The sequence below is a fragment of the Nerophis ophidion genome, linkage group LG12, assembly GCF_033978795.1.
Source record: "Nerophis ophidion isolate RoL-2023_Sa linkage group LG12, RoL_Noph_v1.0, whole genome shotgun sequence".
NCBI classification, from domain to species: Eukaryota; Metazoa; Chordata; class Actinopteri; order Syngnathiformes; family Syngnathidae; genus Nerophis; species Nerophis ophidion.
In genome coordinates this window covers 21,935,440-22,079,618 of record NC_084622.1, presented here as the reverse complement: position 1 = coordinate 22,079,618, position 144,179 = coordinate 21,935,440, and the positions used below count along the sequence as shown (strand labels likewise).

Genomic DNA, 144,179 nt, shown 5'->3' with positions numbered 1-144,179 from the left:
TCACTATGATTACCAGACAAGTGCAAGTTGAGTGGGTGGGTCTGGTGGGTAATACTGGCTAACAGGCGCCCATCGAGAGAATACACCTCTTTGGGTTCATGCAATTTTATAACAGGAATCAAATGACGTTTCATAAATTCAAAGTCCAAAAAATTGTCATCTGCCCCAGAGTCAATAAGAGCAGAAATGTCTATTTGTTGGTTAGACCAATACAAAGTACCTTTTAGTTGCATTCTGCCTGCGGCCAATGGAGGAGAACGGCGACCTCTGGTGGACGTTTCATCGGGTGATTGCGTGCGCAATCGTGGCCGTGTGGTTGGATGAGGTAGTACCTTGCAGCGGGAGATGTGATGACCAGCAGCCCCGCAGTATAGGCAGAGATGAAGCCGAAGACGGTGCTCCCTTTCGGCGGTGGAGAGTCGGCGACCACCCAATTGCATCGGTTCGTCTCTCTGCCACGGGAGGAAGGTGTCTTCGGGGATGAATTGCTCCGTCTTGTAGACGGTGGGTCTGGCAGGCGCTGAGTGGCTGTTAGGCAGGGCTTGTCTCCCTCGTCTGTCCCTTCTCTCTTCCCGTAGGCGGAAGTCGATCTGCACAGCCAGCTCGATGAGAGAGTCCAAGTCCGTCGGCAGTGACATCGGGATTAATGAATGCCGAATTTCGTCCGCAAGCCCCATGAAGAAAGCGTCTAACAGCGCCGAAGGACCCCAGTCACAATCGGCGGCCAAGGTTCGGAACTCGATCGCGTACTCCGCGACCCGTCGTGAACCCTGCTGCAGCCGGAAGAGGGATCTCGCTGCTTCTCTGCCTGGGAGCCGTTGTTGGAATATTTTTTCAAAGTTTTGGAGAAGCTTGCGTATGAGGAAATGGTGGTGGTCTGACGGCCCCACTCAGCAGTAGCCCAGGTGCCCGCCCGGCCAGACAGGTGAGTGATGACAAAAGTAACTTTAGCTCGCTCAGAAGTGAAAGCGGAAGAGTTAAGCTCAAAGTGTAGTTCGCATTGTGTCAGGAAGTGTCTTACGTCATCCCCATCTCCGGAAAAACGTTCAGGACGGGATAGCCGCATATTGGTGGTTGTAGCGGGTGGCAAGGGCTGAGCGGGTGCCGGGTCTTGTCCGGTGGTCGAAGTGGGAACGACGGCGGCTAGTAGTTTGTTCATTCGCTCCAACATGGCGTCTTGCCGCTCCGACAGACTCTGTAGGCCCCGGCCCAGGTGGTCTAGCTGGTCCCTCTGCTGACTGATGCGTTGGGCCTGGCCTTGAAAAGCCCTTTTCCAGGGGTCGGTCTCTGCGGGTTCCATATATATGGCCGGAACTTTTCTGCTACGAAAATTGGAGAGTGGATCCCAAGGATGCAGGGACGTAGTATGATATAGTTAAGTTCTTCCTTTATTTAGGTGGAAGTGGAACGTAGCCAAAACAAAAAGCGATGGTGGAAATACAAAACACACCATGAATAAATAACTATATCAAACAATCAAAAATTGAACAGAAAACGCTAAACGAAGCTAGGATAACTTACTTCAAAACACGAAGTAAAACAAAGAAACAAAATGTTAACTAAAGACGCTAGACAAGGCTAGGATATAAATAAGCAAACCTGAGAGGAGCACAAGACAGACTAGAAAGACTGTGAGTTTGTAGGAGGCCAAGACACATGCTAGAGAACTTGCAGTGGAATACAAAGTTCCGGCACTGACAGGCCGTCAGCACCCAGACTAAATAGACCTCCTAATCAGCTTTCAGGTGTGCACGATAGCCCAGCGCCAGCTGCACTCCAGACTGTGGGCGAGAGCGAGAGTAAAACATGATGTGCAAACCAACACAGAAAAACATGAAAAATTCAGTTTACCACAACTTTGTTCCTTTGGGACATTAGTTCCTAATTATTCATTACTTATCATGTTAAGGAATGTCAGCTCGGTCATCAAAAGAGCCACATCTGGCTCGCGAGCCATAAGTTCCCAACCCCTGGCATAAAACAAAGAGGAAGGAAGACGACAGAAAAGTCCGGAAAAGGTGAAGCATCTGAACTATTCAGACAACAGATATCGATTTCAGTCTGCAGAAAACCAAAACGCCAACAGAATGACCTTTGGCGATATTACAAGATGACGATTCAATCAAACTCGGTACAGCAGCAATTCACACAGCCGATCAGGTGTGAGGACTGTTCTCAGGGTGTTACATCTGTTGAATATTGCACACCCCACTCCTCTGCGGTTAAAAATAGATCAGTGTGGCAAGGGACCACACGGACGCTAAGTGTGTTACAAATGCAAGATGGGTGGAACGACACAGGAACTCGGCGGCGAATAATCCGCCTTGTAATGTGAGCGGACAGGTGTGAGGGTGCGGCGCCGTACACAGCTGTCGGCCAGGCTGCTGTGTCGCAGCTGTGCGCTTTCACCTGGGAGGGAGGGGACATGAGGGAGCCTGTGCTCATTTTGTTCTGCAGGAAAAACAACTATATAAAAAAAAATCACGCAAAACAAAATTAGGGACTGTTTGGGAATGATTCTTGTTCAAATAATGAGCAATGACCGATTTGTGACTTTGTTGCATATGTATGTCCATCAATCCATCCATTTCATAGCGCGTATTCCCTTCGGGGTCGCTGGCGCCTATCTCAGCTACATTCGGGCGGAAGGCGGGGTACACCCTGGACAAGTCGCCACCTCATCGCAGGGCTGACACAGTTAGACAGACAACATTCACACTCACATTCACGCACTAGGGCCAATTTAGTGTTCCAATCAACCTATCCCCAGGTGCATGTCTTTGGAGGTGGGAGGAAGCCGGCGTACCTGGAGGGAACCCATGCAGTCACGGGGAGAACATGCAAACTCCACACAGAAACATCACAAGCCCGGGATTGAACCCAGGACTACTCAGGACCTTCGTATGTTCCACCATGCTGCCCATGCGTATGTATGTAGGTGAGGAAATCTGAATTTTTGACTATGGTTTGACTAAGTGTCAGGTTCGAACACTGATGAGATCTATTAAACAAGACAAGAGGTAAAGAATCAAACAGAGACATAACTAAATTTGGACTCAGATCTGAGGAGAGACATGGCCACTGTACTCTCTGTACAGTCATTCACCATGCTCTGCCCCCAGATTGTACTCCTCCTTCTTTATTTGACTTTCTCCTCCCCTTTCCCACAGCTGCTTCCTGAGGGAAGTGGGTCATAAATAGCGTTGCCTTCGGTTACCAAATAGTTCGAAGATAGTTTGTCAAATAGTTCAAATAGAGTTCCATAAAATAGTTCAAAGAGAGTCCCATAAAATAGTTCAAAGAGAGTTCCATAAATAGTTCAAAAAGAGTTCGGAATATACTTCAAAAAGAGTTCCTGTGGAAGTTGGGCAGATCCTGCCATCTGACCGCTTTGTAGTCCCAGTGGAGTTTTATGAGCACTCTTCTTGGAAGGTTTCAGCCTTTTGGTTTATTGTCCGGAACACAATATACTACAAAGTTTTTGTGATAATTTATAAACAATTATTGTAACACTAAGCCCAAAAAAAGTCTGCTGGCTATAGAACGTTTTTTATTCAGGATCCAGTACTCTGGAATGTCCTCCCGGTAACAGTTAGAGATGCTACCTCAGTAAAAGCATTTAAGTCCCGTCTTAAAACTCATGTGTATACGCTAGCCTTTAATAGAACCCCCTTTTAGACCAGTTGATCTGCCGTCTCTTTTCTGCTCTGCCCCCCTCTCCTTCGTGGAGCACAGATTAAGTGACCACAGATGAGGCGTTAGCTGTTCATAGTCGGGATACGGGATGGACCACACATCTGTGCATCAGTTGAGAACGTCTCTGCGCTGCCGTCTTGTCTCCACCCAAGATGATATCTGGGTGGCCCCACTATGGACAAGGTTTCTCATTGCAATCCCATTCGGTTGAGTTTTTTCTTGCCCTTATGTGGCATCTGAACCGAGGATGTCGTTGTGGCTTGTGCAGCCCTTTGACACACTCGTGATCTAGAGTTATATAACTTTGATTGATTGATTGATTGATTCCTTCCTTTCTTTATGTTTATTTATATAGCCCTAAATCACATGATTTAGGGCTATATCAATCAATCTTATCAATCAATCATGATTGATTGATAAGGTTTACTACGGATACTACAGATCGATATTCACTCAATCAATTTATTATTTACAAAATACTGTTTTTAACCGGATGGCAAAATCCAGAACAGTGATTCTCAAACACTGGTACGGGTACCACTAGTGATACGCCAAAGACTCAATTAAATATTGTAATGTAACGGTTTTATCTTTATATATTCAAACACATAATTACAACAATCAGCTGGATGGTAATTAGTCCAGAATTTTAGTGGTCCGACCCAATTAGGAACCGGTCCCAAAAAATACATGTAGGTAAATAGGATAGGTCTTTATTGTCATTGCACAAGTACAACAAAACTTTGTTGTCAGCACAAACCCGTTCAAGATTAGACAAACAAAGAGTGTACAGGGTTACAGAACAGGAAAGCTGATTGGGTCGCTACGTTGAAGATGGGAAAAAGGTCAACGCTGGGGGAGCATGAGTAAAAAAATACAATCTAGACTGGGCTCCTAAGTGGGCCCAGTCTGGAGTGGGAAAAACCTCCATAGCAAAGCACATATACATATTACAATATACATCTCAAGACTTGCAACAGAAGGGAGGGGGTGTGGGCTACGGTGGAAGGCTGCAGCTCTTCAGGCGCTGCCCAGTCGTCCACCACCCCTTAGGGATTCGTGTTAAGGGCGTTGGATGAGAGTACAGAGTACTAGGGATGTACTCTGTATACATCCCTAGTAATGAAACGCAAATCTGCATTGGGCAGGGTGAGGAGATTTATGAAGACGACTGCCTGAAGAAAACATGCTAATTTCCACAGTCATTTATGATATGGGGCTGCATGTCAGTATTGTGTCGCGTCCCGGAAGAGTTAGTGCTGCAAAGGGTTCTGGGTATTTGTTCTGTTGTGTTTATGTTGCGAATGTTCTCCCGAAATGTGTTTGTCATTCTTGTTTGGTGTGGGTTCACAGTGTGGCGCATATTTGTAAAAGTGTTAAAGTTGTTTACACGGCCACCTTCAGTATGGGTGTTGAACAAGTATGCTTGCATTCATTTCTGTGCGTAAAAGCCGCATATATTATGTGACTGGGCTGGCACGCTGTCTGTAAGGAGGAAAAGAGGACATGACGACAGGTTGTAGAGTACGATAAAGGCGGGGTCCTCAATATTGCTGTCCGGGTGGAAATCGGGAGAATGGTTGCCCCCGGGAGATTTTCGAGAGGGGCACTGAAATTCGGGAGTCTTCTGGATAAATCGGGAGGGTTGGCAAGTATGAGTATTAGCGGTGAATGCGGTATTACAGCGGCACCACTGCTGTATATTACCGGCGGGCCAGCTCTAATGTAAATTTGATATTGCCTTAAGGGCCAAATTAAACTACACGGCGGACCAAATTTGGCCCGCGGGCCAGAGTTTGACACCCATGTCATATATCATCCTGTAAACATTGACTGTGTGTATCTGTGGCCTGCGGGCCTGAAGCGAGACGGGGTGTGCCAGGACCAGCCTCGAAGTCAGCGACAGGTGCGTAGATGGCCCACCTGGGCCTTGTTACCTAAGCACCTGTCGCTCTGTACAAGCAGCAAACCGGGAGGAGAGAGATTGTTGAAGATGGGGGAGAGCGAGAGCACAACGAACATTGACCAAAAGACGACTGCTGAAAAGCACCCAAGACTTGTTCTGAAAAATAAAACTGTCTTGCAAACAATGAAACGGGCTCGCCTAGAAATGCTTGGTGGTCAGGAGGACCCACTGGAAGAGAGCTTCCGCAGTATCATATTGAATAAAAGTGTAACGTGTTGTTGTAATGTGGTTTCCGAGGGCTACAAGATAGGAAGGCAGACTTTCAGTTAGTTGCAAGTGTGGCGAGTTTGACAGAGTATGCCTTTAGCACTTGTCCAAACAGAACAAAAAACAAAAGTCACAACTTACACTATCAAAAGGTATGAAGAAAAAAAATACTGTCACTTAAAGGGCTACTGAAATGAGATGTTCTTATTTAAACGGGGATAGCAGGTCCATTCTATGTGTCATACTTGATCATTTCACGATATTGCCATATTTTTGCTGAAAGGATTTAGTAGAGAACATCCACGATAAAGTTCGCAACTTTTGGTCGCTAATAAAAGTCTTGCCTGTACCGGAAGTAGCAGACGATGTGCGCTTGACGTCACGGGTTGTGGAGCTCCTCACATCTGAACATTGTTTACAATCATGGCCACCAGCAGCGAGAGCGATTCGGACCGAGAACGCGACGATTTCCCCCATTAATTTGAGCGAGGATGAAAGATTTGTGTATAAGGAAAGTGAAGGACTAGAAAAAAAAAAGACAAAGGCTGTGGGAGCGATTCAGATGTTATTAGACACATTTACTAGGATAACTCTGGAAAATCCCCTATCTGCTTATTGTGTTACTAGTGTTTTAGTGAGATTATTTGGTGGTACCTGTACAACCTGAATATCGGCCCCGCACCTTTCTTCAGCACCAATCGACGGGTGGTGGCGATGCCCATCTCTGCCCTTTGCAAGCAACCCTCTTCGAAACAAGATCTTTCGAAATGATCGCTGCATCACACACTGTACTTTGTGTGTGTGGTCCAATATAACCGTGTTCGCTTGACATCTCTGTTCCATAGTAAAGCTTGACTGTCATCTTTCGGGAATGTAAACAATGAAACACCGGCTGTGTTAGTGTCGCTAAAGCCGGCCGCAATACACCGCTTCCCACCTACAGCTTTCTTCTTTGATGTCTCCATTGTTCATTGAAGAAATTGTAAAAGATTCAGCAACACAGATATCCAGGATACTGTGGAATTTTGCGATGAAAACAGGCGACTTATAGTTGGGAATGATGCTGGAACAAAATGTCCTCTACAATGCGTGACGTCACGCGCACGCGTCATCATACCGCGATGTTTCAGCAGGATACAAAATTTAAAATTACAATTTAGTAAACTAAAAAGGCCGTATTGGCATGTGTTGCAATGTTAATATTTCATCATTGATATATAAACTATCAGACTGCGTGGTCGCTAGTAGTGGCTTTCAGTAGTTCTTTAAATCAGTGAAATAAAGCATGTATTTTGTCATCAACGATACTAATGCTATCTAATCCTCATAATAATAATAATAATATATTTTATTTGTAATAAAAGCACTTTACGTTGAGCAAACAACCTCAAAGTGCCACAGTGTAAAAAAAAAAAATAGTAAAAATAATAATAATAATAATAAAAAGATAATACAAATAAATAAAATATGAAATTAGAACCAGCATACATATCTATAAAAAGGCTTTTTTTAAAAGAAGGGTTTTTAAGCCTTTTTTAAAAGCATCCGCAGTCTGAGGTGCCCTCAGGTGGTCAGGGAGAGCATTCCACGGACTGGGAGCAGCGGAGCAGAAAGCCCGGTCTCCCATAGTTCACAGATCTGTCCTTGGAGGTTGGAGGAGGTTAGCCTGTTTGGAGCGGAGGAGTCGTGTGGAGGATTTGGGGGTGAGCAGTTCCTTGAGGTAGACGGGGGCATTTCCATGGAGGCACTGGTGAGTCAGTAGGGAGATTTTGAAATCAATCCTGAGTAGAACAGGAAGCCAGTGAAGGGATTTGAGAGTTGGTGTGATGTGGTCGTATTTGCGCACTCTCATCAGGATCCTTGCATCACTATTCTGTATGTACATATTTGTCTGACCTAACATATGATGAAATCTAAATCGTAATGTCAGTTCATTTTATTGTATGTACGGTACATATAAGTATCTTGCAACAGATAACTTGATACATATAACTGACACCAAAATGAAGCCAGTACTGCAATAAATGAGAGCGGCATAGCTCGGTTGGTAGAGTGGCCGTGCCAGCAACTTGAAGGTTGCAGGTTCGATTCCCGCTTGTGCCATCCTGGTTACTGCCGTTGTGTCCTTGGGCAAGACACTTTACCCACCTGCTCCCAGTGCCACCCACACTGGTTTAAATGTAACTTAGATATTGGGTGTCACTTGAGAAAAGCGCTATATAAATATAATTCACTTCACTTCACAAACCGATAAGATAATTATTACAAAACCCTCAAATCTAGACTCCAAACATCCCAGGACAAGCTAGTCCGATTACTTTTAGACCTCCACCCCAGATCACACCTCACTCCAACCCACTTCTCCAAAGTAGGCTGGCTCAGGGTGGAGAACAGAGTAAAACAACTTGCACTGAGCCTAGTCTATAAAATCTGCTACACCTCCCTGATACCGAAGTACATGTCAAACTACTTCCATAACGTAAATGACCGCCATAACCACAACACCAGGGGGAGCTCCACAAACCACGTTAAACCCAGATTCCGATCTAACAAAGGTCTTAACTTATTCTCTTTCTATGCCACATCAATGTGAAATGCACTCTCAACAGGTGTAAAAGTAAGTGCATCTCTATCCTCCTTCAAAACCGCTCCCAAACAACACCTCCAGGCAACTACAACCCTTTACTAATACCCTCCTCCATTCACATCCCATCTCCCCGGATTGTAAATAACCTAATGTAAATAATCAAATGTGTGTACTTGTTCTTATGCTATGTAAACTCACTATGTTCTCTGCTGGCTGTACATATCCTACTAAGTAAGACCTACACTGTTTTAATGTCCATTTCTCTGTTGATGCAATTGTTGATGACTGAAGTACTGATATCAACCAAAGCTCCTCATCCCACCCCCCGGATTGTAAATAATGTAAATAATTCAATGTATGTACTATGATGATTAACTCGTGTGATTACTGTATTATGTTGATAGTATATATTTGTACCATGAATTGATTAACGTGGACCCCGACTTAAACAAGTTGAAAAACATATTCGGGTGTTACCATGTAGTGGTCAATTGTACGGAATATGTACTGAACTGTGCAATCTACTAATAAAAGTTTCAATCAATCAATCAAATGAATTAGACATGTTGAGACAAGTAAATAGTTCCAAGCTCAGCCACACCGGACAGGAATTTTGCAATAGTTTCTTTCCCCAGGCCTTTACTGAATCTGAAAACAATACGGCTGGAGAGACAAGTACAATCAAGTAATTCTAGCGTTAGTGTCTTTCATTTTGTGAATCCACTGCAAAGCACGATTGTCAGACTCTAGAACAACTTATTTTCTAATTAGGCATTACCTCAAAGTGTCCAAGGCCCATTTAATGGCTAGAGACTCCTTCTCGGCTGTAGAGTACACAACTTCTCTTGGGAGAAGTTTACGGCTGATGAACTGTAGCGCTTGCTTTTCTTTTAGCTCCTTGCAGTAACACTGCTCCCAGACCTACTTGTGGTGCGTCTGTCCGAACAGTAAATGGCAGAGTGAAATATTGGCACTGTAAGACAGGTTCATTACCCAGAAAGTTTCTCTAATCAATGAAAGCTTTCTCACTTTCTTGTGTCCAATTAACCTTCACATTGCCAGTTTTCTTTGTCATATCAGTTAGTACTGCAGCTCTATCTGAGAAGTTGGGGATTAGTGAAGTGAAGTGAATTATATTTATATAGCGCTTTTCTCTAGTGACTCAAAGCGCTTTACATAGTGAAACCCAATATCTAAGTTACATTTTTAAACCAGTGTGGGTGGCACTGGGAGCAGGTGGGAAAAGTGTCTTGGCCAAGGACACGACAGCAGTGACTAGGATCAATCAATCAATCAATCAATGTTTACTTATATAGCCCTGAATCACTAGTATCTCAAAGGGCTGCACAAACCACAACACAAACCACTACGACATCCTCGGTAGGCCCACATAAGGGCAAGGAAAAGTCACACCCAGTGGGACGTCGGTGAGAATGATGACTATGAGAACCTTGGAGAGGACGAAAACAATGGATGTCGAGCGGGTCTAACATGATACTGTGAAAGTTCAATCCATAATGGATCCAACACAGTCGCGAGAGTCCAGTCCAAAGCGTATCCAACACAGCAGCGAGAGTCCCGTTCACAGCGGAGTCAGCAGGAAAACATCCAAGCGGAGGCGGATCAGCAGCGCAGAGATGTCACGTATAAAATACTACACGGTTTAGCTCCATCCTATCTTGCCGATTGTATTGTACCATATGTCCCGGCAAGAAATCTGCATTCAAAAGACTCCGGCTTATTAGTGATTCCCAAAGCCCAAAAAAAGTCTGCGGGCTATAGAGGGTTTTCCATTCGGGCTCCAGTACTCTGGAATGCCCTCCCGGTAACAGTTCGAGATGCTACCTCAGTAGAAGCATTTAAGTCTCACCTTAAAACTCATTTGTATATTCTAGCCTTTAAATAGACCCCCTTTTTAGACCAGTTGATCTGCCGTTTCTTTTCTTTTTCTCCTATGTCCCACTCTCCCTTGTGGAGGGGGTCCGGTACGATCCGGTGGCCATGTACTGCTTGCCTGTTAAGACAGATGGCAGAAGTGGGAATCGAACCTGCAACCCTCAAGTTGCTGGCACGGCCACTCTACCAACCACTCTATGCGGCCCCATACTACGCTCATTCCTGCGATACCATCCAAATAATCCCAGGAATGAGCGTAGTCTCCTTTTGGTATTGGTAAGGGTGAAGCTGCAATTGCCTCGACTCTTCCCACCTGAGGATGGTTGCCTCCTCCACCAATCACACTTCCCAGGTACTGGAATTTCGGTTTGGCTGCACTTCCTGCCATTAAAGGCCTACTGAAAGCCACTACTACCGACCATGCAGTCTGATAGTTTATATATCAATGATGAAATATTAACATTGCAACACATGCCAATACGGCCGCTTTAGTTTACTAAATTGCAATTTTAAATTTCCTGCGAAGTATCCTGTTGAAATCGTCGCGGTATGATGACGCGTATGATGACGCGTGCGCGTGACGTCACGGATTGTAGAGGACATTGTGTTCCAGCCCTGATCCCAGCAATAATTCAACTGCTTTAATCGCATAATTACACAGTATTCTGGACACCTGTGTTGCTGAATCTTTTACAATTTGTTCAATTAATAATGGAGACGTCAAAGAAGAATGATGTAGGTGGGAAGCTGTGTATTGCGGCTGCCTTTAGCAACACAAACACAGCCGGTGTTTCCTTGTTTACATTCCCGAAAGATGACGGTGAAGCTTTACTATGGAACAAAGCGGTCAAGCGAACATGGTTCCCTACCACATGTCAACCAGCAGGTTTCGGTGAGAAAATTGCGGTAATAAGTCGGCTCTTACCGAAGAGATGAGCGGAGAGCTTGCGTCATTCCTCGTGCACCTATCAAAGAGGCAGCTGCGGACTATCTTACCTCTTCCGACCGGCCGCCCCCGAACGTGGGATATTGCCACCGTGGAGGAGGGGAAAAAAAAAATCTCAGCCCGGCCCGAACGGTTGCCTTCGCTTCACCTTGTTGAGAAACGTGGATTCCCTCAGAGACACTGGCGGTCACCACACCCGTGGCCACAACCCTCCGACTTTCAGGTATGACCATATAATGGAGACGTCAAAGAAGAAAGATGTAGGTGGGAAGCTGTGTATTGCGGCTGCCTTTAGCAACACAAACACAGCCGGTGTTTCCTTGTTTACATTCCCCGAAAGATGACGGTGAAGCTTTACTAGGGAACAGAGCGGTCAAGCGAACATGGTTCCCTACCTCATGTCCACCAGCAGGTTTTGGTGAGAAAATTGCGGTAATAAGTCGGCTCTTACCATAGACATGAGCGGAGAGCTTGCGTCATTCCTCGTGCACCTGTCAAAGAGGCAGCTGCAGACTATCTGGCCTCCTCCGACCGGCCGCCCCCGAACGTGGGATATTTCCACCGTGGAGGAGGGGGGAAAAAAAAATCTCAGCCTGGCCCCAACGGCTGCCTTTGCTTCACCTTGTTGAGAAATGTGGATTCCCTCAGAGACACTGGCGGTCACCACACCCGTGGCCACAACCCTCCGACTTTCAGGTATGACCATATAATCTCACTAAAACACTAGTAACACAATAAGCAGATAAGGGATTTTCCAGAATTATCCTAGTAAATTTGTGTAATAACATCTGAATCGTTCCCACTGTATAGTCTTTTAAAAAAAAAGTTTTAGTCCTTCACTCTCACTTTCCTCATCCACGAATCTTTCATCCTCGCTCAAATTAATGGGGAAATCGTCGCATTCTTGGTCCGAATCACTCTCGCTGCTGGTGGCCATGATTGTAAACAATGTTCAGATGTGAGGAGCTCCACAACCCGTGACGTCACGCACACATCGTCTGCTACTTCCGGTACAGGCAAGGCTTTTTTATTAGCAAACAAAAGTTGCGAACTTTACCGTCGATGTTCTCTACTAAATCCTCTCAGCCAAAATATGGCAATATCGCGAAATGATCAAGTATGACACATAGAATGGACCTGCTATCCCCGTTTAAATAAGAACATCTCATTTCAGTAGGCTTTTAATGACAAGCCAAAGCCTGAATGTGCTGAAATATATTGGCCAAATGTTGCACATGCTCCTCCCGTGTCCGACTGAAAACAACAATGTCATCAATATCCGCTGCTGTGTAATCCTCTGCTCCTCTTAAAACTTTCACCATTAACCTCTGAAAGGTTGCTGTTGTGCCATGTAAACCAAAAGGCATCATTCAAAACTAGGATTTCGAGGCAGAGTCGTGACCATTGTGGGGAGGGTGTACGTCTCTGGGGGGGATAAAGGTTGCGTCACTGCATTTTGCAGATGATGTGGTCCTGATGGTCCCTTCGGTTCATGACCTTCAGCTCTCACTGGATCGGTTCTCAGCCGAGTGTTCAGCGGCTGAAATGTGGCTCAGCATCAGCCAATCTGAGGCCATGGTTCTCAGCAGGAAACCGATGGTGTGTACAGTCCAGGTAGAGAACGAGACTGTCCCAGGTGGAGGAGTTTAAATATCTCGGGGTCTTGTTCATGAGTGAGGGAAAGATGGAGAAGGAAATCAGCCGGAGAATCGGAGCAGCTGGGGCAGTATTGTAGTCTCTCTGCCGCACTGTTGCAAAGCTCTCGGTCTACCGAGCTATCTACATTCCTACTCTCACCTAAGGTCAAGAAATGTGGTTCATGACCGAAAGAGTAAGATCGCGGATACAAGCGGCCGAAATGAGTTTTCTCAGAAGGGTGGCTGTCATCTCCCTTAGAGATAGGGTGAGAAGTTCAGTCACCTGAGAGAGACTCAGAGTAGAGCCGCTGCTCCTTCGCTTGAAAAGAAGCCAGCTTTGGTGGTTCGGGCATCTCGTGCAGATGCCTCACGAGCTTCTCCCTAGGAAGGTCCTCGCCGAAAGCCCTACTGGGAGGAGACCCTGCGGCAGGCCAAGGACCAGATGGGGGGATTACATCTCTTCTCTGGCCTGGGAACGCTTCGGGATCCCCCATTAGTAAGTTTCTAATGTTGCTCTGGAGAGGGAAGTCTGGGGGTCTCTGCTGGAGCTGTTGTCCCCGAGACCCGATTCCCGATAAGCGGTTGAAGATGGATGGATGGATGGATCATTCAAAACCTGTACAGACCATTTGGAATTCAAACTGTTGTCAAGTCCTTTGAAGATTCTGATAAAGGTACTTGTCAATATCCTTTGCAGAGGTCAAGGGGTTGTCAGAAAATGAGCCTTTCCCAAGCGTTAGTTTAACTCATGAACCCTTGGCAGAGGATATGGACACTGCATTAATATTTGAAAAAAGTACACAAAATCTCAACTTTGGATCATCTTTCTTTGTGAGTAAGACCACTGGACTACACCACTCACTACAATACGTTTCAATGATTCCAGTGGCCAGCATCTCTTCCACTTCCTGCTTTAATTCTAGGACTAGTCTAGCTGGAATTCGTCACTTTATGTCCCTGATCGGGGCAATGCGGTCTGATCTGAGGTTCAATAATGTATGTGTGGCATAGTTTAAGACCATACTTGCCAACCCTCCCGGATTATCCGGGAGACTCCCGAAATTCAGCGCGTCTCCCGAAGACAAATTTTCAGGACAAATTTTCTGCCGAAAATCTCCCGAAATTCAGGCGGAGCTGGAGGCCACGCCCCCTCCAGCTCCATGCGGACCCAAGTGACGTGTCGACAGCCTGTTTTCACGTCCGCTTTCCCACAATATAAACAGAGTGCCTGCCCAATGACGTTATAACTGTAGAATGATCGAGGGCGAGTTCTTGGTTTCTTATGTGGGTTTATTGTTAGGCAGTCTAAATAAATGTCCTACCAGCGCGGCAACAACACACAACAACAGCAATCACATTTTCGTTTACCGTAAAGCAATTTGTCTGCCGTAAACAGCAATGTTGTGACACTCTTAAACAGGACAATACTGCCATCTACTGTGCATGCATATGTGACAATAACATCTACGGCTTTTAGAGCAGTGGTTCTCAGTCTTTTTTCAGAGATGTACCCCCTGCGAACATTTTTTTTAATTCAAGCACCCCCTAATCAGAGCAAAGCATTTCTGGTTGAAAAAAGAGGTAAGAAGTAAAATACAGCACTATGTCATCAGTTTCTGATTTATTAAATTGTATAACAGTGCAAAATATTGCTCATTTGTAGTGGTGTTTCTTGAACTATTTGGAAAAAAAGATATAACAGTAACTAAAAAGGTGATTAAAAATAAACAAGTGATTCAATTATAAATAAAGATTTCTACACATACTGCGATGAGGTGGCGACTTGTCCAAGGTGTACCCCGCCTTCCGCCCGATTGTAGCTGAGATATAGGCACCAGAGCCTGCCGTGACCCCAAAGGGAATAAGCGGTAGAAAATGGATGGATGGATAGCTGTAAATATACTCCTCCCCTCTTAACCACGCCCCCTAATAACACCCCCCACCCGACACCACACACACACACCTCCCGTAATCGGAGGTCTCAGGGTTGGCAAGTATGTTTATGTCAGGCTTGGACATGGATGGTGTGTGCTCCTTCGACGCAGCGGGATTACAGGACGAGCCAGGCGTGAATTCAGGTACATGATTTATTAAATAAACAAACAAACTACAAAAAGGCAAACCAAGGACGCACTCTGTGGCGGATAAAAATCTATACTATACTTAAAACAAAACAGCACACTGGCATGACTATATACAAACAAAACAAAACTAGCACAATGGCATAAATACAAAAACTTACATGGCATGGAACTGTGGACGAGGACATGAAGGTTTGAACAGCATGGGTAGGGTGCGTGCGAATGTGAGAAGATCCCAGAATGATGAACAGAAAGAAAATAACTTATATACTGGCTGTGATAATCAGGAACAGGTGCGGGACTGAGGCCAGGGGCGTGACAAGGTGGGAACTAATACGTTGGCATGGAAACAAACAAAACCAGGAAGTGCAAAACGTGACTGAATGTCCAAAATCAAAAACATAACATGACAAAACAAAACATGATCCATAGGTGTGACAGTTTAAGACTGAAAAGTTATTTTGACGTGTCGGCCTGTAACAGCTGGCATTTACCTGCAGTCAGATGGGTATGGTCTGGAAACACCGGAGTCTCGACTGAACAGGGGAAATTGATTCAGTGATAAAGAACTACATTAACATGTACAGTACAACTTATGGGGGGCTTTAAAAACAAGAGGCAGGCAAGCCTACACAGATGTAGAGTAAACATGTATGTGAATCATTGATTCAATCCAGCTCGGAAGAAAAAGATAGGGCAACATACTGTTTTTCTCTTACCCCCTTTGACCTCTGTTTCTTCCCCAGGACTGAGTTTTGGGAGGCACCTTTCAATTCTTTCAACCCCTGGACCATTACCTCTTTTACCCACCATGTTTCCTTTGCATCTATCCATCACTCCATCTTTTCCATTAACAGTTTGTGACCCTTAGGTAAGTGCTATCTGTCTGTCTCTCTGGGCTGTGTTTTAAATAGCTCTCCTTTTCAATGCATGGCCTCGGTCTTCTTCAGCTCTTAGCTGCTCTTTACATCCCTTTCCCTCATCTTTCAACACTTATTCTGGAGCGCACCCAAAGCCAGAGGTTCTGGAGGAACCATTGACGGTAAAGTAGATTCATTATGAAAACTAATATCTGCGTTGTCTGGCAAGATATCTCAATCCTCATTTCTTTAACAATTGTATTATATATTCTTTTATAGCAGTATATGTTACAGAGGGATCACACTTCTCAGCCTCCCAGGCAACGTCTATTCCGGGGTGCCGGTGAGGGAAGTTTGGCCGTTGGTCGAGCCTTGGATTCAGGAGGAACAATGTGGTTTTTGTCCTGGTCGTGGGATACAGGATCAGATTTATACCCACGCTAGGTTACTGGAGGGGGGCATAGGAGTTCTTTCAACCAGTCCAAATGGGTTTTGTGGATTTGGAAAAGGCTTTAGATCGTGTCCCTTGCGGTGTCCTGTGGGGGATGCTCCAGGTTGTAAGGGTTCCAGGGTTCGTTGCTTCGGGCCATTCGGTCCCTGTACAAGTTTAACGGGCATAGGAGTTCTCTCAACCAGTCCAAACGGGTTTTGTGGATTTGGAAAAGGCTTTAGATCGTGTCCCTTGCGGTGTCCTGTGGGGGATGCGCCAGGTTGTAAGGGTTCCAGGGTCCGTTGCTACGGGCCATTGGGTCCCTGTACAAGTTTAACAGGAGTATGGTCCTCATTGCCGGTAGTAAGTCAGACATGTTCCCAGTGGACGTTGGACTCCACCAGTGTTGCCCTTTTGTCACCGGTACTGTTCATTATATTCATGGACAGAATTTCTAGGTGCAGTCGTGGTGTGGAGGGTTTCCAATTTCGTGGCCAGAGGATGTTTTTTGCAGATGATGTGGTCCTGTCGGCTTCGTCAGGCCCGGACCTTCAGCGTTCACCGGTGCGGTTTGCGGCTAAATGTGAAGCTGCTGGGATAAGGATCAGAACCTCCAAATCTGAGGCCGTGATTCTCAGTTGAAAAAGGGTGGACTGCACGCCCCGGGTCAGGAGTGAAGTTCTGCCTCAAGTGGAGGAGTTGAAGCATCTTGATGTTTGAACATATACAGTATATATATATGTATATAACTATCTACACACATACAGTATATATATACACACATATATAGATGAGGTGGCAACTTGTGTACCCCGCCAATCGCCCGAATGCAGCTGAAATAGGCTCTAGCACCCCCCGCGACCCAGAAAAGAACAAGCTGTAGAAAACGGATGGATGAAAAAAATAAAGAATAAATGTGGAAGAGTTCAAGTATCTCGGAGTCTTGTTCATGAGTGAGGGAAGAGTGGATTGTGAGGTCGACAGGTGGATCGGTGAGGCGTCTTCAGTAATGCGGACGCTGTATTCGATCCATTGTGTGGTGAAGAAGGAGCTGAGCCGGAAGGCAAAGCTCTCGATTTACTGGTCGATCTACGTTCCCATCCTCACCTATGGTCATGAGCTTTAAGGTTATGACCGAAAGGATAAGATCACGGGTACAAGCGACCGAAATGAGTTTCCTCCACCGGGTCTCTCCCTTTTAGAGATAGGGTGAGAAGCTCTGCCATCCGGGAGGAGCTTAATGTAAAGCCGCTGCTCCTCCACATGGAGAGGAGCCAGATGAGGTGGTTCGGGCATCTGGTCAGGATGCCACACGAACCTCTTCCTAGGGAGGTGTTTAGGGCATGTCCCACCAGTAGGAGGCCATGGGGAAGACCCAGGACGTCTCGAGATCCCCCGGGAGGAGCTGAACAAAGTGGCTGGGGAGAGGGAAGTCTGGGCTTCTCTGCTTAGGCTGCTTCCCCCGTGACCCGACTTTGGATAAGCGGAAGAAGATGGATGGATATATATACACATATATATATCTGTGGTCCTCTCCAAGGTTTCTCATAGTCATTCTCATTGACATCCCACTGGGTTGTAAGTTTTTCCTTGCCCTTATGTGGGATCTGAGCCGAGGATGTTGTTGTGGCTTGTGCAACCCTCTTCTGACACTTGTGATTTAGGGATATATATATATCGCAACCAATATCGGCCACAAGTTCCTCACTCTGATCGACAAACACTTCCCCCAAAGGCAACACCCTAAGAAAAATATTCAACAAGAACAACATTAAATTGAGCTACAGCTGTATGAATAACATACAACAAATCATTTCAAACCACAACAAAGCAATTGCAAAAGGACTGCCTACTCTCAGACTAAACGACTCTGAAACCAATAAGGAATGTAACTGTCGCAAGAAACCTAATTGCCCTCTCAACGGAGGGTGCTTACAGACATCAGCCGTTTACCAAGCAAAGGTAACACGCAAGGACATTAACACATCCGACACGTACGTAGGATTAACTGAAGGAGCGTTCAAAACAAGATGGAATAATCACAACGCCTCCTTTAGAAACCAGACTTTGCGGAATTCTACAGAACTCAGCAAACACATTTGGAGCCTCAAAGACAATAATGTTGAATATTTAATAACATGGCAAATTCTTGCATCCAGCACACCTTACAACAGTGGTAATAAAAGATGCAACCTATGCTTAAAAGAGAAACTGTTTATTATATATCATCCAGATCTGTCATCCCTCAACAAGCGCAGTGAAATCATTTCAACATGCCGCCACAGACGGAAACACCTCCTAGGTAACACATGAGCCAATCACCGCACCCTACGCCTGCCTGTGCCCACCCACTCTGTGCCCTATATAAACCATGGTATGTGAATGCTTCCATTAAAATCTCCTGATGATTAATGGAACATCTCATGAAACAGTTCTGTAGAGATGAAGTAGTCTTGTGATTTTTCCCACACCTACTACTACTATATGTATATATATCTATATATACTTATATATATATACATATCCATCCATCCATCCATCGTCTATATATTTGCACATTTTAAAAGCCAATTATTGCGCTTTATGGTCCGAAAAACACAGCAGATGTATTTGTAATTATATAATGAGGGTCAGAGTTTCCTCAAAGCATTGATTGAAATGTGTTAATCCACAATGTATATAAGGCAAGCTTTACATTACCATCTGTTCTTTCAAAAGTATGGTAGTGTGCCTCCGTTATTACAGAGCGGGATTGGCCTTTCTTTTTTCCTGAGGTCAACCATTGAATCATTGAGTCAACAAAGCACCTCACACTTTCCTGATATTTGCACACGGGAGGGGAGCAAACATTAAGATGGATGCACACGTAAGATCACCTCACCACACACACACACACACACACACACACACACACACACACACACACACACACACACACACACACACACACACACACACACACACACACACAAACTGTGAGTACTCCAATGTGCAAAGTTGCCAACTAAATATTCATTGCAATTTTTAGACATAAGCTATATTAAAATGTCTCAAGTCCCACTCACCTTCCTTCCTGCGAGTGAACGCAACACATGTTGGCGCCGGGGCATCTGAAGAGAACAAAAAAAAAGAAGACAATCCACTACTAAGTGTTGGCCATAGCGACATGTTTTTCCTCCAGGGCGTCCTGCACACCAAATGTTCTCCAACATGTCAGAGCTTCCTCCTGTGAACACAACAATGATTTCACTGACTGCCCCCTTTACACCTCCCATTCAAATGTTTAGAAATAGCTCTTCTCAGCAGCTCATAGCGAGGCAGATGATACTCTATTTTCGTGTCCTCCACGCAGGGACAATTCACACGTCTCGGGAGATACTAGAACATTCACAACAGGGGCCGAACAAAAAAAAAGAACTGCAGCTCCCAGGGCCAGGCTGAGATGTGGGATCTCAATGGCTGACCTAATAAATGATATTGTCACGCTCCGAAGGTCCCTGTGCAACATATGTCTGCTCGTGCTCGATATTCTGCAGAAAATCTAGAAACAATTCCCTCAGTCTATAATATGATCAAGCATTATACAAACTCACTGTTTTGCCCCAGATGTACAGACATTGATTCAGGTCTAGTTCCACATTTCATCCGTTTTTTTCCTTTTCTTTCGACTTTATCACAATGTTGTGCAAAATATTCCTCCAAGAAAAGGATATTCTTAGCTTAAATTAAAACAGGGGTCACCAACGCGGTGCCCGTAAGGACCAGATGAGTCGCCCGCTGGCCTGTTCTAAAAATAGCTCAAATAGCAGCACTTACCAGTGAGCTGCCTCTATTTTTTAAATTGTATTTATTTACTAGCAAGCTGGTCTCGCTTTGCTCGACATTTTTAATTCTAAGAGGGACAAAACTCAAATAGAATTTGAAAATCCAAGAAAATATTTTAAAGACTTTGTCTTCACTTGTTTAAATAAGTTCATTAATTTTTTTACTTTGCTTCTTATTTTAGAGAAAAAATACAACCTTAAAAATGATTTTAGAATTTTAACACATATACCTTTTTACCTTTTTAATTCCTTCCTCTTCTTTCCTGACAATTTAAATCAATGTTAATTTTTTTTTTAATGTATAGAATAATAAATACATTTTAATTCAATTCTTCATTTCAGCTTCTGTTTTTCGATGAAGAATATTTGTGAAATATTTCTTCAAACTTATTATGATTAAAATAAAAAAAAAATGATTCTGGCAAATATAGAAAATCTGTAGAATCAAATTTGAATCTTATTTCAAAGTGGATTTTAACGTATTTAAAACATGTCATCAAAATTCTAAAATTAATCTTAATCAGGAAAAATGACTAATGATGTTCCATAAATTATTTTAAAAGTTTTTTCAAAAAGATTCGAATTAGCTAGTTTTTCTCTTCTTTTTTACGGTTGAATTTTGAATTTTACAGAGTCAAAATTGAAGATACACTATGTTTCAAAATTTTATTTTAATTTTTTACGTCTTTTCTCCTCTTTTAAACCGTTCAATTAAGTGTTTTTTTTACATAATTTATTCTCTACAAAAACCTTCCCTAAAAGGAAAAAAAATGTACGGCGGAATGACAGACAGAAATATTCATTTTATATAAATATATATATATATATATATATATATATATATATATATATATATATATATATATATATATATATATATATATATATATATATATATATATATATATATATTTATTAAGGGTAAATTGAGCAAATTGGCTATTTCTGGCAATTTATTTAAGTGTGTATCAAACTGGTAACCCTTCTCATTAATCAGTACCCAAGAAGTAGCTCTTGGTTTCAAAAAGGTTGGTGACCCCTGCAATATAACAAAACGCATACTAGGGGAACCATATGTTGAGGTACAATAGGTTTATTTTGAAAGTTTGATCATATTCCGTCTATACTGGCTCACCTGCACTGGCTTCCTGTGCACTTAAGATGTGACTTTAAGGTTGTACTACTTACGTATAAAATACTACACGGTCTAGCTCCATCCTATCTTGCCGATTGTATTGTACCATATGTCCCGGCAGTGATTCCTAAAGCCCAAAAAAAGTCTGCGGGCTATAGAGCGTTTTCTATTCAGGCTCCAGTACTCTGGAATGCCCTCCCGGTAACAGTTTGAGATGCTACCTCAGTAGAAGCACTTAAGTCCCATCTTAAAACTCATTTGTATACTCTAGCCTTTGAATAGACCCCCTTTTTACACCAGTTGATCTGCCGTTTATTTTATTTTATACTCTGCCCCCACTCCCTTGTGGAAGAAGGGGTACAGGTCCGGTGGCCATGGATGAAGTGCTGGTTGTCCAGAGTCGGGACCCAGGGTGTACCGCTCGCATGTGCATGGGTTGGGGACATCTCTGCGCTGCTGACCCGTCTCCATTCGGGATGGTCTCCTACTGGCCCCACTATGGACTGGACTCTCACTATTATGTTAGATCCACTATGGACTGGACTCGCACTATTATGTTAGATCCACTATGGACTGGACTCTCACTATTATGTTGGATCCACTATGGACTGGACTCTCACTATTATGTTAGGTCCACTATGGACTGGACTCTCACTATTATGTTAGATCCACTATGGACTGGACTCTCACTATTATGTTAGATCCACTATGGACTGGACTCTCACTATTATGTTAGATCCACTATGAACTGGACTCTCACTATTATGTTGGCTCCACTATGAACTGGACTCTCACTATTATGTTAGATCCACTATGGACTGGACTCTCACTATTATGTTGGATCCACTATGGACTGGACTCTCACTATTATGTTAGATCCACTATGGAATGGATTCTCACTATTATGTTAGATCCACCATAGACTGGACTCTCACTATTATGTTAGATCCACCATGGACTGGACTCTCACTATTACGTTAGATCCACCATGGACTGGACTCTCACTATTACGTTAGATCCACTATGGACTGGACTCTCACTATTATGTTGGATCCACTATGGACTGGACTCTCACTATTATATTAGATCCACTATGGACTGGACTCTCACTATTATGTTAGATCCACTATGGACTGGATTCTCACTATTATGTTAGATCCACTATGGACTGGACTCTCACTCTTTTATGTTAGATCCACTATGGACTGGACTATCACTATTATGTTGGATCCACTATGGACTGGACTCTCACTATTATGTTGGATCCACTATGGACTGGACTCTTCACTATTATATCAGATCCACTATGGGCTGGACTCTCACTATTATGTTAGATCCACTATGGACTGGACTCTCACTATTATGTTAGATCCACTATGGACTGGACTCTCACTATTACGTTGGATCCACTATGTCACACTGTGAACCCACCCCAAACAAGAATGACAAACACATTTCGGGAGAACATCCGCACCGTAACACAACATAAACACAACAGGACAAATACTCAGAACCCCTTGCATCACTAACTCTTCGGCACGCTATAACATACACCTCCCCTTGCTACTCTCTACCCAAACCCTGCCCACCTCAACCTCCTCATGCTCTCTCAGGGAGAGCATGTCCCGAATTTCAAGCTGCTGTTTTGAGGCAACATGTTGGCATTTTTTTCCATAACTTGAGTTAATTTATTTTGGGAAAACCTTGTTACATTGTTTAATGCATCCAGCGGGGCATCACAACAAAATTAGGTACAACAATGTGTTAATTCCACAACTGTATATTTCGGTTGATATCGGAATCGGTAATTAAGAGTTGGACAATATCGGATATGGGCATAATAGCCATTATGGGACATCTCTAGTGTTGTGCTTCGTGTGTGGTCGATAGCGACAATTTTTTACAGCGGCCTCAGAGTCGGCTGTAAAAAGGGAGAAGCCTCGGATTGGATGGACCGGGTGTCCGAGGAGAATTGGAAATAACATCAGGCGTCGGGAGTAGAAAGGTGAAAAATAACCTGTCATCACTTTTTTTTCTTGCTCCCTCGTTCTCTCTTCCAACATCTCCTGCGTGGTTGTCCTCCTCCTCACCTTCATTACATCTTCCCTCTCGTGCTCTTCCACACATCTGTCAGTTTTACCCCCTCAGTGCTGGCTGGACAATGATCGGCCCCCCGCTGTCTCTGTCAGCAGGGAGGGTTTTATCCACCACAGAACCACAGCACAGCCCGGTTCTGCACGCTCAAGTGTTTGGATTGTTAATTGCATGTCGTGGATTCTGCACGACAATGTCATGTTTACCAAAATATCATTGAAATTACAAATGTCCGAGAATGGCTTTTTTGCCAATATCTGATATTCCGATATTGTCCAACTCTTAACAACCGATTCCGATATCAACTGATACCGATATATACAGTCGTGGAATTAACACATTAGTAGGGGTGTAACGGTACGTGTATTTGTATTGAACCGTTTCGGTTCGGTACGGAGGAATACCGAACGAGTTCAACACGTACATATGAAGTAGCCGCCTATGCTAAAGTCTTAACAAGCTGCTCCGTTCTGATTCTGTCTCCTGCACAACACCCAGCATTGTCCCGCCCACACAACCATCTGATTGGTTACATACAAAGCCAATCAGCAGTGCGTATTCAGAGCGCATGTCGTCAGGGCTTCAGTGTCGATGTCGAGCAGATAGGTCTTTAGCAGGGGAGCGACTCCATCCATCCATCCATCTTCTTCCGCTTATCCGAGGTCGGGTCGCGGGGGCAGCAGCCTAAGCAGGGAAGCCCAGACTTCCCTCTCCCCAGCCACTTCGTCTAGCTCTTCCCGGGGGATCCCGAGGCGTTCCCAGGCCAGCCGGGAGACATAGTCTTCCCAACGTGTCCTGAGTCTTCCCCGTGGCCTCCTACCGGTTGGACGTGCCCTAAACACCTCCCTAGGGAGGCGTTCGGGTGGCATCCTGACCAGATGCCCGAACCACCTCATCTGGCTCCTCTCGATGTGGAGGAGCAGCGGCTTTACTTTGAGTTCCTCCCGGATGGCAGAGCTTCTCACCCTATCTCTAAGGGAGAGCCCCGCCACACGGCGGAGGAAACTCATTTCGGCCGCTTGTACCCGTGATCTTCTCTTTTCGGTCATTACCCAAAGCTCATGACCATAGGTGAGGATGGGAACATAGATCGACCGGTAAATTGAGAGCTTTGCCTTCCGGTTCAGCTCCTTCTTCACCACAACGGATCGGTACAACATCCGCATTACTGAAGACGCCGCACCGATCCGCCTGTCGATCTCACGATCCACTCTTCCCCCACTCGTGAACAAGACTCCTAGGTACTTGAACTCCTCCACTTGGGGCAGGGTCTCCTCCCCAACCCGGAGATGGCACTCCACCCTTTTCCGGGAGAGAACCATGGACTCGGATTTGGAGGTGCTGATTCTCATTCCGGCCGCTTCACACTCGGCTGCGAACCGATCCAGTTCCTATCGGGTTCTTTTGGCTCATAGGACTCCAGAGGCAGTGGACAGGTACCGACAGGCCAAGCGGTGTGCAGCTTCAGCGGTCGCAGAGGCAAAAACTCGGACATGGGAAGAGTTTGGGGAAGCCATGGAAAATGACTTTCGGATGGCTTCGAAGCGATTCTGGACCACCATCCTCCGCCTCAGGAAGGGGAAGCAGTGCACTGTCAACACCGTGTATGGTGCGGATGGTGTTCTGCTGACCTCAACTGCGGGCAGCGACTCACTCTCCCCAAATTATATTCTAAGTCAACTACTTTCTAAACATCACTATGAGCCCGATGACCTTCTAGAAACAAACTGCAGCTCAGGTCACTCGCAATCCTGGCTTTAGGTGAAGGCTAGTTAGCTTTTAGCGAAACGTTAACTCATTTTGCGGTGTGTGTGCGTGTGTGTGTGTGTGAGTGTTACGGACAGTGTTGATTGAGGTGTGTTGAAGCAGCAAAAAAGGACATTATATTAAATGAAGAGTTTCTGTCTCTGATAGTGTATAAAAATTATGTAAGTGCATCATAAAGCCTACATAAACTCCATGGTGGTCAGGGTTGAATTTTCAGCTATAGTTACATTAATCATTAGTAATGTAGCAGCCTAGTTTTGAATGGCAGGGTCCCTGCTATCACATGTTGATACAAATATAACATTTACATAATAAAAATCAACTACAGGCTTCCCCAATGCTGTAATAAATTAAGCATGATGAGTTGACTTGAAACTGTTTAATGTTGCACTTTTTATATGTAGAAGAAAAGTTATGTCATTTTATTTCATCTAAGCAACAACTTGAGGCAGTTTAATGTGGATTAACGTGGGCAGAATTATTATAGTGTTCCCAATGTTAAAAGGATCAAGCCATTGTTTACAAATTTGGTAAATAAATACCCCAAAAATGTATATTTTGTTGTTTTCTTACTGTACCGAAAATGAACCGAACCGTGACCTCTAAACCGAGGTACGTACCGAACCAACATTTTTGTGTACCGTTACACCCCTACACACTAGTATGCCTAATTTTGTGGTGATGCCCGGCTGGATGCATTAAACAATGTAAGAAGGTTCTTGCAATTGAGAAACGTTGTTCTTTGTTATGATCCGCCTCCCGGATCATATATGGTTTTAGGTTTTGAGTTTTTTTTGTTTCTTGTTTACCGTTTGACTCTTCCGATTCTTAGTTTGTGCACTTCCTTGTTTGTTGTTGTCACCATGGTTTCTGATTTGTCCCACCTGCCTTTGTTAGCACACCTGCTTTTCATTAGAGACTCTATTTAAAGGGGAACATTAGCACAATTTCAGAAGGGTTAAAACCAATAAAAATCAGTTCCCAGTGGCTTATTTTATTTTTCGAAGTTTTTTTCAAAATTTTACCCATCACACCATATCCCGAAAAAAAGCTTCAAAGTGCCTGATTTTCACCATCGCTATATCCACCCGTCCATTTTCCTGTGACTTCACTGCGTGATGCTAATACAAACAAACATGGCAGACAGAACAGAAAAGATATAGCTACATTAACTCGGATTCAGACTCGGATTTCAGCAGCTTAAGCGATTCAACAGATTACGCATGTATTGAAACGGATGATTGGAGTGTGGAGGCAGATAGCAAAAACGGAATTGAAGCAGAAACTGAAGCTATTGAGCCATATCACGACAGACGGCGGCAACGAGGACGAATTCGGTGATCGCCCTCTAACCAACGATTGCATCTTTTGACCACTGGTGCAACTTGAATCCGTCGATTGGTATGTGTTTGTTTGGCATTAAATGAGGGTGGAGGGAAAGGCTGGATGCAAATATAGCTACAAATGAGGCATAATGACGCAATATGTACATACAGCTAGCCTAAATAGCATGTTAATGTAACAGAGGTAATTTATGATCTCAATTGCTTACTGTCTTACTACTGTTTTTGTTTTAATGTCATCTTATTTTAATGTCATTTTATCTAATTCATTACATTTACACATTATGTAATGTGACTCTTTATTTCTCAATTTTTATTATTCTAAGTTCAGTACTGTCATTTCCTACATTTTTATGGTCATTGAACGTCACATGTCACAGCAGACTTCCAGGCTGAGACACGTGTATGTCGTCAGTCTGTTGTCTTCCACGTGACGGTAAGTTGTGCTTTCTGGCGCTCTCTATATTAGCGTTCAGCTAACTTATTAGCAGGCTAGCTGTAGGCCTAAAAGAGACATATTTATGTTAAGTTTTGTTTTGTTTTATTTCTGCACAGATTTATGAATGTAAAGATGGCTGATTGGAGACTCACTATGATTGTTTTCACCGGGTACTGTGTATTATTTTTTCATGTGTTAATGTGTTAGTCAGTCTGTTGTCTTCCACGTGACGATTTATGAATGCAAAGATGGCTGATTGGAGACTCACTGTGATTGTTTTCACCAGAATAAACCATGTTTGAGTCCGAAGAATGACTGGGTGTAGTCTCGTGGGGAAAAACACAACGCAAAGGAGTACTACATCGCTACATTAGCATCGATTAGCTGGCAGTCATGCCGTGAGCAAATATGTCTGATTAGCACATAAGTCAATAACATCAACAAAACTCACCTTTGTGTTTTCGTTTACTTAATTGTTGGAAATGCATCTGCTTTGATTGTCGCAGGATATCCACACATCTATGTGCCATCTCTGCCGTAGCATCGCTATCGTCGGTAAAGTGTGCAAGGGACTTTAGCATCTTTTGACCACTGGTGCAACTTGAATCCGTCGATTGGTATGTGTTGGTTTGGCATTAATTGTGGGTGGAGGGAAAGGCTGGATGCAAATATAGCTACAAATGAGGCATAATGATGCAATATGTACATACAGCTAGCCTGAATAGCATGTTAGCTTCGATTAGCATGCCGTGACCATTGATATGTCTGATTAGCACACTAAACGTAAGTCAACTTGAATCCGTCCCTGTTTGTGTTGTTATATCCTCCGACAACACACCGACGAGGCATGATGTCTCCAAGGTACGGAAAACAGTCGAAAAAAACGGAAAATAACAGAGCGGATTTGACTTTGTGTGAGTAATGTGCTTGAAAAAGATGGCGGGTGGCTTCAAGATGTGAAGTCACGGGTGAAAGGTCATTGCTCTGACAGGCGAACAATTGAAAGGTGTTTAAATTGCCAAATTCACCCTTTTAGAGTTCAGAAATCGGTTAAAAAAACATATGGTCTTTTTTCTTCAACATCAAGGTATATATTGACGCTTACATAAGTCTGCTGATAATGTTCCCCTTTAACCAGCCTGTTTCATTTACTCGTCCTCGTCTCGTCGAGTTTGCTACGCGCAATCGGTGACATCGTGGACTCCCTACTCTGGTAAATCTCTGTTTTGGTACTCGCTAGCTTCCACGCTTAGCCTCTCGTGTTTTCTAGCTCATATGCCAGTTCTTTGTTTTACTTGTCGTGCCTCCAGCAAGTGTTCTGTTTTGTTTCCCTAGCTCACACGCTAGTAGCTCTTTGTTTGCCTTTTTGCCATAGCACCAGTGTTTTTGTCCTGGAGCCTGTTTTGAGTTTAAATAAATCTTTAATTCTAACCTGTACGCTGTGTCCGAGCCTGAACTGCATCCTGGAAGAGCACCACTTGCACCACGATGACGTCACAGTTCTTAAACTGTTTGACTATTTGCTGACGCTGTTGTTGACAAAGGGGTGCACATTTTTTAGGAATCTGTTTTTATACCCAATCATGGCACCCACCTGTTCCCAATTAGCCTGCACACCTGTGGGATGTTCCGAATAAGTGTTTGATGAGCATTCCTCAACTTTATCAGTGTTTATTGCCACCTTTCCCAACTTCTTTGTCACGTGTTGCTGGCATCAAATTCTAAAGTTAATGATTATTTGCACAAAAAAAGATGTTTATCAGTTTGAACATCAAATATGTTGTCTTTGTAGCATATTCAACTGAATATGGGTTGAAAATTATTTGCAAATCATTGTATTCCGTTTATATTTACATCTAACACAATTTCCCAACTCATATGGAAACGGGGTTTGTACATTTAAAAAAAAAATCATAATATGACTCCTTTAAAGGGGAACATTATCACCAGACCTGTGCAAGTGTCAATATATACCTTGATGGTGCAGAAAAAAGACCATCTATTTTTTTAACCGATTTCCGAACTCTAAATGGGTGAATTTTGGCGAATTAAACGCCTTTCTGTTTATCGCGCTGGAAGCGATGACGTCAGAACGTGACGTCACCGGGGTAACACACCCACCATTTTCATTTTCAACACATTACAAACACCGGGACTCAGCTCTGTTATTTTCCGTTTTTTTGACTATTTTTTGGAACCTTGGAGACATCATGCCTCGACGGTGTGTTGTCGGAGGGTGTAACAACACTAACAGGGAGGGATTCAAGTTGCACCACTGGCCCGAAGATGCCAAAGTGTCTGCCGCCAGACCCCCATTGAATGTGCCAGAGTGTCTCCACATTTGACCGGCGATGCTAAGACAGACATGGCACAGAGATGTATGGATAACCTGCAGATGCATTTGCAACGATAGTCAACGAAATCACAAAGGTGAGTTATGTTGATGTTGACTGCCAGCTAATCGATGCTAACATGCTACGCTAATCGATGCTAATATGCTATTTACCGGCGGTGCTAAAGTATACATGGTACAGACATGTATGGATAACCTGTAGATGCATTTGCGACTATATTACGTTTCCTTCCACCCACATTTAATGCGAAAAAAACACTTACCAATCGACGGATTTAAGTTGCTCCAGTGTCACAAGATGCGAAAGTCCTGATCGTTTGGTCCGCACATTTTACCGGCGATGCTAACGCAGCTATTCGGCCATGCTATGGCTATGAATAGCGTCAATAGCTATTCGCTCAATAGCTTCAGTTTCTTCTTCAATATTTTCATACTCCAACCATCTGTTTCAATACATGCGTAGTCTGTTGAATCGCTTAAGTCGCTGAAATCCGAGTTTGAATCCGAGCTAATGTCACTATATCTTGCTGTGGTATTCCCATTGTTTGTTTACATTGGCAGCACTGTGTGACGTCACAGGGAAATGGCCAGTGTCTTCGCAGAGAGCCGAAAATAAGGCACTTTAAAGCTTTATTTAGGGATATTCCGAGACCAGTAAAATTTTGAAAAAAACTTCAAAAAATACAACAAGCCACTGGGAACTGATTTTTATTGTTTTTAACCCTTTTGAAATTGTGATAATGTTCCCCTTTAATGCACCTTTTGTATGAAAATAGACCGGACTAGACCCTTTCACCGGCAGTGTGCCTTTTAATCCGGTGCGCCCTATGGTCTGAAAAATCCGTTTTAGAGCGTTGGATGTGTGCGTTTGGGATGGTCTTCGCAGGATATGTGAACAGATTAAGCGAATACTCTGAGCGACTCCCAGTGAGAAGAGGATAAAGACTCCAGGAGATGGGTGATGACACTTAATCAGATAGGCGTGAAAGACGGAGTGAAGGTGAATGTTCCTCCACTAATTCTCCACTTTCACTACGAGGTTATTTCACTCTTTTATCGTAATGTGACACAGTGGGAAGTGTGGCAAACTGAATTGTTGCACACACAGGGGACATGAGTGTGAACAAGAGGGGGAAAAAAGCAAGGTCGGTAACAGATGTCCTTTTTTTTTCTTTCCCGTACATTCATCGAAAATGTTTTAATGTAAAAGAAAAAAGGGCTTAATCATCAAAATTATTGTATTTTTTTGCTTTGTTTTTGAACACTAATTGTTGTGATTGGTGGTAAACCAGAAGTTGGATTAGTAGACGGAATGAACCATGAACAATTCGTAACAAAAAGCAAACTACAGCACAGATGTCAAAGTCAAGGCCCGGGGGCCGGATGTGGCCCGCCAGTTCCTCTTATTTGGCCCTCAAAAGCTTGGAAATAATATGTGAAGTGAAGTGAATTTTATTTATACAGCGCTTTTTCTCTAGTGACTCAAAGCGCTTTACATAGTGAAAACCCAATATCTAAGTTACATTTAAAGCAGTGTGGGTGGCACTGGGAGCAGGTGGGTAAAGGGTCATGCCCAAGGACACAACGGCAGGGACTAGGATGGCGGAAGCGGGGATCGAACCTGGAACCCTCAAGTTGCTGGCACGGCCGCTCTATCAACCGACCTATACCGCCCACAAACATTTAAACTGTACCAGCAGAAACATCAAAACTTTTGAGTGTTCCTCCTGTGCAGTTCCATTTAAATCCTGCAGGTATCAGTAACACATTTTAATCTTGACTAATGGAGAAGAAGAAGACCAATACACCGGGACAAGTTTCCACACATCAGCCCTTCTTTATTACTTCTTTATATATGTATTAATAAAGTACTGTAACTTTTTTTTTTTTACTGAATGTATTCTTTATTTCTATTTTGGGAAAAAAAACAACAATAATAATCCATGTAATCGAAAATTATGTTAACTTAAATATTGTCTAATTCTGCAAAAATATATTATCAAATATTCAAACCATTTTTGAAATATAAATAAATACTAATAATAATGATGATTCCATCAAATTGTGCAATGTAAAAGTAGCAATAGATTTCATGGTAAAATTGTGACATTTATTGTGTTTTTACAGCATTTTTCTCCAAATAAACAAAAAAAAAACTGTATTTTTTTTTTACTGTAATAAACTGGTGATGTTTTGGCATTTACAGTAATACAATGAAAAATCTACAGTTTTTGATTTGCGGTAAAATAAACAAAAACAAATTGGCAGCTCAGGTGCCAAAATTTTATTAATTGAAAATTATGTTAACTTAAAAATTGTCTAATTATGCTAAAATACATTATCAAACATTCAAACCATGTTTTGAATATAAATAAATACTAAGAATAATGATGTATCCATCAAATTGTGCAATGTAAAAGTAGCAATAGATTTCATTCACGGTGGTAGAGGCGTTAGTGCGTCTGCCTCACAATACGAAGTTCCTGCAGTCCTGGGTTCAAATCCAGGCTCGGGATCTTTCTGTGTGGAGTTTGCATGTTCTCCCCGTGAATGCGTGGGTTCCCTCCGGGTACTCCAACTTCCTCCCACTTCCAAAGACGTGCACCTGGGGATAGGTTGATTGGCAACACTAAATTGGCCCTAGTGTGTGAATGTGAGTCTGAATGTTGTCTGTCTATCTGTGTTGGCCCTGCGATGAGGTAGCGACTTGTCCAGGGTGTACCCTGCCTTCCGTCCGATTGTAGCTGAGATAAGCGCCAGCGCCCCCCGCGACCCCGAAAGGGAATACGCGGTAGAAAATGGATGGATGGATGGATGGATGGTAAAATTGTGAAATTTACTGTTTTTACAGCATTTTTCTCGAAATGGAAAAAAAACCTGTACTTTTTTTTACTGTAATAAACTGTGGTGCTGTTTTGGGCATTTACAGTAATACAATGAAAAATCTACAGTTTTTGATTTGCGGTAAAATAAACAAAAACAAATTGGCAGCTCAGGTGCCAAAATTTTATTAATTAAAAATTATGTTAACTTAAAAATTGTCTAATTATGCTAAAATACATTACCAAACATTCAAACCATGTTTTGAATATGAATAAATACTAAGAATAATGATGTATCCATCAAATTGTGCAATGTAAAAGTAGCAATAGATTTCATGGTAAAATTGTGAAATTTACTGTTTTTACAGCATTTTTCTCGAAATGGAAAAAAAACCTGTACTTTTTTTTACTGTAATAAACTGTGGTGCTGTTTTGGGCATTTACAGTAATACAATGAAAAATCTACAGTTTTGGATTTGCGGTTAATAAAACAAAACAAAAACAAACTGGCAGCTCAGGTGCCAAAATTGTACTAATCACAAATTATGTTAACTTAAATATTGTCTAATTATTCATAAATATATTATCAAATATGAGAACCAGGTTTTAAATATAAATAAATACTAATAAGAATGATGTGTCCATCAAATTGTGCAATGTAAAAGCAGCAATAGATTTCAGGGTAAAATTGTGACATTTATTGTGTTTTTTACAGTATTTTCTCAAAATTAAAAAAAAAAAAAAAAAAGTTATTTTTTCACTGATTGATTGTACAGATATGGTGTTGTTTCTGCTGGGCAAGTATGCCTGACGCGCCTCCTACAGCGCCTTGGGTCAGCTGCAGGGTCATCAGCCGGGGACCACCGCTCATTGGAGTTTTGCTCTCTTTAACCCCGGAACGCCTCCTGGTGGCGAAGCGGTGGCAGGGACGTCTCCCTGCCACCCCCTGCAGCTGACCCATCTTATTGTGTCAGCGCGATCTTGCAACCTGATAGCAAGTGCTGCAGGCTGCCGTTGGGAGCACCACACAGGGGACAGCTCTCCTCCTGGCCATACCACTGGTGGAGGTTTCTAGGGCATGGCAAGGTGTCATAAGTTGCCCTGAGTAGGAAGCTGAGTCTGGCTTGGGGCATCTTCCATAGGTCGGCCCAGCTGATGGGTCTGCTGATGGTACCTTCCCAAGTGGTCCATCTTCCTTGGCGACCTTGAGACACGGCCTTGATGGTATATTGCTGCTGGTTCGCCCTTGAGACCTCCTCCACAAACATGGCTCTGCGTTCCCTCTTTGTGGCCTTGAACCACAGGCGTGGAGAATCTCCCCAGCCAAGCCCCGCTCTTCCTACTTGCACCCTGCCAACGATCTCCTGGTGTTGGAGCCTGCCAATGGCCTTGGCAACCTCTGACCCTGCTTGCCACTTCCGGCCTGTTCGGATTGGTACATGTGCATTCCTCACTGTAGGATCTGAGGATTCTTTCAGCTCGAGAACCAATCTGGCCTTCTCCTGCTTGTAGCCCAGGGCGATGGACTGAATCGGCAGATGCAGTAAAGTTGCCCCAAATAAGCCAGTGTCGGAGAAGCAGCGCGGTAGGCCCAGCCACTTCTGGATGTAGGAGTTGGCTAATCTGTCCAACCCGTTGGCTTTTGAGGATGGAATCTCGCACATCTTCAGTGGCCACATAACCCTTTGGTACAGTGTGAAGTTGTAGCACCACAACTTGTACTTTCCGGGGAGTTGGCTCTTGTTGATGCTCGCTAGGCCTTCTGAGAGTTGTTTCCGTGCTGCCTTGCCTGCATGCTTGTCCGACAGGTCCGCATTGTACTGCCTCCCCAGGCTTTGGATGGAGTGGTTGACCAGTAGAGGGGTTTGCTCACCTCCTGCAACAAAGATGGTTTTGTCGTTCCTGGTGCCTTTGCGCAATGAGAGGCTTCGTGACTTGGAGGGTTTTATCTTCATCCGTGCCCATGTCACTAGCTCATCCAGCCTCTTCAGACACGTTCTCATGCATGGGGCTGTTTGCAGTACCACAGTGACATCGTCCATGTAGGTTCGGAGTGGTGGAAGCCTCTGCCCTGTCTGCAGCCTCATCCCACCTACAGTCTGACGGGCTCCGCGGAGGATGATTTCAAAAGCTGCGACAAAGAGAACTGGGGAGATGGAACACCCCAAGGCTATGCCTACTTCCAGACGCTGCCATCCTGTTGTAAAATCTTGGAGGCTAAAGCACATCTGGAAGTCCCTGAAGTAGCTAGTTACCAGGTTGATGATGGAAACAGGGACGTGGAAGTATTCCAATGCAAACTGGATGAGTTTGTGAGGGACAGAACCATAAGCGTTGGCAAGGTCAAGCCACACCACATGGAGGTCGTTCTTCTCTTGCTTGGCCCTCTGGATCTGTGCCCAAATCATAGAAGAATGCTCCACGCATCCTGTAAAACCTGGTACTCCTGCTTTCCGGCAGCTGGTGTCAATATAGCCATTTGCTGTGAGATAAGATGTTAGTCTCTTGGCCATGACTGCAAAGAAGATCTTTCCCTCGACATTCAACAGAGCAATGCTCCTGAATTGATTGATGTTATGGGACTCCTGTTCCTTCGGAATAAACACCGCCACAGCTCTCTGCCACTCCGACGGAATGAGTAGTTTCTTCCATGCTGTGCTCATTAGTTTCCACAAGCATTTCAGCACTTGGGGGCAGTTCTTGTATAGCTTGTAGGGGTTCCGTTAGGCCCAGGAGCTGATGCTGACCTCGCTTTCTTGACCACTGCTCTTACCTCGCTCAGTCGAGGAGGGCAGCTGTCAAACTGCGTGGTTGGAGGTGGAAGAGGAGGGACGTATCCTGGTGAACCTAAAGGATCGTTCCTCTTTGAGTCACTGTATTGGCCCCTGGTGTACTGCTCAAGCTCGTCCTTGGTGGCTTCCAGTTTCCCGTTTCTTTTCTCCTCCAGAAGCTGGCGGGCGTGCTTGAAAGGATTCCTCATGAAGCTAGCCCTTTCTTTCTCCTTTCTTTTCTTGCGTCTGCGAATACGCTCTGCTCTTCGCATGCTGCCCAGCTTCTGTCTCACCTCGTCCCATAACACCTTCAGGCCTTCTTCTTCCGAGGATGTTGTAGTCGTAATGATTTGTGCAGTCCTTTGAGACATTTGTGATTTGGGGCTATATAAATAAACATTGATTGATTGATTTCTTCTCTGCAGTTGCTTTCCTCCATCTCCTGCGGAGCTGGCGCCGATCTTGCACCAGGGCGTCAATCTCAGCCTCCCTTCTTCCCTTTCTTGGGTGGAGATTGCTCTGCATCTTGGTGAGGCTACCGAATCTAGCTTTGCACTCCTCGTACAGGATGTTCCCAAGAATGTTTAGTTTCTTGTCCACTTTACCACATAGTGCGTTATCCAGCAGTAGACTGAGGTCTGAGTTCAGTTTCTGCCATGCCTTCACATAACTTGCCCTAGGCCACTTGATGGTGCCCTTTCTTCCTGGTTCCCTCTTTTCTGTTTGCTGGGTGACTGGGGGGGGCTGGCGGGTCTACCTTCAGCATGCTCACATGCCAGGGGGTACTGCTCCGCTCGGGGGGTTCTTCCTCTACCGTCCACATATCAACAATGTTTGGACCCTCGGCTCTGTGGTTCTCTTCCCGGCTGGGGATCCTGCTTGTCTTATCTGCCGGAGCAGTGCAATGATGTTGCATGCCTTTCTTCTCGCTCTCCTTTTTCTTCCTCCCCTGATGAATCCGTAAGCCCCTGTATGTGGTCACTTTCCCCCATCCACACCTGCACAATCGGAAGGTCTTCATCTCGTTGTCGATGTCCATTCCAGTCGTTACCGAGTAGTCAGTCCTGTTATGCCCATCTTCCACCCCGCCTCTCGGAGGGCTTTCGGGTTGTTTTTCCCTATTCGTTTTCATAGTTAAAGGTTGGGTGTCTCCTGGCTAGGAGACTAGTGGGTTGGGTAACTTGCCGCCCACTCCCGGTACAGACTTTCCTGCTGTCATCCAGACTTTCCTGGAAGTCTTCCAGTCATTCCTGGCTGTCAACTGTCCTTTCACAGTAGTCACTGGTTACCCAGAAATCAGATTGATTGTACAGATATGGTGTTGTTTCTGCTGGGCAAGTATGCCTGACGCGCCTCCTACAGCGCCTTGGGTCAGCTGCAGGGTCATCAGCCGGGGACCACCGCTCATTGGAGTTTCGCTCTCTTTAACCCCGGAACGCCTCCTGGTGGCAAAGCGCCTGCAGCTGACCCATCTTATTGCCTCGACCCCCAGTACTTATCCCTCCTCCTCAGCCACAACCAGAAACTTCCCTTTTCTGCTTCCTCAGCAAGGGCCTTTGTTTCCCTTTGGAGTTTAGCCCCAGTTAATCCCACACCTCGGAGCAGCCTTATGGTTGATCTACCGACAAAGCCCCGACAGCCTACTTCCACAGGGTAGATGGTAGTGGACCAGCCTGCCTCTCTGCACTCTGCAGCCAGATCTGCATACTTGGCTGCTTTGCGCTCGTAGGCTGCCTGGATTCCCTCCTCCCAGGGGATGGTAAGCTCCACCAGCATGGCAGAATTGGTAACAGCAGACCACAGCACAATGTCTGGGCGGAGTGAAGTGGTGGTGATCTCACGGGGGAATTGGAGCTGTTTGCCAATGTCAGACCACATACTCCAGTCCCTTGCCAGAGAGAGTACACTGCGGGGGCCTCTTCGGCTGGTGTCTCCTTTGCCTTCCCCTGGCCTCACAAACATGACAGGACGTTGCTTTGCTATAGGTTGGCTGTTGGCCTCTCGTCTACTGCTCTCCAGGATTTCTGCCAGTTTTATCAGGACTTGATCATGCCGCCATCTGAAGCGACCCTGTGTCAGCGTGATCTTGCAACCTGATAACAAGTGCTGCAGGCTGGCGTTGGGAGCACCACACAGGGGACAGCTCTCCTCCTGGCCGTACCACTGGTGGAGGTTTCTGGGGCATGGCAAGGTGTCAGAAGTTGCCCTGAGTAGGAAGCTGAGTCTGGCTTGGGGCATCTTCCATAGGTCGGCCCAGCTGATGGGTCTGCTGATGGTACCTTCCCAAGTGGTCCATCTTCCTTGGCGACCTTGAGACATGGCCTTGATGGTATATTGCTCCTGGTTCGCCCTGTAATAAATTGTGGTGCTGTTTTGGTATTTACAGTAATATAACGAAAAATCTACAGTTTTTGATTTGCGGTTAAAAAACCCCCCAAAAAAACCCTTGCAACTCAAGTGCCAAAATTTTACTAATCGCAAATTATGTTAACTTAAATATTGTCTAATTATGCAAAAATATATTATCAAATATTCAAACCATATTTTAAATATAAAAAGATACTAATAATAATGATGTATCCATCAAATTGTGCAATGTAAAAGTAGCAATAGATTTCATGGTAAAATTGTGAAATTTACTGTTTTTACAGCATTTTTCTTGAAATGGAAAAAAAACCTGTACTTTTTTTACTGTAATAAACTGTGGTGCTGTTTTGGGCATTTACAGTAATACAATGAAAAATCTACAGTTTTGGATTTGCCATTAAAAAACAAAACAAAAACAAACTTGCAGCTCAGGTGCCAAAATTGTACTAATCACAATTTATGTTAACTTAAATATTGCATAATTATGCAAAAATATATTATCAAACATTCCAACCATGTTTTAAATATAAATAAATACTAATAATAATGATGTATCATCAAATTGTGCAATGTAAAAGCAGCAATAGATTTCAGGGTAAAATTGTGACATTTATTGTGTTTTTTACAGCATTTTTCTCAAAATTAAAAAAAAAAAAAAAGTTATTTTTTCACTGTAATAAACTGTGGTGCGGTTTTGGCATTTACAGTAATATAATGAAAAATCTACAGTTTTTGATTTCCGGTTAAACCCCCCCACCCCCCAAAAAACCCTTGCAACTCAGGTGCCAAAATTTTACTAATCACAAATTATGTTAACTTAAATATTGTCTAATTATGCAAAAATATATTATCAAATATTCAAACCATGTTTTGAATATAAATAGACACTAATAATAATGATGTATCCATCAAATTGTGCAATGTAAAAGCAGCGATAGATTTCATGGTAAAATTGTGACATTTATTGTGTTTTTTTACAGCATTTTTCTCTAAATGATAAAATAAACAAAACATAATTTTTTTTACTGCAATAAACTGTGGTGATGTTTTGGCATTTACAGTAATATAAAAAAAAATCTACAGTTTCTGATTTGCGGTAAAAACTAAACAAAAACAAACTGGCAGCTCAGGTGCCAAAATTTTCCGAATCGCAAATTATGTTAACTTAAATATTGTCTAATTTTGCAAAAATATATGATCAAACATTCAAACCATGTTTTAAATATAAATAAATACTAAAAATAATGATGTATCCATCAAATTGTGCAATGTAAAAGTAGCAATAGATTTCAGGGAAAAATTGTGACATTTATTGTGTTTTTTACAGCATTTTTCTCGAAATGAGAAACAAAATAAAAAACAGTATTTTTTCACTGTAATAAACTGTGGTGCCGTTTTGGCATTTACAGTAATACACCGAAAAATCTACAGTTGTTGATTTGGGGTAAAAAACAAACAAACAAACTGGCAGCTCGGGTGCCAAAATTTTACTATAAATTTTTGGACAGTAAAAAAAAAAATATATATACATTTTACAGTAAAATTCTGGCAACTGAGCTGCCTTTTTTTTAACCATAAAAACAGCAGTACAGTTTTTCCATTTACAGTAATATACACTACATTTTGAGGTGAAATTATTGCATCTTACCATGTTTTTTTGACGTTTTAGTTGTTAAAAAATGTACCAATAAAATGCATTGAAAAAATTGTGCAATAATAGTATTCACTGTTAGAAGCGGCCCTCAGGGGCCAAACATGACTGCGATGTGGCCCTCAGTGAAAACCACTTTGACACCTCTGCACTACAGTGAGTGGTAAAAAGTATGACTGCAAGTTACTGGTGACAAAAAGCCAACGGGAAGCTAACAAAGTAGCAAAGGAACCAAAGTGCAAATAAAAGGCCAGACTTACTGGTTGGAGTTCAAGAAGAAGTTCTTGGGAGAATACACGCCGTTAAGAAGGCAGCGGAGATGTGGAGACATGCACGGCACAGGGGAAGGCAAGGAGAATCATCCGGCGTCAAACGAGTCTCAGTCCAGAGCTTAAGAGCTGGTCTAATTGGAATTGGCCCAAGGTGTGTTGCAGTGGCTGTGCCCAGGAACTCCAAACAAAAGACAGAACAAGCACAGTGGCCACATGACATTACCCCCCACCCCACTCATAAGACAACCCCTTAGAGGCTCACATAGCTTGTCCAGATGACGGCTGTGGACATTTTGAAAAAGAGAGGGGTCATAGATACAGAAGCGGGAGATCCAGGAAGGCTCCTGTGGTCCATATCCCTTCCAGTCGACCAGATATTGCACACTCCCATTCCTTCTTCGAGAGTCCAAAATGGCCTTCACAGTACAAACCTCCCGACTATCGATCAGACGTGGAGGAGGAGGCAGGACGGGGGGAATAATATGGCTGTAGGCAACTGGCTTGAGACTGGGGAACAGAGGATTGATGGGAAGCGAAAGTGGTAACTGGAGCTTCACGGTCACGGATGCACACTCCTACCCCTTCGTCTAGAGTCCAATATGGCCTTCTCAGAATAAACCTCCCAACCATCAATCAGACGCGGAGGAGGAGCCACGACCGGGGGGATAAGATGGCTGTAGGCAACTGGCTTGAGACTGGGGAACACAGGATTGATGGGAAGCAAAAGTGGTAACTGGAGCTTCACGGCCACGGATGCGCACTCCTACCCCTTCTTCTAGAGTCCAAAATGGCCTTCACAGTACAAACCTTCTGACCATCGATCAGACGTGGAGGAGGAGGCAGGACTGGGGGGATAAAATGGCTGTAGGCAACTGGCTTGAGACTGGGGAACACAGGATTGATGGGAAGCGGAAGTGGTAACTGGAGCTTCACGGTCACGGATGCACACTCCTACCCGTTCTTCTAGAGTCCAAAATGGCCTTCACAGTACAAACCTCCCGACTATCGATCAGACGTGGAGGAGGAGGCAGGACGGGGGGGATAAGATGGCTGTAGGCAACTGGCTTGAGACTGGGGAACACAGGATTGATGGGAAGCGGAAGTGGTAACTGGAGCTTCACGGTCACGGATGCACACTCCTACCCGTTCTTCTAGAGTCCAATATAGCCTTCACAGTACAAACCTCCTGACCATTGATCAGACGCGGAGGAGTAGGCAGGACCGGGGGGATAAGATGGCTGTAGGCAACTGGCTTGAGACTGGGGAACACAGGATTGATGGGAAGCGAAAGTGGTAACTGGAGCTTCACGGTCACAGAGTTGACCACAGGGTCAGGACTTACGCATCTCTGCGCCAACTTCCTGGAAACACCAGCAAGGCGAAAGTTCCGTGTTGACAGCCATCCCTCCTGACCGGGGGCAGGAATCCTGTGACGGTCTGCCAACTGACGGTTACGTTCTGCAGTCCGGGACAAAGCCGCGGGGGTATCTCGCTAACCTCGATGCGACCGCCGCAAGTGCAAGTGTATTGATGGGACGGACATCTGCCTCCTGGGAAGTGAAGAGAGGGTTTGGAAACCATATGTCACTTTCACGGGTACACCTGTGGCCTAGCTCGGAAGTGGGAGGCCCATAAAGACACAGCGTAGCATAGACCCCAAGTCCTGGTTGGCTCTGGCCATTGGTCTGAGGGTGATGACCAGATTTCCCGAGCACCTTGCAGAATGCCCTCCTGACTCCGGAGACATACTGTGGGTTTCTGTCAGATACCAAGTCCAAGGGTATTCCATGAATACGAAACGTGTCTGACTAGTAGCTAGGCCGTTTTGAGGGATGTTGCAGGTTTCGGGCCCTCCTGGAGCATCTGTCCACAACTTTTAAGACCACGAACATCCATGATGAAGTCTAAAGCAATAGGAGACCATGGTCAAGGCGGAATGAGCAATGGCTGTAGCAGACCAGTGGAATGGCAATGAGAGTTGGAGCAGGCAAAGACAAATTCCCTGATGTCAGAAATCTTAGAGGGCCACCGGAACCTTTAGGGTTTTCTCGTTGTTCCCATTGGCTTGAGTTTTTTCGCTCCCTGATGTGGGATCTGAGATGAGGATGTTGTACTGGTTTGTGCAGACTTTTGAGACATTTGTGATTAAGGGCTATTGAAGTAAGCTTTGATTGATTGATTGATTGATTGATATAGATGGACAGATGAATAGTGTCACGCCGCATTTTTTGTGAATTGCATGTTTTAGTTTGAAAAGTAACTCCTCTCGTTTCAGGTCACTTGCCCTTCCTTTTGTGTCATCAGTCTGACGTCATCCCTGAACCCTGATTGTTCCCACCGGTTCCCCATTCCCTTCATGTGTCTTATAAGCCCACGCTTCCCTTTGTTCGGTGCCAGATTGTCTCGTTTATTCGTGCCTCTGTAGCATCCTGTCGATGCCTTGCCTCGTCTCGTGTTTGAAACTCTTGATCCTGAATTCCTTCGTTGATATATTGAGTGTTCTTTTTCTCCTCCTGAGCAGAGTGATTTTGTGTTATTTAAGTTTTACAGCCGAAGTGGTGAGTTTTTAGTTTTTCTTACAGTTGTTCCTTTTCCTCAATTTTTTGAGTGACAATTTTTCTCAACCTTTTTTTTTTATTTTTTAGATTACAGACAGTGTAGAAGTTTCATAGCCATTGTTTCTCACTTCTGTTGGAGCGTTTTTTGTTCATAATAAATTTCATAGAATATACGGCGCCAAGTAAAGTTTGTTATTGTTTTTGTATTTTCCTCCTTTCGGAGTGATTTTCAGTTGTTCCTTTTTGTGAAAGCTTTTTTGCCGAATCGTCTAGTTATAGCCTATATTGAATTGCCCTGACTCTGGAGGTGAAAAGAAGCTTTCAAAATAAAAGCCTGCCGAATTATTCCCTACTCTGCATCTGAGTCTTATCTTTTGACCAAGCCTGACGAACAGATGGATAGATGGATGGATGAATAGACTTTTATTATCCCACAATGGGGAAATTATATGGTTGCAGTGCATGTTTTTACATACATCAACAGAAGTAAACATGATAGAAAACTGAAAATTAGTAATAAATAATAAAAATTTTCTGCAATGAGGCTTCACGGTGTCACGCCTGTGGATTATGTTTTGTTTTTGCCATGTTTGATCATGTTATGTTTTGTTTTTTGGACACTCAGTTCTGTTTTTGCACTCCCTGGTTTGTTTTCATCTCCATGCCAACTCATTGATTTTCACCTTGCCCTCAAGTCACGCCCTGGTCCTCAGTTCTCACACCTGCTAATCATTATCACAGTCATTATTTAAGCCATTCTGTTTCTGTCTTTGTTCTGGCAACTTTACCTACCTACCTTACCCACATTTCCATGTACCTACCTTCATGCCTTGCTGTTCGTTTTTTGACCACGCCACGTACTGTAAGTTTTGTATTTAGGCCTCAGTGCAAGTGATTTTGTTTCACGTTTTTAGTTCACAGCCTTTGTTCTAGTTATTTGTTTTTGTAACCAAGTATTTGTTCTCCGCCACTGTGCGCGCCCTTTGTTTGCCTTTTTGTGTAGTTTTGTTAGAATATCAATAAATATGTACTCACGTTCACGCCTGGCTCGTCCCAATTATTCTCTGCATCGAAGAAACAATCCAAGTCCTTGTCTGACACACGGTGGAAGAGCGGTTAGTGCGTCTGCCTCACAATACGAATGGCCTGAGTAGTCAGGGTTCAATCCCGGGCTCGGGATCTTTCTGTGTGGAGTTTGCATGTTCTCCCTGTGACTGCGTTGGTTCCCTTCAGGTACTCTGGCTTCCTCCCACCTCTAAAGACATGCACCTGGGGATAGGTTGATTGGCAACAGTAAATGGTCCTTAGTGTGTGAATGTTGTCTGTCTATCTGCGTTGGCCCTGCGATTAGGTGGCGACTTGTCCAGGGTGTACACCGCCTTCCGCCCGATTGTAGCTGAGATTGGGGTCGCCGGGGGCGCTGGTGCCTAAGGGAATAAGCGGTAGAAAATGGATGTATGGATGGATGTCTGTAATGAGGTGGCGACTTGTCCATGGTGTCCACCGCCTTCCGCCTGATTTTAGCTGAGATAGGCACCAGCGCCCCCTGCAGCCCCCAAGGGAATAAGCGGTAGAAAATGGATGGATGGACAATACACATTGTGATCCAACTAGCAATATGTAAATAATAAATAATAAAATAAAACAGAACAAACCTTAACACCCGTATTGCACACCAAAAAAAAAGATCACAGTAATCACATAAGTCAGTTGTAAAGTCTTACGGTTGTGGGCGGAAAGACGCTCCTTCTTGCACTGTGGATGTAACACTCGAATGCTGAAGGAGCTACTCCGGGTCTCCACGGTTTCGTGCATAAGGTGAGAAGGATGTGTTTGGATTTACGGGGTATCACGTATTTTCTCTCTGGCACTCATCGAGGGCGGACGCTCCCCTTTCCTCTCCCTTATCTCTCCTGCTTGCTTCTCAGAATCAGAATCCTAAAAGTTTTTATTGCCATTGTTTGAGAACGGGTTCACAAACTAGGAATTTTACCTGGCGCAATCGTGCAACATGAAAGATATATAACACAGAATAAAATAAGATGAGCTGTAACTGAGCTTTCAGATCTTGTTATTGTTCATGTGTCTGATGGCCGAGGGGGAAAAACTGTGGTGGGAGGTGTGGGTCTGGATGGACTGTAGTCCGATGAGAGTAGTGTCGTCTACAAACTTGAGCAGCTTTACCGACGGGTGACTGGAGGTGCAGCAGTTTGTGTACAGGGAGAAGAGCCAGGGGGAAAGTACACAGCCCTGAGGAGTACCAGTGTTCGTGGTTCTTTGTCTTGTCTTAACTTTTGTGTTGCCTCTTTTTGCACTGCTCCTCCAAATCAACATTGGAACTATTTAACTGACTTTAACAAAATTGACAAGATCTTGGGTTTAGGGGAACCTGCTTGTCGTGACGGAGCGGTTGTTGCTGGACACACCACGGACTCTTGGGAGAAGAAAAAATGCCGCGTGCCTGGCGACCCTTTTCTGTCGAGGACGTGAAGATATCTACCTATTCGGAATTAGGACAACGGGACATCTGCCGATTGGAGTAAGCGTTGCACTGGTTTGTCAACATATTGAAAGTTGCCGGCTATCTTCAAATAACCCCAAAGCTGCCAGAAATGATTGGAGAATGCGGGAAGAACTGTGGACACTCTTGTGATTTTGGATCACATGGGACTGTCTGCCCCGCAGGATGAATTTGAGGACCAGTCCTAGACAATTTAGAGTGAAAAGCAAATTTTATTTTCACTCGTATACAAAACATTCTAACTTGGATTGTTTCCCTGGCTTCGAGACTCTCCCGAAGGACAGTGTGGCGACGACACAACAAACTCCCTTCTTGTCTATCAAGGGCACACACCTCTGGTTGTTGACTTTGGACTAGCGACTGCACGACATCAAGGCCGCGGAACAGAGACACACTGCAGGCTTACACACAAACATGCATCCACAAAAACATACGCCACACACATACATACCCGCCCTCCCAATCCAACGCCCTCGACGCAAATCCCATAGGCAACCCTCCTGATTTTCCCGGGAGTCTCCCATATTTCAGTGCACAACCATTCTGCCGAACTTCACCCGATTTCCACCTGGACAACAATATTGGGGGCATGCCTGAACAGCACTGCCTTTAGCGTCCTCTACAACCTGTCGTCACCTCCGCTTTTCCTCCATACAAACAGCGTGTCGGCACAATCACATGATATTTGCGGCTTTCACACACACACTTAAGTGAAGGCAAGGCATACTTGGTCAACAGCCATACAGGTCAAACTGAGGGTGGCCGTACAAACAACTGTTACAAATATGCGCCAATGTGTACCCACACCAAACAAGAATGACAAACACATTTCGGGAGAACATCCGCACCGTAACACAACAGAACAAATACCTATGATCCCTTGCAGCACTAACTCCTCCGGGACGCTACAATATACACCCCCCGTTACCACCAAACCCCCCATGCGGACCCGAGTGAGGTGTCGACAGCCTGTTTTCACATCGGCTTTCCAACAATATAAACAGCGTGTCTGCCCAATGATGTTATAACTGTAGAATGATCGAGGGCGAGTTCTTGGTTTCTTATGTGGGTTTATTATTAGGCAGTTTCATTAACGTCCTCCCAGCGCGGCAACAACACAAAACAACAGCAGTCACATTTTTGTCTACCGTAAAGCAGTTCGTCTGCCATAAACAGCAATGTTGTGACACTCTTAAACAGGACAATACTGCCATCTACTGTAGATGCATATAGTTAGAAAAACAAGGGTGGACAAGTCAACCCTTAACTCAAAAATGAGTGTTATGTGTGTGTAAATGTGTAAATAAATAAACATTGAAATTCAAGTATTTCTTTTAAATATATATACTGTATATATATATGTATTTAAAAAAACTAGATATATATAGCTAGAATTCCCTCAAAGTCAAGTATTTCTTATATGTACTGTATGTATATGTATATGTATATATGTATATGTATATATATATATATATATATATATATATATATATATATATATATATATATATATATATAAATAAACACGGCTCTGCTCCTTCTTCACCACAACCGATCGATACAACGTCCGCATTACTGAAGACGCCGCACCGATCCGCCTGTCGATCTCGCGATCCACTCTTCACTCACTCGTGAACAAGACTCCAAGGTACTAGAACTCCTCCACTTGGGGCAGGGTCTCCTCCCCAATCCGGAGATGGCGCTCCACCCTTTTCCGGGCGAGAACCATGGACTCTGACTTGGAGGTGCTGATTCTCATCTCGGTCGCTTCACACTCGGCTGCGAACTGATCCAGTGAGAGCTGAAGATCCCGGCCAGATGAAGCCATCAGGACCACATCATCTGCAAAAAGCAGACACCTAATCCCGCGACCACCAAACCGGAACCACTCAACTGCGTCTTGAGTTATAAAAGTTATAAACAGAATCTGTGACAAAGGACAGAGCTTCATTCTACCAAGACATTTTGAACAGTCGGGTCCTTCCGTCTTTTTGTTTAAGAACTTGACCATGAATTGATTAACGTGGATCCCGACTCAAACAAGTTAAAAAACGTATTCGAGTGTTACCATTTAGTGGTCAATAGTACGGAATATGTACTGTACTGTGCAATCTACTGTACTAATACTGTCACACCCAGGAAATCATGTTTTGTTCTGGTCATGTTTAGTTTTTTGGACTTTCAGTTCTTGTTTTTGCACTTCCTTGTTTTCTTTGTTTCCATAGCAACTCATTAATTTTCACCTGGCCCTCATGTCACGCCCCTGTCCTCAGCCCTCACACCTGTTTGTAATAATCATAGTTATTATTTAAGCCACAGTTACCAGGTAGTCAGCCTGGCAACTTCCCACATATCCCTCAACTCCTTCATGCCATACCATGCTGTTTGTTTTGTCCACGCCACGTAAGTTTTGTTATTCATGCCACAGTGCAAGTGTTTTAGTTCATGTTTATAGAGTGTAGCCTTTGTACTAGTCTTTTGTTTTTTCATTAGTCAAGTTTGTTCTCCGCCATTGTGCGCGCCATTTGTTTGCCTTTTTGTAGTTTGTTTGTCTAAGTAATACATCAAAATGTACCTACATTCTCGCTCGTGCCAATTTCCCTTTGCATCGGAGAAACAACCTATCCCATAGTCCAAGTCATAGTCTAAGTGTGACAAATACAAGTTTCAATCAATCAATGAAAACCTGAGCCCTGACCTCAAAGTCAATCAAACATCGGAAGGAACTAAAAATGAAACTGAAACACAATATACTGAATGCATGAAATGTATCTAGGTCTTCCCAGAACAGTGGAATATGTTGCAAAAAAGCGGACCTTTTTGAGACGTTTGTGGGTGAGTACGCCCCGCTGCAACTTAACAGTTAGCATTGCCACACTTGCTGCTTGATATGCAAACATCACACTTACAGTTTGTGACGGAAAGAAAATCAAAGCTGCCGAGCTTCCTATGTTGAGTATATTTTAGATTTAAGTATGATATTTGTTACATGGTGACCTCAAACTGACGGTCCATGAATTATTAGTCAGGACATGTATCATCCATATAGGACATGGCAACCTTGCATTGAATAAGGCCATCGTACCCTGCAAACATAAAAGATAATCGATTTTACAAAATGAGATTAGAGGCTTCACTTTACATATGTGATTGGATTATTTCTACAGAAGTGTGAGATGTGGTGACAGGAGATAACTCGGTTAATGGAAGCTCCCCTTCAAAAATGCCCCTTTAAACAGCCAGAGCGGATGTTGATTAATCGTATGCCAGGACAACTGTTTATCAAATAACCCCGACCCTAATGCTATCACATCGCTGATTTGTCAATAAATCTGGAAAAAAATCACATTGACACTTTACATTGTCGTGAAAACAACCAGAGGTGTCCAGGCAGGTCCACCAGTATTAAACTGGAGAGCAGGGGCGTCAAACTCATTTAAAGGCCTACTGAAATGAGATTTTCCTATTTAAACGGGGATAGCAGGTCCATTCTATGTGTCATACTTGATCATTTTGCAGTATTGCCATATTTTTGCTGAAAGGAATTAGTAGAGAACATCCACGATAAAGTTTGCAACTTTTGGTCGCTAATAAAAAAGCCTTGCCTGTACCGGAAGTAGCAGACGATGTGCGCATGACGTCACGGGTTGAGGAGCTCCTCACATCCGAACATTGTTTACAATCATGGCCACCAGCAGCGAGAGCGATTCGGACCGAGAAAGCGACGATTTCCCCATTAATTTGAGCGAGGGTGAAAGATTCGTGGATGAGGAAAGTGAGAGTGAAGGACTAGAAAAAAAAAACAAAAAAAAACTATACAGTGGGAGCGATTCAGATGTTATTAGACAAATTTACTAGGATAATTCTGGAAAATCCCTTATCTGCTTATTGTGTTACTAGTGTTTTAGTGAGATTATATGGTAGTACCTGTACAACCTGAAGGTCGGCCCCGCACCTTTCTTCAGCAGCAGTCGACGGGTGGTGGCGATGCCCATCTCTGCCCTTCGCAAGGGACCCTCTTTGAAACACGATCTTTCGAAATGATCGCTGCATAGTACACTGTGTGTGTGGTCCAATCCAACTCTGTTCGCTTGACCGCTCTGTTCCATAGTAAAGCTTCACCGTCATCTTTCGGGAATGTAAACAATGAAACACCGGCTGTGTTTGTGTTGCTAAAGGCGGGCCGCAATACACCGCTTCCCACCGACAGCTTTCTTCTTTGACGTCTCCATTATTCATTGAACAAGTTGCAAATGATTAAGCAACACAGGTGTCCAGAATACTGTGGAATTATGCGATGAAAATAGACTTATAGCTGTGAACGGTGCTGGACCAAATGTCGTCATCATACGCATCATCATACCGCGACGTTTTAGCATGATAATTCAGCGCAAAATTTAAAATTGCAATTTAGTAAACTAAAAAGGCCTTATTGGCATGTGTTGTAATGTTAATATTTCATCATTGATATACAAACTATCAGACTGCGTGGTCGCTAGTAGTGGCTTTCAGTAGACCTTTAAACTCAAGGGCCGCAAGGAGGAACAATGTGTGTACACGAGGGCTGGATGTCATGTCTTGTGATCATGTTCGGTTTAGTTATGTTCTTTTCATGGTTTTGACTCCATTAGTTCCTGTTTTTGTGCACCCTGGTTTGTTTTCGTTTCCATGACAACTCATTAGTTTCACCTGCCTCATTTGTTTTAACTCGTTCACCTTTTGTTAATCATGTCACTATTTAAGCCTGTCATTTACTGTTGGTCGTTCTGGTGTCATCACTCTTGTTTTTGCTCTGTCCATGCCATAGCTCGTACTGATGTTGTTTGTTCATGCTGCCTTGCTCAGGTAGCAGTAAGTGGTTTTATGTTCATCTTCAAAGATGACGGTGAAGCTTTAATATGGAACAGAGTGGTCAAGCGAACATGGTTCCCTACCACATGTCAACCGGCGGGTTTCGGTGAGAAAATGGTGGTAATAAGTCGGCTTTTACCGTAGACATGAGCGGAGAGCTTGCGTCGTTCCACCTGCACCAGTCAAAGAGGTAGCTGCAGACTCTCTTGCCTCCTCCCACTGGCCCCAGACCGTCGGATGCTTCCAACGTGGAGAAGGCATCGGCTGACTTCGCCTCGTCGAGAAACGTGGCTTCTTTTGGAGACACTGGCGGTCACCACACCCATCCGACCTTCAGGTTGTACAGGTACGACCATATAATCTCACTAAAACACTCGTAACACAATAAGCAGATAAGGGATTTTCCAGAATTATCCTAGTAAATTTGTCTACTAACATATGAATCGCTCTGCCGTTTAGTTTTTTTTTTTTTCTCCTATTATTTCACTCTCACTATCCTCATCCACAAATCTTTCATCCTCGCTTAAATTAATGGGGAAATCGTCACTTTCTCGGTCCGAATCGCTCTCGCTGCTGGTGGCCATGATTGTAAACAATGTTCAGATGTGAGGAGCTCCACAACCCGTGACGTCACGCGCACATCGTCTGCTACTTCCGGTACAGGCAAGGCTTTTTTATTAGCGACCAAAAGTTGCGAACTTTATCGTCGATGTTCTCTACTAAATCCTTTCAGCAAAAATATGGCAATATGGCGAAATGATCAAGTATGACACATAGAATGGACCTGCTATCCCCGTTTAAATAAGAACATCTCATTTCAGTAGGCCTTTAAATGAGCTCTGCTTCTTCCTACTTATTTTTTCGGACGTGCCGCAATGAAACAACTAGAAATATGTGATGCATTACTCTGTGATTGTATTGGATGCATATTCCAAATAAACCGAAACTGAACTGAACTATTAATAATGATACTTAGAACACTAAGACATAGTAGTGTATTTTCTGTAAAGGAGATGATTATTAACTTAGGGGAGAGGCTCCACGCTGTGCATGGAGACACAAAATTAGCTGCTGGCCGCTTATCAGCCGGAGGACAAAAATAAACACAGAGTCAGCCCAGACAGCATTAAAAGACATTTTCATGAAAATGTTAACTTATGTTTCTCGTACAAACCACTGAGTTCTACACTCTATGTCACCAGATATCGCCTGCGTGGAACATAGATAGATAGATAAATAGATAGATAGTACTTTATTTATTCCGTCAGGAGAATTCCTTCAGGAAAATTACAATTTTCAGCACAATCCCATTCAAGATTAGACAAACATTACAGGGAGACAGAACAGGATCGCTGACGGGTCTGCCGGCTTCCAGCGCCCCTTACAAAAAAAAGATGCGATACAGTTAAACAAGGGGGGGATAGAAGATTAAAACAAAATAAAAAAAAATAAAATAAAAAAAATAAAACATGTCCTGTCGTATGTATCAAAGGTCATGACAGGACAACTAAAGAGGACAGGCTCTTCCAGTAAAAAATCAAATGTATTTATTTTCTATTCGATTGAATAATATAGATTAGGCGAGACATAATTTAGAGTAAGATGTCTTACCAGTGGTGGGGACGTCAGGGCCAGCAAGGCCTTCTCTGCTGGCCTAACATAACCAGAGACCATGATCATAATTAAAGATACAATTATTTTTTAATTTACTTTCCCTAAATATCTAAAAGTATTCATATTCTCTTCATGTCATATTATGCTTCTTCCAGTGATGTTGTTTTTAGGTTACAGTTTGTATCAAATCAGAATTCAGCTACGTTTGTAGATGATCTCGGGCCCAGATGTTGTTGATAAATGGCTTTCCCTTTGCATAGTAGAGCTTTAACTTGCACTTACAGATGTAGCGACAAACTGTATTTAGTGACAGTGGTTTTCTGAAGTGTTCCTGAGTCCATGTGGTGATATCCTTTAGAGATTGATGTCGGTTTTTGATACAGTGCCGTCTGAGGGATCGAAGGTCACGGTCATTCAATGTTGGTTTCCAGCCATGTTGCTTACGTGGAGTGATTTCTCCAGATTTTCTGGACCTTTAGATGATATTATGGAGCGTAGATGTTGAAATCCCTAAATTTCTTGCAATTGCACTTTGAGAAACGCTGTTCTTAAACTGTTTGACGAATTGCTCACGCAGTTGTGGGCAAGGGGTGTACCTCACCCCATCCTTTCTTGTGAAAGACTGAGCATTTTTTGGGAAGCTGTTTTTATACCCAATCATGGCACCCACCTGTTTCCAATTAGCCTGCACACCTGTGGGATGTTCCAAATAAGTGTTTGATGAGCAATCCCCAACTTTATCAGTATTTATTGCCACCTTTCCCAACGTCTTTGTCACATGTTGCTGGCATCAAATTCTAAAGTTAATGATTATTTGCAACAACGGGAAAAAAAAGACATCAAATATGTTGTCTTTGTAGCATATTCAACTGAATATGGGTTGAAAAGGATTTGCAAATCATTGTATTCTGTTTATATTTATATCTAACACAATTTCCCAACTCATATGGAAACTGGGTATGTATATATACAGTATATATATATATATATATATATATATATATATATATATATATATATATATATATATATACATATACACACACACACACACACACACACACACACACACACACACACACACACACACACACACACACACACACACGGTCGGTCTTTCAGTCTTTACAATTTTGACGGCCGCTATGGAGAGAGACTCTGGTCAAATAAAAAGTGCTTCTCGCTAACGCCATCTCACAAGATCCTCAGGTGCCGTGAATGTCAATCAAGTGATGTATTGAACATTGAACTATTTTCATCGGCATTCCTAACTCAGACAAATGGAAGGTTAGTGCGTTGAGAAATGATAATAATGGTGTTCAGGTCTGCAGCAAAGTAGCAGGTGAAGAGAACTGGTGAAAGGCTGTCTCTTTGAGGTGAACTGATAGTGGTGTGAACTTTGCTGAGTTTACATTTACTCCAAGTTTAGTGTTTGCTAAGACAGCATTTTTCAACCACTGTGCCGCAGCACACTAGTGTACTGCGAGATATTGTTCGGTGTGCCGTGGGAAATTATGTAACTTCACCTAATTGTGTTAAAAATATTGTTTGCAAACCCGTAATTATTGTTTGTGCTGTCAAGAGCTCGGCAGAGTAACCGTGTAATACTCTTCCATATCAGTAGGTGGCAGCAGGAAGCTAATTGCTTTATAGAAGTCGCGAACATGGTTTGTCGTGATCACAATATGCAAACAACAGCGGGAGGCAGTGTGCAGGTAAAAAGGTATCTAATGCTTACACCAAAAATAAACAAAAAGGCATTGAAGCTTAGAGAGGGCTAAGCAAAACCAAACTAAAACTGGCTGAGAAGTAAACAAAAACAGAAAGCTGAACGACAGCAAAGACTTACAGCGTGTAGAGCAGATGGCGTCCACAAAGTACAACTGTACATGACAACACCAGAATAGGAGTGCAAGACAAGAACTAAAACACTACACACAGGAAAACAGCAAATTACTCCAAATAATTCAGGGCATGATGTGACAGGTGGTGACAGTACACATACTTTGAGACACGAGCTATAGTGATGCATACTTGGTTATGGTTTGAATTCATAAACAACACTAGCGAGAACGACTTTTTACTGTGAATGTCGGCTGCTGAGTTTCATTCTTTTCTGCTGGTGGTGTGTCTTGGGATTTTTTTCAATGAAAAACAAATGTGCCTTGGCTTGGAAAAGGTTGACAAACACTGTGCTAAGAGACATGTTAGTGATAAATGTTACTTTCAGCTTCACACCTGTGTTCCACCAGCACACTAGTCTTGTGATTCAAGTCGGATTCATTCCAAACAATATGCTGACTGAGTCAAGACATATTTCTTTTCGCTCACATGAATCTAGTTGTTTTGTTCTGTCGTTGCAAGATGATAAATTGGTACCGTGTTTTTTGTTTTTATACATACATTTGCATTCTATTTTAGTTACTTTGAATTTACAACCCCCTGGCGCTGTTTTGTACGGTTTTTATACTGTTTTGTACTGTTTCTGTACTTATTTTGATTATTATTTTCAACTGTTTGTAAATCATGAAATTTATAAATGAAGGTATATAAATACAATTTTAAAAAAGTGTGCAGTTAATCATGTGACCGCCTGGCTCTGTTTGATTGGTGAAACGGAGACAAACATCACCAGTGACTGCATTTGATTGGTGAAACGCAGGCATGTGATAGATCTTACTTTGAAGGTCTGTCTGACAAAACAAAACAAAACAAAGCGTGCATAGAAATCAGTAGCGAGCTGAATATAGATAAATGGAGCGGAGTAAAAGTAGCGTTTCTTCTCTATAAATATACTCAAGTAAAAGTAAAAGTATGTTGCATTAAAACTACTCTTAGAAGTACAATTTATCCCAAAAGTTACTCAAGTAGATGTAACGGAGTAAATGTAGCGCGTTACTACCCACCTCTGATTACATGTCAATGATGTTGTGAAATTATTGTACATGGACATGTGATGAGGTGGCGAGTTATCCAGGGAGTACACCGCATTCCGACCGAATCCCGCTGAGATAGGCTCCAGCCCCTCCGTGACCCCGAAAAGGGACAAGCGGTAGAAAATGGATAGATGGCATCCTATTCCTATGTCACAAAATAAACTATGATTAATTATGTCGCTTTTGGTACTTGTTTTTCTTAAATACTGATATATATTTTTTGAGAGGCAGACAATACTTACAATTGTATCTACCGGTTTTTATTGTTCTTTACTTGTAATCGACTAACGAAACACAAATATATTATTTTTACTGTTTTGATCACAGAATTGCTTGGTGTTCTAAAACGTTTTCACACACCAGAATGTGCTCAGGCGTCATGTCATATAGTGAACTTTTTTGACACTTATTAAACAGGTAAGTTTTTAATTTATACTTTAAAGATATTAAATATTTTGCATTTTTGTTTGTGCAAAGTGTAAACAGTCCCCTTTTTCCTCCGGCTTCATCTTCTTTCCTTGTACATTTGGTTTATCCCAGATGATAGCATGGCCAAAGAGTGTACTTGCAAGAGGGCACTGATTTCCAATCACTAAATCCAGGTATACTATTCCAATCTTTCCAAAAAATGATATAATATGGAGGGAGGTGTAGGAAAAGGTCACCGCCTCTGTCCATGATTTTGAGGACAGAGCACCATCCGACGGGGGCGTGGCAGGGCTGACTGCGAGACACAGCTGGCAGGTGATTGGATTTCACAGGTGGTACATGTTCATCTAATCATCTGTTGTCTTTAATATTAAGCGGCCGGGAGCAGGAAGAGAGAGAGGATACGGACGTGACTGAAAAGTCACGTTCTAATCGGAGAGAAAACTTTTGTTAAAAAAACCCATAATCATTAAAACCATGTTGAACCTGCACGCTTGGCTCCGGTGCTGCGTTTGACTTATTATTCGACTTCCACAATATCAATCAAAATGTTGTTTTTAATGCATGTAAAAGAAAGGTAATCAAATTAGGGTGACGCACACTAAAATAATCCTACGTAAACTGATCCAAACCGAACTGTAGCCTACTGCTCGATGGAAACAGTTGCTACAGAATAGATAGGTAACGAAAAGGTACATACCGTATTTCCTTGAATTGTCGCCGGGGCGCTAATTAATTTAAAACCTTTTCTCACTCATGCGCTTACCAAAGGCATGCGGTAAAAGTAAGCATGCGCTAATCATTTTAAAACCTCTATGCCAGCTCCTTTTGATCAAAAGCAGTGATAACTTTTTTATAAAAGTCTTCCGTATCTTTCTTCAGTTTTAAAAGTCTCTCTGTCTCGATGGAGATCTTCTTTTATTACCTCCTGCTTCGATTGAAAGTCCAGTTTAGAAAACTGCTATCAGACCGCTGCTATCAGTTAGCTCGGCTCCTCGAGTGCGGGCGACGACAGAATTATCCTCGGGTAACTCCCCCTCCCGTTCTGCTCGGTGGGTAATCTCTTTATCCCACCGCTGCCAACATGAAGTGTTATTGTATAAATAATACACTGGGTATTTAGGACTGGAACATGCTTTATTTCAGCCTGGTTGTTTACATAAGCAGCATAGGTGTTACATCCTAAAAGGTCTGTCGTGCACCCGCCATGTCATATCCGTCCCAGCACAATTCACGTCACTCATTGTCACTTCTTCTGCAGCTGAGTAGTCGCAAGAAGAATCACTAGCGCCCTCTAACACCAGGAGGCGGGAGTCATTTAATGACTCATATTTGACAGACGCAGCTACGGTATTGTGACTGTCTCAAGCCGTCGTCTTTCGGGTTCCCAGGACCACCAAGGAAGCACACGGCTTGAGTAGTTTTACTTTGTTTATTTTTCAATAAAACCTCAGTCCAGGTTGCTCTTCCGCTCCTCCTCTCCGCTCGCTCGGCGTCTCCTCGCCGCCATCTTGGGCCGGGCTCCAGCGTGCACTCCCTTGCCTGTCTTTCGGACCGTCGTCTCCACAGGTATATTAATAAAAAACATAGCTGCTTACTGTTCTTTTTAGCATACCGGTATTCAGTAGTTTGGACCTTAAATCCTACTGAAAAGCTCTTAATCTTCTTCCCTTTATGCGATTTCAAATTATTGAAATCAGCCTCCTCCATTTTGAAAATGATGACAGGGGAAGTGTCACTCGTGACATCACGAATTTGACCCGGCGGTAATACTAAGCATGCGCTAATTATTTCGCGTAGCGGGTTTGACCTGGCAGTAATTCAAGGCAGGCGCATACTATATGTCCGGCGGCAATTCAAGGAAATACGGTATTTGTCTATTTGAGATGAGGTGTTTATTTGTTTGACTGAAAAATGCAAACACTAAACTTAAAGGGAAAAAAAAAAGCTAGTCATAGAGAGTCAATGTGTCTTGTCCCCTGCGTCGAATATCTGAAAGAAGTTCTTTTGGCTTGTCTTTCACTGTCAGCTTGTATTAAAGCTGGAAGAAACCCCCCAGGAGTCTGAGACAGCAGAAGACAGCGACAGACAAGAAAACTGTGGCGACGTGCTGTAGGAGAGAAGACAGAAATGAAAGCTATTGGATAGTAGAGGATAAGGAGCTGGAGATTAACAGGAGACAGAGGGATAGATGAAGGCAGTGGTGAATATGTGAAGAGTAAAGTATCTCCTTCTGAATGAGCAGGTAGGATTTCGACTGGCCGTAGAGGTTCTCACGTTTTAGACACAAAGACTATATCAATACTACAAACCCCGTTTCCATATGAGTTGGGAAATTGTGTTAGATGTAAATATAAACGGAATACAATGATTTGCAAATCCTTTTCAACCCATATTCAGTTGAATGCGCTACAAAGACAAGATATTTGATGTTCAAAATCATAAACTTTATTCTTTTTTTGCAAATAATAATTAATTTAGAATTTCATGGCTGCAACATGTGCCAAAGTAGTTGGGAAAGGGCATGTTCACCACTGTGTTACATCACCTTTTCTTTTAACATCATGCAACAAATGTTTGGGAACTGGGGAAACTAATTGTTGAAGCTTTGAAAGTGGAATTCTTTCCCATTCTTGTTTTATGTAGAGCTTCAGTCGTTCAACAGTCCGGGTTCTCCGCTGTCACATTTTACGGCCACATATTTTTGATGGTAGACAGGTCTGGACAGCAGGCTGATCAGGAAAGTATCCGCACTCTTTTACTACGAAGCCACGCAGTTGTAACACCTGTCTTGCTGAAATAAGCAGGGGTGTCCATGATAACGTTGCTTGGATGACAACATATGTTGCTCCAAAACCTGTATGGACCTTTCAGCATTTTTAGTTATTAAATGGTAAATGGTTATACTTGTATAGTGCTTTTCTACCTTCAAGGCACTCAAAGCGCATTGACACTATTTCCTCATTCACTCACACATTCACACACTGATGGTGGGAGCTGCCATGAAAGGCGCTAACCACGACTCATCCCGAGCAAGGGGGATGTGTCTTGCTCAAGGACAGAACAGACTTGACATAGGTTGGTAAAAGCTGGGGATCGAACCAGGAACTCTCTGGTTGCTGGCACGGCCACTCTCCCAACCTCACCACGCCGTCCTGTATTAATGAGTATTAAGACCTGCCCATGCTCGATCCAGGACCAGTCCTAGCTCGAGGTATCTTTTACTTTTGTGTTAATGTGACTGAAAACAATGGCTGTTTACATGCCCCCCATTCCTTTAGAAACAGCTGTTGATATGTAAACAGGGAATATCCAAATAAAAGAGGAGACGTGAACCTTTTTTCGTTAGAGCGTGGGTGACACTGTAAGAGATTACAGGTTGACACTTTTCTCCTCAAAATGAGCAAAATTGAATTCTGTCTCTGTTTATTTCCTTGCTTCTTGCCTTGTTTAATAGATGTCATCGATGTTTGAACCTGACAGTATTGACATTTTTGTGTGGATTGGATTAGTTCCAGCGGAAGAAAGGGCAATCAAATTTGACCTTAGTATGCAAAGGTGATGGCCCTATCAGTGAGAAGAGAATACATGTTTAGCTTAATGCCAGTATCTAAGATACGACCTGCATCTGTTGTCTTTCCAGACACTTCCACGCAAACATCTCATTTTACGGTCAGGGTGTGCTGTCCTGACTTAGCACACCCAGAGACAGGAAGGAGGGATATAAAACTGATGGCTTGGCTTCTCAAAGTTAGGAGTGCCTCATTTTTCTGAACTGACCTCCTCCAGGAACTGCAGTCCTGTATAATGACCCTCGCTTGTAATACAGCAACTTTTGGTTCAGTAAAGTGTCTCCGACGTCTCTTTTGATCCGGCCGCACTGTCACCCTCCTGTCCGGACGAGGATGACAAGACCAGAAATACACATCACCGTAAAAACACTGTTCATTTTATTACTCCACAAGTTTAGTAATTGTGAAAAATGCAGACCGTTTTAACACGAATGTGTTCTGTTAAACCACTAAGCTAGGCAATGGTGTTTTTGCTACATTTAATAAAAATATAACTGTGAGGAAGTTACAAACAGCCCCTTTCAGTTGCCAAACAGGCAAAGTAATGCATTATCTTAACAATGATCTATCTTTTACTGATTCTGCCTGCACAGTTTGTTACGGTTGAGTGGCGTGGTAAAGCGCTGGTCGTTTCCCCCAAGATGCACACGGAACTCTGGAGACAGCGTGCATGTAGTAAAATTATTTTTTGTCCATAAATCAGTCAAGAGTATAGAAAATGCAGGTAAGCGTGCCGATAGCGCGGAAGTTACGGCATAGCTTAGAACAGGACTCAAACAGGTATACGAAAGTAATTGAAGACCAAGTTTGGCAGAAGGGAGGAAACCAAAGCTCTCTGATTAGTGCCCGGGAGCAGGTGAGCGTCCCAAACACTAATCAGAGGCAGGTGAAAATAATCAGCACCCATGGCAACTATGAAACACACAACCAGGGGTGCTGAAAACAGAACAAAGATGATGATAAGAACTAACATGATCCTGGCGGCCCTGCGATGGGGTGCCGACTTGTCCAGGGTGTACCCCGCCTACCGCCCGAATCCAGGATCATGACAAAGTTGACCTACTCAGTGGTCTAGTGGTTAAAGTGTCTACCCTGAGATCAGTAGGTTGTGAGTTCTAACCCCGGCCGAGTCATACCAAAGACTATGAAAAATGGGACCCATTACCTCCCTGCTTGGCACTCAGCATCAAGGGTTGGAATTGGGGGTTAAATCACCTAAAATGATTCACGGGCGCGGCCACCGCTGCTGCTCACTGGTAAACAAGGGTGATGGGTCGAATGCAGAGAATAATTTTGCCACACCTAGTGTGTGGCGAAATGATTTAGCTTTTTAGCTTTTAAGCTGAAAAAGCCACGGACAAGCTCCAAATAGTGGCGAAGAGAAAGAAACGCTGAAAAGGTTTGAGCCACAGATGTCTCACACCTGTCCGGGTGTTTCTGTGTCCAACGCACGCACGCACGCACGCACGCACGCACGCACGCACGCACGCACGCACGCACGCACGCACGCACGCACGCACGCACGCACGCACGCACGCACGCACGCACGCACGCACGCACACACACACACACACACACACACACACACACACACACACACACACACACACACACACGATACAAAGCTGGGCATGAACTGTACCAAGTTTAACGCAACAACTCCCGATAGCAGTGGAGGATGCCATTCAGACACATGAATAACACGGGACGCGGAGCGAGAGTGTTGCCGTGGCAACCCGCAGAACTTGACAAACAAAGCCAGGCAGAATCGCTTGTGTACAAATGAAAATTCAGGGTCCGTTTGTTTCCAAGCACCTCAGAGTCTGTGTGGACCACCAGTTGAGTGCCATGTCCAACATTTACTCTCATTTGCCGTTGTGTTTGCTTTTCTGCCTAATGTCATATTACTGGTGTATCTGCATATAATACAAACCCCGTTTCCATATGAGTCGGGAAATTGTGTTGGATGTAAATATAAACGGAATACGATGGTTTGCAAATCATTTTCAACCCATATCAATCAATGTCAATCAATGTTTATTTATATAGCCCTAAATCACAAACCACTACGACTACGACATCCTCGGAAGAACGCACATAAGGGCAAGGAAAACTCACACCCAGTGGGACGTCGGTGACAACGATGAACCCATATTCAGTTGAATGCACTACAAAGACAACATATTTGATGTTCAAACTCATAAATTTTTAATTTTTTTGCAAATATTTAACTTAGAATTTCATGGCTGCAACACGTGCCAAAGTAGTTGGGAAAGGGCATGTTCACCACTGTGTTACATCACCTTTTCTTTTAACAACACTCAATAAACGTTTGGGAACTGAGGAAACTAAATGTTGAAGCTTTGAAAGTGGAATTCTTTCCCATTCTTGTTTTATGTGGAGCTTCAGTCGTTCAACAGTCCTGGGTCACCGCTGTCGTATTTTACGCTTCATAATGCGCCACACATTTTCCATGGGAGACAGGTCTGGACTGCAAGCGGGCCAAGAAGGTACCCGCACTGTTTTTTTACGAAGCCAGGCTGTTGTAACACGTGGCTTGGCACTGTCTTGCTGAATTAACGTTGCTTGGATGAAAACATATGTTGCTCCAAAACCTGTATGTACCTTTCAGCATTAATGGTGCCTTCACAGATGTGTAAGCTACCCATGTTTTGGGCACTAATGCACCCCCATACCATCACAGATGCTGGCTTTTGAACTTTGCGCCTACAACAATCCGGAGGGTTATTTTCCTCTTTGTTCCGGAGGACACCACGTCCACAGTTTCCAAATATAATTTAAAAAGGGGACTCATCAGACCACAGAACACCTTTCCACTTTGCATCAGTCCATCTTAGATGAGCTCGGGCCCAGCGAAGCCGGCGGCGTTCCTGGGTGTTGTTGATAAATGGGTTTTGCTTTGCATAGTAGAGTTTTAACTTGCACTTACAGATGTAGCGACCAACTGTAGTTACCGACAGTGGTTTTCTGAAGTGTTCCTGAGCCCATGTGGTGATATCCTTTACACACGGATGTAAAGGTACCGCCTGAGGGATCAACGGTCCGTAATATCATTGCTTACGTGGAGTGATTTCTCCAGATTCTCTGAACCTTTTGATGATTTTACGGCCCATAGATGGTAAAACTCCTAAATTCCTTGCAATAGCTCATTGAGAAATGTTGTTCTAAAACTGTTCGACAATTTGCTTACAAAGTGGTGACCCACGCCCCATCCTTGTTTGTGAATTACTTAGCATGTCATGGAATCTGCTTTTATACCCAATCATGGCACCCAGCTGTTACCAATTAGCCTGCACACCTGTGGGATGTTCCAAATAAGTGTTTGATGAGCATTCCTCAACTTTATTAGTATTTATTGCCACCTTTCCCAACTTCTTTGTCACATGTTGCTGGCATCAAATTCTAAAGTTAATGATTATTTGCAACAACGGGAAAAAAAAGTTCATCAGTTTGAACATCAAATATGTTGTCTTTGTAGCATATTCAACTGAATATGGGTTGAAAAGGATTTGCAAATCATTGTATTCTGTTTATATTTACATCTAACACAATTTCCCAACTCATATGGAAACGGGGTTTGTATTTGCCATTCTGCTCACCAAAGCAACAACTGTGGAGTCTACAGTTATTATACAAGCTCTACGGTGGAGAGCTACAAGTCTAAAACCTGTAAATTGTTATAAAAGCCTGTAAAAGTGTTTACTGCTGCAGAAAGATGCTGTTGGCATTATTGTCAAGCCCTGACTAATAGCGTCTAAAATAGTCCGTGCCATGCATATGCATCCCTGTTGTCTGGCCTCTCTGGGGTGCTCATTTGGTACACTTTCCTCTTTACGCGCATTGAAGCAGAAAGTCACTGCCGTGTCGTTTACATCTACCATGATGACAGTTGAATCGTGGTCTTCTTGGCTGTTGTATGTCGAAACCAAACACTACTCTTCATTAATTATTCTTTTTATTCAACTCTTATCTAAAAGATCCCATTGAGATTAAAACAACTCATTTTCAAGGGAGGCCTGGCCATGAGGCAGCAGCAAGTACAACACAAAGTCACAATATAAACTACAAACCCTGTTTCCATGTGAGTTGGGAAATTGTGTTGGATGTAAATATAAACAGAATACAATGATTTGCAAATCCTTTTCAACCCATATTCAGTTGAATATGCTACAAAGACAACATATTTGATGTTCAAACTAATAAACACTTATTTTTTCTGCAAATAATAATTCACTTTAGAATTTGATGCCAGCAACACGTTACAAAGAAGTTGGGAAAGGTGGCAATAAATACTGATAAAGTTGAGGAATGCTCATCAAACACTTAATCGGAACATCCCACAGGTGTGCAGGCTAATAAGAAAAAGGTGGGTGCCATGATTGGGTATAAAAGCAGCTTCCATGAAATGCTAATTAGTTCAGAAAACAAGGATGGGGTGAGGGTCAACACTTTGTAAGCAAATTGTCGAACAGTTTTAGAACAACATTTCTCAACGAACTATTGCAAGGAATTTAAGGATTTTACCATCTACGGTCCGTAGAATCATCAAAAGGTTCAAAGTATCTGGAGAAATCACTGCACGTAAGCGATGATATTACAGACCTTTGATCCCTCAGGCGGTACTGCACCAAAAACAGACATCAGTGTGTAAAGGACATCACCACATGGGCTCAGTAACTACAGTTGGTCGCTACATCTGTAAGTGCAAGTTAAAACTCTACTATGCAAAGCAAAACCCATTTATCAACAACACCAAGGAACGCCGCTGGCTTCGCTGGGCCCGAACTCATCTTAGATGGACTGATGCAAAGTGGAAAAGTGTTCTGTGGTCTGACGAGTCCACATTTCAAATTATATTTGGAAACAGAGGACGTGGTGTCCTCCAGAACAAAGAGGAAAATAACCATTCGGATTGTTATAGGTGCAAAGTTTAAAAGCCAGCATCTGTGTAAGTTACCCATGCCCAAAGCATGGGTAACTTACACATCTGTGAAGGCACCATTAATGCTGAAAGGTGCATACAGGTTTTGGAGCAACATATGTTGCCATCCAAGCAACGTTATAATGGACGCCTCTGCTTATTTCAGCAAGACAATGTCAAGCCACGTGTTACAACATCGTGGTTTCGTAGTAAAAGAGTGCGGGTACTTTTCTGGCCCGTCTGCAGTCCAGACATGTCTCCCATCGAAAACTTGTGGTGCATTAAGAAGCGTAAAATACGTCAGCGGAGACCCCGGACTGTTGAACGACTGAAGCTCTACATAAAACAAGAATGGGAAAGAATTCCACTTTCAAAGCTTCAACAATTAGTTTCCTCAGTTCCCAAACATTTATTGAGTGTTGTTAAAAGAAAAGGTGATGTAACACAGTGGTGAACATGCCCTTTCCCAACTACTTTGGCACGTGTTGCAGCCATGAAATTCTAAGTTAATTATTATTTGCAAAAAAAAAAAAAAAAGTTTATGAGTTTGAACATCAAATATGTTGTCTTTGTAGCATATTCAACTGAATATGGGTTGAAAATGATTTGCAAATCATTGTATTCCGTTTCTATTTACATCAAACACAATTTCCCAACTCATATGGAAACGGGGTTTGTAAAATAAAACATTACCGTATTTTCCGGACTATAAGGCGCGCATAAAACACTTAACTTTTTTCACAAAACTCGACAGTGCGCCATATTGCTCAGTGTGGAATTATTCTGGTTTTGCTTACCGACCTCGAAGCTATTTTTTTTGGTACATGGTGTAGTGAAAAGTGTGACCAGTAGATGGCAACCACACATAAGAGATGAGTGTAGACATCAATGTAATGGCAGTCAGACACAACAAATATGTGTCGACTGCAATTTGACTCAAGTGAACAACACCAACATTTTATGTGTTTCATTGAAAAATAGAGAACATTACACACGGCGCTCAAAAATCCATCAAAATATTTTAGTACGACTTTGGTAAGCTATGAAGCCACACCGCTTGATGGATTGTACTGTGCGTCAAAATACCGATATTATGGTGTGTGTATAAGGTATGACATATCATGTGGCGTTTTCTTTTGTAATATTATTTAAAAGCAACTTTCCATACCTTCTGGTACCTGCTTATCTGTATTTGGATCTGCCTAAGTCCTGAAAAATTGCTTGAGTCCGCCGTATTCGATAAGCGTCTTAGTTTTCTCTATCTTCTTGTTATGGGACATTCGTCCTCCGCTGTTACCATTTCTAATGTAAAGTAGTGTAAAGTTCTTACTTACTGTATATCTGCCATGAAATCGCTAAAACATACCGGTGTAGTGAGTTTACATTAATCACCCAGGGAACTTTACTTATTAGAGAGTTCCGGTCGGACAGTTTCTCACGGGACAAATTTCCGGCGGATGAGGAGATGCTGCGCCGCTAGTAATTTCAGTAACATCTGAATGTCATTAAAACAGTTAGCTCCATCTTTTGAGACTTCTTCCACTCCCGTCCTTGCACGCTACACCAGGAAGAAGATGGGGAGAAAACGTTGTCGAAGGTGAGGAACGTAAATAAGACCGCCCACAAAACGGCGCATCCTGAAGCGACTGTCAGAAAGCGGCTTGAAGATGATCTGTAAAACTCATTTGTATACTCTAGCCTGTAAATAGACCACCTTTTTAGACTAGCTGATCTGCCATTTCTTTTATTTTCTGCTCGCCCCCCTCTACCTTGTTGGGAGGGGGGGGGGGGGGGGGCACAGGTCCGGTGGCCATAGATGAAGTGCTGGCTGTCCAGAGTCAGGACCCGGGGTGGACCGCTCGCCTGTGCATCGGTTGGGGACATCTCTACATTGCTGACCTGTCTCCGCTCGGGATGGTCTGCTGCTGGCCCTACTATGGACTGGACTCTCACTATTATGTTAGAAACACTATGGACTGGACTCTCACTATTATGTTAGATCCACTATGGACTGGACTCTCACTATTATGTTAGATCCACTATGGACTGGACTCTCACTAATATGTAAGATCCACTATGGACTGGACTCTCACTATTATGTTAAATCCACTATGGACTGGACTCTCAGTATTATGTTAGATCCACTATGGACTGGACTTTCACTTTTATGTTAAATCCTCTATGGACTGGACTCTCACTATTATGTTAGATCCACTATGGACTGGACTTTCACTATTATGTTAAATCCACTATGGACTGGACTCTCACTATTATGTTAGATCCACTATGGACTGGACTTTCACAATGTTATGCTGGACCCGCCCGACGTCCATTGCACCGGTCTCCCCTAGAGGGGAGCTTTTCTGTGGCTTTTTCAGCTAAAAAGCTACAGTGAAATATTCTAAAAATAGCAACAATTCAAAAATCCTTTATAAATATATTTATTGAATAATACTTCAACAAAATATGAATGTAAGTTCATAAACCGTGAAAAGAAATGCAACAATGCAATATTCAGTCTTGACAGATAGATTTTTTGTGGACATGTTCCATAAATATTGATGTTAAAGATTTATTTTTTTGTGAAGAAATGTTTAGAATGAAGTTGATGAATCCAGATGGATCTCTATTACAATCCCCAAAGAGGGCACTTTAAGTTGATGATTATGTGTAGAAATATTTATTTATAATTGAATCACTTGTTTATTTTTTAACAAGTTTCTAGTTATTTTTATACCTTTTTTACCAAATAGTTCAAGAAAGACCACTACAAATGAGCAATATTTTGCACTGTTATACAATTTAATGAATCAGAAACGGATGACATAGTGCTGTATTTTACTTCTTTATCTCTTTTTTCAACTAAAAATACTTTGCTCTGATTATGGCAGGGGTCTCAGACACGCAGCCCGCGAGACGTTATTTTGCGGCCCCCACCTTAATATGAAACTCTGATATTAGTGCGGCCCGTGAGTTTTATATGAATGGCGCTTGACAGAGTTGTGTTATTTAGCTCCAAAATGGCTCTTTCAACGTTCTGGGTTGCCTACGCCTGCGTTAGTGGAAAAGCGGCAAATGAGTGAAAGCGACAGAGATGTTGCCATGGAGAAAAGGTTTTTTTAACGTGCCTGGCTGCAGTCACGCCACGACACCTGTCCGTCAGTAATAACAGTCCCCGATAACCTGGACCAATTCAAACCAATATTTTTTTATTTTTTTTAATGTAAATGCCTACTGAAATTAGATTTTCTTATTCAAACGGGGATAGCAGGTCCATTCTATGTGTCATACTTGATCATTTCGTGATATTGCCATATTTTTGCTGAAAGGATTTAGTAGAGAACATCGACGATAAAGTTCGCAACTTTTGGTCGTTAATAAAAAAGCCTTGCCTGTACCGGAAGTAGCAGACGATGTGCGCGTGACGTCATGGGTTGTGGAGCTCCTCACATCTGAACATTGTTTACAATCATGGCCACCAGCAGCTAGAGCGTTTTTTTTTTAACTAGATTTTGTTTTCTTCTAGTCTGTCGCTATCAATATCCTCAAACATGAAACTTTCATCTTCGCTCAAATTTATGGGGAAATTGTCGTTTTCTCGGTCCGATTAGCTCTTTTTGTTGGAGGCTCCCATTAAAAACAATGTGAGGATGTGAGGAGCCATCACACGGGTGACGTCATCGTCAAAATTTTTGGCTCGATTTTATACTTAGCAAACTCATACCGCGGGCCGGATAAAACCTGTTGGTGGGCCTGATCTGGCCCGCGGGCCGCACGTTTGACTCTCCTGATCTAAACATTTATTTCACCATTGATTGTATTGGAACACTGAAAGATACACAATTTGTACTTTTATTCCAACATTTGTTGCACATGTTTGCTAATGAAACATTATTTCACGTCTCATTAACTGCTCATTTATTGAATTCATTATTGTTGTTCTCTACCATGAACATTCAACATTTTAGTCGCTTCCATATGTGCAATAAATCAGACACAGTAAAAAAAAGTTGGTTTAAAAAATAACCCAATTTTAACCCCTGGTCCAGAAAAGGACAAATCCCTTATTGAGTTATTTTAACTCAACATTTTGGGTTATTTTTTTCAATCCAACTTCTGAGTTGAATTATTTAACCCAAACGTTGAGTGGTGATAGGTTATTCCCGACCAAACTATTGGGTTGAATTATTTAACCCAAAAGTTGAGTTATTCTAACTCAATGTCGGGTGATTGTAACCATGTTGATGGGATTATTCCATAATACAAACCCCGTTTCCATATGAGTTGGGAAATTGTGTTGGATGTAAATATAAACGGAATACAATGATTTGCGGTATTAGCGACCAAAAGTTGTGAACTTTATCGTCGATGTTCTCTACCAAATCTTTTCAGCAAAAATATTGCAATATCGCAAATGATCAAGTATGACACAAAGAATGGACCTGCTATCCCCGTTTAAATAAGAAAATCTCATTTCAGCAGGCCTTCAATAAATCAGAAACTGATGACATAGTGCTGTATTTTACTTCTTTATCTCTTTTTTTCAACCAAAAATGCTTTGCTCTGATTAGAGGGTACTTGAATTAAAAAAATGTTCACGGGGGGTACATCACTGAAAAAAGGTTGAGAACCACTGCAATATGGCTCTTTCAACATTTTGGCTTCCCGACCCCCTGGCTTAAACCTGCGCACGCAGCCGCCGGGCCTCACTCTGCCCAGAGCCCGCAGTAAAGAGAGAGAGAGCTGGGCAGAAAAAGAAGGCGTGTCCCATAAAGTGGAGGGGCGGGAACCAGGGGGGCGGAGGTCTCGCAGCAATTGGAACGTAAGGAGGACGAGCAGACTCTAACCCGGTGAAGGCTCACTGTTACCGGAGGGAAGGATGAACGACGTCGTGGTTGGTCATGGTGGGGGGAGAAAGTAAGACCGAGGCGGGAGCATCTTGACATACGTCGTCCTTATTTCAGCATTTTTGTGTTAGAAAGTCTCATATGTGATGTATTAATAATTAAGAGCCGACATGACTGCCGACCCACACGCTCTTTAAGTCGGTGAAAAGCTGCTAAAAAAAGTGCGAATTGGAGCCCAACTGGACTGCTTTAACTCCGGGAAAAGACGACGAGGCGGGCCGGGACACAAAAACGAGCCAAAATCGGAGCAAGTGCGTAATTAGCGAACCCGGAGAGAAACCAGGGTGTGGAGGGAAAAAAGCCCGGGAACGAGGGTGGGGTGGAGGAAAAAAAGCCCGGGAAACTAGCCGTCACTTACTTTTTGAAAAGTGGACTCAAAGACCGCAAGTTCTCGGCTTCCACTCCCGGTATGTTGGCGCTTTGGCTGCTGGGCGCCGTGTGGCTGGTGGCGAGTCCCGGCCGCGCTCAGAACGAGACGGAGCCCATCGTCCTGGAGGGCAAGTGTCTGGTGGTGTGCGACTCCAACCCCGCCTCCGACCCGACCGGCACCGCCCTCGGCATTTCTGTGCGATCCGGCAGCGCCAAGGTGGCGTTCTCGGCCGTCCGGAACACCAACCACGAACCTTCGGAAATGAGCAACCGGACAATGATCATCTACTTCGATCGGGTAGGAGCACGTTCTGTTTGTTGTTGATCTGCGTCCGGACGTATATCATTATATCAGGAAAGGGACAAGCGGTAGAAAAAACGGTCTGCATGCCTCACAATTTGTTGTCCCTGTGAACATTGTTTTAATTCAAGTACCCCCCAGTCAGACAAAAGCATTTTTGGTTGAAAAAAGAGATCAAAAAGTAAAATACAGCACTATGTCGTCAGTTTGTATAACAGTTCAAAATATTGCTAATTTGTAGTGGTCTTTCTTGAACTAATTGGAAAAAAAGGTATAAAAATAACAAAAAACTTGTTGAAAAACAAACAAGTGATTACATTTTAAATACAGATTTCTACACATAGAAGTAATCATCTACTTAAAGTGCCCTCTTTGGGGATTGTAATAGAGATCCACCTGGATTCATCAACTTCATTCTAATAATTTCTTCACAAAAAAAGTAATCTTTAACATCAATATTAATGGAACATGTCCACAAAAAAATCTAGCTGTCAACACTGAATATTGCATTGTTGCAACATATTTAGTTAAAGTATTATTCAATAAATATAGTTATAAAGGATTTTTGAATTGTTGCTATTTTTAGAATATTTAAAAAACCCTCAGTACCCCTTGGCATACCTTCAAGTACCCCCAGGGGTACGCATACCCCCATTTGAGAACCACTGCCCGAGGTGATTGAGGTCTAAATAAACGACTCCAATATTTAATCATGATTAACAACATCTTGTTCATTAATGATTTATAATTAATCGCAGATTTTTTAATAAGGGTATCCATCCATTTTCTGTAACAGTTATCCTCAGTAGGTCAGCTGACTTAGGGCGAAAAAATATAAATAAAAAAAAACAAAACATTCATACTCACATTCATTCTTATTGACAATTTAGAGTCTGCAATTAACCGAACACACATTTTTTGAAAATGTGGTAGGAAGCTAAGGACTTAATTAAACTGTACACCCAACATGGGACTGAGCAATGTAATATTCAAACTTTTGCATTTATTAAACTGTACTTTTATTAACCTCTTTAACACAAAATAGACAAGATAATGTCCACCTGGGCTCCAATCCAGTCCTTTAGGTTTAGTGCAGTGGTTCTCAACCTTTTTTCAGTGATGTACCCCCTGTGAACGTTTTTTTAATTCAAGTACCCCCTAATCAGAGCAAATCATTTTTGGTTGAAAAAAGAGATAAAGAAGTAAAATACAGCACTATGTCATCAGTTTCTCATTCATTACATTGTATAACAGTGCAAAATATTGCTCATTTGCAGTGGTCTTTCTTGAACTATTTGGACAAAAAGATATAAAAATAACTAAAAACTTGTTGAAAAATAAACAAGCGAAGTGAAGTGAATTATATTTATATAGCGCTTATTGCTAGTGACTCAAAGCGCTTTTACATAGTGAAACCCAATATCTAAGTTACATTTAAACAAGTGTGGGTGGCACTGGGAGCAGGTGGGTAAAGTGTCTTGCCCAAGGACACAACGGCAGAGACTAGGATGGCGGAAGTTGCTGGCACGGCCGCTCTACCAACCGAGCTATACCGTGATTCAAATATAAATAAAGATTTCTACACATAGAAGTAATCATCAACTTAAAGTGCCGTCTTAGGGGACTGTAATAGAGATCCATCTGGATTCATCAACTTCATTCTAAACATTTCTTCACAAAAAATAAATCTTTAACATCAATATTGATGGAAAAAAATCTAGCTGTCAACACTGAATATTGCATTGTTGTATTTTTTTTCACAATTTATGAACGTACATTCATATTTTGTTGAAGTATGTTTCAATAAATATATTTATAAAAGATTTTTGAAGTGTTGCTATTTTTAGAATATTTAAAAACAATTTCACGTACCCGTTGGCATAAACGCGCGTACCCCCAGGGGTACGCGCACCCCCATTTGAGAACCACTGCCCTAGGTCATTGCTGTCCAAAGTGCGGCCCGCAGCTAATCGTTTACCGACCCGCCACACATTCTGCAAAAATTGCAAAATTGATAGTATTGCAAAATATTATAAAATCATTAAATAAATAGAGGAATGAGGTGAAACCTAATGAGAAAAAGTGGCAATGTTGACACAAAGCTGCCATGCAGGCAGTTTTTTTTGTTCCTTTTGTCTTTATTTTCTTTTTTTTTCCATTGCTCCAAAAAAAGGATAAAAAAATCGATGTTATAATGCATTATTATTAAAAAAAATCACTTTGAAATGTTTTATGTGGAAAAAATATTGCATATATTGTGTGGTTGCCATATAAAAAAATCAAAGTTTTGACAAAAGAGCATAAAACAAACAAAATAATAGTTCAAACTTAAAATCGACAGATATAACGGAAGTTGATCTTGAAATTTAAGTGTTAAAAGTTAAAAAAAAAAACTAATATAAAAACATCACTTTTTTGAGTGGGGAACCTTTTGGATCTCAAATATTTTTAGTAGGATTTTATTTAACTTTTCACTGTGATTACTCATAAATATTAAATAATCAAAATCAATGGTGTCCTGCATTATTGATTTTTGAGGACTTTAATTGCTAAATAAATGAACTCTCCTGAAGGAATCAATAAAGTATTATCTATCTAAATACTGCATATTTCAGTTTTACTATAAAAAAACAAAGTTGTCTTTGACAGAAAAGGCATAAAACCTTATTTGTTTTACTTTATATCAACCTAAACTTGATATAGAGATTTTACTGTAAGTAAATAAAAAATAATAAAAATAATAATTTTACTTATTTTTAACATTTTAGTGACTGAGACCCTCTATGCTCCCCAGGAGTCCTAAGGATTAAAAAAAAAAAAATCCATATATTTTGTCATGGTTTGAAAATGAAAGATATCAAAATGACCCCCGCATGCTTAAAATTTTCCGTGTGCGGACCTCTGTGGAAAAAAGTTTGGACACCCCTGTCACAGGTGATTGATGTCCAAATAAAGGATTACAATATTTAATCATGATTAACAACATCTTGTTCATTAATGATTTAAAATTAATCGCAGATTCTTTAATAAGGGTATCCATCCATTTTCTCTTACAGTTATCTTCATTAGGCCAGCTGACTTAGGGCGAAAAATATAAATATAAAAACATCCATTCACACTCACATTCATTCTTATTGACACATTTAGAGTCTGTAATTAACCTAACATGCATATTTTTGGAATGTGGTAGGAAGGTAAGTGTACTTAATGAAACTGTACACCTCACATGGGACTGAGCGATTTAATATTCAAACATTTGCATACATCAAACTGTACTTTTGTTAACCAGTTTAACACAAAATGGACAAGATATTGTACACCTAGGCTCAAATCCAGTCCTTTAGTGCGTTCTCTTTCTCATAATATGAAATATGTACAGTTGAAATAGTATTTTTTTCCATTAGGTTTTCCCCTGCTAACTTTGCCTCTAATTCAAACTGGGTCTTGTCAGTCAGTCTGTGCTGTGACATAGTTGCACACGCAATATACAAGTACACACGACCTACTGACGCAGTTTTGTTTTGGTTTATTTTTAATGCACAAATAAGCAATTGCCCGTTCAAAAACAAGCCCAAATATCGCAACCTGCGACACGCATACTAAACCTGCTGATCCGTACAACTTTTTCTTTGTCAATTTCTGCTCTTTATTCATTCCTGTGGCTCCTCAGCTGGAACGCTGCTGCTTTTCTATCGCTACGTTCGGACTGAGGACCCACGGTAATCCCGCGATGAAAAAAAATTGTGCTGTTAAAAGAAGATTTTGTCAACTTGTTAGTATCACGTTTGACAGTCCCAATAAATACTGAAGTTTGACAGTCTGATGATTATGATAACATTTTGCATTCAACGATATGCTTTTTTTATTGTTTACTTTTAAATAAACGTGTAATACTTTGTTTAAGGTATATGTCTTAAAAAAATGATGTGTGTAATTGTTTCTGTGTGAATATTTCTGAGGAAGGAGGGTCCATACCTTATATTTCGTGGCCCTCTACGCACCGAAATAACACACACGCACGCACACACACAAAAACATGCACACTATTAATCATGACAACAATATGGTATTATTTAAACCAGGGGTGTCAATCTTATTTTAGATCGGGGGCCACATGGAGAAAAATCTACTCCCAAGTGGGCCGGACTGGTAAAATCACGGCACGATAACTTAAAAATAAAGACAACTTCAGATTGTTTTCTTTGTTTAAAAGTAGAACAAAGACATTCTGAAAATGTACAAATAATAATTTTGTTGGGTTCTTTTTACACTTACATGTTGCGGTTAGTAGTATTGATTGATTGAAACTTTTATTAGTAGATTGCACAGTACAGTACATATTCTGTACAATTGACCACTAAATGGTAACACCCGAATAAGTTTTTCAACTTGTTTAAGTCGGAGTCCACGTTAATCAAGACATGGTTTTCTATCTTTAGTTGTCGTTATGTATACTTTCTGAATAAATTATTTGATAATGTTCATCAGTTAACTCATTGGAGTTCCTTTCCAATCCATCAAGATGGAAAAAAATTATATCAAAACCAAAAAAAAGGATGTTATTTATGTAGTTTGCAAATTTTCCTCGACTGGTGCACTAACATCAAGTGGTTGATTTTTTTTTTACATATGTAGCATCATCTACAAAGATACAAAGTATTGCTATTGTGACATCTAGTGGTCACATTTAGAGAAGCAGTTTCTTTCATTCAAAATTTTCGGCTCGATTTTATGCTGAGCAAACTCATACCGCGGGCCGGGTAAAACTTGTTGGTGGGCCTGATCCGGCCCGCACGTTTGACTCTCCTGATCTAAACATTTATTTTACCATTGATTGTATTGGAACACTGAAAGATACACAATTTGTACTTTTATTCCAACATTTGTTGCACATGTATGCTAATGAAACATTATTTCACGTCTCATTAACTGCTCATTTATTGAATTCATTATTGTTGTTCTCTACCATGAACATTCAACATTTTAGTCGCTTCCATGTGTGCAATAAATCATACACACTAAAAAAATGTTGGTTTAAAAAATAACCCAATTTTAACCCCTGGTCCAGAAAAGGACAAATCCCTTATTTGAGTTATTTTAACTCAACATTTTGGCTTATTTTTTTCAATCCAACTTCTGAGTTGAATTATTTAACCCAAAAGTTGAGTGGTGATAACTTAATGTTGGGTTATTCCCGACCAAACTATTGGGTTGAATTATTTAACCCAAAAGTTGAGTTATTCTAACTCAATGTCGGGTGATTGTAAATAATGTTGATGAGATTATTCCATAATACAAACCCCGTTTCCATATGAGTTGGGAAATTGTGTTAGATGTAAATATAAACAGAATACAATGATTTGCAAATCCTTTTCAACCCATATTCAGTTGAATATGCTACAAAGACAACACATTTGATGTTCAAACTCAGAAACTTTATGTTCTTTTGCAAATAATAATTAACGTAGAATTTCATGGCGGCAACACGTGCCAAAGTAGTTGGGAAAGGGCATGTTCACCACTGTGTTACATCACCTTTTCTTTTAACAACACGCAATAAATGTTTGGGAACTGAGAAAACTAATTGTTGAAGCTTTGAAAGTGGAATTCTTTCCCATTCATGTTTTATGTAGAGCCTCAGTTGTTCAACAGTCCAGGGTCTTGTTGTCATATTTTACGCTTCATAATGCGCCACACATTTTCGATGGGAGACATGTCTGGACTGCAGGCGGGCCAGGAAAGTACCCACAATCTTTTACTACGAAACCACGCTGTTGTAACACGTGACTTGGCATTGTCTTGCTGAAATAAGCAGGGGCTTCCATGATAACGTTGCTTGGATGACAACATATGTTGCTCCAAAACCTGTATGGACCATTCAGCATTAATGGTGCCTTCACAGATGTGTAAGTTACCCATGCCTTGGGCACGAATACACCCCCATACCATCACAGATGCTGGCTTTCGAACTTTGCGCCTATAACAATCCGGATGGTTATTTTCCACTTTGTTCTGGAGGACACCACCTCCACAGTTTGCAAATATAACTTGAAATGTGGACTCGTCAGACCACAGAACACTTTTCCACTTTGCATCAGTCCATCTTTGATGATCTTAGGCCCAGCAAAGCCGGCGGTGTTTCTGGGTGTTCTTGATAAATGGGTTTTTCTCTGCATAGTAGAGTTTTAATTTGCACTTACAGATGTAGTGACCAACTGTAGTTACTGACAGTGGTTTTATGAAGTGTTCCTGAGCCCATGTGGTGATATCCTTTACACACTGATGTATGTTTTTGATGCAATACCGCCTGAGGGATCAAAGGCCTGTAATATCGCTCACATGCAGTGATTTCCTCCAGATTCTCTGAACCTTTTGATGATTTTTACAGACCGTAGATGGTAAAATCCCTAAATTTCTTGCAATAGCTCGTTAAGAAATGTTGTTCTAAAACTGTTTGACAATTTGCTTACAAAGTGTTGACCCTCACCCCATCCTTGTTTGTGAATTACTTAGCATTTCACGGAAGCTGCTTTTATACCCAATCATGGCACCCACCTTTTTCTTATTAGCCTGCACACCAGTGGGATGTTCCAATTAAGTGTTTGATGAGCATTCCTCAACATTATCAGTATTTATTGCCACCTTTCCCAACTTCTTTGTAACGTGTTGCTTGCATCAAATTCTAAAGTTAATGATTATGTGCAAAAAAAAAATGTTTATCAGTTTGAACATCAAATATGTTGTCTTTGTAGCATATTCAACTGAATATGGGTTGAAAAGGATTTGCAAATCATTGTATTCTGTTTATATTTACATCCAACACAATTTCCCAACTCATATGGGAACGGGGTTTGTAAAATTCCCTTTAAGGAAAAAAGTACAATTTTAATAAAAAATGCATTACTCGTTAAAAAACCCAGAAATTCTTCATAATTTTGAAAACCCAAGAATTGAGTTAAAATAATACCCTTGTAACCCAAACAATGGATTGCTCTTCATAAAACTAACACCAAAATGTATGTAGCAACTCATAATTTGGGTTATCAAAATAATCCAGCATTTTTTTTAGTGTGTATTGGTTTCCTTTCGAAATGCAGAATGCTGGTCAAATGGATTGAAGGACAAAACTGTAATCTGCACACATCAGATATTTAATCTACCAGGGTTGTTGCAATTATTTTTATAGCTAACACACAGCCTGTTGGACTGTAATGTCTAGTAGAAAAAACTACAACTTTTAATTTAACCTTTTAGCTGACAATATGGGCTGTGTGATCTGATCTGCAGCCACATAATTTAGTAACGACAGGAGCGAGAGCCATGCCTGCTTTCTGTAGGGAAAGGTTAATTTCCACTCTAATTACTGCTTAATTACACGCCACGGTCCGCTTTTATCCATAAAACCATTCATTTAACTGTGCAGATACAACAGTAGATAGGATTCATGGATGATTACAATTTTTTTTAAAGGAAATGGGAGCAGTTGTTTGTCCCCACTGGGGAATCAGGATGTCTGCAGTGTGGCCGGATGCGCCCTTTACCATATAAAAAGGTGTTATTTGTCTTTTTTTTTTTTTTTTCTATTTTAATGGGTAAGAGATGGAATTTATTATCTTTTTTACAAAATTAACTTCAACTGGTTATTATGGTTTAGGGAGATCTCATCGTCTGTTTTACCGAAACTGAAACAATTTGTCATCATTAACATGTAATATAGATATGGATATAGATTAGATATGGATCTCTCTCTCTCTCTCTCTCTCTCTCTCTCTCCTCTCTTCCTCTCTCTCTCTCCTCCTCTCTCTCTTCTCTCTCTCTCTCTCTCTCTCTCTCTCTCTCTCTCTCTCTCTCTCTATATATATATATATATACATATATATATATATGTATGACATATGTGTACACACACATATATATATACACACACGTATATATATATATATACACTTACACACACACACACACACACACACACACACACATATATACATACATACATATAGACATATGTACATATATATGTACTGTACATATATTCATATAAACACACACATATGCAAATATTATATATATACATATATATACTGTATATATACATATATATGCATACATATACATATACATATATATATATATATACACATATATATATACAAATATATATAAATACATACATACATATATATGTGTGTATATATATATGTGTATATATATATATATATATACATATACACACACATATATATATATATACACAGACACATATATATACATATACACACACATATATATATATATACATACATACATACATACATATATATAGACATGTACATAAATACATATAGACATATGTACATATATTCATATAAACACACACACATGCATAGATTATATATATACTTTATATATATATAAATGTATATGTATAAATGTATATACACAAATATATGTATATATACACATATATATACAAATATATGTATATATACATACATACATATACAAATATATACAAATATATATACATACATACATATACACACATACAGTATAAATACATATATATATATGTATATATATATATATATATATAAATATATGTATATATACATATATACACATATATTTACAAATATATATAAATACATACATATATACATATATACAAATATATAGATACATACATATATATATATATATATATATATATGTATATATATATATATATATATATATATACACACACAACACACACACTTATACACAATCCATATATATATATATATATATATATATATATATATATATATATATATATATATATATACACACACAAACATAACTCAAATGTCCACTGCAGAGGACGCTGGCTCTCAGGAGGATATATGACTGATCCAGCAACTCCTCCAGCATTGCATTGACAACCAAACTTCCTTTTCTTTCAGGTTCTCGTAAATGTTGGGAAGAATTTCGATGAGGAGAGAAGTACTTTCATCGCGCCACGAATAGGGATTTACAGTTTTAACTTCCACGTAGTTAAAGTCTACAACCGCCAAACAATACAGGTTGGTGTGTGTTTATATTTGTGTGAGTGTGTGTGTTGGATTCAGTCCCCACAATGTCGTTTTGTAGATTTTTTTCATCTTTCCCCAGAGACAACCATGAGGGTAGGCATCAACAGGTGTAAGTTAGCTGCTGGCCCCCCTCGTAATTCATCTATACTTGCCCAAACCCAAGTTGAGTGCTTTTAATGCAAAGGGAGGTTGGATTATTGTGTCGCTGCAGCTTCAGCACCACGGACAGTGCATAGTACCTATGCCTCCTTTTAGGTGTTGTCATTTTTCAGCGCCGGAGCACTATATTTGACTGTTGTATGTACTTCAATGTACACTAGGGATGCAACGGTTATACATTTTGACTGTACGATTATTTATGTGAGTAATAATCACAATTATCACAATTACTTTGCATTGATTAATTTCACAAGAAAAAAAAATATCACAATCAGACATTTCTGAAATGGTTTTATGCGTAATTAATGAATGTCATAAATAACAGTAATCAAATAACATTAAAATAAAAGTACACAATTTTAAATATATACATTCGGTAAAACCGGATATTCGGTTTGACAAGTGAACGATTCAATCGATAAAAATCAGATGTGAATCCTTAGATTAATCGAGTCTAGAGACAGCTGCATCGCTAGAAACAAAAGGGTGCAACTAGCAGCTATCATTAGAGATGTCCGATAATATCAGGCTGCTGATATTATCGGCCGATAAATGCTTTAAAATGTTATGTCGTAAATTATCGGTATCGGTTTCAAAAAGTAAAATTTATGACTTTTTAAAACGCTGTTGTACGTTGGGAGAAGCACAGAGCGGCAATAAACCTTAAAGGCACTGCTATGCGTGCCGGCCAAGTCACATAATACCTACCGCTTTTCACGCACCCAAGTGAGTGCACCGCATACTTGGTCAACAGCCATACAGGTCACACTGAGGGTGGCTGTATAAAGAACTATAACACTTACAAATATGCGCCACACTGTGAACCCACACCGAACAAGAATGACGAACACATTTTGGGAAAACATCCGCACCGTAACACAACAGAACAAATACCCAGAAACCCTTGCAGCACTAACTCTTCCGGGACGCTCAATTTACACCCCCCGCTGCCCCTCGCCCCCGCCGACACCACAACCCAGGGAGAGCATGTCCCAAATTCCGAGCTGCTGTTTTGAGGCATGTTAAAAAAATTTAGCATATTTTTTGGATTATACGTCGATATATATATATATATATATATATATAAGAGGTCTAACGGTACGTGTATTTGTATTGAACCGTTTCGGTACGGGGGTTTCGGTTTTGGTTCGGAGGTGTACCGAACGAGTAGACATGCTAGCAGCTAGCAGGCTAGGACAACATGTTAAAGCCAGAGCTGGAAGACCCTCCTGCCTCGTTAAGATCTCCCGTTTGGGAACACTTTGGCTGCGCGATACAACAATGGAGGATGGAGGTTTGCCAAGATTTTTCAGCAGCTGCTTCTGACAACACGTCAAACATGTGTTGCACCTTTCCTGCTTCCGGCTCCCATGTCTCCCTTGCGCGCACAACCCTTCACTCTACCCGGCAGTGGGTCTCCACAGCTCCGGACTCCAGGGTAAAGGAAGAGGCCAACGATTAGTTGCTAATAGTGGCTTAATTGAGGTCTTGCACACAGCTAATCCAACAAAACACTAGCCACTTCTGCGCTCTACCGCTCCCTCACCTCGCTCGCCCGCACACTCACTGACGTCACATGGTGTCACATATTAAAGGGTCTCACGCACGCACACACACGCTACTCTCATAACACAGTAGTTCTCAACCTTTTTTCAGTGATGTACCCCCTGTGAACATTTTTTTAATTCAAGTATCCCCTAATCAGAGCAAAACATTTTTGGTTGAAAAAAAGAGATAAAGAAGTAAAATACAGCAGTATGTCATCAGTTTCTGATTTATTAAATTGTATAACAGTGCAAAATATTTCTCGTTTGTAGTGGTCTTTCTTGAACTATTTGGAAAGAAAGATATAAAAATAACTAAAAACTTGTTGAAAAATAAACAAGTGATTCAATGATAAATAAAGATTTCTACACATATAAGTAATCATCAACTTAAAGTGCCCTCTTTGGGGATTGTAATAGAGATCCATCTGGATTCATCAACTTCATTCTAAACATTTCTTCAAAAAAAAAAAAAAATCTTTAACATCAATATTTATGGAACATGTCTACAAAAAATGGCGGGCGGTGTTGATGAACGTGGACCCCGACTTAAACAAGTTGAAAAACTTATTGGGATGTTAGCATTTAGTGGTCAATTGTATGTACTGTACTGTGCAATCTACTAATAAATGTCTCAAAAAAAGCACTTTATATTAGGGCTGGGCGATATTGCCTTTTTTTAATACCGCAATGTTTTTAGGCCATATCGCGATATACGATATATATTACGATATTTTGCCTTAGCCTTGAATGTACACTTGATGCATATAATCACAGCAGTATGATGATTCTATGTGTCTACATTAAAACATTCTTCTTCATACTGCATTCATATATGCTACCTTTAAACTTTCATGCAAAGAAGGAAATCACAACTAAGTCAATTTACCAAAACTGTATTTATTAAAGTTAATAGCAGGTGACTTTTCAAATGACGCTACATATTAGCAGTAATGCTACTTTTGGTAGCAATGCTTGTGCCCCACACTTGACAAATTAAAGTTGTCTATTCGACATTTTCCCGCTTGAAGCCGAACCACCGCCAGACGATGGACCCCGTGCTGTTTTTTTGGGAATTAGTTCTTCCTTCATTTATAACGAGATCCGCACCTTCTTTCTCCGCAACAACCCGCTAGCATCACAGCTAACGTTAGCCACGCTGCGACCTCTCCGCTGGGCGAGGGCGTATACGTATGATGTGACAGTAAGTGACGTATGAATGTGCACCTGCTTGTCTGTGAGGAGACACAGGAAAGAGGAGATTGTTGTGCCAGCAGCTGCGTGAGAACCTCTCCTCGAATATTACGATATACTCATTTTCTATATCGCACAGAGACAAACCCGCGATTTATATCGTATATCAATATATCGCCCAGCCCTACTTTATATATAAAAAGGTATTGTTAAGAAAGCATTCTGAGCCTTAACTTATTTAGTTTTTATTTAATATATGTTATATATGTATTAACCCTGGCAATGGACCCTGTGTGTATATGTATGTTATGCCATTGTTTACAAATTTGGTAAATAAATAACCCAAAAATGTATATTTTGTTGTATTCTTACTGTACCGAAAAAGAACCGAACCATGACCTCTAAACCGAGGTACATACCGAACCGAAATTTTTGTGTACCATTACACCCCTAATATATATATATATATGGCTGTGTTGGATCCATTATGGATTGAACTTTCACAGTATAATGTTAGACCCGCTCGATATCCATTGCTTTCGTCCTCTCCAAGGTTCTCATAGTCATCATTGTCACCGACGTCCCACTGGGTGTGAGTTTTCCTTGCCCTTATGTGGGCCTACCGAGGATGTCATAGTGGTTTGTGTTGTGATTTGTGCAGCCCTTTGAGACACTAGTGATTTAGGGCTATATAAATGAACATTGATTGATATGTATATATATATATATATATATATATATATATATATATATATATATATATATATATATATATATATATATATATATTTAGACATAACATTTGTTTACATATTAAAGGTGTTAAATGAAAATATCATTAGATTCCCTTATTTCTTAAAGACAAGAAAATATGTTGCTTTATTCCCATGACTTGCATTGTCTGGAATTAGACAACTTTAAATTCATATTGTGGAGGAAAAATAAAGTATTTCCCTCCTTTTGAATACCATTTTTATATCCTTTACAAGAAATACATTGGAGTTAACTGTAGCTTTCTAGTTTTTATGCGCTAGTTTTCTCAGACCTTTATTACGGCAGCGCTGGCAGGAGGGAGCAGCACTTATTTTGTGGAAGGCAGGAACCGTGCGGTCGAACTTTTACACTTTTGACAGCGGGTACTCCTGTTGAAATATCAAGTGCTACTCGCGGTCCTGCTGGTCATTTTTGTTTTTCTTCATCCTGAGCTCGCAGCAGCCAGCGTCTTCTCACATTATCCTCGGCTGCCATGAACGGCAATCAAGTGATGAAAGGGACGTCATAGTGAAGGTTGATGATAGGCAATTTTTCATTTAAATTTCTTTTAATGCTTCGCGATCGACCTGACGGGCACCGCTGATCTAATGACGATCTAGTTTCGCTGCAATGCAACAACCCACTCCATGCTCCTTGATTTGAAGTCCATGCACTGTGACGCTACCACAATGAATGAGAAAAAAGCTGCGTTCGCTGTTGCAAAAGTGGCTGATTCTGAACAAAAGTCTAACACGTACTGCATACCCTATTTTTCAGGTTATAAGTGGCAGTTTTTTTGATAGTTTGGCCGGGGGTGCGACTTATACTCAGGAGCGACTTATGTGTGAAATGATTAACACATTACCGTAAAATATCAAATAATAATATTGAGCTCAGTCACGTAAGAGACTAGACGTTTAAGATTTCATTGGATTTAGCAATTAGGAGTGACAGATTGTTTGGTAAAGGTATAGCATGTTCTATATGTTATAGTTATTTGAATGACTCTTACCATAATATGTTAGGTTAACATAGCAGGCTCCTTCTCAGTTGGTTATTTATGCCTCATATAACCTACACTTATTCAGCCTGTTGTTCACTATTCTTTATTTATGTTAAAGGCCTACTGAAAGCCACTACTACTGACCACGCAGTCAGATAGTTTATATATCAATGATGAAATATTAACATTGCAACACATGCCAATACGGCCTTTTTAGTTTACTAAATTACAATTTTAAACTTCCCGCAAAGTAACCTGTTGAAAACGTCGCGGAATGATGACGCTTATGTTGACGCTTGCGAGTGACGTCACCGGTTGTAGCGGACATGTTCTTCCAGCACCGATCACGACTAAAAGTAATGCGGACGCCGTATCGATCTGTTGTGGTGAGGAAGGAGCTGAGCCGGAAGGCAAAGTTCTCAATTTACCGGTCGATATAAGTTCCCATCCTCACCTATGGTCATGATCTTTGGGTTATGACCAAAAGGACAAGATCACGGGTACAAGCAGCCGAAATTAGTTTTCTCCGCCGGGAGGAGATCAAAGTAAAGCCGCTGCTCCTTCACATTGAGAGGAGCCAGATGAGGTGGTTCGGGCATCTGGTCAGGATGCCACCCGAACGCCTCCCTAGGGAGGTGTTTAGGACACGTCCAACCGGTAGGAGAGCACGGGGAAGACCCAGGACGCGTTGGCCTGGGAACGCCTCGGGATCCCCTGGGAAGAGGTGGACATAGTGGCTGGGGACAGGACAGTCTGGGCTTCCCTGCTTAGGCTGCTGTCCCCGCGACCCGACCTTGGATAAGCGGAAGAAGATGAATGGAAGGATACATTTTACTTTTTGGGAGAGATACCAATAATTTCAGATATCACATTTTAAAGCATTTATCGGACGATAATATCGGCAGTCCGATATTATCGGACATCTCTAATAACTATAAAAAACAATTAATTGCTTTGATTATTATATAAATAATTGATTGTGTTATTTATCCGGTATGAGACTAAAATGTTCTTTACTCATGTGAATGATCAACTCAAGTGTTATTGTCATCAACTACTTAAATATTAGGGGTGTAGGAAAAAATTGTTTCGAATCGCGATTCTCACGTGCGATTCAGAATTTATTCTCGTTTTTATAAAATCGATATTTTATTCCTTTATTTTTTAATCAATCCAACAAAACAATACACAGCAATACCATAACAATGCAATCCAATTCCAAAACCAGACCTGACCCAGCAACACTCAGAACTGCAATAAACAGAGCAATTGAGAGGAGACACAAACACGACACAGAACAAACCAAAAGTAGTGAAACAAAAATGAATATTATCAACAACAGTATCAATATTAGTTATAATTTCAGCATAGCAGTGATTAAAAATCCCTCACTGACATTATCATTAGACATTTATACAAATAAAACAAAAGGACAATAGTGTCACAGTGGCTTACACTTGCATCGCATCTCACAAGCTTGACAACACACTGTGTCCAATGTTTTCACAAAGATAAAATAAGTCATATTTTTGGTTCGTTTAATAGTTAAAACAAATTTACATTATTGCAATCAGTTGATAAAACATTGTCCTCCACAATTATAAAAGCTTTTTACAAAAATCTACTACTTTGCTTGCATGTCAGCAGACTGGGGTAGATCCTGCTGAAATCCTATGTATTGAATAGAGAATCCTTTTAAGTCGAAAAAAATAAACGATTTTGAATTGAATCGTGACCCCAAGAATCGATATTGAATCGAATCGTGTGATACCCAAAGATTCGCAGCCCTGTTAATTATTCATTTTTAATATGTTTATTAGGGATGTCCCGATCCAGGTTTTCGCACTTCCCATCCGATACCGATACTGGACTATCCGAGCTTGCATTAAAGTTTAAAGTTATTTAGCCTACTTTGTTGTCAGATTCATGTTGAAAAGGGTTTTAGTACTCTTGATAACAACTAGCTAGCTGAATTAGGTGAGTTTGAATACTACACAATGGTTCATAACAAGAAACTGACCTGTTTATTCAAGGATAAACACAAAATAGACCAAATTATACATGACAAACAGAAATGGCATCATTAAACAGTAAAAAAGTGAACAGTATAAAGTGCAAATAATGCTGTAAACATTATTTAAAAAAGCAAAACACAGAAACAACCTGAGTGGGATAAAATGTCTATAACTCAGCATCAATACTTGCTCTTGAACAAGTGTAAACTTAACTCCTGTGTTAGATGTGTTTAGCTGATGTGCTAAAAAAGCCTCTCACTCTCAAGAGTCATTAAAATGTCTTACAACTTTACCACCACGCTTGACTTTATTGTGGCATGTTTTGCACTCCACCTCTTCATCTTTTTTGTTTTGTAGGGTAAAATAATCCCACACAGCTGACATTTTTACCGTAACTTCTTAATCCACATGGCCATTTTAACGGTTAGAACACAGACCTGTGGATGTGTTGAAGGTGTGCTGTGTAATGTGGAACGGAAATTAGGGAGCAGCAGAAAAGGGGAATGTATTATTTAAATCGGTGTGTTGGAAAACACGGACCGGAGTTTTTTTAAAAACTGGATCTGGATCTGTTTTTTACCATGCCTTGCCGATACGCATTTTTTGTCAAATATCGGCGGCCGATCCAGATATCGGATTGGGACAACCCTAATGTTTATAGCGAGTGAGGAGGACTGAAAAACGCGATGTAGAGGACCCTTTACGATTTAGTAATTGTGACGTATTTTTAATCACGGTTAATAGTAACATCGGTTAATCCTGGCATCCCCAATGTACACTTATGCAAACTGCCTGCCCTCTCCCAGCACTTCTTTCATCTCACTAACAACTCCTTTTCACTGCGCGTTCAACACCGTCTCTTTAGTCTTTTGATGTGACACGCGATAGGAAATCTCGGAGACGTCCTGAGCCCATTCGTGGTGTTTAACATATGGATAATGAGGCTTTTACACGCCACACAATGTTAATCACAATGTGTCTTTTGCAAATTAAACTGTTGTGTAATTATGCTGTTGGCTCCCTGGAGTTTTGGCAGTATGTGTTTGCTACTTAGACTTTTTTTTTTATTGCAGTCCTGAATTAATTAACATGGCATATCAGCCGCAACAACAAGGAAGGCGGGGCAGTCTAAGCAAGGCGTACAAGTCCACTCGTTGTCTGACTGCACACAAATAGAAGCTCAGAAGCAACCACATCTGTCAAACCATGCTGACGACGATGGTGATAAAGTCATGATTTTCACATTTTCAAAAAGAAATAAAGGAGCATTTCAAACCTGGTTGCAAACTTTAAAACGGCAGGTGTGATTTCGTTTTTTTTTCTCCGTCCTTTATAAGCGTTAAGAATGTGCCGCTCAACCTTCTGGAGTCGTGCCCCCTTCCATTCAGGGCATCTGGTGTGTTGAAAACTCCCACTGTTTAATTGCCTGAGAGGCAGTTGCTGTGGCGCATGCAGGAGATGAGAGACAAAGGATGAAAAACATACGTAGGTAGGCATGAAGGGAGAGGAGACAGACGACATAAAAAAGAAGGGGCGCGAAGAAAGGTGAAAAAATAATCCCATAGAAGCGTCTAGCTACAGAGGATAAGAAAAGTAATGGGTGTTTTGGAGAAAAAGGGAGCTAATGATGGATATAAGGATGGGGAAATAATGGTTTAACTGGGAGAAAAAGAGTGGTTGGAAGCTAGTTCAGACATTGATCATCAGACAGTGGGAGATATGCAACATTTTATTCATGAATTCTAAAATTCTATGCTGCATACTCATTTAACTTTGTAACTGGCCTGGCTGCAAAAAGCAATTATTCCAAAAGGAATGTAATAACATTATGTGAAACTCAAGTCATAAACAATTAATTTCATTGACTGGCACTGTTGTCTGTCTGAAATTAAAAATAACAGAATCAAACCTTCTCCCTGAATGTATTGACCGCTTGAGACGGTCTCGTTTATTGGCAAAGCTGTAAAATTACAGTTTATCTGGAAAGTATTCACAGCGCTTCACTTTTCCCACATTTTATGTCACAGCTAGGGCAGGGCGATATGGCCTTTTTTTAATATCTCAATATTTTTAGGCCATGTCACGATACACCATATATATCTCCATATTCTGCCTTAGCCTTGAATGAACACTTGATGCATATAATCACAGCAGTATGATGATTCTATGTGTCTACATTAAAACACTTTTCTTCATACTGCATTCATATATGCTACTTTTAAACTTTCATGAAGAGAAGGAAATCACAACTAAGTCAATTGACCAAAAGTGTATTTATTAAACAGTTATTAAGCAGTGGCACAAACATTCATGTCATTTCAAAACAGAAAGTGCAATATTGTCAGAGACATTTTAAAACAAGCTATGAGTGGACTTTTGTGCATGATGTCACTAAGATGACATATCAAAACAACACTAAATTAAAGGCCTACTGAAATGAGATGTTCTTATTTAAACGGGGATAGCAGGTCCATTCAATGTGTCATACTTGATCATTTTGCGATATTGCCATATTTTTGCTGAAAGAATTTAGTAGAGAACATTGACGATAAAGTTTGCCACTTTTGGTCGCTAATAAAAAAGCCTTGCCTGTACCGGAAGTAGCAGACGATGTGCGCGTGACGTCACGGGTTGTGGAGCTCCTCACATCTGAACATTGTTTACAATCATGGCCACCAGGAGCTACAGCGATTCGGACCGAGAAAGCGACAATTTCCCCATTAATTTGAGTGAGGATAAAAGATTCGTGGATGAGGAAAATTAGAGTGAAGCACTAGAAGAAAAAAAATGATTGAAAATGAACAATGATTGCGTCAATATTTTTTGGGCATCACAACATCGTCTTTCGTTTTTTTAAATGTATATTATGTTTAGAAACTCAGGAAATGTGTACCTGGACACATGAGGACTTTGAATATGACCAATGTATGATCCTGTTGCTACTTGGTATCGGATAGATACCCAAATGTATGGTATCATCCAAAACTAATGTAAAGTATCAAAGAACAGAATAATAAGTGATAATTACATTTTAACAGAAGTGTAGATAAAACATGTTAAGAGAGAAAGTAAGCAGATATTAACAGTAAATGAACAAGTGGATTAATAATGGATTTTTACAGTTTGTCCTTCATAATGTTGACAAAATAATAGGTGTATAAATGACACAACATGTTGCTGCATATGTCAGCAGACTAATTAGGCGTCTTTGTTTGTTTACTTACTACTAAAAGACAAGTTGTCTAGTATGCTCACTATTTTATTTAAAACAAGCTATGAGTGCACTTTTGTGCATGATGTCACTAAGATGACTTATCAAAACAACACTAAATTAAATTGCACTTTTTGTACAGAACGCCACTACAATAGTTTAAAACAAATAAAGTGTGCTTTTGTGCATGATGTCACACAAGATATTTTAATAACTGTCACATAAAAATGAGCTGCATTATAGGAAATCAAATCGCTATGTGGTAAGTCACTGCGGATGTTATCTCCTTATGTTATTGACTATTTTTTTCATACGGTGTTGATGTGGAAATGGTTGCCTCGGCATTTTGTTTGTGTGGCACTGGATGGAGATGTTGTCATGCGGAGTACGCACTCTTCATTCTCTAGCAGGTGACTTTTCAAATGATGCTACAAATTAGCAGTAATGCTACTTTTTGTAGCAACGCTTTTGCCCCACACTTGACAAATTAGGGTTACGTGCCTGGCCACTGTTCGACATATTCCCACTTGAAGCCGAACCACCGCCAGACGATGGATCCCCTGCTGTTTTTCTTGGGAATAAATTCTTCCTTCATTTGTTACCAGATTCGCACTTTCTTTCTCTCGTATTACCACTCGCACCACAGCTAACTTTGCCCATGCCGCTACCTCTCTGCTCCGCGAGGGTGTATACGTATGTGACGTATGTAAGAAGGTGTGCTTGTTTTATGTCTCTGTGAGAAGGAGAGACAACCAAGAGTGAGAAACGCCTGTAGTGTAATGCTCGCAGCTAAAAGCAACTGCGTGAGAACGTGTACTTGAATATCACGATATACCGTATTTTTCGGACTATAAGTCACATTTTTTTTTTTATAGTTTGGCCAGGGGTGCGACTTATACTCAGGAGCGACTTGTGTGTGAAATTATTAACACATTACCGTAAAATATCAAATAATATTATTTAGCTCATTCACGTAAGAGACTAGACGTATAAGACTTCATGGGATTTAGCGATTAGGAGTGACAGATTGTTTGGTAAAGGTATAGCATGTTCTATATGTTACAGTTATTTGAATGACTCTTAATATGTTAGGTTAACATAGCAGGCACCTTCTCAGTTGGTTATTTATGCCTCATATAATGTACACTTATTCAGCCTGTTGTTCACTATTCGTTATTTATTTTAAATTGCCTTTCAAATGTCTATTCTTGGTGTTGGGTTTTATCAAATACATTTCCCCCGAAAATGCGACTTATACTCCAGTGTGACTTAGATATGTTTTTTTTTCCTTCTTTATTATGCATTTTCGGCAGGTGCGACTTATACTTCGAAAAATACGGTAGTCATTTTCTATATCACCCGTGATATATCGAGTATATTGATATATTGCTCAGCCCTAAAAAAGAGTTAACTATTGACAGAAATATGGAGTAAATCAAGAAGCACTCAAATTACACATGACACAATACTAATAGTACCAATACAACAAAACAAAAATCTTTATATACAACCTAAGCATGTTTTTAAACTTCAGCTGTTTTAGTTAGGTTTCCAAATACTTACTAACAAAATGTGGGCCTAAAGTGATTATTTTAAGCAGATAAGCAAGGCCAGAGAATGCTCTTTGATTTTCAACTCATCCAGTTGATTGATTTTGTTAGAACAAGGCAGAGGTGTGTTTTACAAACCGATGTGTCTACAGCAGGGGTCTCAAACTGACTTCACCTGGGGGCCACGGGATGCAGAGTCTAATAATGACTGTTATGTTTGACTAAAGGAGGACGTGACGGCAAACGGACACCAGGTGGCAGTAGTGTACAGAGATTTAATATATATATATAAATGTTAAATCACATATTTATAATAAACAATAGAAAACGAACTAAGGGAATGGAATGTGAACTATAGATTCAAAAGTGTATGTGGTGTGAGGCTATGTGTGTAAGTTAACTGGAGTGTCTTACCAAAGTGTTGGAGGTGCGTGTTGAGAGACGCGATGCAGTCCAATAAGGGCAAGACAGGCAGGGTAGTCCGTGCAAGGAAGCGAGGAGTCGAGGGACGAAGGAAGCAATCCGAGGACGAAGGAGATCCGGGGAAGAGTGAGATGCACAGCTCACTTTGCAGGTGACGGAGAGTTTGTACTTCAACAGAGAACTAAGTTCCCGCAAGGATCCCTAGGTCCACTGGTCTCTTAAGCAGCTCCTCGTCATCAGTCACAGGTGTGTAATGCGGCCGGCTGCGGCAAAGAGCGGGCGCGGTCCGCTTGATGAGTGCAGGGGCGTGTCTGGAATGCGCTGTCAGCGGGTCCTCAGGTTGGACTCGTAGCGGAGGGAGACGCAGAATGCGCATGTCCCACAACAGTATCCCCCCCCTATGGACAGATTCCAGATGTCCAGGAATCTGAACCCCCCGAAAAGCAGGAACAAAAGTCAAGGGAGGGTGGAGGGGCGAACTGGTGGTGGGTCGCCAGCCCAGGTTTCCCCGAATCCACCGGGGACGAGTCTGATGGCGGCGGCGAGTAGAACGTCGCTGAGGCCGGCGAGGCGGGCGACCAAGGAACGGCCACCATCTTGGCCGTCGGGGAGGCGGACTCGAGTGGCGCCATGGTGCGTCTCGCCAGAAATGAGGAGGTGACGTCGGAGGTGTGGAAGCAGCAGAAGATGTCGTCTGAAGCGTAGAGGAATAGGCGGACGTCATCGGCGGCGTGGAAGCGGCAGGCGTCATTGGAGACGGAGACGAGGAGAGCAGCTGAGGAGCTGGCCGAGGTGCTGAAGTCGGCGCTGCAGGGCGAGGGGCAGCGGTCAGGGCTGCCGGCCGAGCGGCGGAGGTCAGGGCCAGGCTGGGAGCGGGTGGAGATGAGGGGGCCAGCCTGGGTACGGGTGCTAGCTCACAGGCTAGCTTGGGGACAGGTGGTAGCTCGGGGGCTAGCTCGGGGGCTAGCTCGGGGACTGCCGCTGGCTCGGGGGCTAGCTCCGGGACTGCCGCTGGCTCGGGGGCTAGATCGGGGACTGCCGCTGGCTCGGGGGCTAGCTCGGGGACTGCCGCTGGCTCGGAGGCTAGCTCGGGGACTGCCGCTGGCTCGGAGGCTAGCTCGGGGACTGCCGCTGGCTCGGAGGCTAGCTCGGGGACTGGCCCTAGCTCGGAGGTTAGCTCGGGGACTGGTGCTAACTCGGAGGCTAGCTCGTGGACAGGCGCAAGCTCGGAGGCTAGCCAGGGGACTGGTGGCTGCGGCTGGGAAAAGCGGAAGATAGGTGGGATATCTCTGGCAGGGGAAAGTCTGTCTGGTTGCAGCTGTGCTACCACATTAGCACAGCCACCAGTACTAAAATGAAAGACAGATGGTATAGGTCTGGAAGGTGTTTGCCTGTCTGGGTGCCGCTGTGCCCCCACACCAGCACAGCCACCAGTACTATCCCCCCCTTCCGAAAGCAGATGCCAGACGCTTCCTGCTGGCTGAGGAACAAAGGGTGGGAAGAGGGTGTTCAGGCGACGAGAAAATTCCTCGATCCCTACGGCACCATTAAACAGTCCCTTGAAGGGGTGTTGAGGGCTAGAAAAATTGTCCATGGTGGAGGAAAAAGAATAAGACATCCTGAGAGGGACAAAAAGGAAGGAGGAAGGTAAACAAAAAATGTCACTGGGGCGGAGCTAAAGTCACTGGGGGCGGGGCTATACAACACAAAACAAAACAAAAAAAAACTGTGCCGTCAGGTCCTACTATAAAATTTGGCGGGAACTTACTGTTATGGTTTACTAAGGAGGACGTGACGGCAAACAGACACCAGGTGGCAGTAGTGTACAGAGATTTAATATATATATATATAAATGTTAAATCACATATTTATAATAAACAATAGAAAACAAACTAAGGGAATGGAATGTGAACTATAGATTCAAAAGTGTATGTGGTGTGAGGCTATGTGTGTAAGTTAACTGGAGTGTCTTACCAAAGTGTTGGAGGTGCGTGTTGAGAGACGCGATGCAGTCCAATAAGGGCAAGACAGGCAGGGTAGTCCGTGCAAGGAAGCGAGGAGTCGAGGGACGAAGGAAGCAATCCGAGGACGAAGTGAGATGCACAGCTCACTTTGCAGGTGACGGAGAGTTTGTACTTCAACAGAGAACTAAGTTCCCGCAAGGATCCCTAGGTCCATTGGTCTCTTAAGCAGCTCCTCGTCATCAGTCACAGGTGTGTAATGCGGCCGGCTGCGGCAAAGAGTGGGCGCGGTCCGCTTGATGAGTGCAGGGGCGTGTCTGGAATGCGCTGTCAGCGGGTCCTCAGGTTGGACTCGTAGCGGAGGGAGACGCAGAATGCGCATGTCCCACAACAATGACGTTTCAAATTGTATCCCTTGTGCACCGCAACTTTCTCTGTGCAAATAAGACACATCGGGGTGCCTCTGTGCTCAACAAATAAATATTGCATCTCCCACTTTTCCTGGAATTGTCTTTGCTCATCACGAACCTTTCTCTTCACTGCAGGCTTTGAAAAAGACATGTTTGGGGTTGTGGAATACAGTTGGTGCAAAAAAGTATTTAGTCAGCCACCGATTGTGCAAGTTCTCCCACTTAAAATGATGACAGAGGTCTGTAATTTTCATCATAGGTACACTTCAACTGTGAGAGACAGAATGTGAATTTTTTTTTTAAAGAATTTATTTGTAAATTATGGTGGAAAAAAAGTATTTGATCAACCATTCAAAGCTCTCACTTATGGAAGGAGGTTTTGGCTCAAAATCTCACGATACATGGCCCCATTCATTCTTTCCTTAACAAGGATCAATCGTCCTGTCCCCTTAGCAGAAAAACAGCCTCAAAGCATGATATTTCCACCCCCATGCTTCACAGTAGGTATGGTGTTCTTGGGATGCAACTCAGTATTCTTCTTCCTTCAAACACGACGAGTTGAGTTTATACCAAAATGGATACATGGATGATACAGCAGAGGATTGGGGGAATGTCATGTGGTCAGATGAAACCAAAATAGAACTTTTTGGTGTAAACTCAACTTGTCGTGTTTGGAGGAAGAAGAATACTGAGTTGCATCCCAAGAACACCACAACTACTGTGAAGCATGGGGGTGTAAACATCATGCTTTGGGGCTGTTTTTCTGCTAAGGGGACAGGACGATTGATCCGTGTTAAGGAAAGAATGAATGGGGCCAGGTATCATGAGATTTTGAGCCAAAACCTCCTTCAATCAGTGAGAGCTTTGAATGGTTGACCAAATACTTATTTTCCACCATAATTTACAAATAAATTCTTTAAAATTCCTACAATGTGAATTCCTGGATTATTTTTCACATTCTGTCTCTCACAGTTGAAGTGTACCTATGATGACAATTACAGACCTCTGTCATCATTTTAAGTGGGAGAACTTGCACAATCTGTGGCTGACTAAATACTTTTTTGCCCCACTGTATACTTGTATTTAGCTGACGCACCGAGAATGTTATTCCCGCAATGTGTGTCGTTCCGCTTTTCCTCCCTACAGCAACACGGCGGTCGGCGGATAAAAGCCAGGAAAATACCAGGATAGCGAGCGCAAAAAAGTGACGGCTGTCGGAGTGTTACCCAGTTTCAAATAGAAATATATAGAGTGTTCTTAGAGTGAAGGAATGTCAAAATTAAAGAATAAAAAAACAAACAACGGTTCGAATTGGTCCAGGTTATCGGGGACTGTTATCATTGACGGACATGTGTCACGGTGTGACTGCAGTCGGGCAAGTAAGAAAACCCTCGCCTCCATGGCAACGTCTCGGTCGCTTTCACTCATTTGCCGCTTTTCCACTAACGCCCTGCCTAGACTTCTGTTTAAGTTTACAAAACACTCATACTGTTTGTTGTTTCAATACTTCACAATCAAGCCAGCTTAGCGTTTAGCATAGCTCCTCTTCTCCTCCCGCCTGTCTTTTTCTATACGTTTCCGCGCTAATCCACATTTTTTAACCTTCCGTATTGCTTTGTTTAAAATACTGAAATAATTTATATTTGGACATTTGCCCATTGATTCAGAATCGTCCACCTCCCAAATAATGATGCATCTAAAAATCAAGGAGATAACGTCCGCAGGAACCTACCACATAGTGAAGGACATACACTGTTTGATTTCCTATTATGCAGCTCATTTTTACTTGACACTTATTGAACTATCTTGTGTGACATCATGCACAAAAGTGCACTTTATTTGTTTTAAACTATTGTAGTGGCGTTCTGTACAAAAAGTGCACTTTAATTTAGTGTTGTTCTGATATGTCATCTTAGTGACATCATGCACAAAAGTGCACTCATAGCTTGTTTTTTTTTATTTCTCTGACAACCTTGTAGTCTGTTTTGAAATGACATGAATGTTTGTGCCACTGCTTAATGACTTTTTAATAAATATAGTTTTGGTAAATTGACTTACCGGTAGTTTTGATTTCCCTCTCTGCATGAAAGTTTAAAGGCCTACTGAAAGCCACTACTACCGACCACACAGTCAGATAGTTTATATATCAATGATGAAATATTAACATTGCAACAAATGCCAATATGGCCGGCTTAGTTCACTAAATTACAATTTTTAATTTCCCGCACAGTATCCTGTTGAAAACGTCGCGGCATGATGACGCGTGCGTGTGACGTCACGGATTGTAGCGTACATTTTGATCCAGCACCAATCACAGTTATGAGTTGTCTGCTTTAATCGCATAATTACACAGTTTTCTGGACATCTGTGTTGCTGAATCTTTTGCAATTTGTTCAATTAATAATGTAGACGTCAAAGAAGAAAGATGTAAGTGGGAAGCGGTGTATTGCAGCTGCCTTTAGCAACACAAACATAGCCGGGGTTTCCTTGTTTACATTCCTGAAAGCTGACGGTGAAGCTTTACTATGGAACAAAGCGGTCAAGCGAACACGGTTTCCTACCACATGTCAACCGGCAGGTTTCGGTTAGAAAATGGTGGTATTAAGTCGGCTCCTACCGTAGTTAGGAGTGGAGAGCTTGCGTCGTGCCTCCTGCAGCTGCGGACTCTCTTGCCTCCTCCAACCGGTTGCCCCCGACCGTCGGATGCTTACACCGTGGAGGAGGGGGGAAAAAAAAATCTCAGCCCTGCTGCCTTGCCTCGACGAGAAACGTGGTTTCCAACGAAGACACTGACGGCCACCACACTCGTGGCCACACCCCTCCGACTTTCAGGTACGACAAAATAATCTCACAAACACTAGTAACACAATAAGCAGATAAGGGATTTTCCAGAATCATCCTTGTAAATGTGTCTAATAACATCTGAATCGCTCTCCCTGCCCTCGTCTTTTTTTTCTTTTCTTTTTTTCTAGTCCTTCACTCTCACTTTCCTCATCCACAAATCTTTCATCCTCACTCAAATTACTGAGGAAATCGTCGCTTTCTCGGTCCGAATCGCTCTCGCTGCTGGTGGCCATGATTGTAAACAATGTTCAGATGTGAGGAGCTCCACAACCCGTGACATCACGCGCACATCGTCTGCTACTTCCGGTACAGGCAAGGCTTTTTTATTAGCGACCAAAAGTTGCGAACTTTATCGTCGATGTTCTCTACTAAATCCTTTCAGCAAAAATATGGCAATATCGCGAAATGATCAAGTATGACACATGGAATGGACCTGCTATCCCCGTTTAAATAAGAAAATCTCATTTCAGTAGGCCTTTAAAAGTAGCATATATTAATGCAGTATGAACAAGAATGTTTTAGTGTAGATGTATAGAATCTGGTGTGATTATATGCATCAAGTGTTCATTCAAGGCGAAGGCAAAATATGGAGATATATATCATGTATCCTGACATGACCTAAAAATATTGAGATATTAATAAAAGGCAATATCGCCCTGCCCTAGACTTACATTTTCCTGCAAAAAGCAGATACGAGAAAAACATCTAACTATGCAATGGAAAAAATCCCTATACTTCATCAAAAAAAGATGAAATATAGGGATTATATCAAGGATTATACATTGGTCGCATTCCCAGACATATCGAACTATTGTTCTCCAGAACAATACTTGAAAAAAGTAGACACTGTATATCACTGTGTCTTACATTTTATTTTTGGTTGTGGAAATCTTTTCCACTATTGCACTTTGTATGTAAAGGCAAACTGTCCATCTATAACTGCCCCAAAGACTTTGTCGATGGTTAGTTTTTATATATAAATGTCTTCTTGGACTTCTCCCCACCTATCTGTGTTCCTTTGTGTGTCAGGACTCCAGTCATTAGTCTATGCTCACAGGATGTCCTCCACATGTTGGTTCCTCAGGCCAACACAGTACTTGGTAAAAAAAAAAAAAGTCTTCAGTTATGCTGCTCCCTGGTCATGGAATGACATCCAGAAAGGTCTGAGGCTACCATAATTGATCACTTTGGGGGAGTTTAAATCCATTTTAAAAGAATGAGAAACCAGTTCTCTTGGGCAACGTACTTGCTTTTAACTTGAATTATTTTTTGACCTGGTATGACTGCTGTGGTTCTATTCTACTGTCTTGGTGTAATTTTTACTGTAACTTTGTTTCTGCCGCCCTCTTTGTCAGGTCGCTCCTAAAAAACATTTTAATCTCAATGAGTCTTTATTTGGTTGAATAAAGGAAATTGAATTGAATTGAAATTGAATTCCACACAACAAAATAGATGGAAACTTGGAAAACCACGGAGGTCTAAAACTTATTTGTGTATGGCTGAGTTAAGGTAAGTGGAAGCTCCTGGATAAATATGCATCATTTTTGCACGGTTAAGGTACCATTTATTGATTTAACTTCACGTCCACCGCCATGTTTGTTGCTGTAGCACACGCCGTTTACGAGTAGCGTGTTTTTCTCTGTCTTTATCAAAATATAACTATAGATGTCAACATTGTGTATGTGCTAAAAGATTCATTTGTAACCATTGCCTTTTAGGTTTTGCTCACATTTGCTTTCTTTTATTTAGACATGACGAGTCGGTGCTTTTCGAAACACTCTTTACAAATAAGAAATCAAAATAATATCAAGATAATACAAACCCCGTTTCCATATGAGTTGGGAAATTGTGTTGGATGTAAATATAAACGGAATACAATGATTTGCAAATCCTTTTCAACCCATATTCAGTTGAACATGCTACAAAGACAACATATTTGATGTTCAAACTCAAACTTTTTTATTTTTTTAAATAATCATTAACTTTAGAATTTGACGCCAGCAACACGTGACAAAAAAGTTGGGAAAGGTGGCAATAAATACTGATAAAGTTGAGGAATGCTCGTCAAACACTTATTTGAAACATCCCACAGGTGTGAAGGCTAATTGGGAACAGGTGGGTGCCATGATTGGGTATAAAAGCAGCTTCCATGAAACGCTAAGTAATTCACAAACAAGGATGGGGTGAGGGTCACCACTTTGTAAGAAAATTGTCGAACACTTTTAGAACGACATTTCTCAATGAGCGATTGCAAGGAATTTAGGGATTTTACCATCTACGGTCCGTAAAATCATCAAAAGGTTCAGAGAATCTGGAGAAATCACTGCACGTAAGCGATGATATTACGGACTGTTGATACCTCAGGCGGCACTTCATGAAAACCAGAGTGTAAAGGATATCACCACATTGGTTCAGGTACACTTCATAAAACCACTGTCAGTAACTACAGTTGGTTGCTTCATCCGTAAGTGCAAGTTACAACTCTGCTATGCAAAGCAAAACCCATTAATCAACAACACCAAGGAACGCCGCTGGCTTCTCTGGGCCCGAGCTCATCTAAGATGGACTGATGCAAAGTGGAAAAGAGTTCTGTGGTCTGACGAGTCCACATTTCAAATTATATTTGGAAACTGTGGACGTGGTGTCCTCCGGAAAAAAGAGGAAAATAACCATCCGGATTGTTATAGGTGCAAAGTTGAAAAGCCAGCATCTGTGACGGTATGGGGGTGTATTAGTGCCCAAGGCATGGGTAACTTACACATCTGTAAAGGCAACATTAATGCTGAAAGGTCGATACAGGTTTTGGAACAACATATGTTGTCATCCAAGCAACGTTATCGTGGACGCCCCTGCAAGACAATGCCAAGTTACGTGTTACAACACCGTGGTTTCGTAGTAAAAGATTGCGGGTACTTTCCTGGCCCGCCTGCAGTCCAGACCTGTCTCCCATCGAAAATGTGTGGCGCATTATGAAGCGTAAAATACGACAGCGGAGACCCCGGACTGTTGAACTACTGAAGCTCTACATAAAACAAGAATGGGAAAGAATTCCACTTTCGAAGCTTCAACAATTAGTTTCCTCAGTTCCCAAACGTTTATTGAATGTTGTTAATAGAACAGGTGCGGTAACACAGTGGTGAACATGCCCTTTCCCAACTACTTTGGCACGTGTTGCAGCCATGAAATTGCGTTTTAAAAAGTCATAAATTTTACTTTTTGAAACTAATACAGATAATTTCCGATATAACATTTCAAGGCATTTATCGGCCGATAATATCGGCAGTCCGATATTATCGGACATCTCTACAAATAACGGTTTGAATTGGTCCAGGTTATCGGGGGCTTATCAGGCTTGCCCCTGACAGTTTGTTTGTGTTTTAGTTTTTCCTCTGTGTGTGTGTAGTATTTCCTGTCTTTAGTTCCTGTCAGCGCTCTTATTTTGTCTGTTTCCTGTCTTTCTCCCTGAGTGCAGTGTCCCCTCACCTGCGGCTGATTGGCACCTGGCCATACCTGATGTCAATCAGCCCGTTCCTATTTAGACCTGTCTTCCCATCCAGTCAGTGCTGGATTTATTGTCACTTCTGTATTGTCGCTTCTGTCGTGTCGTGTCGTGTCGTGTCGTGTCAATGTCATTTTCTACATGTCATTAATACTGGTCGTGTGATTGCAGCGTAGCGGTAAGCTTTATTTCGGTAGCTGTTTGTAGCTCACTGTCTTTTGTTCCCTGCTTCCGTTTTGTTTTCATACTACTAGTAACGACTTCTCTTTCCTGCTAGCTCCCATTCTAGCTCTTTTAGTTTGTTATGCGCCTCGTGCGCGCTTTTTGTTTGTACCCTTTTGTTCGGTTTTTGTCTTAGTGTTTTATTAAGTCGTATTTACCTGCAAAATGCCTGCCTCCTTCTCTGCATCTTGGGGTTCGTCACAAACTAACTTTGACAGGACTGTTATTACTGACAGACAGGTGTCGCGGTTTGACAACCCTCGTCTCCATGGCAATATCTCTGTCGCTTCCACTCATTTGCCGCGTTTCCACTGACGCAGGGGTAGGCAACCCAGAATGTTGAAAAAGCCATTTTGGAGCCAAATAAGACAAGGCTGTCAAGTGCCATTCATATAAAACTTGCGGGCTGCACTAATATCAGATTTTCATATTAAGGTGGGGGCCGCAAAATAACGTCTCGCGGGCCGCATTAGCTCACGGGACGCGTGTCTGAGACCCCTGCAATAAATGATCAAAATAGCGTGTTTGTCTTCATGTTTATGCAGAATATATACTGATTATCAAAATGCCCACAATAATGGAAGCAGATACAACATTTTGCCCCCGCAAAGTGATTTATTTAGCCTAAAGTGTTTTTGGTCATTGTTTTTGCGTCTATAATTAGCAAGTTGTGGAAGGTATGTGCAATTTGGCACAGTTAACCATACATGGCTGTGAGAAAGAGGTGGTCGGTGCAATGACAGACGACAGAGAGAACATCCCTCGTCCGTGTGCATGTTTATGTATTTCAACTGGCAGACTTAAAAATATTAGATATCTTGTCTATCCAACAGTGCCACTTTAAAGCGGCTGCTACTGGAAAACTTAAGGGCTGATTTGGAGCCAGCAGACACCAAAACTAATTCAATTGATTAATTTGGTTGCCTTTGGTTTTTTCATATGGGAACTAGGGCTATGCGATTTGGCCTTTTTTTTTTAAAATATCTCCTTATTTTGCCTTAGTCTTGAGTGAACACTTTATGCATATAATCATACTTGCCAACCCTCCCAGTTTTTCCTGGAGACTCCCGAAATTCAGCGCCTCTCCCGAAAACCTCCGGGACAAATTTTCTCCCGAAAATCTCCCGAAATTCAGGCGTAGTTGGAGGCCACACCCCCTCCAGCTCCATGCGTACCTGAGTGAAGACAGCCTGTTTTCACGTCCACTTGCACACAATATAAACAGCGTGTCCGCCCAATGACATTGCAACTGATCGAGGGCGAGTTCTTGGTTTCTTATGTGGGTTTATTGTTAGGCAGTTTCATTAACGCCCTCCCAGCGCGGTAACAACACACAACAACACCGGTCACGTTTTCGTCTACCGTAAACAGCAATGTTGTGACACTCTTAAACAGGACAATAAGGCCATCTACTATACATGCATATGGTCAGAAAAATAGTGACAGAAAATAGAACAAGGATGGACAATTCAACCCTTAACTCAACAATGAGTAGATGAGTGTTGTGTGTGTGTGTATATGTGTAAGTAAATGAACCCTGAAGTTCAAGTATTTATTTTATATATATAATACTTGACTTGGTGAATTCTAGCTGTAAATATACTCCTCCCATCTTAACCACGGCCCCAACAGATTACCTACTCGGTGGCCTAGTGGTTAGAATGTCCGCCATGAGATCTGTAGGTTGTGTGGGACCCATTACCTCCCTGCTTGGCACTCAGCATCAAGGGTTGGAATTGGGGGTTAAATCACCAAAAATGATTCCTGGGGGCGACCCCTGCTGCTCCCCACTGCTCCCCTCACCTCCCAGGGGGTGATCAAGGGGATGGATCAAATGCAGAGGACACATTTCACCACACTTAGTGTGTGTGTGACAATCATTGCATGGTCCGACACTGCAAGACACTGCAGGTTAGAGCATGATGCCATAGATGTGGAAGTAAATAAGTGTCTCCAATGTGACAGCCGGTAATACACACAAAATTAAATATGTTGTTCAGCACTAGTTTTGTACTTCTTATCACTTAGGCATGCAGTCTTAGAAGATCACCCCACACGCCCACTATTAGTATGTGCATTTTTATTTTTTACTGTATGCTTGCTTTTAGCACTTGCAATTTGGGATCTGAGGAGATCAAATGACCCCGTTCCTCAGTAACTGGTTGTACGAGTTCAATGTTACTGTATCTTACTTAGCACCAAGATACCAAAAATAGGTGATAAAACACCCTCAAATGTTGCATGTTGTGTGTATGTCTTCAGGCTGATCTACTGCCAATACTTAAAGGCCTACTGAAAGCCACTACTAGCGACCACGCAGTCTGATAGTTTATATATCAATGAGGAAATATTAACATTGCAACACATGCCAATACGGCCGGTTTAGTTTACTAAATTGCAATTTTAAATTTCCAGCGGAGTTTCTTGTTGAAAACGTCACGGAATGATGACTCTTATGTTGACGCGTGCGCGTGACGTCTCGGGTTGTAGCGGACATATTAGCCCAGCACCACTTACGGCTAAAAGTCGTATCTTTTCATCGCATAATTACACAGTAATTTGGACATCTGTGTTGCTGAATCTTTTGCAATTTCTTCAATTAATAGTGGAGACTATAAAGAAGAATGCTGTTGGTGGAAAGCGGTGGATTGCAGCTGCCTTTAGCACCGAAACACAGCCGGTGTTCTTTGTTTGTTGTGAAGCTTTAACACAGAGCGGTCAAGCGAGCATGTTTCTCTACGTCAATCAGCAAGTTTTTGGATTGGAAAATTGTGATATTAAGTCGGCTCTTACCGGAGACTTCAGTGGATTATGCGACCTGCAGCTCAAAAAAGGCATCTGTGATCTTGGCTCCTCGGCTTCTCTCAGAGACACTGGCGTTCACTGCAGCCATCCGACTTTCAGGTATGACTTTACAATCTCACTAAAACACTATTAAAACAATAAGATGATAGGGGATCTTCCAGAATTATCCTAGTAAATATGTTTAATTACATCTGAAACGGTCCCACTGCTGTCGCCTTTTTTTTTTTTTTTTTTGTGCTTCACTCTAACTTTCCTCATCCACGAATCTTTCATCCTCGTTTAAATTAATGGGGAAATTGTCACTTTCTCGGTCCGAATAGCTCTTGCTGCTGGAAGCTATAATTGTAAACAATGTTCAGATGTGAGGAGCCCTACAACCCACGACGTCACGCGCACATCGTCTGCTACTTCCGGTACAGGCAAGGCTTTTTTATTCGCGACCAAAAGTTGCGAACTTTATCGTCGATGTTCTCTACTAAATCCTTTCGGCAAAAATATGGCAATATTGAGAAGTGATCAAGTATGACACATAGAATGGACCTGCTATCTCCGTTTCATCATGAAAATCTCATTTCAGTAGGTCTTTAAGCAACATAGATAGGTAGATGGGTAGATAGTACTTTATTGATTCCTTCAGGAGAGTTCCATCAGGAAAATTAAAAAAATTCCAGCAGCAGTGTAAAGAGTTGAGATCAATTAAACAGTAAAAAGTAAATAATGGGGTTATAATAGAAACAAAATTGAAAAATATTATAAGAATAGAAATAAAAAGCAACAATGACAATAAAAATATAACAGTAAAATAAGAATATAACAAGAGAAACTAAGCAGTAGTGAGCATGTTATGAAAACGTATTGCACTGTTATTGTTTTGCATCCCCTGTCATCCTAGTACACCCACCCCCTTCCCTAGAGAGAAGTTGTACAGTCTAATGGCGTGTGGGAAAAAGGAGTTTTTGAGTCTATTAGTCCTGCACTTGGGATGGAGCAGAAAAGCACTGAACAGGCTCCTCTGGCTACTGATAACGCCATGCAGAGGGTGACTGGCATCATCCAGGATGATCACTAGTTTGTCATGGAGCAGGTCAGAAAAAGTTGTGCCATACCCGGCGGTAAAGGTAGTCCTTTGAGATTAACTCAAAACCATTTCTTTCTCATCCCTAAAACAAAAAATAACCAATGATTGTGTCCGTTGAATCTTGCATGAACTGATTAATATGTTTTTACCGATGTTTAAATGGCAATGACTGTACGGCCATAGTCAATACTTTGACAAATACCAGTCTGACTTTCTGAGCAAAGAGATAGCAGTGAAAGTGCAATTTGGTTGTTTTTAGTCTACTTACTATGGTACATGTTTAGTCTACTTTATACTTTTTGTTAATGTGGTGCATGTTTAGTCTACTTTATACCTTTGTTTATGCCCTCTTGTTGTGCCCTTGTGTGCATTATCCTTATCCTTTCTGTCCTTTGTAACTGAGCTACTGTGTGGAACAATTTCCCTTGTGGATCATTAAAGTTTGTCTAAGTCTATTGTACAACCCGAACTGCATCATTTAAGACAGTGGTTCTCAACCTTTTTTCAGTGATGTACCCCCCGTGAACATTTTTTTATTTCAAGTACTTCCAAATCAGAGCAAAGCATTTTTGGTTGAAAAAAAAAGAGATAAAGAAGTAAAATACAGCACTATGTCATCAGTTTGTGATTTATTAAATTGTAGAACAGTGCAAAATATTGCTCACTTGTAGTGATCTTTCTTGAACTATTTGGAAAAAAAGATATAAAAATGACTAAAAACTTAAAATAAACAAGTGATTCAATTATAAATAAAGATTTCTACACATAGAAGTAATCATCAACTTAAAGTGCCCTCTTTGGGGATTGTAATAGAGATCCATCTGGATTCATCAACTTCATTCTTAACATTTCTTCACAAAAAAAGAAATCTTTAACATCAATATTTATGGAACATGTCCACAAACAAATCTAGCAGTCAACACTGAATATTGTTTCACAGTTTATGAACTTACATTCATATTTTGTTGAAGTATTAATCAATAAATATATTTCTAAAGGTTTTTTGAATTTGAGAACCACTGAGCTAATGCAACAAAACGTTCTTATTTGTACTGCAAATGTTAAAATGTGAATGACAATAAAAGGAAGTCTAAGTCTAGTCCCAACAATATCCTTGAATTTGACCGTCAACAATAAAAAATAATCAGTAAAATGACTGCATAAATGTTTTAAGTACAGCAAAATACATTATTATCGCCAGTGCCTTTTTAGACATATTGGGTTCTAATCCTCCAGACTTCTACCTTGTGGACTTGGCGTGTTTTGTCATGTGTCAACTTCCTGTTTCCCCCCTTGTTGCTCTTGCTCTGTTATCATCTCTTGCACCATAATCAGGCACTTAATTGCTGCTTATGCATAATGAATGTAGGTCAATTTAGGCCTGACCATCATACAGACCTATTATCAAGCTTTTATTTTTATGCCTGGGGATTGTGTAGGTGTAGTGTAGTCATTTGATGTGTGCGTGCTCGGGTGAATGTCGTACACAAGCGACACATGCCATCGCTTTGTTTGTCTAGAGTTCATCTGGATCTCTTCAAACATAATCATTAAGGGTGTAAAAACAAAATAGATTTTCAGATGAACCGTGATTCTTATATGTAACAATTCTTAATCGATTTAAAAAATATCTATTTTGCCCAGCCACTCAGGCAAATCATATTTTTGATGTCGATGCCCATATCTGCTGTACGGATTCGCTTCAGAAAAGAGAAGGGTTGAATACATCTCACGTGAGTAATTGTCGAACACTTTAAGAACAACATTTCTCAACGAGCCGTTTGCAAGGATTTTAGGGATTTCACCATCTACGGCCTCTAATGTCATCAAAAAGGTTCAGAGAATCTGGAGAAATCACTGCACGTAAGCGGCAAGGCCGAAAACCAACATTGAATGCCCGTGGTCTTCAATCCCTCAGGCGGTACTGCATAAAAAAAAAACCACGACATCAGTGTGTAAAGGATATCACCACATGGGCTCAGGAACACTTCAAAAAACTACTGTCAGTAACTATAGTTTGTGCTACATCTGTAAGTGCAAGTTAAAACTCTACTATGCAAAGCGAAAGCCATTTATCAACAACACCCAGAAACGCCGCCAGCTTCGCCGGGCCTTGAGCTCATCTAAGATGGACTGATTTAAAGTGGAGAAGTGTTCTGTGGTCTGACGAGTCCACATTACAAATTGCTTTTGGAAACTGTGGAGGTTGTGTCCTCCGGACCAAAGAGGAAAAAAACATCCGGACTGTTATAGTCGCAAAGTTCAAAAGCCAGCAACTGTTATGATATGGGGTTGTATTAGTGCCCCATGCATGGGTAACTTACACATCTGTGAAGGAACCATTAATGCTGAAAGGTACTTACAGAATTTGGAGCAACATATGTCGCCCTCCACGTAACGTTTTTTTTCATGGACGCCCCTGCTTATTTCATCAAAACAATGCCAAGCCACATATTTGCACGTGTTACAACAGCGTGGCTTCATAGTAAAACAGTTTGGGTACTAGACTGGCCTGCCTGTAATCCAGACCTGTCTCCCATTGAGAATGTGTGGCGCATTATGTAGCGTAAAATACCACAACGGAGACCTCAGACTGTTGAACAACTTAAGCTGTACTTCAAGCAAGAATGGGAAATAATTCCATCTGAAAAGCTTAAGAAATGTGTCTCCTCAGTTCCCACATGTTTACTGAGTGTTGTTAAAAAGAAAGGTGATGTAACAGTGGTAAAAATGTCCCTGTGCCAACTTTTTTGAAACATGTTGCAGGCGTCAAATTCCAAATGAGCTAACATTTGCAAAAAATAACAAAGTTTCCCAGTTTCAACTTTAAGTATATTGTCTTTGCAGTCTATTCAATTGAATAGAAGCTGAAAAGGATTTGCAATTCCTTGTATTCTGTTTTTTTTTTTTTTTATGATTTACACAACGTGCCAACTTCACTGGTTTTGGGTTTTGTAGAAATTGATCAGAGCTGTTTATCTATTTTATGGAACTTAGTTACTCATAGAGCTTGATTAGATTTTAAATCAAGAATCATTTTGAATCGAGAATCAATTCTAAACAAACATTCACAGAAAGTAATCAGATTAACTTACTATTTAAAGGTAAAGTACCAATGATAGTCACACACACACAAAGTGTGGTGAAATTATTCTCTGCGTTTGATCCAACACCCTTTCACTCCCTGGGAGTTGAGGTGAGCAGTGGGCAGCAGCGAATGCCGCGCCCAGGAATACATTTTGGTGATTTAACCCCCAATTCCAAGCCTTGCTGCTGAGTGCCAAGCAAGGAGGTAATGGCTCCCATTTTTATAGTCTTTGGTATAGGGCTGGGCGATATGGCCTTTTGTTAATATCTCGATATTCTTAGGCCATATCGCGATATACGATATATATCACAATATTTTGCCTTGGCCTTGAATGAACACTTGATGCATATAATCACAGCAGTATGATGATTCTATGTGTCTACATTCAAACATTCTTCTTCATACTGCATTCATATATGCCACTTTTAAACTTTCATGCAGAGGGAAATCACAACTAAGTTAATTGACCAAAAGTGTATTTATTAAAGTTATTAAGCAATGGCACAAACATTGAAGTCATTTCCAAAACAGAAAGTGCAAGATTGTCAGACATTTTAAGTGTCAAATAAAAATGAGCTGCATAATAGGAAATCAAATAGTATTCGTCCTTCACAATGTGGTATGTTACTAAGGTTATACAATTCTCTTCATTCTTTAGCGAGTGACTTTTCAAATGATGCTACATATTAGCAGTAATGCTACTTTTTATAGCAACGCTTTTGCCCCACACTTGACAAATTACGGTTGTCTGTTCGACATATTCTCACTTGAAGCCGAACCACCGCCAGATGATGGACCCCCTGCTGTTTTTATTGGGAATCAAGTCTTCCTTCATTTGTTACCAGATCCGCACCTTCTTTCTCTCATATTACTACTCGTACGGCTACGTTAGCATCACAGCTAACGTTACCCAGTCTGCTACCTCTGCTGGGCGAGCGTGTATACATATGTGATGTATGATGTGACAGTATGTGACGTGTGAAAGTTTGTGCGCCTGCTTGTCTGTGAGAAGGAGAGACAGGAAAGAGTGAGAAGAGCCTGTAGTGTAATGCCCGCAGCTAAAAGCAACTGTGTGAGAACGTACACTCGAATATCACGATATAGTCATTTTCTATATCGCACAGAGACAAACCCGCGATATGTCGTGTATATCGATATATCGCACAGCCCTTCGTTGGAATGACTCGGCTGGGGTTTGAACTCACAACCTACCGATCTCAGGGTGGACACTAACCAATTTACGATGTATTTTAAATTTGGCTGCCAAAGTGAGTCTTGCACACAAGCCTTATGGTACTGTGAAAAAAGGGTGTCTTTCAAGTAACTGGAATCAAATACTTTTGTTAACACAAGAAGTTTATTTTCTTTAAGATACAGTAGTACCTCAGTTACAAGCTTTTTTGGGATACGAGCTGTCTCCCAGCTTATTGTTGTGCTTTAGGTTGTGAACACACCTTCAGGTTCATAGCCTCCTCACCGCTATTTGGCATAGCAAAGGCCACTACCATGAATTGATTAACGTGGACCCCGACTTAATCAAGTTGAAATACTTGTTCAGGTGTTACCATTTAGTAGTAAATTGTACGGAATATGTACTGTACTGTGCAATCTACTAATAAAAGTATCTATCAATCAATCAAACAGTGAAGTAGGAACGGGAATCGATACGATTTTTACGATTCTAATTCAATTATGCTTAATGGTTTGGTTCCTCACCGATTACTTTATTTGGATAAAATAATAGAAAACAAGTACAAACCCCGTTTCCATATGAGTTGGGAAATTGTGTTAGGTGTAAATATAAACAGAATACAATGATTTGCAAATCCTTTTCAACCCATATTCAGTTGAATATGCTACAAAGACAACATATTTGATGTTCGAACTCAAAAACTTTATTTATTTTTTTGCAAATAATAATTAACTTAGAATTTCATGGTTGCAACACGTGCCACAGGTGTGCAGGCTAATTGGGAACAGGTGGGTGCCATGATTGGGTATAAAAGCAGCTTCCACAAAATGCTAAGTAATTCACAAAGAATGATGGAGCGAGGGTCACCACTTTGTAAGCAAATTGTCGAACAGTTTTAGAATAACATTTCTCAACAAGCTGTTGCAAGGAATTTAGGGATTTTACCATCTACGGTCCGTAAAATCGTCAAAAAGTTCAGAGAATCTGGAGAAATCACTGCACGTAAGCGATGATATTACGGACTTTTGATTCCTCAGGCGGTATTGCATCCAAAACCGACATCAGTGTGTAAAGGATATCAGCACATGGGCTCAGGATTACTTCATAAAACCACTGTCAGTAACTACAGTTGGTCGCTACATCTGTAAATGCAAGTTAAAACTCTACTATGCAAAGCCAAACCCATTTATCAACAATATCCTGAAATGCCGCCGGCTGGGTTGGACCCGAGCTCATCTAAGATGGACTGATGCAAAGTGGAAAGGTGTTCTGTGGTCTGACGAGTCCACATTTCATATTATATTTGGAAACAGAGGACATGGTGTCCTTAGAACAAAGAGGAAAATAACCATTCGGATTGTTATAGGCGCAAAGTTCAAAAGCCAGCATCTGTGCTGGTATGGGGGTGTATTAGTGCCCAAGGCATGGGTAACTTACACATCTGAGAAGGCACTATTAATGCTGAAAGGTACATACAGGTTTTGGAACAACATATGCTGCAATCTAAACGCCGTCTTTTTCATCGACGGCCCTGCTTATTTCAGCAAGACAATGCCAAGCCACATTCAGCACGTGTTACAACAACGTGGCTTCGTAAAAAAAGAGTGTGGGTACCTTCCTGGCCCGCCTGCAGTCCAGACCTGTCTCCCATGGAAAATACGACAGCGGAGACCCCGGACTGTTGAACGACTGAAGCTCTATATAAAACAAGAATGGGAAAGAATTCCACCTTCCAAGCTTCAACAATTAGTTTCCCCAGTTCCCAAACTTTTTATTGAGTGTTGTTAAAAGAAAAGGTGATGTAACACAGTGGTGAACATTCCCTTTCCCAACTACTTTGGCACGTGTTGCAGCCATGAAATTCTAAGTTAATTATTATTTGCAAAAAAAAATAAAGTTTATGACATTGAGCATCAACTATGTTGTCTTTGTAGTGCATTCAACTGAATATGGGTTGAAAAGGATTTGCATATCATTGTATTCTGTTTATATTTACATCTAACACAATTTCCCAACTCATACAGAAACAGGGTTTGTTCATGCATGGTAGCTTAAGCTTTTGGATCAAACCGGTCAACTTATAGGATTTTTCCAACAACGGATGGAGCAAATTTGGCTAGTAACAAACTGACACCAGTATGTCGTATCATACTGGACAATCTCCAGTTTAAAGTGGACTTCAGTGACAAATGGAGATACTCGTTATTAGCATTGGTTCATAAGCGATGTTTTCATAACTTTGCTACATATTTTTAACATGACTAGCTGGGTAATACAGATAATCTATCCTTTTATTCAATTTCTACCGCTTGTCTCTCTCGGGGTTGTAGGGAGGTGGTACTGGAGCCCATCCCTGGTGCACTCGGGCGGAGGTGGGGTACACCCTAGACCAGGGGTCGGCAACCCGCGGCTCTGGAGCCGCATGCATCTCTAAAGCCCTAGTGGCTCTCTGGAGCTTTTTCAAAAATATATGAAAAATGGAAAATGATGAGGGGAAAACACATATTTTTTGTTTTAATATGGTTTATGTAGGAGGACAAACATGACACAAACCTCCCTAATTGTTATAAAGCACACTGTTTATATTAAACATGCTTCATTGATTCGATTATTTGGTGAGCGCTGTTTTGTCCTACTAATTTTGGCGGTCATTGAACTTACCACAGTTTGTTTACTTGTACAACTTTCTCTTACTTTCTAAGACGTGTTTTATGCCACTTCTTTTCCTGTCTCATTTTGTCCACCAAACTTTTAACGTTGTGCATGAATAAATAAATACAGCGTTTTAAAGGCATACACAATCTGTGTAAATATATTAGTCTGTGGTTAAAAGGACTTGAAATCACTCGAAACTCAAAATGCAGGATTTGGTACTTGACTTGAGACTTTCCAGTCTTGACTCGGGCTCTTTCTAAATTTTGGGTTGCCGACCTCTGCCCTAGACAAGTCGCTACCTCATCACAGGGTCAACCATTTCCAAATAATTTGCAAATGCAAATCATAACCATGAATTGATAAACGTGGACCAAATAAGTTGAAAAACTTATTCGGGCGTTACCATTTAGTGGTCAATTGTACGGAATATGTACTGTACTGTGCAATCTACTAATACAAGTATCAATCAATCAGTCAATTAATCAATAAACACAAATAGACGGTCAGACTCAAAATCAGACAACATGATTCAATTGTAGTGGTGTAACAATTAATAAATGCATCGATTTATATTCCTAAATCTCAACTTTATCGCTCTCTGCTCAGCAAGTTTGTCTTCCAGGAGATAGGTACCAATCCAATATCGTTTTAAAAGGGAATCGATCGATTTTATCGATACTGGAAAAAGGAAAACTTTGGATTTAGGAACAGTGGACTTTATATGAAGTTTTCTATCCATTTACTACCGCTTGTCCCGTTCGGAGTGGCAGCGGTGCTGGAGCCTATCTCAGCTGCATTCGGGCGGAAGGCGGGGTACTCCCTGGGCAAGTCGCCACCTCATCACAGGGCTTATATGAAGTTAAGTACTTTTAATATTAACGATGTTAAACGTTAGCTCTATTTTCCCGTCTGCGGCGTCACTAAAACAAAAATGGCAGATATGTAAAGTGGTCCGGAAAGGTCATAACAAACGCAAACACACAAATTCAAACGCCGCAACAACACAAAAGACGCAGCCGACACGGTAGGGCGGCCCTGCCAGGGTTCCATGTTTGATCCCCGCTTCCGCCATCCTAGTCAATCCTGCTGCGTCTTTGGGCAAGACACTTTACCCACCTGCTCTCATTGCGATCCACACTGGCTTAAATGGAACTTCAATAACGGGTGTCACTATGTAAAGCTTGAGTCACGAGAGAAAATCGCTATATGAATATAATTCACTTCACTTATTTAGCAGGTAAATTTGACTGTTAAAATGTTGGTTACTGTAGATTTAGAGAAAATTGCTTAAATGTTTAAAATGTGAGCAGAAAATAATTCCTCTTGTTAATTCAACCTAGGGTATAGGATAGGGCTGGGCGATATGTTGATGTACTCGATATATCGCAAGTTTGTCTCTGTGCTATATAGAAAATGACTATATCGTGATATTCGAGTATACGTTCTCACGCAGTTGATTTTCGGTTCGGGCATTACACTACTGACTTTTTTTTACTCTTTCTTGTCTGCTTCTCACAGAGACAAAACAAGCGCACCTTCTTACATACGTCACATACTGTCGCGGGTGCAACGTCATACGCTTTCGCGGAGCAGAAAGGTAGCGGCATAGGTAAATTTAGCTGTTGCGCTGGCGGAGTGGTGAGAGTGGAATTACGAGAGAAAGAAGGTGCAAATCTGGTAGCAAATTAAGTAAGAATTAATTCCCAAGACAACAAGCACAGGGTCCATCGTCTGGCAATGGTTTGGCTTCAAGCGGAAAGATGTTGAACAGACAACCGTAATATGTCAAGTATGCGGCAAAAGCGTTGCTACAAAAAGAAGCATAACTTATTTCCTTGAATTGCCGCAGGGCATATAGTATGCGCCTGCCTTGAATTACTGCAGGGTCAAGCTCGCTTCACAAAATAATTAGCGCATGCTTAGTATTACTGCCTGGTCAAACTCGTGACGTCACGAGCGACACTTCCCCTGTCATCATTTTCAAAATGGAGGAGGCTGATTTCAATACTGGTAATTTGAAATCGCATAAAGGGAAGAAGATTAAGAGCTATTCAGTAGGATTTAAGGTCCAAGCTTACATCACACTCAAATTTTTACTGCATACCTTTGGTAAGTGCCGGAGTGAGAAGAGGTTTTAAAATAATTAGCGCATGCTTACTTTTACTGCATGTCTTTGGTAAGCGCAGGAGCAAGAAGAGGTTTTAAATAATTAGCGCCCCGGCGGCAATTCAAGCAAATACGGTAACTGCTAATTTGTAGCATCATTTGAAAAGTTACCCGCTAGAGAATGAAGAGTGCTTGAAACTACGCATGTCAACCTCTGCGGCCGGTGCCACACCCACAAAATGCCAAGCAACCATTTCCAGATCAACACCGTATGAAAAAAATAGCCAACAACAGAAGGAGATAACGTCCGCAGGAACCTACCACATCGCGAAGAAGATACAATGTTTGATTTCCTATTATGCAGCTCATTTTTTTTTACACTTATTGAAATATCTTGTGTGACATCATGCACAAAAGTGCACTTTATTTGTTTTAAACTATTGTAGTGGCGTTCTGTACAAAAAGTGCACTTTTTTTTAGTATTGTTTTGATATAACATCTTAGTGACATCATGCACAAAAGTGCACTCATAGCTTGTTTTAAAATGTCTCTGACAATCTTGCACTTTCTGTTTTGGAAATGACATGAATGTTTGTGCCACTGCTTAATGACTCTTTAATAAATATAGTTTTGGTAAATTGACTTAGTTGTGATTTCCCTCTCTGCATGAAAGTTTAAACGTAGCATATATTAATGCAGTATGAAGAATAATGTTTGAATGTAGACACATAGAATCATCATACTGCTGTGATTATATGCATCAAGTGTTCATTCAAGGCTAAGGCAAAATATGGAGATACATATGGTTTATAGCCTGAAAATATCGAGATATTAATCAAAGGCCATATTGCCCAGCCCTAGTATAGGTTGCACTTTATTCAAATAGGTCATTAATTGTTGTTTACCTGCTTGTTTGTATCCATATTTCATTAATTCCTAACTCCCTTACAAGAAATAACAGGAATATAAGAAACTTCACCTGCAGTGTCCAGCATCCACTATTAGTAAAAAAAAGAAAAATATCGACTCAAAACAGTATTAAAACCGATCCTTAAAACCTCTATTGAAAAGTCAAAGTTATCTTTAAGTGTAGATACAAACTTCTTTCCATTGTAATCATTTGAAACGTAGTTCAAGTACCGTCTGAGTGTTTTAATGTAATTATTCCAAGCAACAGCCATTCTCTCACATGAGTCACCATCAGCAGGTTGGCCATTAAGAGGAGTGGCGTGCCGAGAGAGCTCTCCACCCTCTTCATCCGCCCCCCACACACGGGAACACACTCCTGACCATCAGGCGCTCGAGTAATTTAAAAGTGTATAATTATATGATGTTCGTGGGTGTGCTGCCGTGGTTGATTTGGCGGTTGAGTTTAGAATCCTTCGCCGAGCACAAAGCACATGGTGGGCAGTTGAGTCTTCAAAAAAAAAAAATTATACATATTTTTTTGGTCCTGTAAATTACTGTATTTCCTTGAATTGCCGCCGGGTATATAGTATGTGCCTGCCTAGAATTACTGCCGGGTCAAACTCGTTTCGCTAAATAATTAGCGCATGCTTAGCATTACCGCCGGCTCAGGATTAACGCCGGGTCAAACTCGTTCCGCAAAATATTATTTTTATTAACGCATGTCTAGAATTTCCGCCGGGTCAAACTCGTCACGTCACGAATGACACTTCACCTGTCATCATTTTCAAAATGGAGGAGGCTGATTTCAATCATTTGAAATCGCATAAAGGGAAGAAGATTAAGAACTTTACGGAAGGTTTTTTGTAGAGAATAAATGATGAAAAAAAAACACTCAATTGAACAGTTTAAAAGAGGAGAAAACAGGAAAAAAATGAAAATTACATTTTGAAACATAGTTTATCTTCAATTTCGACTCTTTAAAATTCAACCGTATAAAAGAAAAGAAAAACTAGCTAATTCGAATCCTTTTGGAAAAAAAAAAAAAAAAAATTTTTGGAACATCATTAGTAATTTTTCCTCATTAAGATTTATTTTAGAATTTTGATGACGTTTTAAATAGGTTAAAATCCAATCAGCACTTTGTTAGAATATATAACAAATTGGACCAAGCTATAATTCTAACAAAGACAAATCATTATTTCTTCTAGATTTTCCAGAACAAAAATTTTAAAAGAAATTCAAAAGACTTTGAAATAATATTTAAATTTGATTCCATAGGTTTTCTAGATTTGCCAGAATATTTTTTTTGAATTTTAATCATAATAAGTTTGAAGATATATTTCACAAATATTCTTCATCGACAAAACAGAAGCTAAAATGAAGAATTAAATTAAAATGTATTTATTATTCTTTACAATAATAATTAAAAAAAAATACTTGAACATTGATTTAAATTGTCAGGAAAGAAGAGGAAGACATTTAAAAGGTAAAAAGGTATAAGTGTTTAAAAATCCTAAAATCATTTTTACGGTTGTTTTTCTTTTCTCTAAAATTGTCTTTCTGAAAGTTATAAGAAGCAAAGTAAAAAAATAAATAAATGAATTCATTTAAAATATTTTCTTGAATTTTCAAATTCTATTTGAGTTTTGTCTCTCTTAGAATTAAAAATGTCGAGCAAAGCGAGACCAGCTTGCTAGTAAATACAATTTAAAAAATAGAGGCAGCTCACTGGTAAGTGCTGCTATTTGAGCTATTTTTAGAACAGGCCAGAGGGCGACTCATCTGGTCCTTACGGGCTACCTGGTGCCCGTGGGCACCACGTTGGTGACCTCTGCCATAGAACATGGGTGTCAAACTCTGGCCCGCCATGTAATTTCATTTGGCCCTTGAGGCAATATCAAATTAACATGAGAGCTGGCCCGCCGGTATTATACAGTGTATGTGCCGCTGTAACACCGCATTCACCGCTAATATTCATACTTGCCAACCCTCCCGATTTTCCCGGGAGACCCCCGAAGTTCAGTGCCCCTCCCGAAAATCTACCTGGGCAACCATTCTCCCGAATATCTCCTGATTTCCATCAGGACAACAATATTGGGGGCCGTGCCTTAAAGGCACTGCCTTTAATGTTCTCTACAACCTGTCGTCACGTCCGCTTATCCTCCATACAAACAGCGTGCCGACAAAGCCTCATAATATAAGCGGCTTCTACACACTCACGAGTCAACAGCCATACAGTTCACACTTGAGGGTGGCCGTATAAACAACTTTAAAGGGGAACATTATCACCAGACCTATGTAAGCGTCAATATATACCTTGATGGTGCAGAAAAAAGACCATCTATTTTTTTAACCGATTTCCAAACTCTAAATGGGTGAATTTTGGCGAATTAAACGCCTTTCTGTTTATCGCGCTGGAGGCGATGACATCAGAATGTGACGTCGCCGAGGTAACACACCCACTATTTTCATTTTCAACACATTACAAACACCGGGTCCCAGCTCTGTTATTTTCCGTTTTTTTGACTATTTTTTGGAACCTTGGAGACATCATGCCTCGTCGGTGTGTTGTTGGAGGGTGTAACAACACTAACAGGGAGGGATTCAAGTTGCACCACTGGCCCGAAGATGCGAAAGTGTCTGCCGCCAGACCCCCATTGAATGTGCCGGAGTGTCTCCACATTTTACCGGCGATGCTAAGCCAGACATGGCACAGAGATGTATTGATAACCTGCAGATGCATTTGCAACGATAGTCAACGAAATCACAAAGGTGAGTTTTGTTGATGTTGACTGCCAGCTAATCGATGCTAACATGCTACGCTAATCGATGCTAACATGCTATTTACCGGTGGTGCTAAAGCAGACATGGTACAGAGATGTATGGATAACCTGCAGATGCATTTGCAACTATATTACGTTTCCTTCCACCCACATTTAATGCTAAAAAAACACTTACCAATCGACGGATTTAAGTTGCTCCAGTGTCAAAAGATGCAAAAAGTCCTGATCGTTTGGTCCACACATTTTACCGGCGATGCTAACGCAGCTATTCGGCCATGCTAAGGCTATTAATAGCGTCAATAGCTATTCGCTCAATAGCTTCAGTTTTTTCTTCAATATTTTCCTACTTCAACCATCTGTTTCAATACATGCGTAATTTGTTGAATCGCTTAAGTCGCTGAAATCCGAGTTTGAATCCGAGCTAATGTCACTATATCTTGCTGTGGTATTCCCATTGTTTGTTTACATTGGCAGCACTGTGTAACGTCACAGGGAAATGGCCAGTGTCTTCGCAGAGAGCCGAAAATAAGGCACTTTAAAGCTTTATTTAGGGATATTACGAGACCGGTAAAATTGTGAAAAAAACTTCAAAAAAATACAACAAGCCACTGGGAACTGATTATTATTGTTTTAACTCTTTTGAAATTGTGATAATGTTCCCATTTAAAGGCACTGCCTTTAACGTTCTCTACAACCTGTCGTCACGTCCGCTTATCCTCCATACAAACAGCGTGCCGACCAAGCCTCATAATATAAGCGACTTCTACACACTCACAAGTCAACAGCCATACTTGGTCACACTGTAACATTGTTACAAATATGCACCACGCTGTGAACCCACACCAAACAAGAATGACAAACACATTTCGGGAGAACATCCGCATTGTAACACAACAGAACAAATACCCAGAATCCCTTGCAGCACTAACTCTTCTGGGACGCTACAAAAAACACTACCACCTAAAAGGTTAATTTGTTCAACCTTGGCCCGTGGCTTTGTTCAGTTTTAAATTTTGGCCCACTCTGTATTTGAGTTTGACACCACTGCCATAAAAGAAGAAGCGCACTTCTTCTACGGAGAAAATGAAGTTGGTGGCTGCTTACCGTAGTTGCAAGACCTGTTGTGGCTCAATATATAAGGCGCACCGGATTATAAGGCGCACTGTCAGCTTTTGAAAACATTTGAGGTTTTTCGATGCGCCTTACAGTGCGGAAAATACGGTACATTAATTTTTTTCCAGTTGATGATGTACTGCCTCATCTTGTCTAAGGGATCCTTTTAAATGTGAGTCATACCAACTTGTAACCTCTCGCTCTCGCCCAGGTGAGCCTCATGCACAACGGCTGGCCGGTGATTTCGGCCTTCGCCGGCGACCAGGACGTGACCCGCGAGGCGGCCAGCAACGGCGTCCTGATCCAAATGGAGAAGGGAGACCGGGCTTACCTCAAACTGGAGAGAGGAAACTTGATGGGCGGATGGAAGTACTCCACCTTCTCCGGCTTCCTGGTGTTCCCCATATAGAGGCGAGGAGGAGGCGGAGCCTGCCAAAGGGAAGCACAACCAAGAAAGGGAGCGTTACGGAGGAAGACATGTCAGGAGAGACCTCTGTTTGGGACGCCGACGGAGGTGGAGACGAGGAGGTGGGAGATGTGCGCTTTGACGTGGGGCCATCTTTTTCACTTCCCCTCATCCATCCATCTATCAACTCCTAAATGCAGCTTTGGATAATTGAAACCTTTTTATTCTCTTCGACATCCTTAATGTTTCAAAGTGTAACCTAAGTCTCTTAGCGTCACCTCATTCACAGCTTTGAGGAATGTCTCACTAATGAAGCGTTGTCCTTTAGTATTTTGGTGGTGAAGCCGAAACACAAAGCTGCTCAGAAGATATCCTCTTTTTTTATGTTTATTTTGTTCCTCATCGCACTTCAAGAGCAGCTTCGGATGCGGCGATGTCCTTCACTAGCAGACACGTACCCCAAAACCAGCACAATGCAACACTTATACACTTAAAGCTTTCTGGAAGATGGTCGTCGAGGCAACAATAACACAAGGACACGCTTCAAAATTGCAGAGCAACTACAAACCCCGTTTCCATATAATTTGAGTAATTGCGTTTGATGTAAATATAAACAGAATACAATATTTGCAAATAATTTTATGCTACAAAGACAACATATTTGATGTTCAAACTGATAACCTTTTTTTTTTTTCAAATCATTAACTTTAGAATTTGATGCCAGCAACACGTGACAAAGAAGTTGGGAAAGGTGGCAATGAATACTGATAAAGTTGAGGAATGCTCATCAAACACTTATTTGGAACATCCCACAGGTGTGCAGGCTAATTGGGAACAGGTGGGTGCCATGATTGGGTATAAAAACAGCTTCCCAAAAAATGCTCAGTCTTTCACAAGAAAGGATGGGGCGAGGTACAGCCCTTTGTCCACAACTGCATGAGCAAATAGTCAAACAGTTTAAGAACAACGTTTCTCAAATTGCAATTGCAAGAAATTTAGGGATTTCAACATCTACGGTCCATAATATCATCAAAAGCTTCAGAGAATCTGGGGAAATCCCTCCACGTAAGCGGCATGGCCGGAAACCAACATTGAATGACCGTGACCTTCAATCCCTCAGATGGCACTGTATCAAAAACTGACATCAATCTCTAAAGGATATCACCACATAGGCTCAGGAACACTTCAGAAAACCACTGTCACTAAATACAGTTTGTCGCTACTTCTGCAAGTGCAAGTTAAAGCTCTACTATGGACGGCGTGGCGCAGTGGGAGAGTGGCCGTGCGCAACCCGAGGGTCACTGGTTCAAATCCCACCTAAAACCAACCTCGTCACGTCCGTTGTGTCCTGAGCAAGACACTTCACCCTTGCTCCTGATGGGTGCTGGTTGGCGCCTTGCATGGCAGCTCCCTCCATCAGTGTGTGAATGGGTAAATGTGGAAGTAGTGTCAAAGCGCTTTGAGTACCTTGAAGGTAGAAAAGCGCTATACAAGTACAACCCATTTATCATTTATTTACTATGCAAAGCGAAAGCCATTTATCAACAACATCCAGAAATGCTGCCGGCTTCTCCGGGCCTCATCTAAGATGGACTGATGCAAAGTGGAAAAGTGGTCTGTGGTCTGATGAGTCCACATTTTAAATTGTTTTTGGAAATATTCGACATCTTGTCATCCGGACCAAAGGGGAAGAGAACCATCCAGACTGTTATCGACACAAAGTTCAAAAGCCAGCATCTGTGATGGTATGGGAGTGCATTACTGTCCAAGGCATGGGTAACTTACACATCTGAGAAGGCACCATTAATGCTGAAAAGTACATACAGGTTTTGGAACAACATATGCTGCCATCTAAGCGCTGCTTATTTTAGCAAGACAATGCCAACCCACATTCAGCATGTGTTACAACAGCGGCTGCGTAGTAAAAGAGTGCGGGTACTTTCCTGGCCCGCCCGCAGTCCAGACCTGTCTCCCATGGAAAATGTGTGGCGCATTATGAAGCGTAAAATACGACAGCGGAGACCCCGGACTGTTGAACGACTGAAGCTCTACATAAAACAAGAATGGGAAAGAATTCCACTTTCAAAGCTTCAACAATTAGTTTCCTCAGTTCCCAAACGTTTGAGTGTTGTTAAAAGAAAAGGTGATGTAACACAGTGGTGAACATGCCCTTTCCCAACTACTTTGGCACGTGTTGCAGCCATGAAATTCTCAGTTAATTATTATTTGCAAAAATAAAATAAAGTTTATGAGTTTTGTGATAGCAAAATTACTTGTACTTGTTTAATTGAAGATGTTCTTTGAACGGGTCGCCAAAAGTTGTTTATTGGGCTCAGGAATGTGACACTTAGCAAGAGATCTATTGTCTGATCAAGCTCTGTCTCCTGTGTCTTTGATGTGACATGTGGACTATAGTTGACGTGGGCATGTGTTTTCCCTCTTCCTGACCCCCAAGAGAGCTAAATTGTTCTCCTTTCCTGAGTGACCCCCCTCCTTTGGGCAAACGACACCCTCTCCCCTTCACAGGACCTTGGGTACTCATTCAACTGGTGTACTGTATGTAAATGAGCATGGAGGGTGGGACTTCTGAGAATGTATAATTGTCATGTCAAATTCTAAAGGGGTTAGAACAAGCTGGAACGAACGAATGTGTCGTTCTGGTTTGGTCTCGCTTTGCAAAGCTTGTTATTATTTGTTTGTTACTTTAATAAATAATTTTAAAGCTATTTGTCACTAAAGGATCGTCTTTAAGAAATTTCCACAACAGTTTGAACATCAAATATCTTGTCTTTGTAGCATATTCAACTGAATATGGGTTGAAAAGGATTTGCAAATCATTGTATTCTGTTTGTATTTACATCTAACACAATTTCCCAACTCATATGGAAACAAGGTTTGTACATGACTTCTTCCTGCTCCCCCCCGCCTCCATCTTTCATCTCAGCCTCCCCACCTGTACTTTTATCTGCTGCTGTACCCGTTTTGGCCTCTGGGCATGGACTATTCCTGGCTTTTACTTCAGTGTTGGACTTTGGAACTCTCTGAAAAAACGACAACAATATACATAAGTGATATAATATCGAGCAAACCAAGTCACTCTTTCTACTCCACCACTGTATTATCACGATGCTAAATATAATACTTTCAACTGAACCTGGCTGATGACTATAATGTCTGTATATTCTGTATTTTGGTGTTCTATGAAAGGAAGAAAAAAAATATTCTAAGGGAATCTTCTGGTGATTTAATGTGGAAAAGTGGGCTGTTGTTCCGCTTTGTGTTTTTTGTTTTAGTTCAAACCAAGTTGTGGCTAAATATCTCATACTACTACATGATATCCTATATTACCAGCTCTATTATTTATTATCTTGCCTGTAAATGACATGTGAATACCTAGTCTATCAAAAATGGATTTATCTGCTGTTTTTTTATGTTTATTTTCTTTGCTCCGATGAAACAATAAAAATTAAATGTACTTTTATTTTCTTTAACCTACTTCAAGTCCGGTCTGGTAGTCTTCCTGCTCCGTTTATTCCCAGTTTGTACCTGTTGCTTAATGGCAATTTCTTCACTTTTGCCGCTCGCATTGTACAAAACCCCGAAACCAGTGAAGTTGGCACGTTGTGTAAATGGTAAATAAAAACAGAATATAATGATTTGCAAATCCTTTTCAACTTATATTCAATTGAATAGACTTCAGAGACAAAATGTGTAAAATTCAAACTGGTAAACTTTGTTATTTTTTTGCAAATGTTAGCTCATTTGGAATTTGAAGCCTGCAACATGTTTCAAAAAAGCTGGCACAAGTGGCAAAAAAAGATTGAGAAAGTGGAGGAATGCTCATCAAACACTTTTTTGGAACATCCCACAGGTGTGCAGGCTAATTGGGAACAGGTGGGTGCCATGATTGGGTATAAAAACAGCTTCCATGAAATGCTAAGTAATTCACAAACAAGGATGGGGCGAGGGTCACCACTTTGTAAGCAAATTGTCAAACAGTTTGAAAACAACATTTCTTAACAAGCTAGTGCAAGGAGTTTAGGGATTTTACCATCTACGGTCCGTAATATCATTTAAAAGGTTCAGAGAATATGAAGAAATCACTGCACGTACTGCAACGAAAATTACGGACCTTCGACCCCTCAGACGGTACTGCACTAAAAAGCCACAACGGTGTGTAAAGGATATCACCACATGGGATCAGGAACACTTCGGAAAAACACTGTCAGTAACTACTGTTCCTCGCTACATCTGTAAGTGCAAGTTAAAACTACAGGGCAAAGCGAAAGCCATTTGTCAACAACACCCAGAAACGCTGCCGGCTTCGCTGGGCCAGAGCTCATCTAAGATGGACTGACGAGTCGACATTTCACATTGTTTTTGGAAACTGTAGACATTGTGTCCTCCCGACCAAAGAGGAAAAGAACCATCCGGACTGTTATAGGCGCAAAGTTCAAAAGCCAGCATTTGTGATGGTATGGGGGTGCATTAGTGCCCAAGGCATGGGTAACTTACACATCTGTGAAGGCACCATTAATGCAGAAAGGTACATACAGGTTTTGGAACAACATAACGTATTTCCTTGAATTGCCGCCGGGCATATAGTATGCGTCTGTCTAGAATTACTGCCGGGTCAAGCTCACTTCGCAAAATAATTTGCATATGCCAAGAATTTCAGCCGGGTCAAACTCGTCACGTCACGAGTGACACTTCCCCTGTCATCATTTTCAAAATGGAGGAGGCTGATTTCAATCATTTGAAATCGCATAATGGGAAGAACATTAGGAGCTATTCAGTAGGAGTTAAGGTCCAAGATATTAGACCGGTATGCTAAAAAGAACAGTAAGCAGCTATATTTTATTAATATACCTGTGGAGCTGACGGTCCGACAGACAGGCAGGGCTTGCTAGAGCCCGGCAGAAGATGGCGGCGAGGAGATGGCCTGCAAGCGGAGAGGAGGAGCGGAAGAGCGACCTGGACTGAGGTTTTATTAACTAATAAACAAAGTCAAACTGCTCAAGCCATGTCCTTCCTTGGTGGCCCTGGGAACCTGCAAGACGACGGCTTGAGACTGTCACAATACCGTAGCTGCGTGTGTCAAATATGAGTCATTAAATGACTCCCGCCTCCTGTTGGTAGAGGGCGCCAGTGATCCTTCTTGCGACTACTCGGCTGCAGAAGAAGTGAAACGAGTGATGTGATATGTGCTAAAGGAGGTAATAAAGGAAGATCTCCATCAAGACAGAGAGACTTTTAAAACTGAAGAAAGATAAGAAAGACTTCTATAAATAAGTTTTTGATGCTTTTGATCAGAAGGGAGCTGGCATGGACTATGTATATATAAGTAAAGGTAAGACAATAATGAGTTGTTTTTTTTATTAAATGTGCTTTTCATGATGGTATCCTTACATCACACTCAAATTTTTACTGCATGCCTTTGGTAAGTGCCAGAGTGAGAAGAGGGTTTTTAAATAATTAGCGCAAGCCTTTGAAAGCGCCGGAGTGAGAAGAGGCTTTAAATTAATTAGCGTTCTGGCGGAAATTCGAGGAAATGTGGTATGTTGCCACCCGAACAACGTTGTCATGGACGCCCCTGCTTATTTCAGCAAGACAATGCCAAGCCACGTGTTACAACAGCGTGGCTTTATAGTAAAAAAGTGCGGGTACTAGACTGACCTGCCTGTAGTCCAGACCTGTCTCCCATTGAAGATGTGTGGCGTATTATTAAGCCTAAAATACCACAACAGACTGTTGAACAACTTAAGCTTTACATCAAGCAAGAATGAAAAGCTTCAAAAATTGGTCTCCTCAGTTCCCAAACGTTTACTGAGTGTTGTTAAAAAGAAAGGCCATGTAACAAAGTGGTAAAAATGCCTGTGACAACTGTTTTGCAATGTGTTGCTGCCATTACATTCTAAGTTAATGATTATTTTCAAAATAAAATGAAGTTTCTCAGTTTGAACGTTAGATATCTTGTCTTGCAGTCTATTCAATTGAATATAAGTTGAAAAGGATTTGCAAATCATTGTATTCTGTTTTTATTTGCGAATTACATAACGTGCCAACTTCACTGCTTTTGGGTTTAGTTCGACTATTTTCTCCATCACTTCTCTTTCCTCAGGCTGAGACCCCCACTCTCCCTTCTTCCCGGTCTGTCTCCACTCTGTTGGTTTTTAAGGTTTCCTGGTTTGTTTCTCTCCAGACTAATGAGCTCCGGGGGGAAAAAATTTGTGTTGGAATAATATAAAAGAAAAAAAAAAAAAAAAGCAAGCATACATAAACATCATCTACTTCCTTTCGATCTCCCACCCTTCTTCCTCTCATTTCATCTTTTCCTCTTCATGTCTGGCTTTCCCGCCACTTGTCCCTCCCGAAGACCCTTTTTCAAAACATCCCGTCCCCGATTCCTCTCGGCTCGACTCTGTAAACACAAATCTATCCGTTTTTCACTTTCAGTCCAACTTCCTTCAACTTAGCTTTTTTTCTTCAGCCTTCAAGTAATCGTGGTATGACTGAAAAGTGCCCGCTTAAGTCGACAACATAAAAGGGATCTTTTGAATGTAAATTATGGCAAAGGTGTCCAAAGTGCGGCCCGGGGGCCATTTGTGGCCCGCAGCTAATCGTTTACCGGACCGCCACACATTCTGCAAAAATTGCAAAGTTGACAGTATTGCAAAAATAAAAAATTAAAAATGTCAAAAAAGTGGAATGAGGTGAAATCTAAAGAGAAAAAGTGGCAATGTTGACACAAACCTGCTATGAAGACAGTTTTTTTTTCCTTCTGTCTTTATTTTCTTCTTTTTTTCCATTGCTAAAAAAAAGGACAAAAAAAATCTATGTTTTAGTGAATTATTACTTAAAAATTATCACTTTAAAATGTTTTATGTGGAAAAAATATTGCATATGTTGTGTGGTTGCCATATAAAAAACATCAACGTTTTGACCAAAGAGCATAAAACAAACAAAATAATAGTTCAAACTTAAAATCGACAGATATATCGGAAGTTGATCTTGAAATTTAAGTGTTAAAAGCAAAGAAAAACTAATAAAAATGCATCACTTTGAAATGTTTTATGTGGAAAAAATATTGCATATGTTGTGTGGTTGCCATATAAAAAACATCAAAGTTTTGACAAAAGAGCATAAAACAAACAAAATAATAGTTCAAACTTAAAATCGACAGATATATCGGAAGTTGATCTTGAAATTTAAGTGTTAAAAGTAAAGAAAAACTAATAAAAATGCATCACTTTAAAATGTTTTATGTGGAAAAAATATTGCATATGTTGTGTGGTTGCCATATAAAAACATCAAAGTTTTGACAAAAGAGCATAATACAAACAAAATAATAGTTCAAACTTAAAATCGACAGATATATCGGAAGTTGATCTTGAAATGTGTTAAAAGTAAAGAAAAACTAATAAAAATGCATCACTTTATGAGTGGGGAACCTTTCGGATCTCAAATATATTTAGTAGGATTTTATTTAACTTTTCACTGTGATTACTCAAAATTATTAAATAATTAAAATCAATGGTGTCCTGCATTATTGATCTTTAAGGGCTTTAATTGCTAAATAAAGGAACTCTCCTGAAGGAATCAATAAAGTACTATCTATCTATCTAAATCAGGGGTTTTAAACTCAATTTGCCTGGGGGCTACTGGATGCAGAGTCTGGGTGAGGCTGGGTCGCAAGAAAAGATTTCTTTAAAAATATATTTTTAAATGTCTTTATTTTTATTTTCAACGCAAAATAAAACCAAAATGTACATGAACAAAATTAGATTCAAGAATTTTGTGTCAATGTAATTTAAATAATGAAAAAAAATATATATATCGGTTTGAATTGGTCCAGGTTATCGGGGACTGTTATTACTGACGGACAGTTGTCGTGGTGTGACTGCAGCCAAGCACGTTAGAAAACCCTCGTCTCCCCCTGGCAACGTCTCTGTCGCTTTCACTCATTTGCTGCTTTTCCACTAACGCAGGGGTAGGCAACCCAGAACGTTGAAAGAGCCATGTTGGAGCCAAATAACAAGGCTGTCAAGCGCCATTCATATAAAACTCACAGGCAGCATTAACATTAGACTTTCATATTAAGGTGGGGGCCACATAATTACGTCTCGAGGGCCGCAATTGGCCCGCGATATGCGTGTCTGAGACCTCTGATCTAAATACTGCATATTTCAGTTTAACTCTAAAAAACAAAGTTGTCTTTGACAGAAAAAGCATAAAATCATCAAAAAGTTCAGAGAATCTGGAGAAATCACTGCACGTAAGCGATGATATTACGGACTTTTGAATCCTCAGGCGGTACTGCATTAAAAACAGACATCAGTGTGTAAAGGATATCACCACATGGGCTCAGGAACACTTCAGAAAACCACTGTCAGTAACTACAGTTGGTTGCTACATCTGTAAGTGCAAGTAAAACTCTACTATGCAAAGCCAAACCCATTTATCAACAACACCAAAGAACACCGCTGGCTTGGCTGGGCCTGAGCTCATCTAAGATGGACTGATGCAAAGTAGCCTAGGGAGGTCCTTGTCGCACGTCCCACTGGAAAGAGACCCCACGGCAGGCCAAGGACCAGATAGGGGGGATTACATCTCCTTTCTGGCCTGGGAAGGCTTCGGGGTCCCCCAGGAGGAAGTTGCTAATGTTGCTCTGGAGAGGAAAGTCTGGGGGTCTCTGCTGGAGCTGTTTTCCCCGCGACCCGATTCCGGATAAGCGGTTGAAGATGGATGGATGGTCGGCCTTCAGTCCAGGTAAACCCTAGTTATGTTTTGTTTATTTGTTAAAATTAGGGCTGTCAAAGTTAACACCAATAATAAGGCTTTAAATATAAATCTGTTTAACAGCGATAATTGGTTTTAACGTGCGATTAACGTTTTTGACCCTCAGCCCGTTCCGTAGTTTGGGGACATGTGTAATGTGGTCGTGTTACTGTTGGTCAAAAGGCTCAAAAATAGCTAACAGAACTGCACAAAGAAAGAGGGACCTTATGGAAGTCTCAGATCCGAAGCCACGGCAAGTCGTTTTCCGGACAAGACGAAACAATTTTGCCTTCAATCGCCTTGAAGACGACATCGTTGGAGCGAACTGCTTGGAGCGAGGAAAAGCTTCACGTCCGCGTTTGGATTACAGTTAAGTGCATTTCTAACATAAAATGTAGATTGTTACTTGAACTGCTTTAGTAAAATGGAATACTAGCTCAGCAGTAACAGAGAAGAAAGTCCAAAGTCACTTTTTCTTCAGATTTTCGTCAAAACATGTCAAGTCTCTTCCAATATCACAATAATAGCGCTCCCCTTCAACACTTTAACAAAATAGCATGATAGATGACGATTTTTTTGTTGTTTTGTGTTAAAGGCCTACTGAAATGAGATGTTATTTAAACGGGGATAGCAGGTCCATTCTATGTGTCATACTTGATCATCTCGCGATATTGCCATATTTTTGCTGAAAGGATTTAGTAGAGAACATCCACGATAAAGTTCGCAACTTTTGGTTGTTAATAAAAAAGCCTTGCCTGTACCGGAAGTAGCAGACGATGTGCGTGTGACGTCACGGGTTGTGGAGCTCCTCACATCTGAACATTGTTTACAATCATGGCCACCAGCAGCGAGAGCGATTCGAAAGCGACAATTTCCTCATTAATTTGAGTGAGGATGAAAGATTTGTGGATGAGGAAAGTGAGAGTGAAGGACTAGAAAAAAAAAGACAGGGCAGTGGGGGTGATTCAGATGTTATTGGACAAATTTACTAGGACAATTCTGGAAAATCCCTTATCTGCTTATTGTGTTACTAGTGTTTTAGTGAGATTATATGGTCGTACTTAGTGGTCAATTGTGCGGAATATGTACTGTACTGTGCAATCTACTAATTAATGTTTCAATCAATCAATCAAAGAATGTTAAAACATTGTCATGCAGAGATATGAATGCCAATAACGTGCACTACTGTGCAGAAGTTTGGGGCAATAATTACATGAGCACACTAGATCCACTCATCACCCTGCAGGAGAAAGCAAAAAGGCTCATTCATAAGGCAGAATGTAGGGCAGGAGTCACCAACATTTTTGAAACCAAGAGCTACTTCTTGGGTACTGATTAATGCCAAGGGCTGCCAGTTTGATACACACTTAAATAAATTGCCAGAAATAGCCAATTTGCTCAATTTACCTTTAAGTCTATGTTATTATCAATAATTAATGATATTTATCTTTGTGGAAACACTGATCTTCATAATGATTTCTCACAATTTATATATATTTTTGATGAAATGTTTTAAATAGGTTAAAATCCAATCTGCACTTTGTTAGAATATATAACAAATTGGACCAAGCTGTATTTCTAACAAAGACAAATCATCATTTCTTGTAGATTTTCCAGAACAAAAATTTTAAAAGAAATTCAAAAGACTTTGAAATAAGATTTAAATTCGATTCTACAGATTTTCTATAGTCACCAGAATATTTTTATTTTATTTTAATCATAATAAGTTTGAAGAAATATTTCACAAATCTTCTTCGTCGAAAAAACAGAAGCTAAAATGAAGAATTAAATCAAAATGTATTTATTATTCTTTACAATAAAAAAATGTATTTACTTGAACATTGATTTAAATTGTCAGGAAAGAAGAGGAAGGAATTTAAAAGGTAAAAAGGTATATGTGTTTAAAAATCCTAAAATCATTTTGAAGGTTGTATTTTTTCTCTAAAATTGTCTTTCTGAAAGTTATAAGAAGCAAAGTAAAAAAAAAACAATAATTTATTTAAACAAGTGAAGACCAAGTCTTTAAAATATTTTCTTGGATTTTCAAATTCTATTTGAGTTTTGTCTCTCTTAGAATTAAAAATGTCGAGCAAAGCGAGACCAGCTTGCTAGTAAATAAATACAATTTAAAAAATAGTGGCAGCTCACTGGTAAGTGCTGCTATTTGAGCTATTTTTAGAACAGGCTAGCGGGCGACTCATCTGGTCCTTACGGGCTACCTGGTGCCCGCAAGCATCGTGTTGGTGACCCCTGATGTAGGGAATACACAAATACAGTCTTCCTACATTCACATTGATTGAAATTTAAAAATCTTGTGTAACCACAAATAGTACAAATTACATATAAAGGGGTGGGGGGGCTCATAGAGACAATGCCAAGAGTGTGCGAAAAAGTACTCAGAGCAAAGGTTGGCTATTGTGAAGAAACTCAAATACAAAACATGTTATCAGTTATTTCACCATTTTTTGGTAAGTACATTTCTCCACATGTGTTCATTCATAGTTTTGATGCCTTCAGTGACAATCTACAATGTAAATAGTCATGAAAATAAGGAAAACACTTTGAGAAGAAGGTGTGTCCAAACCATTGGTCTGTACTGTATATATTCTCTTAAAAAAGCAAAACCTCAATTTTACTGTCTTATACATCAAGGTTTAGGTTCATTAACATTTTGTATTGACCGTCAGCAGTCTAGTTGTTCAATAATAAAATGAATAGTATAATATACAACAGTAAAATATACTTTTGTTTTTAACAATTTAAAAAGTAAAAAATAGGTAAGTTATAAGGTATCCTATTAAAATCTGTACTGACTTTAGTGTGCGTTAAACCAGTGGTCCCCAACCACCGGGCCGTGGCCCGATTGGTACCGGGCCGCAGAATAATTTTTAATTAAAAAAATATTATATATATATATATATTTTAAATGTATTTATTAAATCAACATAAAAAACACAATGTACACTTACAAATATTGCACCAACCACAAAAAACTCCCTTTTTCATGACAAAAACGTCCCTTTTTCATGACAAAGAAGAAAAAAAAAAAAAAGGAAAAAAAAGGACACCCGGGCCCCGGGACAAATTATTAAGCGTTGACCGGTCCACGGATACAAAAAGGTTGGGGACCACTGTGTTAAACTATAACATACAAACCCCGTTTCCATATGAGTTGGGAAATTGTGTTAGATGTAAATATAAACGGAATACGATGATTTGCAAATCCTTTTCAACCCATATTCAGTTGAATGTGCTACAAAAACAACATATTTGATGTTCAAACTGATTAACATTTTTTTTTTTTTGCAAATAATCATTAACTTTAGAATTTGATGCCAGCAACACGTGACAAAGAAGTTGGGAAAGGTGGCAATAAACTGATAAAGTTGAGGAATCCTCATTAAAGACTTATTTGGAACATCCCACAGGTGTGCAGGCTAATTGGGAACAGGTGGGTGCCATGATTGGGTATAAAAACAGGTTCCCAAAAAATGCTCAGTCTTTCACAAGAAAGGATGGGGCGAGGTACACCCCTTTGTCCACAACTGCGTGAACAAATAGTCAAACAGTTTAAGAACAACGTTTCTCAAAGTGCAATTGCAAGAAATTTTGGGATTTCAACATTTACGCTCCATAATATCATCAAAAGGTTCAGAGAATCTGGAGAAATCACTCCACGTAAGCGGCTTGGCCGGAAACCAACATTGAATGACCATGACCTTCGATCCCTCAGACGGCACTGTATCATAAACCGACATCAATCTCTAAAGGATATCACCACATGGGCTCAGGAACACCTCAGAAAAAACACTGTCAATAAATACAGTTGTACTATGCAAAGAGAAAGCCATTCTTCAACAACATCCAGAAACGCTGCCGGCTTCTCTGAGCCCGAGGTCATCTAAGATGGACTGATGCAAAGTGGAAAAGTGTTCTGTGGTCTGACGAGTCCACTTTTCAAATTGTTTTTGGAAATATTCGACATCGTGTCATCCGGACCAAAGGGGAAGAGAACCATCCAGACTGTTATCGACGCAAAGTTCAAAAGCCAGCATCTGTGTCAAGTGTGCGGCAAAAGCGTTGCTATAAAAAGTAGCATGACTGCTAATGTGTAGCATCATTTCAAAAGTCACTCGCTAGAGAATGAAGAGAATTTCATAACCGTAGTAACCTACCACATGTCACGCCTGTAAGTTATGTTTTGGTTTTGGTCATGCTATGTTTAGTTTTTGGACATTCAATCACGTTTTGCACTTCCTGGTTTTGTTTGTTTCCATGCCAACTCATTATTTTTCACCTGTCACGTCCCTGTTCTCAGCCTCACACCTGTTTTCACTAACGATCATAACTCTTTAAGTCACTCTTTTTTTTGTCTTCGTCCTGGGATCTTCACACTCGCACGCACCCTATCCATGCTGCACCTCCTTCATGCCCTCGTCCACAGTTCCATGCCGTGTAAATTTATGTATGTATGCCACAGTGCACTCTTTTGTTTCATGTCTTCAGTCTTGCCATCATGCTGTTTAAGTTTATAGTTTAATTGTCTTTCATGCCATTGAGAAAGTGTTCTTGTTTTCCCTGTTTTTGTACATATTATATAATAAACAACTATTTATTCACGTCCACGCCTCGCTCGTGTTGATCCTCATCTGTATCGAAGAAACAATCCATGTCCAAGCCAAGTTGTGACACCACATAGTGAAGGACGAATACTATTTGACTTCCTTTTATGCAGCTCATTTTTATTTGACACTTAAAATGTCTCCGACAATCTTGCACTTTCTCTTTTGGAAATGACATGAATGTTTGTGCCACTGCTTAATAATTGTTTAGTAAATACACTTTTAGCCAATTGACTTAGTTGTGATTTCCCTCTCTGCATGAAAGTTTAAAAGTAAAATATATTAATATGAAGAAACATGTCTAAGATATCAATGTAAACTTAGTGAAGATCTCAGGCCATTCAATCGCTCACAACTGAACTGTTTGGTAGTAAAGATAGATAGTAGTAAAGATAAAAGCTTTTATTAAAGAATCCAAGCTCTTAAGAGCGCTCCTAAGGTGAAATCTGTTAAGAGCAGGGGAGAGGACATTTTTAAGCGGCTTAGGAGTTCTTGAAGCAGAGGAGAAAATGGCGGATGGAAGAGGCAGGAAACGTATTCTCCAAACACAGGATGACAGTGGCATAAAACTACAGATTGGATCATGCAGGAATCATATTTGTAATTGATCACATCAGAGATGCTCTTATTTCTCCAACCCAACACCACAATTTACCACTTGAAATGAAAGCCAACCAGCACTGCTTCTTATTGTCCGGTCAGCAATCACAGACTTTGATGAAAGCTGAGCCTTTTTATCCTTGTAAATACCAAATTGAGGTGAATTTCCACTCCGGTCAACAATAGCACCATTAAGATTCTAGCGGGAACTCTCATTCAACCCTTTTTCGACTACGCATACACCTTCTGGTACCCCAGCACCTCCAAAACCCTCAAATCTAGACTCCAAACATCCCAGAACAAGCTAGTCAGGTTACTTCTAGACTTCACACCTCACTCCAACCCACTTCTCCAATGTGTTCTGGCTCAGGGTGGAGGACAGAGTAAAACAACTTGCACTGAGCCTAGTCTATAAAATCGGCTACACCTCCCTGATACCGAAGTACATGTCAAACTACTTCCTTAACGTAAATGACCGCCATAACCACAACACCAGGGGGAGCTCCACAAACCACGTTAAACCCAGATTCCAACCTAACAAAGGTCTAAACTCATTCTCTTTCTATGCCACATCAATGTGGAATGCACTCCCAACAGGTATAAAGGTAAGAGCATCTCTATCCTCCTTCAAAATCGCACTAAAAGAACACCTCTAGGCAACTACAACCCTAGACTAACAAATGTAAATAATCAAATGTATTTACCTGTTCCTATACTTTCTGAACTCACTATGTTCTCTGCTGGCTGTACATATCCTACTAAGTAAGACCTACACTGTTTTAATGTCCATTTCTCAGATGATGCAATTGTGGATGACTGAAATACTGATATCAAGCAAACCTAACCCCCCCGCATCCCACCCCCGGAATTGTAAATAATGTAAATAATTCAATGTATTTACTATGATGATTAACCTGTGTGATGACTGTATTATGCTGAAAGTATATATTTGTACCATGAATTGATTAACGTGGACTCCGACTTAAACAAGTTGAAAAATTTATTGGGGTGTTACCATTTAGTGGTCAATTGTACGGAATATGAAAAAAAGGTTTCTTTTAAAAAAAAAAAAAAAAAACGTTGACTTCAATAAAAAAATATGACAGTTTCTCAAAGGCCTACTGAAACCCACTGCTAGCGACCACGCAGTCTGATAGTTTAAAATTTTAAATTTGCCGCGAAGTACACTGTTGAAAACGTCGCGGAATGATGACGCTTATGTTGTCGCGTACTTGTGACGTTATTGGTTGTAGCGGACATTTTATCCCAGCACCAGTCGTCCGATTTAATCGCATAATTACACAGTATTCTGGACATCTGTGTTGCTGAATCTTTTTCAATTTGTTCAATAATGGAGACGTCAAAGAAGAAAGATGTTGGTGGAAAGCGGTGTATTTCGGCCGGCTGTAGCAACACAGCCGAGGTTTCTTTGTGTGTTGTGAAGCTTTAATATGGAACAAAGCGGTCAAGCAAACATGTTTCTCTACCACATGTCAACCGGCAGGTTTCAGTGAGAAAATTGTGGTAATAAGTCGGCTCTTATTTTAAACATGAGCGGAGCTTGCGTCGTTCTTCCTGCAGCTGTCAAAGAGGCAGCTGCGACTCTCTTGGCTCCTCCATGGCTTCCCTCAGAGACACTGGCGGTCACCACACCCCTCCGACTCTCAGGTATGACTTTATAATCTCACTAAAACACCAGTAACACAATAAGCAGATACGGGATTTTCCAGAATTATCCTAGTAAATGTGTCTAATAACATCTGAATCGCTCCCACTGCCCAGCCTTTTTTTAAAATATTTTTATTTCTAGTCCTTCACTCTCACTTTCCTCATCCACAAATCTTTCATCCTCGCTCAAATTAATGGGGAAATTGGCGCTTTCTCGGTCCACATCGCTTCTGCTGGTGGCCATGATTGTAAACAATGTTGAGATGTGAGGAGCTCCACAACCCGTGACGTCACGCGCACATCGTCTGCTACTTCCGGTACAGGCAAGGCTTTTTTATTAGCGACCAAAAGTTGCAAACTTTATCGTCGATGTTCTCTACTAAATCCTTTCAGCAAAAATATGGCAATATCGTGAAATGATCAAGTATGACACATAGAATGGACCTGCTATCCCCGTTTAAATAAGAACATCTCATTACAGTAGGCCTTTAAGTTCAAGTAGAGTCTGGAAGCCTTCATAGCAGGAACTATAATGTCCTCATGGAACTAGTCGAATGTAACATGTTGGAATCTCAGGCAGCATGTGTGCGTTTTGCAGGCTGACCTGACTGTGTGCAGTAGATTCTGTGTTATGAGCTGAGGTGACGAGGGAGTGCGGATGAGGAGAGAACACTGAGTTATAGAAAGACATAACACCGAGCAAAGAAAGGAAGATAATGAACACTGACAGCTTATTTCCAGCAGTGAGCAAACTCTGACTGTGACTGTCAAAAAATAAAAAAAACTTGCAGTGCTTCATGTTTGATTTTAATAATAGAAAGGTTCTCATGGCAGATTTGTACCAAATGTCCTTTGGAATGACTTCCTGCCACAACCCAGACCTAGACCAGGAAACAGTCAATGTGAGTCTGCCGTTGAGATTTAAATTCATCCTGAATTATGATCCTCCCTAAACTTTAGAGTGAAGAGGGATTTTGACAACCACAGAGGGTGAATTACCAACAGGTTGAAAGACATATGCATGGAGGTCTGTGCAACACTCAGGTCTGGAAAAAAAAAAAAAAAATCGGCGTCTTTCTGCTGTGCTTCGAGGACCACTCAAATGTGGACAATATTGGCACTTAGTTCATAGTTCTGGACCTAGAAAAATCTCTACAGGTAAAGTTCCACCCAAAGTAGTCACAGTAGTGTTCATAGGCTTGTTTTCTAGTGAGTTTCTGCATATTTTGGAACGCCCACTTGTAGCTCCAAAATGTAGGCGGGGCCATGTCTCCTGCATGTTTGAAGGAACGTGCAGTGTCGCCGTGGGGAAGCCCGTGTACTGCACACACAATCCTCATTTAAATAAGGCGGTCTTTACAATTGTACACGCACTCTTAATAAATCACACACAACACGCCCACTAATAGTACACGCTGTTTAGCGCGTGGTATTTGGATCCTAATAAATCAGGCGCATACTATAGCAAAAAAAAAAAAAAAAATTCTAAGAAGAAGGCAATGTTACTACTGTATTAGCACAGAAAAACAGTGCTGGAGCATGATGGAGTACAGTACATATTCCGTACAATTGACCACTAAATGGTAACACCCCAACACGTTTTTCAACTTGTTCAAGTCGGGTCATGTGACCGCCTGGCTCTGTTTGATTGGTCCAACGTCACCAGTGACTGCATGTGATTGGTGAAACGCAGCCATGCGTAGATTCTACTTTGAAGCTCTGTCATTAACCAAAACAAACATTAATAGATCGATTAAAAAAAGTAGCGAGTAACGAGCTGAATGTAGATAAATGGAACGGAGTAAAAGTAGCGTTTCTTCTCTATAAATATACTCAAGTAAAAGTAAAAGTATGTTGCATAAAAACTACTCGTAGAAGTACAATTTATCGTAAAAGTTACTCAAGTAAATGTAATGGAGTAAATGTAGCGCGTTACTACCCACCTCTGATACACACACACACACACACACACACACACACACACACACACACACACACACACACACACACACACACACACACACACACACACACACACACACACACACACACATAAATATATACAGTATATACATGGGAGGGGTTACCAAAATATGTGGTCCTCTCCAAGGGTCTCATAGTCATCATTATCACTGACGTCCCACTGGGTGTGAGTTTTCCTTGCCCTTATGTGGGCCTACCGATGGTTTGTGTGGTTTGTGTTGTGGGTTGTGCAGCCCTTTGAGACACTAGTGATTTAGGGCTATATAAGTAAACAATGATTGATTGATGAATATATATATATATATATATATATGCATGTATATATATTAATATACACACACAAATATATATATATACATACATGAATATATATATATATATACATATTTGCATGTATATGTATATACAAATACTTATGTATATATATGAATATATATACACATACATACACACACATAAATATGTATATACAGTACACACACATATATATATATATATATATATATATATATATATATATATATATATATATATATATATATAATTAGTCAAGGTTCCTGTAGTTTATCCGTTTTACAGTTATACGGGGGTAGAGCAATATATATGTTAGGTCAGGAAAAAACACAGAGGCTATTTCATCCTTACAAGCCTATTTCGCAGGTTTCTCTGCTCTTTAAGGGATTTATGAATAAAATAGAATAAAATTAGGCACCACCGCCCCCCGCGACCCCAAAGGGAACAAGCGGTAGGAAATGGATGGAAAATTAATAAAATCCCCTGAAGAGCAGGGAAACCTGTGAAACAGGCCTGTAGGGATGAAATAGCCTCTGTGATTTCTCATGTACTAATGTATATTCCGCTCTACCCTGGTATTGAGCACTGTATAACCTTGACGTATATATATATATATATATTTAAAGTTTGGGGGAAAAATCGATTCGAATCTGAATCTAATCGAATACATTGTGCGATTCAGAATCAATTCTCATCGTTAAAAAAATCGATTTTTAAAATGTTTTATTTATTTTTTTATCAATCCAACAAACCAATACACAGCAATACCATAACAATGCAATCCAATTCCAAAAGCAAACCTGACCCAGCAACACTCAAAACTGCAATAAACAGAGCAATTGAGAGGAGACACAAACACCACACAGAACAAAACAAAAGTAGTGAAACAAAAATGAATATTATCAACAACAGTATCGATATTAGTTATAATTTCAGCATAGCAGTGATTAAAAATCCCTCATTGACATTATCATTAGATGTTCAAAAAAAAAAGAACACTAGTGTCACAGTGGCTTACACTTGCATCGCATCTCATAAGCTTGACAACACACTGTGTCCAATGTTTTCACAAAGATAAAATAAGACATATTTTTGGTTCATTTAATAGTTAAAACAAATTTACATTATTGCAATCAGTTGATAAAACATTGTCCTTTTCAATTATAAAAGCACTACTCTGCTAGCATGTCAGCAGACTGGGGTAGATCCTGCTGAAATGTTATGTATTGAACGAATACTGAATCGTTTTGAATTGGAAAAATATCGTTTTTGAATCGAGAATCGCGTTGGATCGAAAAAGAATCGATATATTATCGAATCGCGACCCCAAAAATCGATATTGAATCGAATCATGGCCTTAACATTTGCCACTGTAGGTCTTGACACGACTGGCATAGTGTACTATGTTCTAGACACAAATCGTGTATCCGACAATCCACTTTTATGTGGAGATGGACACAAACTAGCAAGAGAGAGAGAGAGAGTTAAAGAACATTTCCAAAATCGCATCCCCAGTGTCACAGTTGTGGAGAAAGGCAGAGGAAATGGAGAGGGTGTCAGCAGAAAAGGAAAACATCCAGCTGAGAGGTGCATGATGAGAGGAGGAGGAGGAGGAGGAGGAAGAGTGAAGAGTGAGGTATCCAGCAGGTGTTTTCTTGCATGGATGCTCAATCTGCTTGGCAGACAGAGAGAAAGAGAGACAGAGTACTGCACTATTCATGAACACACTGATACACTTTTTGTTTTCTTTAAAGTAGACTTAACAAAATAGTGGAAACTCACTTGTTTGACATATTTATAGTATTTGTTTAAGATATACAGGATGCCCCGTAGGTTTTCATACATTTATATTTTTAACATAGTTTTTTTTTTAAATACATTTCAGATACCCGAGAACATGGTATCTGATGCATATAATCACAGCAGTATGATGATTCTGTATGTCTACATTCAAACATTCTTCTTCATACTTCATTAATATATGCTACTTTTAAACTTTCATGCAGAGAGGGAAATCACAACTAAGTCAATTGACCAGAACTGTATTTATTAAAAGTTATTAAGCAGTGGCACCAACATTCATGTCATTTCAAAACAGAAAGTGCAAGTTTGTCAGAGACATTTTAAAACAAAATGAGTGAACTTTTGTGCATGATGTCACTAAGATGACACATCAAACAACACTTAAAGGCCTACTGAAATGAGATGTTCTTATTTAAACGGGGATAGCAGGTCCATTCTATGTGTCATACTTGATCATTTCACGATGTTGCCATATTTTTGCTGAAAGAATATAGTGGAGAAAGTCGATGATAAAGTTGGCAACTTTTGGTCGCTAATAAAAAAGCCTTGCCTGTACCGGAAGTAGCAGACGATGTGCGCGTGACGTCACGGGTTGTGGAGCTCCTCACATCTGAACATTGTTTACAATCATGGCCACCAGGAGCAACAGCGATTCGGACCGAGAAAGTGACAATTTCCCCATTAATTTGAGCGAGGATAAAAGATTTGTGGATGAGGAAAATTAGAGTGAAGGACTAGATAAAAAAAAATGATTGAAAATGAACAATGATTGCGTCAATATTTTTTGGGCATCACAACATCTTCTTTCGTTTTTAAAAGAAATGTATATTATGTTTATAAATTCAGGAAATATGTACCTGGACACATGAGGACTTTGAATATGACCAATGTATGATCCTGTTACTACTTGGTATCGGATGGATACCCAAATGTGTGGTATCATCCAAAACTAATGTAAAGTATCAAAGAACAGAAGAATAAGTGATAATTACATTTTAACAGAAGTGTAGATAGAACATGTTAAAATAGAAAGTAAGCAGATATTAACAGTAAATGAACAAGTAGATTAATAATAGGTTTTTACAGTTTGTCCTTCATAATGTTGACAAAATAACAGGTGTATAAATGACACAATATGTTGCTGCATATGTCAGCAAACTAATTAAGCGTCTTTGTTTGTTTACTAACTACTAAAAGACAAGTTGTCTAGTATGTTCAACATTTTATTTAAGGACTAAACTGCAGTAAGAAACAGATGCTTAAAGGCCTACTGAAAGCCACTACTACCGACCACACAGTCTGATAGTTTATATATCAATGATGAAATATTAACATTGCAACACATGCCAATACGGCCTTTTTAGTTTACTTAATTGCAATTAAAAATTTTCCGCGAGGTGTCCTGTTGTAAAACGTCGCGTATGATGACGCGTGCGTGTGACGTCTCGAGTTGGAGCGGACATTTTATCCCAGCACCGATCACGGCTAAAAGTCGTCTCTTTTCATCGCATAATTACACAGAAATGTGGACATCTGTGTTGCTGAATCTTTTGCAATTTGTTCAATTAATAATGGAGACGTCAAAGAAGAAAGATGTAGGTGGGAAGCGGTGTATTGCAGCTGCCTTTAGCAACACAAACACAGCCGGTGTTTCCTTGTTTAAAATTCCAGAAGGTGAAGCTTTACTATGGAACAGAGCGGTCAAGCGAACATGTTTCTATACCACATATCGACCGGCAGGTTTCGGTGAGAAAATTGTGGTAATAAGTCGGCTCTTACCAGAGACATCAGCGGAGCTTGCGTCCTACTACAGCTGCGTCGATTCCCTCAGAGACACTGGCGGTCCCCACAATCGTGGCCGCACCCCTCCGACTTTCAGGTACCACCATGTAATCTCACTAAGACACTAGTAACACAATAGGCAGATAAGGGATTTTCCAGAATTATCCTAGTAAATCTGTCTAATAACATCTGAATCGCTCTCACTGCCCTCCCCCTTTTTTTTTTTTCCTAGTCTTTCACACTCACTTTCCTCATCCACGAATCTTTCATCCTCGCTCAAATTAATGGGGAAATTGTCGCTTTTTCAGTCCGAATCGCTCCAGCTGCTGTTGGCCATGATTGTAAACAATGTTCAGATGTGAGGAGCTCCACAACCCGTGACGTCACGCGCACATCGTCTGCTACTTCCGGTACAGGCAAGGCTTTTTTATTAGCGACCAAAAGTTGTGAACTTTATCGTCGATGTTCTCTACTAAATCCTTTCAGCAAAAATATGGCAATATGGCGAAATTATCAAGTATGACACATAGAATGGACCTGCTATCCCCGTTTAAATAAGAAAATCGCATTTCAGTAGGCCTTTAGTGTACCCTAAGATTTTTTGTTAAAATAAAGCCAATAATGCAATTTTTCTGTGGTCCCCTTTATTTAGAAAATTACTGAAAAGTGTCAGATTATTTTAGTAGCGGTACCAAAATATTGGTATTTACAACACTAATTCGTTATATCAATCAATTTTACCTATAAAATTTTAATTTTTTTTTGTCTTGAAAAAGGGAGGTTTTTTGGGTTGGTGCACTAATTGTAAGTGTATTTTGTGTTTTTTTTATGTTGATTTAATAAAAAATATATAAATATAATTATTATTTTTCTAAATTAATAAAACATTATTTTGCGGCCCTGTACCAATCGCGGCCCGGTGGTTGGGGACCATTGATTTAGAATAGAATAGACTTTATTGTCATTATATTTGCATATAACGCGATTAAAGACTCCAATTTAAGGTGCGGTTGTGGGAACAAATATGGGGTGAAATAAAAAACACACGGTGTGATAAAGAAAAAACTAACAAATTGAAATAAACAGACTACTATCCAATAAAAATAACAAGCAATCCTGTACAATATACAAAACACTATAGAAATACAAAATACTGTACAATATACAGAACAAGACAAGGGTAGCGAAGTAATAAATAACAATCAGTGGCGGACCTAGTGGTCAATTGTACGGAATATGTACTGTACCGTGCAATCTACTAATTAAAGTTTCAATCAAAGTCAATCCACGCATCAGCAGCACTTCCGCTCCTTTCTTCCGGAACAAACCACATGACCAAGAGGGGGAACATTGACTCAAAAAAATGAGACAATTTACCCTCAACCAAACTTAACAAAAGAGCTTTTATACATTTTAAGAAAATGTTTAAATAAGTTAGCTCAATAAAGGAGCAGCAAGACTGCGACACTTCTTACCTGCACACACCTTCTGCTGACAAACCACGGTGCGTCGCCAACAAATGTCCCCCTTGCAACAACTGGAAGGAACCAATATATATATATATATATATATATATATATATATATATATATATATATATATATATATATATATATATACATATATATATATATATATATATACACACACATATATATATACATATATATATATATATATATATATATATATATATATATATATATATATATATATATATATAAAGAGCATCTTATTTAGTATACAAAATAATTGTACAAATAATATGTACATACATATTTTTAAAGAGCATCTTACTTTGTATAGAAAATAATTTAATAATAAATAATATGTACACACATATTTTTCAAAGAGCATCTTACTTTGTATACAAAATAATGTTACAATAAATAATATATAGATACATATATTTTAAACAACATCTTACATTGTATTAAGAATAATTGAATAGGAAAATAATATGAACATATATTTTTTTAACAACATCTTATTTTGTTTTCAAAATAATTTAATAATAAAAAATATGTATATTCATATTTTTTGAAGGACATCTTACTTGGTACACAAAATAATTTAATAATAAATATTATGTCCATACATATTTTTTAAAGACCATCTTACTTTTCATACAAAATGATTTAATAATATGTACATACATATTTTTTAAAGAGCATCTTACTTGGTATATACAATTATTTAATAATAAATAATATGAACATACATTTTTTCTTTAAGAACATCTTACTTTGTATACAAAATAATTTTATAAATAATATGTACATACATATTCTTGAAAGTGCATCTTACTTTTTATACAAAATAATTAATAATCAATAATATGAACATACATATTTTTCAAAGAGCATCCTACTTCGTATACAAAATACTTAATAATCAATAATATATACATACATCTATTAAAGAGAATCTTAATTTGCATACAAAATAGTTGAATGATAAATAATATGTACTAACATATTTTTTAAAGAACATTTTACTTTGTATAAAAAATAATTGAATAAGAAAATAATATGTGCATACTTTTTTTAAATAACATCTTATTTTGTGTACAAAATAATTTAATAATAAGTAATATATAAAATACATATTTTAAAGAGTATCTTACTTTGTATACAAAATAATTGAATAATAAATATGTACATATATATTTTTTAAAGAGAATCTTACTTTGTATACAAAATTATTTAATAATAACTAATATGTACATACATATTTTTTTAAAGAAAATCTTACTTTTTTATACAAAAATAATTCAATAATAAATAATATGTACATACATATTTTTAAAGAACATCTTGAATTGTTCAAAAAATAATTGATTAAGAAAATAATATGTACATACATTTTTTTAAGACAACCTTACTTAGTATACAAAATAATTTATTAATGAATAATATGTGAATACTGTACATATTTTACAGAGCATCTTACTTTGTATGCAAAATAATTTAATAATAAATAATTTGTACATTCATATTTTTTAAAGAGCATCTTTACTTTGTATGCAAAATAATTTAATAATAAATCATTTGTACATACACATTTTTAAAGAGCATCTTACTTTTTTGTACAAAATAATTTTACAATAATTAATATGTACATATATATTTTTTTAAAGAACATCTACTTTGTAAACAAAATAATTGAATAATAAATAATATTTACAAACATCTTTTAAAGAGCATCTTAATTTGTATACAAAATCATTGAAAAATAAATAATATGTACGTACATCTTACATAGTATACAAAATAATTCAATAATAAATAATATTTACATAATTTTTTTTGCAAAAACATAAGCAGCCTCTCTGAAGGTTCAACACAAACAAAAAAATATAGTTTTGAAAAGCGATTGTTCACTCAGTGACAACTGCAGTGTATTCCGTCGGGATGACGCAAATGTGTGAAGTGTTGACTTGCTTCACATCCACACTAACACAGCTGTCTAAAGAATTATATTTTACTATTTGATTGAGGTAAAATTTGTGTTATTTTAGGCATATTTTATTGATCAGACACAATTTTTTTAAGACTATCCGTCCTAAAAACTTTATTCGTGTGAGACTTGCTGGGCACAATGATGCCGGGTTCGTTCTTCCAAGGATGCGATCGGGCAAGAACACAGCGCACGGTAAGAAATAAAGATTTATTAATAAGTAAAACAGACTAAGAAACAGAAAGACTTGTACTAGATTCATTTACTAGGCAGAAAAAAACAAAAGCGCTAGCATGGGAGCTAGGGAAATAGCCGACAAACTTGCACAAGGGCACAAAAAGGCAAAACAAAACTTCTAGCATGAGAGCCAGGGATAACTAGGCGTGGCGCGAAAGCTAGCGAGTAGAAAACAATGAATAGCAGTCGTCACTTGTTGCGTGTAAGCAAATTAGGATCAGAGACAGAAAGAACAAAAAGGGGCAGGCTTAAATAAGGCCGTAATCCATGGTGACAGGTGTGCGTAAACCGAGAGTAGCAGGTGGAAACAATATGCAACCATGGTGACAGAGCAAAACAGGAAATAAGGAGGTCAAACTACAAAATGTGATATAAAAAGGAACAAAGCAACAATATGGTATGATCCGGGCATCGGATCATAACAATTTGGTGTTGTTTATCAACTTGGTCTCTTCATTAACAGATTCCGGGGCCCTGGTGGTAAAGAGATACACGTTGTTGCCTTTCATGCGGACGGCGCATGTTTGATTCCCGGTTAGATCCCTCGCATCCGATCATCAAAGACGTCCAATGCCAAAGTTGTCAGGAAGGACATGTGGCGTCAAAACTGAACCAAATCAAACACGCTATTGACTCACCGTGCTGACTACTACACAGAAAAAAAGTTGAAAGACAAAAAAATAAAAAAATAAATATATTTTGGTAAGGTCTAACTTCAATGCTGTCCTTCATCCTTCGCCCTTGACTGGTGCAAATTAGGGAAGGGATGATGAGGCACATATGGTATCTCTACAGGAGAGGAAGGCTAACTCTTGGAAGAGGTGACAATCCACATGAGTCCAGTGGGAAAACTTTAGAACAACCGACTCTAAACATTTTCTACTCCTGGCGGGATACCTTTTTTTTTTTTATACAGGAAAATTAAAAAAAAAAAAGACAATTGATGGATGGGTGGAAATTGCAGTCCCCTCCACTGTTTAAGGCTTAATGATTTATTTTATGGTCATACCAGAACTGTTCTTTGTCAGCTATTTACAGAGGTGGGTAGAGTAGCCAGAAATTGTACACGAGTAAGAGTACTGTTACTTTAGAGATGTATTACTTAGGAGAAAAAGTTAGGAGTAGTCACCCAAATATTTACTTGAGTAAAAGTAAAAAGTATGTTGTGAAAAAACTACTCAAGTACTGAGTAACTGATGAGTAACCTGTTCCTTTAATGATGACGGCAACAAGTAATGCACAAAAACATAAAAGTAGCAATGAACAAATTCAGAGCCAGGAATATCTCTTAAGCAACTAAAACAATAACATATATTAAATAATATATATTTGGTTTTACACTGTATTGAAAAAAATTTGAAAATGAATTTGACCTTAGCAAGCTCATTATACTATTGGCTAAGTTTTATATTCATAAATGTAAGTTTCTCAATACCCGTCCTATTTTTTGTGCCTTTGCAAAAGATTTAGAACTCTACATTAAAATACTCTACTTCGAACAACCAAAAAGCTGTGAAAATGATGATGCTGTGTTCCAAATTTACTGAGATTGAGTGAGCCTATGGCTTTGCGCTTTGTTTATTTTCTATATATATATATATATATATATATATATATATATATATATATATATATATATATATATTGCATTCTATTTTAGTTACTTTGAATTTACAACCCCCTGGCGCTGTTTTGTACAGTTTTGTACGGTTTTGTACTGTTTTTGTACTTACTTTGATTATTATTTTCAATTGTTTGTAAATGTTGAAATTTATAAATAAAGGTTTATAAAAAATAAAAATAAATAAATAGTGTGCAGTTAATCATGTGACCGCCTGGCTCTGTTTGATTGGTGAAACGGAGTCAAACGTCACCAGTGACTGCATTTGATTGGGGAAACGGAGTCAAACGTCACCAGTGACTGCATTTGATTGATGAAACGCAGGCATGTGATGGATCCTACTTTGAATATAGAAGCATTTAAGTCCCATCTTAAAACTCATTTGTATACGCTAGCCTTTAAACATATCCCCCTTTTAGACCAGTTGATCTGCCGTCTCTTTTCTGCTCTGTAGTGGGCAGAGCGGCCGTGCCAAAAACCTGAGGGTTGCAGGTTTGCTCCCCGCCTATTGACATCCAAATCACTGCTGTTGTGTCCTTGGGCAGGACACTTCACCCTTGCCCCCTGTGCCGCTCACACTGGTGAATGAATGATAGGTGGTGGTCAGAAGGGCCGTAGGGGCAAACTGGCAGCCTCGCTTCCGTCAGTCTACCCCAGGGCAGCTGTGGCTACAGACGTACCTTACCACCAACAGGTGTGAATGAATGATGGGTTCTCACTTCTCTGTGAGCTCTTTGAGTATCTAACATTATAAGAGAGTGATATAAATCTAATCCATCTGCTGTCCCCTCCAAGGTTTCTCATAGTGTCCCATTGGGTTGAGTCTTTCCTTGCCATGTTTTTGGATATGAGCCAAGGATGTCGTTGTGGCTTGTGCAGCCCTTTGAGACACTTGTGACTAAGGGCAATATGAGTAAACTTTGATTGATTGATTGAACTGTGAAAATATTTGATTTATTAATTATAACCCTACTTGGCAGAAACTCATTCACCACAATCAATCAATCAATCAATCAATCAATCAATCAATCAATCAATCAATCAATCATCCATCCATCCATTTTCTACCGCTTATTCCCTTTTGGGGTGTCGGGGGGCGCTGGCCCCTATCTCAGCTACAATCGGGCGGAAGGCGGGGTACACCCTGGACAAGTCGCCACTTCATCGCAGGGCCAACACAGATAGACA

The 144,179-nt window shown here is 40.7% G+C and overlaps 1 protein-coding gene across 1 annotated transcript; it reads left to right on the top strand.

Annotated features, from left to right (window-relative positions):
• Positions 1 to 67,379: 67,379 nt before the first annotated feature.
• cbln1 (cerebellin 1 precursor) lies at positions 67,380 to 119,625 on the top strand. The gene is made up of 3 exons (XM_061917080.1): positions 67,380 to 68,141; positions 77,093 to 77,212; positions 115,950 to 119,625. The coding sequence occupies exons 1-3, from the start codon at positions 67,884 to 67,886 to the stop codon at positions 116,145 to 116,147; spliced, it is 576 nt and encodes a 191-aa protein (XP_061773064.1). The 5' UTR covers positions 67,380 to 67,883; the 3' UTR covers positions 116,148 to 119,625.
• Positions 119,626 to 144,179: the final 24,554 nt, after the last annotated feature.

Bases quoted from the DNA above. Each gene is read 5' to 3' on its own strand.
- cbln1 (XM_061917080.1), top strand. From the start codon at position 67,884: ATGTTGGCGCTTTGGCTGCTGGGCGCCGTGTGGCTGGTGGCGAGTCCC. The intron at 68,142-77,092 runs GTAGGAGCACGT...CTTTTCTTTCAG, and splicing joins TGATCATCTACTTCGATCGG to GTTCTCGTAAATGTTGGGAA. The intron at 77,213-115,949 runs GTTGGTGTGTGT...GCTCTCGCCCAG, and splicing joins ACAACCGCCAAACAATACAG to GTGAGCCTCATGCACAACGG.